The sequence below is a fragment of the Pinus tabuliformis genome, chromosome 4_2 (genome assembly GCF_031772625.1).
Source record: "Pinus tabuliformis cultivar Carrire ecotype Pingquan chromosome 4_2, CPIR1, whole genome shotgun sequence".
Classification (NCBI taxonomy): domain Eukaryota; kingdom Viridiplantae; phylum Streptophyta; class Pinopsida; order Pinales; family Pinaceae; genus Pinus; species Pinus tabuliformis.
The window spans coordinates 84,052,392-84,196,570 of record NC_142304.1 but is presented as its reverse complement, the minus strand read 5'-3'; positions in this window follow the sequence as shown (position 1 = coordinate 84,196,570).

Sequence of the window (144,179 nt, the reverse complement as noted above, 5' to 3'; positions counted from 1 at the left end):
CCCCTTTACTTATTGCAAATGTATTCAACATCTACATAGAGTTTATCTATACTTTATTATTTTTTCTTTCTTCCAACATTTTTGTATTGAAATATATGGCCCTGATTCATAAATAACGCTCCATATACCCCACATTTTCTAGATTGTCCTGGGATGACCCATCAAAGTAACCCCGTGCAATGGATTTATTCATATTTGGATTAACAATTACCCATAGAGACTTACGTTTTTTTATTTTTTATTTATACACTCGCCCATATGAAAATTTAATTTGATGATTGACTTCTAGTAGAGGAATGTCTTTATCTTGAAACGAAATTTGATTTTCAATGAGTGAAAGGCCCAAGAGAATCCATGGGGAAAGGCCTTATTGTAAACATCTCTAGATCTATAAACTGTAAGATCTCATATGTGATTGTTTTTTTTATGGTTAATGAATGTTCAAATAAGTAAACAAATTCTTCCAGTGATACCCCCTACTCTCAGTATAAGTGTGCACTCCATAATTGGTATTAGTGCAAGTTCCTTTGAAAATAGTCTAACGACTGGAAGGTGCATCTCAGAAGCAGACATGTCTACTCAAGAAGGTTTCTCCACAAACAAAGATCAATTATTTGATGAAACAAACTATGCTTTCCAGAGTATAAGGATGTGAACTTATCGAATGGCCCTTGGAAATCTATTGTGATGAGTTATAAAGCTCCAACAACTCCACCAATGGATCAAGCTCGAAAGAAGGCCAGTGAACATAATGCAAAATCCATGAATATTATCTTCTGTGGACTATTAGAATTATATATTTTAAAGTTGATGCATTGTGAGTCAACAAAATAAAACTAGAGAAAACTTAAAAATATCTATGAAGGCGACGAAAAAGGTTAAAAAGGAAAAGCTCCAAACTCATAAAAGGTAGTTTGAGAGTTTGAAAATGAAAAACAAAGAAAATGTTGTAACCTATCTGCTTCATATGTGATGAGCCTCATAATTGGGTAATTATATGGGCCTTAATTCACCTCCTAGCTTAGTCAAACCAACTCTTCTCACAACTTATTACATGTTTTGATTATATTTTGTTTAATGAGATGAGTTAAAGTGAGATATTATGCCTAGTGGACTAATATGCATTGAATGCAGGTGGAAGAGAAAATCAAGGAAGTTTGGAAAGACTAAGGTTTGAAACTTGAATGGGACAAGGGAGAGAGATTGTTGGTGGTAAATCCTCCTCATTTACTCCTCCGCCACTCGAATATTCCTCCATTAATCACACCCGCTTGGAGTGCAAGCAGCCAAGTCATGAAGATTAGAAGACAGTCGAGCAAGTGATAGACAAAGAGTTAGTCATCTCAAGTTTGGGAGCCGAGCTTCCATAAATTTAAGGAAGTCTTTGGGGGCTTCATTTTTATAAGTAGAGAGGCCTAGAGCCTCATTAGGATTTGAATTTTTATTGCAAAAACACTAGTTATTTTCGAGCTCCAAACTTGTGGAAGACTTTTGATGAATTCCTGTTTTGGTAATAAGAATGAGATTTTTCTTGGTTCCGTACTGAGTTAACTCAAAGGGATGAAGCTCTTGGGTTAGGGCCCAACCATAGTAGCAAAGGCTCCTCTTCTTGTATCTTTATGCTTAGCTCAGTTTCATAGATTCATAGTTAAACTGTTTTTAGAAGTATTTCATTGAAAGTAGTGTAGCTTTGATTAACTGTTTATTAGTTTGCTTCCATTTGTGCCTTACTTCAATAGAAAGTTAGAAGGGATAAAAGAGGCACTACAAATCTGTCAGTAGATGTCTTGGCCTCACTTCTTCCTTCTGGGATTGTGATTTGAGGAAAAGACCCTTATGCAGCCCAAAAAGACAGATTTCCATTTCTTTCATGATATTTAGAGTTTGTTGTACTTAAACTAGCAATTGATCACTTTTGCAAAGTAGGATTTCGTTGACATATCCTATATATTCATTCTTGTAGTAGATCTCATCCATGATTCCATGTTATTTAGCAATTTCATCATGCATAAGGTAGATATTTAGATCATTAAATTATGCTTTTATAGCTCATGAGAATTCTTCTTGTTTACATGACTTTTTGGAAATTACACATGTTTGATGTAGAGTAGGTGCTTCAGAAGTAGACAGAGATCTCATAGCAAGCAACCACCTTCCAACTTCATCCACCCATAGGAATTCCTTGTTTTCATCAAAACCTTCACCAATTTCATCATTTTACATAGAAATTTCCTCAAGCATTTTGAGCAAATACAACCATCTCCTAAACTTGGTTTTTAGTTCTAATTGATCCTAGGCCTTTCCTCACTCCATTCCACCCATCAACCACATTCCCTAAGCCTTCCATCACCTCCAACACCCATCTTTTTGCTCACGGTTGTATCCTGTAGAAATACAGGGAATCCTGTAGGTTTCTAGTACATCCTGTCAGTTTTCCTGTAGTGGCCTGTTTTGAGGTTGAATTGAGGGAAAACCTCTGGGAAGCTCCCAAGGTCACCAAGGGGCCCAAACTTTACAACCATCTCCTGAACCTTCCATCCATCCACCAGCATCCCTAAACCACGTGCCACATCACCAAAAGAGATTAGTTTGCACACTTGATTTTTCATGAAAAGCATAAAAAGACAAAAAAAATGTATTACAATCCTTGACATGCATGATAGTTGTGTTTGATGTTTTTAACTTCCATGCTTAGGATAGTAACATTTTTTTCATGTTAATTTAGCATCATTGCAAAGCATAGCTCTTAGCATCTAATTAGGAAATGGTGTGCCTTAGCATTGAATTTCGTCCGTTTTCATTATTGCAATAGATCAACTGTCTCTTAGAGTAGATTTCTATTTATTTCATCAAGGAACCAAGCTTCTTCTGAATCCATAGAAGTCTAGCTTGAAAATCCTAGTGGTCTCTCACTAGTTGAACAGTGACAAAAGGTAGAACCATCACTTTTACTTGTGTATACAACATTGTCACCTCCAAGTTTGTACAAGCCCCGGGTTAATAAAGTAATATTGGTAGCTCCAGGAGTTGCAACATTCTTACTGCAATACTAGTGCTCATCACTTTTTGGCATTGTTGCCTGGGAGGTGTTTGAGTAATATGTGATGACTACTTTCTTTCTTCTATTTCTTATTTCTACTATTCTGCCATTAGTTTCATTTATGCAAAAGTAATTTAGTTTGCTTCCTTTTCATTTTGCATTCTTTGCTTTCCTTTCCATCCTACAAGTTAGATTTCAAGAAAGTAGTTAATATTTTCATTCAATCAGTAGTTCTCATTCAGTCTGTAATTTCAATTCTGCAAGTTAGATTTTAATTCAGCAATTAGTTTTTCATTCAGTTAGTATTTTTCATTCAATCTGCAAATCACTTTCAAATTTTGAAAAAAAGAATCACAAAACTAAACCAAAAAGAATTTCCTTTCATGCCTCGTAGGAATAGGGATAACTTAGGGAAATTTTTTCCAAATACCCCCACTGCATAAAACAACCAACCTCCCCTCTTCTTTGGTGGTTGTGAACTAGAGGAATCATTAGGTGAGCAACCTGACATATTTGAAGAACCGATAGGGGAAGAGTAAGAACCCATTCCTACTAAGCCAATGGCTGAAAACAGAAATGATAGAGGGAATAGGGAGAGAGTTGAGGGTACCTTCCCCATCAGGGAAACCAATGGGGATACTGTGATGAAGGATATCATCCCCTCTTACCTTCCTCATTTCCATGGTATGAACACAGAAGATCCTAACACTTTCCTATTTGATTTTGTTGCTATATGTTGAACCTATGACTATACAGATGATGAGAACAAGTTGAAACTATTTCCATCTACCCTCAAGGATGCAGCTTTGTGATGGTTCATTGGTTTACCTGGGGATAACATCACAACATGGGATCAGATGCAACAAGCCTTCAACAACAAGTATCGAGACTACTGTAGGTCTAAGGATACTAAAGAAGAAGTTTTTAGGATGACAATAGGTAATGATGAATCCCTAGAGGATTATGAAGAAAGATTCCATCTTAGTTACAAAAGGGTGAAGTGCACACTGGACCCTGAGTCACTGAAGTTGGTCCTGCTCAGAGGAGTAAGGGAAGATATTTTGGATACCCTACACTTGTTAGCAGGAGGAGATATATACTAGCTACCCTATGAGGATATCAATATTTCCTTTAGAAACCATTCTAGGGCAGCTAGGAAAAGGGGTAGGGGAAGTCAACCTATGGTCAGTACATCGTCTTCCAATTCATCTATCAAGGGTGAAATTGAAAACATGCTGGAAGATTTCAAGAGTGAGATGATGCAAACCCTTGCCTTATGTTATTGTCTGGATTTACCTCAGACTGAAGGAAGGCAACTTCCAAGGTAACCACAAACCAAGCTTAGCCTTGTATCTAGCCCTACAAGGCCGGGAGAGGGCTCTCTCCTTTATGGATCTCAGTAAAAATGATTGGATTATATGGGATTTTAGGCTAGGTATAGTAGCTCAAGGGTTTTGATTGATTTTGTTGGTGCTTGTGGGTCAGATGGAGCTAGGCAGTTTTAGGTCTGAGAAATTAGGTCAGAATGCAAGGTGTTTTATGGGGCAAGGTAGGTATAGGCTTTAGCACTTGAAATTTAGTGAGGTGAGATGTCTAAGACTGGTGAGGAGCTGAGGAGGGCATGTGACAATCATGGATCCTACTCAAACAACAAAAAACATAGAGTATTGAATGATTTCCCAAGGTAGAGCACAACAAACAATGAATCTACCTATCTATCTTGATATCATTCAATTAGAAGTAGTGAAATAGATGATGGCAGACATAAAACACATAAAAAACTAATAACAAAGAAGGAACTATGCTAAAACACCATACCACAGGAATCCCACAAAAATAGCTGCAAGTCTTATTAATTTCCTTTCCAAACTTCTTATAATGATATACAATCTAGCTCAGAGCATCCCAGTGAGTCCAACCCCACCAAATGACCAAGAAAACACATAATATAGACATCTAAACTACTCATCCTGACCTTCAGGGGTCGAATCCATGAGAAGAGGGGTTGTTTCAACCATTTCCCAACAAAGAATTGGAATATAGGCAGTGAAACAACTTGCCTCTAAAAAGGTGGAAATAGATTCATTTGCCTCAAAGCCACCTCTAACTAATGAATCTACCCTCAAACACTATTTTACTATTACATTTACATGCCATGTCATCGATTACATGAGTGAAATCATCCATGAGGAGAGAGAAATCAAATTCACAGTCAAAACAGGCGAATTTTGATTTTTGGAGAAAAATGGTCAAAAGCGCAGCGCCACTAGCCAGAAGTGTAGCACCACTTTTAGGTCACTTTTGGAGGCCTTCCCAACATCCAAATTGAGCCCAGGATAGCTCATTAGGAACGTCTTTGAGTCTAGTTTCAGGAACACCTATAACTTTTGAATTTAGAGGTCAATTTCCCCCTCAAAACTTGAATCTCCCAAGACTGCTTCTGTGTGTCCAAAAAGAGGTAGAGAGGTCATTTTTTAGTAGTTTTTGGACCTTTTGGTGGACTAGATATGCTCCAAAACTTCTAAAACTTTCTAGGGTGTATGTACTCATCATGCTGAATCCAAATATGTCAACTTTTCCTCCAATGGATGCCCTAGGAAGAAGCGCAGCGCTGGTGGCGCTACGCTCCTAGGCAATATTTCTGTGTTATAAATTACAAAATTCCAAAAATGTAGAAACTTTCAAAAAATTTCCCAAATTTGGCATGGAACACCATCATCAACTACTTTTATGGACTAGGGAGGCTTCAGCCAACATTCTCAATCTATCTTGCTTCTTTTTTCCTTCCAAAGCTCTCCTTAGCCTTGCCTTCAATTTTCTAATCCTCATGTTACAGATTTTGTTGCGGGTCATGTAATGGTAGGCCATGTGTCGGAGCATTTTCTTATCCCTGTTGGCCTTCTCAATTAGTCCTTAAAGATGTATGTTGACCCTCTAAAGCCAAGTTTCCCTATCATTTTCAATCTCTTGCTCAATAGGAGTAAATGTGACATGAGCCTCTTTAGCCATTTGCCTGTTTTCTTTGATCATTTGCAACTCCATGAGGACTTTCTTGTCACTCAATTGTTTGTTTTCATGTTCTAAATATTTGACGATGAACTTGGCTCTCTCTAAGTTGTCCACCAAGGCTTGCGTTTGAGCTTCCCTTTCTTGATTGATGATGTCTTTGATGGTTTTTTCACCCTGAGCCTCCAAGTCAATGATGTTGACTCCCTGATGAGTATGGTGTTGTTGTGGCTCCTCATGCTCAACCAAGTCAAAATCTCTTTCCTCCTCATCATCAAGATCTTCCTCCTATAATTTTTCCTTTCCTTTGCTCAACCGCTCAACCTGTACCTATTTTGTTGACATAGAAGGCAAACCCCCTTCCACACCTTGTGGAGATAACATTTTCCTGTGGACTGATGATGAAGGCAAGGCCCCTTCCACATCTTGTGGAGAAAAAGCTTGCCTATCAACTGAAAAAAGTCTCCTTGTGCCTCTCTGATATGTTAAGTACACTGGCACCTCGACAGTTTTGGTTTCCTTAACCTCTTTCCTTGTTTCCCTTAGTTTTCACAGTATGATAATGTATGGACGGTGCTATGGGCAATGGCTTGGAGGAATGGGTGCAAATGAATGTGTGGGAAAAATGTATGAGGGAGGGGGTTTGGGGAGTGATAAGTGAGTGATATAGTGTGATAGAAATAGTGGGGATGAGGGTTTTAGCTTATGAAGTGAGTGGTAGGAAAGCTAGGGTTTATAATATAAATTAGGGTTTTAGTAAGAAGTAAAAAATTATCTAAAACTTCAGATGTGCAAACCAATCATTAAGTAGAGCAATGATACTTACTTGTGCAAGGTGTTTGTGGAGGTAATTTGGCAAAAATTTGAAGTTTGGAAGTTTTTTTTATGCTTGCTGCCCTAAGCATAGCGCCACCACCCAGGAGCGCAACACTTTTTTGAAGGCCACTTTTGGAGGCCTTTCGGGTGTCCAAATTGGGCGTGGGATAGCTCATTTGAAATATTGGTGAGTCTTTCCAGAAAATCTTGAATTTTTCAATTTGGAGTTCATTTGCCCTATAAAAAACTCAATCTCCCAACACTAGTCAAAATGTGTAGAATGAGGCTACCAAAATGAAGAGTGATTTTGCAGTCAAGCTTATGATGTCTTCCTCAACTCCAAAGTGAGATCATGATAGCTCATTGGAAATCTATTTGTGTCTACTTATCATTTGACTCATCAAACAAGTCATTTGGTCATTCCATATAGGAGAAAAATTGATTTTACCAAGGTCACTCCAAAGGTGCATTAACCCTCCTGAGGCAAATGATGTTTTCTACATTTCTCCCAAACCATGAAACCTGTGTAAAAAAAGAAAGAGGTTTTTCTTCTTGGGTCAATGATGGACAAAAACCTCTCTCCCTTTTTTCAATTTCATCTTCTCTTGCTAATAAACACAGTTTGAAGAAAAACCATCCCTTATGTGTGGTGAATGGCTTGTTCCTTGGAATGACTCGACCAATGATGGAGACCTAATGTTTGATGATATGAAATGGCCTCATACATTCTAATATCCCTTATGCCCCCTCTACTTAGATATCTCTGCTCTCATCGCCAACCCTAGCTCAGTGGGAGAGGAATTTAGGGTTTTAGTGCTTGTTTCTCTTTTGCTTTTGCAAGTGAATTGGTGCTCATGATGACTTGATTTTTGCAGTGGCAGGTGCTTGGAAACATCATTAGATGCTTAGGAGTAGCTGGGAACCAATATTACATATGGAAACATAAAATTACATAAGAAATGAAGATAAAAAATAAAATACTCTGTTTTCACCTCAAAACAAGTTTTGAGGTGAGATCTACCTTTGGGTTTCAAAATGATAAATTATGACTTTACCAATCATTGTTGGCTTCCTCATGTCCTTGCTAATCATTATTGGCATGTAATAATTGGATTTGACCATGATGGGACCCTAAAACCTAATGAGACCAAACCCTAAGACCTAATGACATAAACTGCAGAGTGAACATGAGCCATGACTGAAATATATGAAAGAGGATAAGCAAGTAGAGATCATGAGGGAAAAAATTGAAGAAAACCCTACCATCAGTGAATCCATGACCTAATGTAATGCAAACTCATTAGTATGGGACTCCTACTATGAAATGCAAAAGTACAGATTTTGATCACTGATGGCAATGTGAAACACTGACACTAACATTGGCTCCAATGGGGATGGTAGCTCCTTGGAGGTGCCAAGAACACCGTAGACCAAGTAGCCTTATCCATTTGGCATGGAGTCAAAAACTCAAACTGAAATGCATGACTAAAAACTAATGACTTGATGACACAAACTAATTTTTACTCAATTAAAAACTGACTCGATACTAAAACGCAACTGACGAACTGGAAAAGATACTCAAAATGGAGCTTATTCAATAAAACCTACTCTAACTGTTCCATTCATCACCTGATCAAGTGAAATGAAACAACCAATGCAACCAAGTAAGAATTTTGGCTGCTATTTGAATTCTCTGCAAGTGTTTTCTTATGAACAATAAGAGAGAACTACTGAAAGGAAACTCCCATGAAAACTTGTAAATAGATTCGTTGAATAATATGGATTCTCTATCCGACTCCAAAAATACTGCATAAGGATCTTGAAATTCATGTGCACTAGGGCTTAGCTCATCCAATGGATTACTTTTCTTTTCCTCGTACCATGAATGCAAACTTTCATCTGAGCTTTGTGATGAGACTCCTGCTGAAAATGACAAAGAAAATGGTTGTTGGATCAAGTTTGTATCAATACTTTTTTTAAGCTCACAGTTAGCTAATGGAGAAGGATTTTGACTGCAGATATCATCCAACACATCAGCTATTGGATCATGAAAAACTTGAAAAGATTATTGCACCCCATTTTCTATTGGTTCTAATGAGATTGCATGATTTTCTACAGGCTGCTCATTTGAAGATATGCTATGCAAATTTCCCTTTAAAAACTGAAATGATTCCAAAATAGAATGGTATGGAATCATCTTGCATCATTTGATCATATGTTCCAGCTTCCAAGTCTTCATCTACAACCAGACATTCAATGACATTCAGAGGCTGCAAATCTAGATATGAGAAGTCTTGAACAAAGATTTCATTGCCCTCAAGATGGTCTAGATCAAAACTTAGCGGCAGTTGTTTTCTGATTACATGAAATTTGTCTCTGATGAACTGAAATGAAGAAAAACAAAAAGGAAAACATCCTTCACTTACTTCAGCATTTGCTACACTTTCCTCCTCACTTCCATAGCTGATATGCAATGGCTAATCATTGTATTCGAGCTAAAAGTGAACTTCCTCTTTCCACAAACCAGTTGTTGATTTGTCTGCAAGATTAGCTTTTGTTTGGAGAACATAACCATCATCATACGGATCAAACTTAGGGAAATCATCAGTATAAAACACATCATCAAGCATACATGTCATATCAACAGATCTCTCTTCTCCAAGATGATCTATAAAACAATCATTATTAGATCTATGACAACTGGGATAAGAAAGAAAATGTTTTGGACCAGCCACTTGTTCTTCTTCAATCAGTGAGCCATGGTTTCGAACATCATACTCATTCCTTGTGGTGATCTTTTGCATCATCTCTTCCACTACACTTACCAAAATTTCGAGCTTTACCTCTAAAGATGTCGATTCCCCTAGATCTATGTTCCTCATCTCTTCTTCCTTAAACTTTGCCCTTCTGATTAGCAAATTAGCCTCTACATCTACTGCATTGTTCTGCATCTCTTCAAGTGTTGCAAGGTTTCTTTCCCTCAGCTGAAACTCCATTTCTGAATCAAGGGCATCCGGGTAGTGCAAAAGAGTGGATCCAGGAGGAGGTCTTATATTAACTGGCGTCGAAAATATACTTGGTTAAACCTGGTAGAAAATTGTTGTACTATCTCTCTTGGCTGTCTTTTTAGCTCGTTATACTCTTCTAGAATCAATAAAGGGTTTTGTCTTACCACCCACTTGTCGAGGAAAATTTTGACAAATTGTTGGAAATCTGAGATACTTGCATCAGGTAGGGTTTTGAACCAACTCTTGACTTTGCCTTGCAAATAAAGATCAAAAATCATAATACTGACATCCTATTTGTCAACTTCAAAAAGGTCAAGAAAAGACTCAAAATTCAGTACATGTCTCTCAGTAGTGATGTTGTCACAATCACCATCAAATCTTGATAGATATAGGTAATGATTTTTAGGGAAATCATGGGATATAGGAGGTAAAATCAGAGGCTTGTATCTATCTGGAATTTTAAAAGGTATAGGAATATGTACAAAAGGTGTAGGATCAGTCTTGGTCTCTTGAGGCTCATCAGTTTAAAGGAAATCATCATAAAATTTAAAAAAATGGTCTTGATCAAGATTAAAGGCATGCGAATGTTTTGTATTCACAATCTTCAAAGGGAAGGAATCAAATGCAGGTCTAGGATCTTTTCTGAAATACAATATAGTTTGTAAAGCCTTATTGACATTCTCGAGAAAAGAGAAGAAATAATTTATAACAAAGAACATAATGTCTTGGATGAAATTCCAACTTGAATACCTAATATTTCCATATTGTCCTTTCATGTTTCTGTTGGTCGGGTTCATCCTCCAGTGGAGTCCTTGGATCTGATCTTGAAACTGATTTAGAGTCGCCAGGTGAATGATTTTAGCCTTCCGGTGTCTAATCATTGTCCACCATCAACAATCAGATCTAAACTTGATACATTTTGCTGAGGAACATAAAACTGCGTTCCCCATTATGGTCACCACTATGCTATCATCTGGATTTACCTCAGACTGAAGGAAGGCAACTTCCAGGGTAACCACAAACCAAGCTTAGCCTTGTAGCTAGCCCTACAAGGTCGGGAGATGGCTCTCTCCTTTATGGATCTCAGTCAAAATGACTGGATCAGATGGGATTTTAGGCTAGGTATAGTAGCTCAAGGGTTTTGATTGATTTTGTTGGTGCTTGTGGGTCAGATGGAGCTAGGCAGTTTTAGGTCCGGGAAATTAGGTCAGAATGTCGGGTGTTCTATGGGGCAAGGTAGGTATAGGCTTTATCACTTTCAATTTAGTGAGATGAGATGTCTAAGACTTGTGAGGAGCTAAGGAGGGCATGTGAAAATCATGGATCCTACTCAAACAACAGAAAACATAGAGTACTGAATGATTTCCCAAGGTAGAGCACAACAAACAATGAATTCTACCTATCTATCTTGATATCATTCAATTAGAAGTAGTGAAATAGATGATGGCATACATAAAACAAATAAACAACTGATAATGAAGAAGAAACTATGCTAAAACACCATACCACAGGAATCCCACAAAAATAGCTGCAAGTCCTATTAATTTCCTTGCCAAACTGCTTACAATGATGTACAATCTAGCTCAGAGCATCCCAGTGAGTCCAACCCCACCAAATGACCAAGAAAACACATAATATAGAAATCTAAACTACTCATATTGACCTTCAGGGGTCGAATCCATGATAATAGAGGTTGTTTCAACCATTTCCCAACAAAGAAGTGGAATATAGGTAGTGAAACAACTTGCCTCTAAAAAGGTGGAAACAGATTCATTTGCCTCAAAGCCACCTCTAACTAAGGAATCTACCCTCTAAAACTATTTTAATATTAAATTTACATTCCATGTCATCAATTACATGAGTGAAATCATCCATGAGGAGAGAGAAATCAAATTCACAGTGAAAATAGGCGAATTTTGATTTTTTGAGCAAAATGGTCAAAAGCGCAGTGCCACTGGCTAGAAGCATAGCGCCACTTTCAGGTCACTTTTGGAGGCCTTCTCGGCATCCAAATTGAGTCCATGATAGCTCATTGGAAAGGTCTTCGAGTCTAGTTTCTGGAAAACCTAGAATTATTGAATTTGGAGGTCATTTTCCCCCTCAAAACTGGAAGCTCCCAAGACTACTTCTGTGTGTCCAAAAAGAGGCAAAGAGGTCATATTTTAGTAGTTTTTGGACCTTTTGGTGGACCAGATCTGCTCCAAAACTTCTGAAACTTTCCAGGGTGTGTGTATTCATCATTATAAATCCAAATATGTAAAATTTTCCTCCAATGAATTCCCTAGGAAGAAGCGCAGTGCCAGTGGTGGTGCGCTCCTCGACAAAATTTCTGTGTTATAAATTAAAAAATTCCAAAATTGCAAAAACTTTCCAAAATTTGCCCAAATTTGGCATGGAACACCACCATCAACTGCTTTGATGGACTAGGGAGGCTTCAGCCAACATTCTCAATCTATATTGCTTCTTTTTGCCTTCCAAAGCTCTCCTTAGCCTTGCCTTCAATTTTCTAATCCTCATGTTACAGATTTTGTTGCGGGTCATGTAATGGTAGGCCATGTGTCAGAGCATTTTCTTATCCCTGTTGGCCTTCTCAATTAGTCCTTCAATATGTATGTTGACCCTCTCAATCCAAGTTTCCCTATCATTTTCAATCTCTTGCTCAATAGGAGTAAATGTGACATGAGCCTCTTTAGCCATTTCCCTGTTTGCTTTGATCATTTGCAGCTCCATGAGGACTTGCTTGTCACTCAATTGTTTGTTTTCCTATTCTAAATATTTGATGATGAACTTGGCTCTCTCTAAGTTGTCCACCAAAGCTTGTATTTGATATTCCCTTTCTTGAATGATGATGTCTTTGATGGTTTTTTCATCCTGAGCCTCCAAGTCAATGATGTTGACTCCCTGATGAGTATGGCACTGTTGTGGCTCCTCGTGCTCAACCAAGTCAAAATATCTTTCCTCCTCATCATCAAGATCTTCCTCCTACACTTTTTCTTTGCCTTTTCTCAACTGCTCAACCTGTACCTATTTTGTTGATGTAGAAGGAAAAGCCCCCTCCACACCTTGTGGAGATAACATTTTCCTGTCGACTGATGACGAAGGCAAGGCCCCTTCCACACCTTGTGGAGAAAACACTTGCCTAGCAGCTGCAAAAAGTCTCAATGATAAATTATGACTTTACCAATCATTATTGGCTTCCTCATGTCCTTGTTGGTCATTATTGGAATGTAATAACTAGATTTGACCATGGTGGGACCCTAAAACCTAATGAGACCAAACCCTAAGGCCTAATGAAATAAACTCCAAAGTGAACATGAGCCATGACTAAAATATATGAAAGAGGATCAACAAGTACAAATCATGAGGGAAAAATTTGAAGAAAACCCTACCATCAGTGAATCCATGACCTAATGGAATGCAAACTCATTAGTATGGGACTCCTACTATGAAATGCAAAAGAGAATATTTTGATCACTGATTGTAGAGTGAAACATTGACACTAACACCTTAGAGATGGACATTATGCACATTAGGAGAAATCAGGAGGAAGCGGAGAGAGCCTTGGCCATTATCTGTCCTAGATGCACTAGGAGACACCTTAAGAATGAATTTCCATTGAATTCTATTAAAATTTGCTCAGTCTGTGAAGAAAACCACTCCACAGACAAGTGCCCTTCTTTGCCTGGACTCAAAGTTGTATATCAAGGATTTGAAGGGGTCACTGAGTAGCTCTATTACATAAACAAAAGGAGACCTCATGGGCCTAGGCCATACGGGCAAGGCATGTAAGGGTCATCCCATGTATATTACAACCCCAACCAGACCACATCCATACCTTCTTTGGGACCCCCTGCTCATCCTTCCTTGTCTACACCTCCTCCTTTTTCCTTTGCATCTTAGTATCATTCCCAGCTAGCCAACTAGTCATTTCAACCATATGCTCTGTCACAACCTCAGTGGAATGCACCGCCCCAGAGGTGGAGGCCCTAGTACAACAACGTTCCTGCTTTATTTCCTTCACCACCTACCCAACCACATTTGTTACACTCTGTTCCACCTAAAGAAGCCCAGATGCATGCCCAACTAAATCCAAACCCGAACACCAGATAGGCACAAGAAGTATATAGTGGAGAGACATCATATCCAACTTATGTTGTGGAGATCTAGGAAATTAACCTAAGATCTGGGAGAGTTCTCCTAGATAACCAACCTCCACCTCCACCTAGGGAGGTTGAAGAAGAAAGATAAGAAAGCATTCTTAAAGTAAATCCACCCTTTCTTGAGAGATTAACTCAACCAATCCAACCTACCCGAGAAGAGACTAAAATTTTGGGAGAATTGAAAAACCTATGTGTCAAGATTCCACTTCTCCAAGCCATCAAGGATGTACCTATTTACAACAATTTGATTAAGGAGAAGTGTTTCAAGCATCCAGGGAGGCGAAAAAGAGATGCCCCTACCATTAATGTCATTGGACAATTGTCCGACTTAATGTTGGGGTAGGTAATCTGTCCAAAGTATTTGGACCCTAGAAGCCCTGCAGTAGATGTGCACATCAATGGCACCATTTTCCCACACACTTTGATCAATCTTGGGACTGCCATTAATGTGATGACCAAGGACACCATGCTCAAGCTCAGCCTCTAATGTTCATTGAGAAAGACCACAATAGTCTTGCAACTTGCAGACTGCTCTATAGTGACCCCTGAGGGAATTGCAGACGATGTGATGGTCTCCATCGACTCTTAGGAGTACTCTGTAGATTTCCTTGTTCTTCAGCCTAAGGATAAGCTTACTAGTTATCCTATCATCCTTGGGAGGCCTTGGTTGGCCACTGTTGATGCTTACATCAGCTACAGAGTTGGGAATATGACCATCAAGAATGGGCATATTTCTAAGAAGTTAGTCCTATACCCTCTTGCTCAACCATCTCTAGAAAATTATTTACATTTATGGCTAGAAGAGGAGGAAGAAGATGAATTTTATTCTGCCCAACTGTATACCTTAGAAACAACCATGGGAGGAGGACAACATGATGAAGACAATTTGATTGAACACCTACTCCAAAGTCCAACATTTTCCCTAGAAGAAGTAGTAAAGGAAACCTAGAGCAACCATCAAATTGATCTATACTTGGCCGATTCCAACCCTCTCCATGTCAAAACCATAGAATTCAGCCCTGAGAGAACTTTGAAAATCAATCCATCTCTTTTTGTTCTCTAATAGGAGAAGTTGTGCAACATGTTAAAGGAACATTTGGATGCCTTCGCTTAGAGTTACAAAGAAATGAAGGGAGTACACCCCTCAGTGTGTACTCACACATTTACATCAAAGAAGGTTGCAATCTAGTCTGACAACCCCAAAGGAGGATGAATCTAGCTCTTAAAGATATAGTCAAAGAAGAATTGCAAGAATTTCTAGATGCAAGATTTTTTATCCTATCTCTGACAGTGAGTGGGTCTCTCCTTTGGTGTTAGTTCCCAAGAAAAATGGTAAGTGGAGGATTTGTGTCAATTACAAGGAGTTGAACAAAGCCACAAAGAAGGACCATTTCCCTCTACCTTTCATCGACCAAGTGCTAGATGGTCTGGCAGGGAAAAAGTTTTTCTCTTTCCTAGATGGATTCAGCGGGTACAACCAAATCTAGATTAGCCCGAAAGACCAAGATAAAACCATATTCACTTGTCCTTGGGGTACTTTTGCCTACAGGGTCCTTCCTTTTGGCCTATGCAATGCTCTTTCCACTTTTCAGAGAAAAATCTTGAGTATCTTTGTTGAACTAGTCCATGATGCGGTAGAAATATATATGGATGATTTCACACCTTATGGGGGTGATTTCGAGGAGGCTTTGTCCAAATTAGGTAAGGTACTGCACAAATTCATTGAGATGTACCTGTCTCTCAGTCATGAGAAATGTAAATTCTTGATGACTGCAGGGATTGTGCTAGGTCATTCAATATCTCAGCAAGGACTATAGGGGGACCCAAAAAAATAGATATCATCCAAAGGGTCCCACCTCCTCAAAAGCAGAGAGATGTTAGAAGTTTCCTAGGTTAGCTGAATACTACTGAAGGTTCATAAACGACTTCAGCAAGTTTGCCTCTCCTTTATTTGGGTTGTTGTCCAAGGAATCTAAGTTTATATGGTCAAAAAGCTACGAGGAGGCCTTGGACATCCTAAATAACAAGTTAACCACTGCCCTGATTCTTCGAGGCCCAAATTGGGACCTTCCTTTTCACATTCATGTTGATTCCTCACACAAATCCATAGGAGAAGCCCTAGGTCAGATAGATGAAAAATTTCCTTATGCCATTTACTTTATCAATAAGAATCTGTCAAAGGTCGAGCTGAACTACACAGTGACCGAAAAGGAGCTCTTAGTTGTTGTGCATTCATTTAAAAAATTGAGGAATTATATTACAGGCTATCAAACATTTGTCCATACTGACCATGTTGCAATCAAATATTTAATGAATAAACCCAATGTGAATGCTCATATTATAAGATGTTTGATTTGGTTACAGCAGTTTGATCTAACTATTGTTGATAAGCCTGGTAAGGAAAATGTTGTTGCAGACTTTTTATCCAAATTAACTTTTCCTGGAGGTGAAGAGGGAATGGTTGACGACTAGTTACTGGATGAGCACTTGTTCACCATTTCAATTCTCTCTCCATGGTTTGCTGACATAGAAAACTATTTGGTATTTGAATAGTTCCCACTGAACTTGTCCTCCAAAGAGAAAAGCAAAATTACAAGGAAGAGTGCCCCCTTCTCTTGGATTGGGGAAAATCTCTTCAAACTTGGCCCAGATCAAATCTTGAGAAGGTGTGTCAGGGAGGAGGAAGTCTTTGACATCCTTCTAACCTGTCATGATGGGCCTTATGGGGCCACTTTGCAACAAAGAGGACAACATTCAAAGTGTTACAAGTAGGTTATTATTGGTCCACTCTTCATCGGGATGTGAAAAGATATACTAGTCAGTGTGATCGGTGCTAAAGGATGGGAAAGCCTACTCCAAGGGATGAAATTCCTCTGCAGCCTCATGTGACTTTCGAGCCATTTGACAAGTGGGGCATGGACTTCATTGGACCTATTGAACCTCCTTCCAAGAAAAAAAAATACATCATTGTGTCTACTGACTATCTGACTAAGTGGGATAAAACCAAGGCAATTAAGGCAGCAACAGAGGAGGAGGTGGCTGAGTTCTTAAGGGAGAATGCATTTTACAAATTTGGGTACCCTAGAGAACTAGTCACTGATCAAGGTAGCCAGTTTACCTCCAACATGATTGAATACTTGCTCAACTAGCACAAGATCAAGCATATTACCTCCTCTCCCTATCACCCACAAGCTAATGGGAAGTTGGAGGTGACCAACAGAGCATTGGAGAGAATCTTTACCAAAGTGGTGAGCAACAGTAGGAAAGATTAGCCAAATAGACTAGTTAAGGGCAATTGGGCCTATACCCCACTTGGAAGACCACCAATGGATTCACACCCAGTGAGCTAGTCTATGGGAAAAAGGCCTTGTTGTCCATTGAGTTTGAGTATAACACATTAAGGATGGCATCCCAACTAGATCTAGATCTTAGCAGTGCACAAAAAGAGAGATTGCTTCAGTTGAATGGTTTAGATGAGTTCAGAATGCAGGCCCTCCTACACACAGAGGTAACCCAACTTCATAGGAAGATATGGCATGATAATAACATAAAGGATAAGACATTTCAAGAAGGTGTTTGGGCCTTGTTATATGGTTCCAGATATAAATACTTTAAAGGAAAGTTAAGGACAAGATGGGTAGGACCTTATGTTATAGAAATATGTCATGATAATGGTTTAGTGCAGATTAGAACCATAGATGAAGAGCCCATTCCTTTACTTTTTAATGGAAACCGATTGAAAGTTTAGAAAATACCATTGTCAAAGCAAGAGTTCATTGATGGTATCAATAAAATAGTGATGGTGGCGGAGCAAGTTTTAGCTCCTACCTCATCAAATGACTGAGAAAAAAAAAAGGGCTTGGGTGAAAACCTCCATGAGGTGCGTGAGTCCCTCTATTAGGTTGGAAACCTCTTGGGGTGGCCCAATGGTGTCAAAAAGAAAAGAAAAAATAAAAAAGGAAATAAAAATATCCTTGGGTGAAAACCTCTCTTGAGGCACCCAGGGCAAACAGCTAGGATAAAAAACCTCTCAGAGGCAATCTAGTTGTTTTCAAAAACAAAAAGAGAAAAAAATCATGAAATTTTCTATTTGCAAGTCAGCAAGGAGGATGATTTCAGAACAAAGGAGGATCAAAAAGGGACCTATTTCACTCACATTTTTATTTTTCCACTCATTGTCATTCATCATTCCACCATTTTTTTCATTTTTTTCACTCCTTGGCTTCAGTTTATAAGGGGACTATGTTTTCTATAAGGATCCCCTGTAAACCTACAGGATCCCCTGAAAACCTACAGGATGATCCTGTAGGAATTACAATGGCTCGGGAATCCTACAGGAAGTGACCCTAGGGAAAGAAAATGACCTGCCATGTCAAAATAATGACATCCCTACATCACAACTTCATTACCATACCTGTCTTCACTTTCATCACCCCTACATTCATCATAAAAAAATCAGTTTTCAAAAAAAAAAAAAAATCACAGTCTTCAAGAGAAAACACAGAAAGAAAAAATGAAACAAAGAGCAGAAGGGAGCAACACCTGAGTATTTCTCATTTCTCCACACTCCTAGTCTTCCTCTCAATCCATGTCACCATCCTCAAAATCCCAACAGAGTGTATGATTAAAATTTCTGAGGGAGAAGCAGCTACAAGACATCCTGTAGGAAATCCTGTAGCAGCCTATCCCACAGAATAAAAATCATGAGTAGCAGCAAGCTTCCAGCATGAAGATCCAAGGGTAGAAGGAGCTCCAGAGCAGCAGCAACACCATCATCTTCAACACCAGGTACCTGCACATCAAAGGAATCATCAGAGAGCAATAAAAAAAGGAAGAAAAAATAGCATGCAGCCAACACACAGCAAGCAACTTCGGTCTTCAACAACTGCAACAAGGTATTAGCACCATAGGTAAGTATCTAACTCACTCTCTCATTTCCGTAATGTATTCAAAAGACATAAAGGTTAAGAGTAAGTTGGTTTATAAGTGAAAGGTGACCAGTTAACTTGGCCACCTTTGTTCAGTCGACAAAGACAAAACAATTGTTCCTCCCACATGTGGCAACAGTTAAGTCAAAAAAGAGAATAGAAGGAGAAAAACAATTAAGTCTATGGAGAAATGAACTGGGAGTTGATTACGAGGAGAGGGGAATGATGAGGTCACAGTGGGGACCAACGGAAAAAAAATAGAAAATGTACCTCCGCTGCCAGCACACCACCTCACATAACTTGGCCATAAGAAGAAATACACGTTGATCCCCATGCACTCATGCATGCATTTCCTCGAGGCTCACTCTAGAAAAAGCCACTCTCATACCCAGGAAACCTACAAAAGAGGACAATTCCATTTGTCTCCTGCGCAGGACTTCCTACAGGATTACATAGGAAATCCTACAGGATCACACAGGAATCCTACAGGATACAGACAGACAGTCTACAAGATTGGTCGAGAGGAGTTTCAGAGGGGAAAACACGGGGGTTGGCTACAACAAACACTATGAAGAGGTAGGATCTATAATTACTTCCCTTTTTCAAAGAGAATTGAACAGAAAATCCCCTAGTATTGAGTGAATTTGGCAGCTGTGTAAGGGAATTGTATCCACATTTCTTTCAATTATTTACTTCTGCATTCAAAAAAATTGTGTCAACCATCTCAGCTCCTCCATATTCACCAACAAAATGACAGGGGGGTCCAATAGAAGGGATCCCATTAATACTGTGATAATCCACCAACACCCTCAGGTGTTAGAAATCTTCACAAGGCATAATTGGATGGGGTATTTTGAAAAATTAAGAGGGTATGATGATGAAGTGACCCGAGATTTTTCTCTCTCCCTCATTCCACTGACCAGAATTCATGCCATTGTTGTGGTGAGAGGTATGTCCATAGAGCTCACCCCTAAACTCGTAAGCAAAATTACCACACTTCCCATAGGAGTGACTTGGAGAAAGGAAGACAAGGGAGATATCCAAATTTCCAAGAAGAAGTTCTTTTTAGAGGGAGAAGAGCCCATTGAAGACAAAAATGGAGTAAGGAGGGCAAGCCTACCATACTCCTGAATGAGGTGATCTACCACCTTATCAAATACATATCATGTGAGGGTAGGTATAGTGTGGTTTATGGGTATCACTTTAGGCTTCTTGAAGAATTGAGGTTTGGAGCAGAAACACCTCCTCACAACAGGCTCAATGTTGAGCCCCAAAACTACCTCTCTTCCAAGAATTTTCTTAAACCCTTTCTTCTATTTTCCCATGTCAGTGCATCCTAAGCTATCAAAAGTTGTTACATGTTGATTTCAGAAGTGTATTTGAGTGATTTTCAAATTATATCATTGTGTGTGCTATTTGATCTAGGTTTTGTTTATCAACTATGGAATGTGGCCACTTTCCGCAGCTAACTCGCAATTTCGTAGCCATTTCCATTTTTTTATAGGTTATAGGTGTCAAGAGGAGGAATGAGACACATGGGAAACTCAGGAATTTTCCACACGTGGATGAGGTCCTATTTACTTAGCCAGATTCGGAAGGAAAGGTCCCGATCAAAGGGAGGTAAATGGAGAGTTCTATGCTAACTAGAACTCTGTTCTTGCACATAAAAGAAGCCCAAAGCCGTTCCTGAACTCGTGGATCCATTTTTTCCACCTGCATGCCATCTACATAATGCAATCCAACATCCACCTTGCATATATTTACTGCTCATGGCAACCGAGAGGCTCAATCCTCGGATTTTGACCTGTTCACGTGTCTATCGTTGAAGAAATTCCTCTGAGATACAGTTATCCATTTTCTTTATAAATTCAAGCATTTGCAACGCAAATAGGACATTCTTAATATTGTTATTATAGTTTTATTTTGTTGTCTTGTAACCGAGAGACATATTACTCTGTTTCATAATACAAAACTCTGTTTTTCACATGGCTATTTGAGCGTGTTTTGAAGTAATAGCGTGCTAGTCCGAAGCTGTGCAGAGGGCCCCTGCGTAGCTGAGGTCCTTCTTTTGTTTTTTGTATAGTTTTCATGTATATTTTCTCTCATTCAAATTGTATATTTCTCATGTTTTTCTTATGATCTTAATCATTCTAACCTTGTATATGTTTTTGCAGCTTCTCATATTTCTTACTAACATTCATAGGTGCATTTCAGAATAGGTCTTTAAGTCTAGTTATGCTCGAGATTCTTAGTGTAATTTTTGCATCAAGTGGTGTTATTGAGACTTACTTCCTCTACTGAAACTCAGTTTTCAATTTCAGTTGTTTATGCTTTTACTTTGCGAGATTTGTTTACTGTTCAAGATAGTTTAGATGTCAGTTCCGGAGCCTTTAGATTAACGCCGTTTTAGAAGTTAATTGGCAAAATATTGTGATTATATATGAAGTAATTGGCTTTGATTTCATTAGTGTGTAATTAGATAATTTAGATGTCAGTTCTTTCATGCTATATGATGATATTTCAGAGCTTTTAGCTTAACCCCGTTTTAGAAGTTAAATGGTGAAATATTGTGATTATAGATGAAGTAATTGGCTTTGCTTTCATTAGTGTGAAATTAGATCATTTATATGTCATTTCTTTCATGCCATATGATGATATTTCTGGAGCCTTTAGCTTAACCCCATTTTAGAAGTTAATTGGCGAAATGTTTTGATTAGGGATGAAATCATTGACTAATCATTAGTTTCCAATTTCTTTACTTTTTGGTTTAAGTTGCAGCAATTTATTAGATTTCAATTTTTCAATTAGGATGAACAGTAGAGATAGTAATCTCATTTGCAGTACTTCATTTTTAGTTTGGTTTATATAGCTGCATATTCACATTCTCATTCAAGTTCTAATTTTGTAGACAGCATGTTTAAGATCTCCTAAGTTCAAAGTTTGGAAATTATGACAAGAAGCAAGAGGATAAGCCTTGTCCTCAACTCTACATCCACACTTGATCTTTGAAAAGTATTCTTAAACTTTTGTTTTAATAACAGATTGGGATTTCCATTGCATTAAACCACTTTAGGAGACCAACAGAACAAAACCCCAAAACAAGATAAAACTGAAAACATTGAGGTAAGAAAAGGGTTTTCTAGCACATACAGTGCACGACACTTCATCAGTTTATGACTCCGATATTGATAACTTATGTAGCAATTTAGGACATACTAAATTAACTAAAAATTTTGGCACCGTTGTTGGGGAAGTGTAATTAATAATTTCTTGCTTATGCTCTCCTCTTGCACCTAGTGTGATCTGGAGGATCAGAAAAAAGAATTATTAGTCCAATAATTTCTTGAGTATGCTCTCTTCTTGCACCTAGTGTGATCTGGAGGATCAGAAAAAGAATTATTAGCCCAACTAAAATCACCATAAACAAAAAAAATGACATGAATAGAGAAATAGATTCTAGGGGAAGATTTATAGCTAGGGGCAAAAGTTTAATTTTTACAAATCCAACTACTTCAAGGAATAGACAAGATACACCTCCATCCCAGACTCATACTCCCAGCCTTAGGCTTCCTAGAATTCAAGGGGTAGCAAATGAATTAGAAGATTCTCCCACTCCATCTACTAAATCTGACCTAGGAGAAGAACCCTTATGCACCTCATAGGGGAGCCTATTGCAGTTGAAGAAGTAGAATTACCTAGAAAAGAAGAGGAGGTAGAAACTTTCTCTCATCAGCCATTAATAGAAGAGCCAAAAGATTCTGAGGAAACTATCATGGCAGAAGAAGAGAAAGATGGATAATTTTCACTATTTGGAGGAAGGGGTAGAGGCATAGGTAGAAGAAATAATGGAGGAGGTAGGGGTAACAATCGTGAAGGTAGAGGAAATAGGGAAGGAGATAACTCATTTGGATTCCCTATAGTAGATGAGGAAACCCATAACATTTCACCATCCGTTCTCCCAAACTTTTATGGATTGCGAAGTGAGGATCCTAAAACATTTCTATTTGAGTTTGAAGTCTTATGCCAAACCTATGACTATCTATAAGACTCTCAAATACTCAAATTGTTCCCTTCAAGATTGAAAGGGGCTGCTCTGAAATGGTTTATGGGATTAGTCACTCAATCTATTAGGACTTGGAACGATATGAGGCAGGAATTTTTGGATAGATACCTAGATTACTGTATGCCTACTAATCATAAGGATGAGGTATTCAAAATGATGCAAAAAGAAGATGAGAACTTAGAGGATTTTCTTGAGAGGTTTCGATGCAACTTAAAAGAGAGAAAAAATGAACAATTTAGATGAGGAAACCTTGAAAGCCCTTTTATTGAAAGCCATTAGAGATGAATGGATAGATATTTTAAACATGATGGGGAAGGGAGACATCTCTCAACTTCCATTAAGTGACATAGCAGAACTATGTGTCCATCTCTCAAGAGGAAAATCTAAAACTGGAAAAGGGCCTAGAGATCCTTCTCTTATTAGAGCAAACAAATCTGCAACTGGGACAGTAAGTAGGGCAGAAATTGGCAATATGCTTGATGAATTCAAAACTGACATTCTAGGGAGCCTTAGTGAACAACTAGACACCCTCAAAATTCAAAACAAGCAGAAAACAGAAGTTGATGCCTTAGCCATCTTTTGCCCAAAATGTAGAAAGAAACATGCTCTAAGAGAATGTCCCTTAGATGCAAAAGTTGTAGAAACATGTATGATTTGCTCGGAAAGTCATGAGACCAAGGATTGTCCTTCAATCCCAGGTCTTAAAGCTGTCTTTCAAGAGGAGGTAGTTCCAAATTCTGTAGAACCTCTTTGCTTCGTTTCAAGAAGACCTTGGCAAGGGCAAAAAAATCAAGGATTTAACAATCCAATGAATTTTCAGCCCTCACCAAATTGGAATTCTTGGCAACAACCTTGGCCTCAACCTCAAAATCAGTATCAATCTCAATCATGGGCACAAGGGGTACAAAATCCTTATGGGAGATTTGCTCAATATTATCAATATCCTCCATCTTATCAGAGCTATCCTCCCCCACAAAACCAACAACAAAGTCCACAACCACAACTTCCAAATCAAATCCCTCACCTTTCATTGCCATTTCCACAACAACAACCTCCTCAACAAAATCAAAATCCTCAACTCTTGCTTCCATTTCAACAGAAGCCAAATCAACTACCAGCCCAACCATTACTAGATCCCAACAACAAAAACCCTCAGAATGCTTACATGGTATAAGGACAACCATTTCCTACCTACATGATTGTTCCTCTAGATCTTAATGATGTTCAACTTAGATCTGGTAGGACTTTAGAAAAGGAAAAATCTTCTATAAATATTCAAGAACAAGATGCTTCTGAGGAGGATTCTCTGAAAGTCAATAAAAGTTTTGAAGAAACATCACTTCAAAACCCAGCCATTCAAAAAGAAAAACAAAAGGAGTCAATCCACACAACTCCTATAGTTGAGAAATTTGTATCTACATCCACACCTCCTTTTCTTGAGAGATTACAAATTGACAGGGGGGTGGAAAAACAAATCTTGTTACCTGACTACGATTTCCTATATGAATTAAAGAATGTCTGTATCAAGATTCCCTTGCTACAAGCCATTAGAGAAATTCTTATTTTCCTAAAAAAAATAAAGGAGTTGAGTATCAAAAGACCAGGTAGGAAACCAAGAGACACAAAAAGAATCCACCTGGTAGGAAAAATAGCAGATATCATGATGGGAAATATTACCATGCAGAAATATGTGGATCTAGGAAGTCCAATTGTCAAGACACACATAAATGGAATGGAAATTCGAAATACATTGATTGACTTAGGGGCTGCTATAAACATTGTGAGTAGACAAACTATGGAACAACTTAAACTTCCTAATCTTCTTTTCACACCTACCTTACTGCAACTTGCAGATAGATTAATAATCAAACCAAATGGTGTACTAGAAGATATTCCGGTCTCCTTGGATTCTTGGGAATATCCAGTGGATTTCATGATTTTGACTCCCAAGAATAATCTAGGAGGACACCCACCCATCTTAGGAAGACCTTGGCTAGCCACAACTAATGCTTTTATTAGTTGTAGATCTGGTGACATGTACATTTTTTATGGTAGTTCAACAAAGAAATTTACTTTGTATCCTCCAGCAAAAGCAATTACAAAAGTAGGAGACAATGAATGGGTCGATGATGAAGATGCTACACAACCTATCTTTACTCTCTCTGAAGTTAGTGAGGATAGTCATATCCTGAACACATTAGAAAATTTTGAAACATATTCAGAATATGATCACACACAATTTCAGTTAGATTCTGATATTGAATATTTGTCATCAAGGCAAATGTCTCTTTACTCTACAGAAGAGTTTGGCAGTTCTGCAGTTGAAATTCGTCCAGGTAGAACATTGAATATCAACAAAAACTTGGAAAAGTTGCAACAAGAAGAGCTAACCAAAGTCTTACAAAAACATTCTACTGCATTTGCATGGGAGTATACTGATATGAAAGTTATTGACTCTAAGACTTGCATCCATCATATCTATACTGAGGAAAACAATAGACCAATTAGACAACCTCAGAGAAGGATGAATCCAAATCTTAGGGAGATTTTGAAAGAAGAGCTCCAAAAATTACTCGATGTAAACTTCATTACCCAATCTCAGATAGCCAATGGGTTTCTCCCTTGGTGATAGTGCCCAAAAAGAATGGAAAATGGAGGGTGTACATTGATTATAGGGAATTGAATAAAGCAACCTTGAAGGATCACTTTCCTTTGCCCTTTATAGATCGAGTATTACATACATTATCAGGCAAAAAGTACTTTTCATTTTTGGATGGTTTTAGTGGTTATAATCAAAATCAGGTAGCACCTGAAGATCAGGATAAAACCACATTTACTTGTCCATGGGGAACTTTTGCTTACGGAGTGCTTCCTTTTGGATTATGTAATGCGCCTGCAACATTCCAAAGAGCAGTATTAGGAATTTTTTATGATCTAATTCATGATTTTGTAGAGGTATGTATGGATGATTTTACAGTCTATGGTAATACATTTGAAGAAGCCTTGGAAAATTTGGAAAAAGTCCTCAAAAGATGTAAAGAAACAAACCTTTCATTAAGCCATGAAAAATGATTTATGATGTTTACTGAAGGTATTGTTTTGGGACATCATATTTCAGAGGATGGGATTAAAGTAGACAAATCCAAATTTGAAGTCATCTCCAAGTTACCTATTCCAAATTGTCAAAAATATGTTAGAAGTTTTCTAGGATTTACTGGATAATATAGAAGATTTATAGAAAACTTTACCAAAATAACATCTCCACTCTTCAAACTGCTTACAAAAGGCTGTGAATTCAAGTGGAATCATAATTGCCAATCAACATTTGAAGCCTTGAAAACAAGAATATCTGAAGCACCTATCTTAAGAGGACCAAATTGGAAACTTCCTTTCCATATTTCTACTGATGCTTCAGATACAACTCTAGGAGCTGTACTGGGACAAAAAGACTTGATTCCTTATGCCATTTACTATACAAGTAAAAATTTGATTCCCACTGAGTTAAATTATACTGTGACTGAAAAAGAGTTCTTAGTTGTTGTTCATGCAATTAATAAGTTTAGACATTATATAACAGGCTATGAAAATTTTATTCATACTGATCATTCTGTAATTAGACATTTGATGAACAAATCTGTTACTAATGGCAGAGTTACAAGATGGCTCCTACTTTTACAGGAATTCAATATTACTGTGTTAGATAGACCTGGAAAACAAAAGACAGTTGTTGATTTCTTGTCTAGGATTCAGAATATCAAAGAAGACTCTCCTGTAGAGGATAAGTTTCCTGATGAATACTTATTTGCAGTAACTACTAAAACTCCTTGGTTTGCAGATATGGCTAACTATTTGGTTACAGGGAAACTACCTCCACATTTATTTCCTAGAGAAAGAAGAAATATTATTCAGGATGGTTCAAGATATTCATGGATTTCTAATGAATTGTATAAAACAGGGCCAAACTTTGTGATCAGAACATGTGTCAGGGAAGATGAAATGCCTGATATTATCAAAACATGTCATGATGAACCATGCGATGGACACTTTGCTGACAAGAGGACAGCTTATAAAATCCTTTCTTTAGGATATTTTTGGTTTTCCCTCTTCAAAGATGCAAAACAATACGTCAAAAGGTGTGACAGTTGCCAACCTCAAATGAGATGCCATTACAACCTCAGGTACTCATCGAACCCTTTGAAAAATGGGCTTTAGACTTTATTGGACCTATTAATCCCCCATCCAAGTAGAAAAAGTATATACTGGTATGTACTGATTATGTCACTAAATGGGTAGAATCCAAAGCATTATTTTCTGCTAATGAAAATACAGTAGTTAATTTTCTTTATGAGGATATTTTTACTCGTTTTGGTGTTCCAAGGGAAATTGTGATAAATCAGGGAAATCAATTCACATCCAAAATAATGGAGAAGCTTATGGAAGAGTACAAGGTCAAGCATAGGAAATCCACTCCTTATCATCCGCAAGCAAATGGTCAAGTGGAGTCCACAAATAAAGTAATTGAAGGAATCATTACCAAGACTATGCATCTACATAGAAGAGATTGGGCAGAAAGGCTTCCTGAAGCCTTATGGGCCTACAGAACTACATGGAGGAACACAATGGGACACACTCCTTATGAACTTGTTTATGGGAAGGAAGTTCTGCTCCCCATTGAGTTCCAAGTTAAAACCTTCAAGATGGCAGTTCAGTTGGGAATGGATCTATCAGAAGCTCAAAAGCATAGACTGGAGCAGTTGAATGAACTAGATGGGATCAGACAAGAAGCAGTTCAAAGAACTAATCTAGTTTAGCAACAGAGAGCTAAGTGGCATGAAAAATACATCAATGACAAAAGGTTTCAAGAAGGAGATTGGACATTTCTATTTGATTCAAAGTTCAAAGATTTTCAAGGTAAATTTCAGACTCATTGGCTTGGGCCATATGAGATTGAAAAAGTTTTAGCAATGGAGTAGTAAGAATCAAAACAATTGATGAGCACCAAACTCCTCTCCTTGTGAATGGTCATAGATTGAAGATCTATCAGAAGCCAATCTCAAAAGAAGAGTTTATCAAAATCTTTCAAGATAACTCTGCAATGAGGCTGGTGAAGAAGAATCATTCTTCTCCACCAGCCTAGTATTTGCTTTTTTCATCATCATCTAAATAATAATAATAATAATAATGTATAAGCATGAAAACCAATCACTGATTGGCATTCTTATATAGAAAATTCAACGTGAAAATCAAAAGATTTCGATGCCCTATATTTTCCAAAAAAAATCTTTCATTTCACTCATAGTTTGTTTCATTCCATTTCATTTCATTTCGCTCCATCTCACCACCACATTCCATCAAAAACATTTCTTTCAGTTTCTCTTCATATTCACCTTTCCATGTATCATCCATACAGTCATTTCCATTCATTCGCCAAGTCATATCTTATTCACAATGTCATTTTCCGTAGCTGAATTCGGATTCTGCAGTTGAATTCTAATTCCGCAGTCGATTGCTGATTTCGCAACTAATCTTGTTACTCTGCAGTGACATTCAAGAGATTAGCCAAAAAAAATAATAATAATAAAAGCAATATGCAGGTATGGAAGGAGAAGATCTTTGAAGACATCAACACCTGAAAAGCACCTACAAAGGCAGGCAATTAAAAGTTAGCAAAACGAAAGAGGTATGATTCCAAGGTATGGACAAAACCATTTCAAATAGCATTTCAAAAGCATAATTTGTATAGTTTGTAAATCACAGCTCCTTAACGTGTAATGATTTGACTTGATGGCTGCCTTAACTCCACCATATCCTCCGCATTAATCCTAACGGTCTCATAATCTATTTCCTAGTTTAACTTGTACTTAGTCGTACACCCTCATTACATTTGTTAAAATGACTAATCATGCAAACATGAGCTGATTGAATACGGCTCTCCTCCACCAACGTTCCACTCCACAGCCTTTTTATGAACTCAAAATCATAAACTTTGTTAAGTCTCACAAATTTTCATGAGTGACACTTTGCCTCCATGCTTGCACACCAGGTTTTACAGTCCTCAGTGCATTTTTTGTTTACACCAGTTTCTACTCCGTAAATCCTCTTTCATCTCATACTCAGTATTTTCCCCATTTCGTAACCACCAATTTTCTCCACGGCCCTCTTCTATTTTCCACTCACATAACCGTTTTGATTCCGTAAAACTGTCATTTACAGAGGTGTCTTCACAGTGAGAAGGAAAAATGGGTCTTATAGTGAGAACAGAGCCTGAAGGAGTTAAATTCATGGAAGGATACCCGCAGCTTAAGAGCACATTGAAGAAGGTGGGATGGTTGCAGTTCATTAAGAAGTTCAAGGGTCATCACAAGGAGGTTACAAAAATGTTTGCAAGATCTTTCAATGGTGCAGAAGTTGAAATTGGAGACATCAAATTTCCAGTGACAGAATCATCAATTGCAGCAGCCACAGAGCTTCCACAAGAAGGAGAGAGATGGTTTAAGAACAAGGACTTCGATGAAAAGGTCTGTAGGGTCATTCTTTGTAATCCAAGAATGGACATATCAATCTTTAAACGAGGAATTATTATCTCAGCCTTAAAAAATAAGTGGAGTAGTCTGATGTTGATCATTCAGAAATTCATTACATGCGAGGGCAGGTATGGCTCCATGTATATGTATCATATCAGATTATTAATGAATTTCTTGGAGAATGAAACTATCAACCTCCCTTACTTCTTGTTGAATAGTTTGAGAAAAATGTCTACTACTGTGCAAAAGAATATAGATGATGTGGAACCTCATCTCTACCATCATGGCCTTATCAAGATCTTGGTTGAAAATCATTTGAAAGAGAGGGAAGATACATGGGAAAAATTCCTAGTTAGGAACTTCTTCCAAGACCCTCCTGAAGTGCCTGAGGGGAGTTTAGCAAAGAGAAGTAGGAGGAAAATAACAACTTTAACAATCCAAGATACTCCTACTAGTGTGACCAAGGAAAACAGTGAAGAAGAATTGCCTTCTAAAACATTGACTGAAATTAGGAAACAAGCAAAATAGAAAGGAAAGAGGAAAATTGAAGACATTTACCAGACTCCTAAGCCTTCTTCAGAGGAAGAGCAAGTGCTTTCTGAAATATTAGTTCATCTTAAAGAACAGTCAACTAAAGCAAAAAAAAAAAGAAGGAAGGAGAAACAGATTATAGAAAAGGGAGACATAAGCTCACAAGGTCTAAGAAGAAGCTCCAGATTAAAGGGAAAGTTGAAGAAAAAGCAAATTAAAGGAGCTCAATTCATAGACCTGGGAGGTGAAACTCTAGATCAGTGACTAGAAAACACTCCACCTGATCAAATTCCATAGTATTCTCCTTCTCGTAAGTTAGACTTTGAAACTATTCCAAGGAAAACAACTCTAGAAATTGATCAATCCTAGCAGCAGATATATGATTTCATTGAATCATTGGAACAACAGAAAACTACAACAGAACAAGGAACTTCATCCAATCAGCCAGGTACAACTCAGGAAACTTTGATTCAGTCATTGAAGCAAGAAATTTATGAGCTGGAAGTCTTAAACAGACATATCCAAAGGGAGAATGAAACCTTAAAAGAGAAAAACAAATTGGACAAAGTTATCCATGACAATACCATGCTGCATTTAGGATTATGGCATAAGAAAAATAGAAAACTGAAGAAGAAGAATAGGAGGTTGAGTAGAGCCCTCATCAATCTCAAGTACAGATGTCTTATGATGAAGCCTAGAATGACAGTGACAACAAGAAAGAAGAAGAAGAGGTTGGATGTCTTAGCAGAAGTTTCAGAGTAGATGCATTAAAGGGAGGATTGTTACAATTTTGGTTGCATGAGGACATGCAACACCTTCACAGTAGGGGTATGTTGAGCCCCAAAACTACCTCTCTTCCAAGCATTTTATTAAACTCTTTCTCTTCTATTTTCCCATGTCAGTGCATCCTAAGCTATCAAAAGTTGTTACATGTTGATTTCAGGAGTGTATTTGAGTGATTTTCAAATTATATCATTGTGTGCTATTTGATCTAGGTTTTGTTTATCAGCTATGGAATATAGCCACTTTTTGCAACTAACTGGAAATTCCACAGCCATTTCCATTGTTTTATAGGTTACAGGTGTCAGGAGGAGAAATGAGACACATGAGCAACTCAAGAATTGTCCACACGTGGATGAGGTCCTATTTACTTAGCCAAATTCAGAAGGAAAGGTCCCGGTCAAAGGGAGGTCAATGGAGAGTTCTATGCCAACTAGAACTCTGTTCTTGCACATAAAAGAAGCCCAAAGCCATTCCTAAACTCGTGGATCCATTTTTTCCACCCACATGCCATCTACATAATGTAATCCAACATCCACCTTGCATAGATTTACTGCTCATGGAAACCGAGAGGCTGAATCCTCGGATTTTGACTTGTTCATGTGTCTATCGTTGAAGAAATTCCTCTGAGATATGGTTATCCATTTTCTCTATAAATACAAGCGTTTGCAACGCAGATAGGAATTTCTTGATATTTTTATTATAGTGTTATTTTGTTTTTTTGTAACCGAGATACATATTACTCTGTTTCATAATACAAAACTCTATTTTTCACATGGTTATTTGAGCGTGTTTTGAAGTAATAGTGTGCTAGTCCGAAGTTGTGCAGAGGGCCCCTGCGTAGCTAAGGTCCTTTTTTTTTTTTTTTGTACAGTTTTCATGTATATTTTCTCTCATTCAAATTGCATATTTCTCAAGTTTTGCTTATGATCTTAATCATTCTAACCTTTTATATGTTTTTGCAGCTTGTCATATTTCTTACTAACATTCATAGGTGCATTTCAGAATAGGTCTTTAAGCCTGGTTATGCTCGAGCTTCTTAGTGTAATTTTTGCATCAAGTGATGTTATTGAGACTCACTTCCTCTGGTGAAACTCAATTTTCAATTTCAGTTGTTTATGCTTTTACTTTGTGAGATTTGTTTACTGCTCAAGATAGTTTAGATGTCAGTTCTTTCATGCTATATGATGGTATTTCCGGAGCCTTTAGCTTAATCCCGTTTTAGAAGTTAATTGGCGAAATATTGTGATTATAGATGAAGTAATTGGCTTTGCTTTCATTAGTGTGAAATTAGATAATTTAGATGTCAGTTCTTTCATGTTATATGATGATTTTTTTGGAGCCTTTAGCTTAACCCCGTTTTAGAAGTTAATTTGCGAAATATTGTGATTATAGATGAAGTAATTGGCTTTGCTTTCATTAATAACTAATTAGATAATTTAGATGTCAGTTATTTCATGCTATGTGATGATATTTCCGGAGCCTTTGGCTTAACCCCGTTTTAGAAGTTAATTGGAAAAATATTGTGATTATAGATGAAGTAATTGGCTTTGCTTTCATTAGTGTGAAATTAGATAATTTAGATGTCATTTCTTTCATGCCATATGATGATATTTCCGGAGCCTTTAGCTTAACTCCGTTTTAGAAGTTAATTGATGAAATGTTGTGATTATGGATGAAATCATTGACTAATCATTAGCTTCCAGTTTATTTACTTTTTGGTTTAAGTTGTAGCAATTTATTAGATTTCAATTTTGCAATTAGGATGAACAACAGAGATAGTAATCTCATTTTCAGTACTTCATTTTTAGTTTGGTTTATATAGTTGTATATTCACACTCTCATTCAAGTTCTGATTTTTTAGACAACATGTTTAAGATCTCTTAAGTTCAAAGTATGGAAATTATCACAAGAAGCAAGAGGATAAGCCTTGTCTTCAACTCTACATCCACACTTGATCTTTGAAAAGTATTCTTAAACTTGTGCTTTAACAGCAGATTAGGATTTCCATTGCATTAAACCACTTTAGGAGACCAATAGAAAAAAACTCCAAAACATGATAAAATTGAAAATAGTGAGGTAAAAAAGGGTTGTCTAGCACACACAGTGCACTACACTTCATCAGTTTACGACTCCTGGATTGATAACTTATGTAGCAATTTAGGACATACTAAATTAACTAAATACTCAACATAGCATACTTCCTTCTACAATCACTGATAAACAAAAGCATAAAGGTGTAGGAGGGAAACCACCAACAGTTAGCCCACCATGGGTTAATTAGGATCATTGTAGAAGATTCCCTCCACAACCTTAGAATTCCTATCCAATGGGAAATTTCAGAGACATGCAGATAGAGGAGGATATCAAAGCCCTCACATATGACATTGGTCCCACTGTCAGTGAAAAGGATGAGGAAGAAATTGAAACAGATGGAGAAAAAGGAGAGTGGGGAGGAAACGAGATAGATGAGGAGGAAGAAGAGGATAAAGATAAGGAAGGTGATGATGAAATAGAGGAAGATGACAAAGAAGAGACTGATAAAAAAGATGAGGATCTAGAAGGAGAAGAAGAGGGGAAAACATAGAGGAAAAGGGCAATGAAAAAGAGGAGGTAGAAGACAAGGAGGAGTCACATAGGGTGTCTCCAGAACCCACAGAGAGAGAAGTAGTAGCTGTGCTCACTGCTCTTAGAACCCCTATCAAACAAAAAGGAAAAAGGCAGAGGCAAAGCTCCTTATATTTTAGAACAAGGAAAAGTGCAAGGATAAGGCAAGGGAAACCCAAACACCAACCAAAATTCCCATTGTAGTTGAGGACTAACCTAAAAAAACAAGATAAAATGCTTCCTCCTAAGTCTCCTATCACCTATGTGAGAAGGCCTATAACTAGATCCACCTCATCCAAAGGAAAATAAATCCTATAGGATACACAACAAGACCTAGAGGAAGCTGAAGAAGTCCTACAAGATACTCTGCTAAACCTACAAGAGACTAAAAAATTGGATAAGGAGGGAAGCCTACAAAAAGAAACTAAAGAAGAGGACCCAGAGCTATGGGAACCTATCCCCCAACCTAACCTTGACTCCTACTACAGATTTATTAGAGGGTGCAGGGTCATTCCACAAAAATTGTTTATTCCACTATTATTTGAGCTTGAGAAGGAGAGAGCCAGAACTCATAAATGGATGTAGATTTCCAAATCCAAGGAGGTGGAAGAAATTGGTCACATGGAGGAGAAGCTCAAGGAGATGGGCAGAGAATTAAGTAGCTTGAGAGACAGAGAGGCCATAATGAGAAATCAGTTGGAGACAAAAAATGCATGGTTGAAAGGATAGTTGCAAGAAAGAGAGAACCAATTGGCATGTATGGCCAATCTCTCTTTGGAAGCATTCCAGTGTAGGATGCCAACTAAATCCTATGCCCTATACCTTAAGGAACAGTGGTTGTAGTTCCAAATCAAGACCCTAGCACAAAGAGGCACCATGTCATTTTAGGATTATAAACATATCATTGATCTTTGTGATCAAAGTACATTGGAAGATAGGGCCAATATGTCTAAGTTTTATTTGCATAACATGGCCTTAACAGACATGAATGTATGGGAACCTAATTCCAAGCTAGGAGATTTACAGTTGATGGCTTTGGCATCGTGGATGAACCATGAGGAAGCAAGGGATGCAGAAATGAAGAAGATATTGGCAAGAGAAAAAATAGATCCTCTTATGATCAGAGCTGAGAAATCCAACCCATTGGCCCTCATCAGTACACATAATTTAATTGCAAATGATCCTCAGCTTGCACCTAGGTGTCTTGCTGCCCAAGAGCAAGCAATTACACATTTTGAGGACATGTTCAGGTTGTTAGGGTATGACAGCATAAAAGCTTGCCTGAGAAGATGGAACACATTTCCATACATTTTAAAGATAAGAGAGTACCACTCTCCTCAAATAATGACGGAAACACTGGATAGGACACCCATGTACAAGCAATCTATGCAAAGGCCCAAAGTCAATTGGATTGGCTTGAAACCCAGTCCACCACTGCTCTTAGGATTGCTAGAAGGAAGGAAGGAAGAAGAAGAAAAGAGGTAGTGGGAGGAGGTAGAAAAGAAAGCAGGTTTCTATGAACAAGAAGAGGAAACCACAATAGAGGTATCAGATGTCAGGGAGGCCACTAGAGCTATGAAAGACATGGATATTGATTGAGTTTCTCTGAGGATGAGCAACACTTTTAGTTGGGGGATGATGATGAGCCTCATCATTGGGTAATTATATGGGTCTTAATTCACCACCTAACTCAGTCAAACCAACTCTTCCCACAACTTATTACATGTTTTGATTATATTTTGTTTAATGAGATGAGTTAAAGTGAGATATTATGCCTAGTGGACTAATATGCATTGAATGCAGGTTTGGAAGAGAAAATCAAGGAATTTTGGCAAGACTAAGGTTTGAAAATCGAATGGGACAAGGGAGAGAGATTGTATGAAGTAAATACTCCTCATTTACTCCTCCTCCACTCGAATATTCCTCCATTAATCACACCAGCTCGAAGTGAAAGTAGCCAAGTCCTGAAGATTAGAAGGCAGCCAAGCAAGTGATGAACAAAGAGCTAGTAATCTCGAGTTTGGGAGCCGAGCTTCCCTAAATTTAAGGAAGTAATTGGGGGCTTTATTTCTATAATTAGAGAGGCCTAGAGCCTCATTAGGATTCGAATTTTTATTGCAAAAACACTAGTTATTTTCAAGCTCCAAACTTGTGGAAGACTTTTGATGAATTTCTTGTTTTGGTAATAAGAATGAGATTTTTATTAGTTCAGTATTGAGTTAACTTAGAGGGCCGAACCTCTTGGATTAGGGCCCAACTGTAGCAGCAAAGGCTCCTCTTCTTGTATCTTTATGCTTAGCTCAGTTTCATAGATTCATAGTTAAACTGTTTTTAGAAGTATTTCATTGGAAGTAGTGTAACTTTGATTATTTTTTTATTAGTTTGCTTCCATTTGTTCCTTACTTCAGTAGCAGGTTAGAAGGGATAAAAGAGGCACCACAAATCTGTCAGTAGGTGTCTTCGCCTCACTTCTTCCTTCTGGGATCATGATTTGAGGAAAAGACCCTTATGCAGCCCAAAAAGACAGATTTCCATTTCTTTCATGACATTTAGAGTTCGTTGTACTTAAACTAGCATTTGATCACTTTTGCAAAGTAGGATTTCGTTGCCATATCTTCTATATTCATTCTTGCAGTAGATCTCATCCATGATTCCATGTTATTCAACAATTTCTTCATGCATAAGGTAGATAGTTAGTTCATTAAATTTTGCTTTTCTAGCTCATGAGAATTCTTCTTGTTTACATGAATTTTTGGAAATTACACATGTTTGATGCAAAGAAGGTGGTTCAGAAGTATACAAAGATCTCATAACAAGTAACCACCTTCCAACTATATACACCCATAGGCATTCCTTGTTGTCATCAAAACCTTCACCAATTTCATCATTTCACATAGAAATTTCTTCAATCATTTTGAGCGAATCCAACCATCTCCTAAACTTGGTTTTGGGTTGTGAGTGATCCTAGGCCTTTCCTCACTCCATTCCACCCATAAACCACCTTCGCTAATCCTTCCATTGCCTCCAACACCGATCATTTTTATCATGGCTGTATCCTATAGAAATACAAGGAATCCTGTAGATTTCTAGTACATCATGTAGGTTTTCCTATAGTGGCCTGTTTTAAGGCTGAATTGAGAGAAAACCTCTAGGAAGCCTCCCAAGGTCACCCAAGGGTCTCCCAAACCTTCCTACCATCTCCTGAACCTTCCAACCATCCACCAACATCCCTAAACCACGTGCCACATCACCAAAAGAGATTAGTTTGCACACTTGATTTTTCGTGAAAAGCATAAAAAGACAAAACAGATTTATTACAGTCCCTTACATGCATAAAAATTGTGTTTTATGATTTTAAATTCCATTCTTAGGATAGTAGCATTTTGTTCATGTTAATTTAGCATCATTGCAGAGCATATCTCTTAGCAGTTAATTAGGAAATGGTGTGCCTTAGCATTGAATTTCGGTCTTAATTTGCATTATTGTAGTAGATAAGCTCTCTCTTTGAGTAGATTTCTATTTCTTTCATCAAGGAACCAAACTTCTTATGAATCCATAGAAGTATGGGTTGAAAAACCTAGTGGTCTCTCGCCAACTGAACAGTGATAAAAGGTAGAACCATCACTTTTACTTGTGTATACAACACTGTCACCTCCAAGTTTGTACGAACCCCAGGTTGATAAAGTAAAGTTGGTAGCTCCAGGAGTTGCAGCATTCTTGCTGCAACATTGGTGCTCATCAATATGGACAGAATTGACAACACCATCATAATACTTGGTGAAAAGGTTGAAGCATTGATGATTGTAAAAAACATGTTAAGGTCACTCCCATTAATATTTGATGTCAAGGCTTTTTCTCTTGAAGAAATGAAGGAATTTGATAAATTACCAATGGATGAATTGCATGGGATTCTCACAACATATGAAATGAGGACTGGCAAAGAGAAGTCATCAAAGCAAGATGAAATATTAAAATATTCAAATAATATGAAAAACAAAGAGCATGAATCAAGTTATAGCTTTAGTGATGAATCGAATACTAAGGAAGCACATTTTGTGAGAAAAATAAAAAATGGATCTAGAAAAGACAAAGGTAAGCAACCCGTTAAATGCTTTAATTGTGGAAATCAAGACATTTTACGTGTCCATGTGAAAAGGATGAAAGTATTGATGTTCAAGAATACCATAACATAAAGAAATGAAGCAAGCGTCATCAACACAAAAATAACCACAAATAATAATTCAATTATAATATTGACTTAGAGCTTTGCAACCCTAATGTCCAGGTGGCCATGAGCTAAATGGTACTTTCCCTCCAAAAAAACCTATAGACTGCTGAAAAGTTGTAGACCCAAGAGACCAGGAAATAGAGCGAATGACAGAGGATGAGAGGGGGGAGAGATCCCCTCCTATCGAGATGTGGCGGCAGGGGAATCATGCTAGAATATCAGTAACAAAAAACAAACAAGAGAAACAAATAGAATGTTAGGACCAATCCTCGGAGCAAGATGGAAGGCAGGTAACAGAGGTAAATGTTTACCATGTGCGATGGAGAAACCAATATTCATCATAACGATGAATAAACTGGAGCGATACATAAGTTATATGAAAGAATATGCGCTAATATGTAAGTTCAATGGATATGACCGATAGAAAAGGACCTCACCAAATGGATTCAACAAAAATGGTAGCCCCGAGGCCATATTGACCTTAAGCTGGGAGCAAGAGGCTTCTTCATGGTAATATTCTATAACCTGCAAGACAAAGAAAAAGTATTTCAAAATGGTCCTTACTTTCATTATAGTGTTGGATTGTTTATGAGATACTGGGAAGAATGATATGACCCAGACAAGGAAATTTTTTTGGAAATCCCGGTGTGGGTTAGGTTATTTAGTGTCCCAATGGACTTATAAGACCCAGAGATACTAGAGGGCATAGGAAACACGATAGGAAGATTTGTCAAAATAACAGAAACGACAAAAGAAGGAAGATATACCTCGTATGCTATAATATGTGTTTACATGAATATAGTTGAACCCATCCTAGACACAGTAGAACTAGAGTACCATGAAGAGTTTTGGCAGCAAACCCTAAACTATGAACAAATCCCATTTAGATGTAGAATATGTCATGAGTATGGCCACCTATTTAAGGAGTGCCCAATGAATATAGAAGAGGGAGAGAACATGCATAAATAGCAAAGGAAAAATCAAGAAGACAAGGATGGGTTTCAAGAAGTGAAAAAGTAAAAGAAGACAAGTAAGAGAGTACCAGCGGGGGAGAAAAAGAACAACGAGACCATCCAAGCAGAACAAACAGCTACAAAGTACTACAAGAAGAAGAAGACAATGAGGTCCAAACAATGGACTATCAGGGGGAAAAAGGAAAGGAAAGCAGCTCGAGTCAAGGCAAACTAAAACCTAAGAGGAAAGCCCAAAGCGAGCCGACAGAGAAGGAGGAGAAAGGAGACAGAGAAAAGATGGATCACACTACAATGGAAATAGATACAAGTAGGGGAGAAGAACTAAGCATGGAGGAAGAGGTGTCGAGGAAACTATTGAATGAATGGAGACATATAGATGAGTGTTTCGTTCCAGAAGACCAAAAATGACTATACAAAGAAACATTCCAGTAGTATCAAGTTAAACAGGGGCAGGGGAAGGTGGAGATGGTAGAACAACTAGGGTTGCAACAAGAAAATACCTAATACTACCCTAATAAAATGAAAGGGGAAAGAAGATAGGCTGAAGAAACTTACAGGAATCTATACAAATTATGGGAGAAATTTTAGTGAATACAGGGAGGGTAGTACCGCTATTGGTGGTATTTCACCAAATAAACCAAGTAACCCAATGATAATCACATCCTGGAATATAATAGGCCTTAATAGTAAAGGCAAACAGAGAAAATTAGTGGAAAGGCTAAGAAAAGAAAAACCTCAACTCATGTTGCCACAAGAAACAAAAATCACAGGAGGAAGAATGGAGGAAATTCTAAATAAAATAAAACCAAGGTATGAATGCATGACCATATATGTGAAAGGTAGTGTGGGAGGTATAGAAATACTATGGAACCCAACAGAGATCACAGTGGATTATTGGGTAGGCATGAAAAGAATCCTCACAGGGCGATTCCGGCTAATTGGAAATAGAGAATGGTTTCTAGTCTTTGCAGTATATGGCCCTCATATTCCAATGGAAAAAGGAAACTTCCTCCATCAAATACAACAACTAGGAAGACTTCATGAGGAAAAAATATGGTTGATAGCAGGGGACTTCAATTTGATAACAGAGAAAAAAGGAGGATTTCAAAGAGAAGATTCAGAAATGTATAGGTTTAGCGATCTTCAAGAAGAACTAAAATTGGTAGACATCCCAACCATAAATGGAAAATATACATGGAACAACAGAAGGGGAGGAGCGGATAGATAGCTTCTAGGCTAGACAGATTCTTGGCAACAGAACACTTCATTGGCAAAGACATATTCTATGAAGCATCAATTCTTCCATCTTTAGGGTCAGATCACTGGCGTATTAAACTCGAAATTACAATGAACCAAAAGAATCAGAATAGACCCTTTAGGTTTGAGGTATTCTGGCTAAGAGAACCCACCTTTATAGATAAAATTAAAGAATGGTGGAAAGGGAATGAGAAAGAGATAGGAGTAAGAAACCAAATGCACACCTTTCAACTCAGACTAAAAGACCTAAAAGGGAGGATAAATAAATGGAACAAGGAAGAATTTGGTGACATACAGAAGGAATAGGAGATAATTGAGACAAAGATGAAGCACATACAATAGCAAATAATCGAGGAGGGTAGAAGTGAAGAGCTTGCAAAAGAGGAGGGGCAAAAATTGGACGAAAGGATACAACAGGAGGAAATCCTATGGAAACAAACATAAAGAATCCAATGGTTAAAAGAAGAAGAAAGAAATACAAAGTACTTCCATAAAGCAATGGTACAACACAAACAGCAAAATAGAATATTCTCCCTAATGGATCAGCAAGGCAATCGGCTCACACAAATGGAAGAAATGGAGAATTTGTTGGTTCAACATTTCAAAGGGCTTCTGACATAACCAAACATTAGAAGGGGGGAAAACATTAACAAAATCAGTCAACATATCCCTAAATTGGTGAGAAGAGATCAAAACCTCGCTCTATTAAGAGAAATAACTAAAGAGGAGATGGAGGAGGTAATTAAAAATATGGTGAAGAACAAAGCACTAGGGCCAGATGGATTCACTACAGAATTATTCCAAGCGACCTGGGCCTTCTTAAGTGAAGACATAGTGAAACTAGTGGAGGAGTCTAGATGCACCAAAATAATGCACCCGGCCCTGAATTCAACATTTCTAGCCCTGATCCAGAAAATTGAGCACTCGGAAGAGCCACAAGGGTTCCGACCAATAGCACTCTGCAATGTCATATACAAAATCTTGGCTACATTAATGGTTAACTGGCTGAAACCCATACTACCTGGCTTGACATCTCAAGAGGAAACAAGGTTTGTCAAAGGCAGACAAATAACAGACGGCATAGTGGTGGCATAAGATGCAATCCACTCATAAAAATAAAAAACCAAAAGAATGTTGGTAAAACTAGATTTGGCCAAAGCCTACGATAGACTGAATTGGGAGTATCTACAAAAAATACTGAAGGCATTCGGCTTCGATGAAATATGGATAAGCTAGGTAATGTCAATGGTAACCACTCCAGTTCTGTCACTTTTGCTCAACAGATCCCCTACAGAGGCATTCAACACTACCAGAGGGCTCAAGCAAGGCAACCCGTTATCGCCCTTCTTGTTTATCCTAGTAGCAGAAGGTCTAGGAAGATATATAAAAGGAAAAGTCTGCAGTGAAAAATATATGGGCATAAGACTCTAGGGGAATGACCTTTCACTAACCCACCAACAATTTGTAGACGACGTAATGCTATACAGACATGCATCGCTCAAGGAAGACAAGAAAATTATGGAAATCCTCACAAAATTCATGAGTTCTTAAGGGACAAAGATAAACAAAGAGAAGTCAGATATCTATTTCTTCAACACCCCAGTACCCTCCCAAGATTTCCTAGCAAGATCCATGGGATTTAGAATAGGAAATTTCCCTACGAAGTATCTAGGAATTCAACTAAATGACCAACAGAATAGAGTGGCTAATTGGAAAATCTTGTTGAGAAATATCCAAAGGAAAATGCAAAACTGGACATTAAGAACGTTGAACATCCCAAGTCACGTAATACTACTAAAATCAGTACTACATTCCATTCTGATATACCAACTAACTAGTCAAGCAACCCCTAAAAGAGTCTGCCAAAAAATAGTAGACATGTTCAAAAAATTCTTATGGCAAGGACCCAGCACAGTAAAAAATGGGCGCTCCTATCTTGGAGCTAACTCAACAAACCCCTAAAATAAGGAGGCCTTGGACTCCATGACCCTTACATTTTGAATTAGGTAATGGGAGCAAAGGTGTGGTGGAGATGGATACAGGGAGGGGTAGTTCTTTGGAAAAAGCTATGGGAGAGAAAGTATGACATGCCCAAGTCCCTCGAAGGAATGCTGAGAAGCCAAAATGATAAGAAAGGCTCTGCAATATGGAACCTAGCCAATGCCAGATCAGAAACCATAGCTTCTGGGAAATCAGAGGAGGGGACAAAGCCAACTTTTGGGAAGAAACTGTAGGTTTTAACCTAGTACAAAAATTACCTGCATACGAATTCTAAAACACAGAAAATAAACAATGCGAGAGCATAACACATAAAACACATATACACAGAGATTTTCCCCCAGATCCCAAAACCAGGACTACCAGATTGATTTTTAATTATGTTCCTTTCAATGTTACAATACATATTTATACATGCCGAAGCATCCAATACCATGGAATGAAAACCATTGCATCCAAAACCATGTGTGAAAACATGCACAAAACCATAGGTAGGTCCGCCCAACCTAATATAGGGTCCAAAACCAAAATTTTATGGCGCATTGCCCTGGACCCCATAGAGTGGGGTTACCTGCACCCCTCAAACCCCCTATGACCCCCCCCCCCCCGCTATGTAATCGGTGCAACGAAGGGGGGGCTCCACCCCCCTTCTAACCCCCCGGTTAACTACATGGGCTAGTCATGGAAAGAATATAACACAACCCAACATTCTCCCATTTGTTGTTTTCTTTCCACAGTGGGCCATAAGAGAGCTTAGTCATTTATCTAGCCCTACAATGCCCATTGTTTCTCTACACCAAGAGAACTTCTCATAGCTCACAGATTTTGTCAATGCATCTGAAGTATTCTTCAAAGTGTCCACCTTTACCAGCAACACCTTTTTGTCTTCTATCATATCCCTCACAAAGTGATACTGAACATCAATATGCTTTGTCTTTGAATGATATGCATGGTTCTTTGCGAAGAATATTGCACTTTGGTTGTCACAATCTATCCTTATAGCTCCCTGTACTAACCCCATACTTGAACACAATCTCTGCAACCAAACTGCTTCCTTACTTGCATGAGTGGCTACCATGTATTCTGCCTCTATAGTTGATAGTGCCACTACAGATTGTTTCTTACTCATCCAACTAACTGCACCTCCAAATAGGTTAAACACAGACCCACTTGTAGATCTTCTTTGATCCAGATCTCCAGCCCAGTCTGCATCAACAAAGCCACAAATATCCAACACTCTGTCCAATCTTGGTCTTCCTTGGTAGCACAAATCATAATCACTAGTTCCAAGAAAATACCTGAAAACCCACTTCACTGTTGTCCAGTGCTCCTTCCCTAGTTTTGACATAAACTTGCTCAATACACCCACTGCATGTGCAATGTCTGGTCCAGTACAGAGCATCGCATACATTAGGCTACCGACTGCACTTGCATATGGAACATGGGAAATGTCCTCTTCCTCTTCTTGTGTCTTGCGACACTGTTCAACAAATAATTTTACACCTACAGGAATAGGAACCTTCACCGGTTTACTATCTTGCATATTAAACCTCTACAATATTTTCTCAACATACTTCCTCTAGTTTAACCAGAGCTTCCTCTTTGTCCGATCTCTTTTAATTTCCATGCCCAAAATATAGTTTGCAGCACCAAGATCTTTCATGTCGAATTTGAGGAAAAATGGGACTTCAAATCCTCGATAATTTTTTTGTCATTTCCAACCAGCAACATATCATCCACATTCAAGACTAGATAAATAACACGGTCACCAATTAATTTAAAATACACACAATGATCTGCTTTCCTTCTAGTGAAGCCAAGTCCCCATATAGATGTATCAAATTTCTGATACCACATCCTTCGTGACTGTTTTAACCCATACATAGACTTCTTTAACTTGCATACCAGTTTTTTCTTACCCTTCACCACAAAGCCTTCAGGTTGCTTCATGTAGATCTCCTCTTCCAAATCCCCGTTAAGAAATGTTGTCTTCACATCCATCTGTTCTACCTCAAAATCAAAAGTAGCAATAATAGATAAAAGTAATCTAATAGAAGTTACCTTGGCAAAAGGAGAAAAATATCACCAAAATCAATTCCCGGCACCTGGGAATAACCTTTTGCTACCAACCAAGCTTTATATTTCTCCACCTTTCCTTCTGCATTTGTCTTCTTCTTGAACACCCATTTGTTTCCAATGGGTTTCCTTCCATCCGACAACTCCACCAGATCCCAAGCCTCATTTTTGTGCAAAGATGCCATTTCATCAACCATGGACTCTTTCCAGAGTTTTTCATCCTCTGAATTTACTACTTCCTTCATAGTTCTGGGATCATCATCAGTAATAGATAAAGAAAAATTTGAACAAAAAGCAGATGGATTATACCTTTCTCGATGCCTTCTTTCTCAAACTGATCTTCTCACACCTGGAGTTTGTGGCTCTTCATCTTCTGATTCATCCTTAGTTGTAGAATCTGATTCTTCCTTCTTTAGCTCAAACTCTATCTTCTCAGGTTCCTTTGGTTGGACTTCATGTTTAATGTACATATTTTACCTCTCTAAACACCACATCTCGGCTATACACAACCTTCCTTGTTACTAGGTTCCAAACCTTATAACCCTTTTAACCATCCTTATACCCAATAAAGATGCACTTTTCATATTTACTATCCAACTTGGTTCATATCTCCTTTGGAACATGTACATGTGCATCACATCCAAATACCCTCAGATGTGAAAGAGAGGGTTTCTTACCAGTCCATACCTCTTATGGAGTCTTATCCTCCAACGTTGATGAAGGTGATCTGTTGACCAGGAAACATGTTGTCTCCACCGCCTCTGCCCAAAATTCCTGTCCTAACCTGACACCACTGAGCATGCTTCTTGCCCTTTCCATCAATGTCTTGTTCATTCTTTCTGCAACTCCATTTTGCTCAGGTGTGTATGGAGTAGTCTTCTGTCGTGATATACCGCACTTCTTACAGAATTCTTCAAATTCCTTACTACAAAACTCTCCACCGTTATCTGTCCTCAGCACCTTTATCTTCTTCTCTGTCTGGTTTTCCACCAGAGCCTTAAATTCTTTAAACCTGTTAAAGACTTCATATTTCTTCTTAAGGAAATATATCTTTGTATTCCTTGAGAAGTCATCTATAAAGGATACATAGTACATAGACTTACCCAGTGATGGAACCTTCACAGGTCTAAACAGATCACTATGCACAAGCTCTAACATATGTTTCACCCTCTTACCACCAGAGGGGAAACTCACTCGATTCTTCTTCCCATATACACAATTTTCATAGAAATAAAAATCCAGAGAGATATTACTCATACCTTCTACCATAACTTTACCATGAAGTATCCTAAGTCCCTTCTCTCCAATATGTCCAAGCCTTTGATGCCACAGCATGGTCTTCTCTCTAGAGACCATTAGATTTTTTGCTCCACTTTCAAGAACCACTGAACTATTGCACCCGTCAACAATAGTGCTACCTTGCAGCTTGTACAGAGTTCCAATTCGAACTCCCCGCATCAATACCAATGCCCCCTGAACCATCTTGCAGGTATCCTTCTTGAACACTATTTTTACACCTGCATCATCCAGCTTGCTTACAGAAATCAGATTTCTGGCTAATGCAGGAATATGGAGAACACCCAGAAGTGTTCTAACCCTTCTACCTTGCAACTTCAACTTTACTTTCCTGCGGCCAATGTTTCTAGCCTTCCTATCACCCCCAAGAAGACATCACCACCATCATATTTCCCATACTCACAGAACCACTCTCTATGGGGAGTGAAGTGAAAGGATGCACCTGAGTCAATTAACCATGCCTCGTGCTCTACATGTGTACTTGAAGAAGCCAAGTACACATCCCCACCTTCATCTGATGTGGTTTTTGCCTCTGCAGAAGGAGCATCATCATATCCCTTTCCTTTATTAGGAGCTTTAGATTTATAGTCCCTTTTGTAGTGCCCTTCCTTTCTGCATTTCCAGTACACCACCTTTACAGGTTTTCCTAGAGATTTAGATCTCCCACTAGATTTAGACCTCCCACTCGATGACTTATTTTTGTTTCTGTTCTGGGACCGTCCTCATACAAACAAGGCATCACCATTCTGGCTCTCCATAATTTTCCATCTCATTTCCTTCATCAGCAAGGATGAGACTATTTCATCAAACTGCAAGGCAGTTGCATTGCTACCTATTGAAATAACCAGACTATCCCACGAACTGGTAGAGAACACAACAAACTGATGCACCTATCTTCATCTGAAATTTTAATATCAGCAAATGATAACTCACTTACAACAGTATTAAATGCATTCAGATGATTTATCATCGAGTCTCCATATTTCATCCTCAGGTTATATAACTTTTTCCATAGGAATAGTTTATTCACCAGAGACTTAGATTGTTATAAAGTCCCTAACTTGTCCCACAAATCTTTCATCGTAGCTTCCCCTAGTAAATTCAACAATATTGAATCTGAGACACACAATCGTATTGTGCTATTTACCTTCCAATCCAACTTCTTCCATTCTTCATTGGACACTCCCGTTGGTTTAGTACCTGGATCTACCACGATCCACTGATCTTTATCCACCAAAATATCCTCCATCTTGAGTTTCCATAACTCAAAACTCTAACCATTAAATTTCTCAATCTCTATCTTTCCACTGCTCGCCATATTCTTTCACCACCAGAATCGATCCCGCAGATCTCCCATTGAAAAAGGTATACCTCAAGCCCAACCGAAACCCCTTAGCAACAAAGGCATCCCCTTGAAGCCAAAACAACTCTGATACCAAATGTAGGTTTTAACCCCGTACTTAAATGACCTGCGTATGAATTATAAAACACAAAAAATAAACAATGTGAGAGTATAACACATAAAACACATATACATAGAGATTTTCCCATGGATCCCAAAACCAGGACTACCACCTTGATTTTTCATTATGTTCCTTTCAATGTTACAATACATATTTATACATGTCGAAGCATCCAATACCATGGACTGAAAACCATCGCATACAGAACCATGTGTGAAAAACATGCACAAAACCATAGGTAGGTCTGCCCAACCTAATATAGCGTCCAAAACCAAAATTTTCCAGGGCGCTGCTCTAGACCCCATAGAGTGGGGTTACTTGCACCCATCAAACCCCCTATGACTCCCCCTACTACGCAATTGACGCAACGAAGGGGGGCTCCGCCCCCCTTCTAACCCCCTAGTTAACTACGTGGGCTAGTCATGGAAAGAATATAACACAACCCAACAGAAACGTGGCAATAGAGGGGAAAACTCAACAGCCAGCCGCAGCTAGCAAAAATCCACCAATTCACCGATCTCCATGGGGGAAACATAGTACAAAACTTCTGGTGCATAGAACCAGAAGGATATTAGAGAAAGTGGAAACAACAACAGGATTGGTCAGAAGCGCCAAAAACACCCCAATGGAAGCTTTATGAAAAGGAAATGGCAGCCAGTAAAATAGTGATAAAATAAGGATCGGACATCCTAAGACGAGGCTACAGAATCAAAGGAATGTTTACAACCAGAGAAGGTTATCAATTAAAATCAGAACACAACAGACATCTAGAAACAAATAATTGGGAAAGCATATGGAAAGTAAAAACATGGCCGAAGATTGCTTTCTTCGTTTGGATCCTAAGCCACGAGCAAGCATTAACATGGGACCAACTGCAAAAAAAAGGAATGCAAGGCCCATCGATATGTGTCCTATGCCGAGAACAGGAAGAGACAATGGAGCACCTCACCAATGCTTGCAAATACAATGATAACCTGTGGAAACAACACCATCAACTTTTTGAAATTAGTGACAGGAATCCAAATAACATGCAAACAACAATAGAGAACTGGAGGAAAAAATTGTACCAGAACACAATCTTGAACCGTGCTTGGAGACTCTCGCTAGGATTTGTCCTGTGGAATATATGGAAAGAACGAAACAAACTAATCTTCAAGGAAGAAGGTAGAGAAAAAGTAGAAAAATGGAACCAAATAATCCAAAACATTAGAGAGACTATTTTGACAGAGATGTGGTTCGAGGAGGACTGGAAAACTAACTCGAAGGAAGAAAAGATAATGACCCACCTCAACCTGAAACCAAGCATGTTGCATACATCTTCTAGGAAGCACCACACCATCAAAGAGGAGAAAGTAAACTAATTTAGAAGACCAGAGAAGGAATTCATCAAACTAAACTTTGATGTTGCTGCAAAAGGGAATCCTGGCGAGGCGGGGACAGGAGGGGTATTCAAATATGACAGGGGTAGGACACTTAAAATCTACGATGGATTGTGGAAACGTGAAAAATAATGAAGCAGAGCTTCATACCCTGAAAAAAGGGTTGGAAATCGTGATAAGAGAGCAATATCAAAAATTACAAGTAGAAGGCGATTTGAAAATGATGATTGAAATAGTAAAAAATCTAAAGTAAGGAACACAATGGGAGAAGATCAGCCGAAGTTGGAGAACTGCTTGGCTGGTACAAGAGATCAGCAAACTAACTAGATAGATAGAATACATCCTTCCCACACAGGTATGAAGGAAAGGCAATGCAACAACGGACAACCTGGAAAATTGGGGAAGTGGCCAGGTAGGCAGAAATGTACACAGAAACGCAGAAGAACTATATCATATGGAGGAGATGGAAAACTTAGTGAAAATCTTGGAAAAAGACAAGGAAGGGGAGGAGAACCCCCGATCGAGGTGTAGCACAATGGAGGAAGTGGGAGAGGGGAGATGGGAGGCAGTGTCCAAGTGAGAAAAAGGACAGGAAAGGGAAATGGAGTGGGAGGATAGGGGCAAGGGCAAGTGGACGGAAGGGCAAGGAAGGAACAGACCCCGAGAGCAGGTTGGTGGAGATGGATAAGGAGGATAGTGAGGATGGCAGGGGGCCCAGCAGGAGGGCGAGCAGAAGGATGCCAACAAGTGGCAGGGAGAGGGACGAGATCATACGGTAAGTGCAGTCGGGAGTAAGTGAGTGTTAATGAGAGGAATTGGAAGTCAGGATGGAGGGTCACCATTCCAAGGTGATAGCATAGGGATCAGTAAAGGGAATAATGATGACAGACAGGTGGATGAAAAGGGAAAGGACAGAAAGGGGAGGAGAATAAAACCTAAGGGAAAATAGTCCATAGGCAGACGCATGCAGAGGGAGGAGACAAGAACCAGAGAGAGGAAAGGTGGTCGAAGAATGACGCTACAGCTTGCAGACGGAAGCAAAACAAGTTCTGCAAGTTGGTATGTTTCTCCTCTGGCCCTCAGCTTCTTAAGGTATAGGATGTCTTTCTGAATTAATCTAAGAAATTTGTTCAGGATAGGGAATGAGTCTGGTAAGGAGGAACCCAGGAATTCCTGGGACCCTAGATGGTCAAAAACTATAGAATGTGTAATGAAAATCCTAGGGTGTAATCTAGGAGAGGAGGGGATATAATCTAGGAATGGAGATATCTCCACCACCAAAACCCCACGAAATGAAACATGATAGAGCGAGGCCATAATGACTCCTATTGGGGACTCCGTGATAAAACCAAAAGGAAAAAATGAATAACCTCGGAGAGAAATTAGAACCGAGAAAATAGGGAAACATAATTCCACTAGGGGCGCAAGAAAATAGGGCCAGGGTTCTGATGCCTAGACCCCTGGAAAACATCCCCATGACCAAGACTCCCTGCGATGCAAGGAACAGTAAATCAGTCTACCCTAGAGGCAGTCCTAAGTGGATGCCTGTGTTGTGATGTTTGAGTGACGTATGTTGTCGAGAGGAAAAAACGACGATAAGAGAAGTAAGAATTAGAAGAACCCAAAACTATGAGAGGAGATGGGAAATTCTAAAAGAAACCTCAAAAGCATTAGTTCTAGCACTGAAAGGGATAAAAAATGTGACACAGGTAAATGTGAAATTGTTTGGATGTTTGTTCATTATCAAACTAATAATCATAATGGTTATGTGATAGGTCTCACCTCAGAATTCGCCCAACATAGTGAGGAGAAAATCAAACAGAAAGAAGCAACCGACAGCAGGTACACAGACAACACAGCAACCAGGAAGGGCAAGAGAGACAAAAAGATGGTAGAGGGGGCAAGTGGCTCAACAAAGAGAAAATAAAGAGAGGGTGAAAGTCTGTATGTGAACATATGAAAACCCTCATCGATGCCTACATGGCAGGGAACCCACCGAACGTTAGAGCCCAAATTTCTAGATGGGAGTGAGAACTAAACGACAACATAAGGAACCAAGACATCCCCATGAAGGAATGGGAGAGCATGGTTCTGAACCCAGGGAACTCTCGAGGATGGCGCTCTCTCTTCAGACAAACAATACAACAGTATTGGGTCATGAAGAACGTGGTGGCACGGGCCATGACTCTTAATCGGGAACAAGCAACAAGCAACAAGCAACAAGCAGAGGACTAGAGGTAAAGGAAGACACCAAGGAAAAGGATCCCTTTAGGGCAGAACTCCTCAGGGAGATTGCAACAGTCCAGATACAAACTTATAGAAACAACTTGGCACTAGGGAGATTTGAACAAACACTTCAATATATGAAGAGGAGCGAGATGCTCGGCTCCAGTGCCAAAGCACCAGCCCCAGTAATATCCTTGGATGAGGATTGAAGTAGAGGTCCAGTACATTTTTGTTGAAGTTTTATGATGAACAACTTTTACTTGTTTAATTGGAACAGTAGTATAGATAGTAAAGAAAATGTTGCTAGATGGATAGAGAAAGACCTTTTCAATTTTGGATAAGGTTTAATGCAGACAGGTGGCTATCTGGTTTCCTTTAGGCAGGTAAGCCACCTGGAACAAATGGAAGATCTGATTTTGAATAGTTAATATCAATAGAGGAATCACCACCAAGTTTACAAAAAAAAAACCACAAATAGGACAAGCATGAAAAGAAGAAGAACTCTTGTAAGAAAAAGAAAAGTATCTACTCAAAATGGGTTAGTGACTCATTTGAAGAGAGTACTAATAATAGTGATAGAGAAGAACTATCTTTATGTAAATTGAAAAGAATATTATGTCTTTGAAAATGAAGACAAAGAGAAATAAATTATGGATTTAGAGAAGAAGAGGAAAATGTTTAAACAAATGGGTAAGTGGATCTTGAATAATAACTCATTTGTGCTTTAGGATAAAAAGAATCCTAGGAAAAAGAATTTGAAACAAAAGGAGAAGCTACTGAAACATGAAGAGGGGGATCATGATGCAAAAGTAAAGATGGCATGAAGCCTTGAAGAAATAGAAAAGACTATTATTAGCCTAAATATTCAACTATAAGAGGAAAAAATGGTGGAAGAAGTAGTGAGAATATAGGTTATAGAAAAAGAAGAAAATTGCAAGATTCTAAAAACTGAAATTGTTTCCATGGGAAAGGAACCAGAGAAACAAAATACTCAATTGAATAGAATCTTGAAGTTTGAAAAGAATGTTGAAAGTGATGACTTAAATTTCACCATTCATCAATTGCAAATTACCAATTCACATTTGAATAATGAGGCTCCCATTTGCAAGCCACCATTGATGAGCTTTGTGAATATGTTTCTCCACTTCAGGAAAATAACAACCACATGTTTGATGCATATTGGGATTTGAAGGAAGTTTATGATGCCTTAGTGTTGCAGATCATGGAGAAGGATGAAAACATTTATCAACCACTACATGTTTCAACCTAGTTGTTGATGAGATGTTGAGCTCACCTGTTTTTAGTAATACTATTTGTGAGATAGTTTATTTCTCTCCTTGATTCATGTTAGGCATTACTAGTCACCAATGATGTTTCTCCCAATTTTGAAAAACACATGCCAAGTATTGGATGACTTCTAAGAAGGGGATATACTAGTGGTGGAATTGGAAAGAATGGATAGTTAGTTGTTGCCCCTATTGCTCCCATGATACAAATATGTAGAGAAATACTTGGATATATTTTTTTTTCTACCTCATTGTCTATACCTAACCTTATTAAACCCAGGGAATTGATATGTGTTGCAGGTGGGATTCATAATGAAGATAAAACCCATTCTAATTATGATGAACACATTGATGAGTTGGTTGCCTTAATAGTTAAGAATGTTATTGATGATATTATTGATATGTCAGGATGTTCAAATCATGTTCATAATTTATACCCTACCCTTGTTCCAATAGATCATAGCTTTGTGCCTAACAACTCTCCTCATCATAAGAATTGGAAACATTTGAAAAATACTCAAATTTCTTAGAATATTAGTAATCGTAATTTTATATATTTGAAAACATACCATTAAAGGATGAATTGTGGACCTATGCCAACCATCTAAATCGAACATGGATGGATTTATGGATTGTCATGGAACGCTTTGAATAGTTGCTTGAGGACTTCATATAAATGTGTTTCCTTGGTTCTATAGTGGTACAAAACTACTTTTACTTGAAACAAAATAATTAGTAGTGGTTGACTCATCATCCACTAAATATACTAGTAGATCAAGTTTCAACTTGGGTGGTTCATCAGTTGTTATTTGTTTGATACATCGTTTCTACGGGAGGTTTTGAAATTATTACTAAAATCCTCATTACTTTCAAAAGGGTGGAGCGTTGATCCGGATTTAAGCAGGAACACAATAGATTACAGAGATAAACATAAATACAGAGATTTCAACTAAGTTATTGACAGATTAATAAATGGGTTTATTGGGATTTGTGTGTATGACTATCTTATGTTGTTGAAAAATGTAATTATGTACCATGATGATTAACATATATCGTTGAATTTATAGATAAAGATGCGATATTTTCTAGTCAATTGATTGACTAGACCATGTTGTCTGGTTGTCTAGTCAACTGATCAATTGGGACTTTCCTTTGGACAACAATTAGGAGAAGCACAAGTTCACAAGGAGCACAACAATTGGGAGAAGCACAAGTTCAAAGAGAGGGATTTGTAAACGGGGGGACTATTATAGCAAGGGGGGAATTCTTTCTATTCCTAGTGGATTATGTGTTTCATTGTAGGATTTTCATCAATGACAAGGGGAGAGATTATTGAACAAATTATTGTTATTGTTGTCAAAGGGCTTGTATCATTAATATTATATACGTAAGTATCCAAGTATATTTAATTAGAAGTGTTCATGAAAAAAGGTGAGATAAAAATAAAAAGTGAAATGGTGTTTTCAAACCCATGGCTTAAGAATCCCATGGTATTTTTTCATGGTATTTGGAAAAGTGAATTAAAAGGGGAATTTATTATTTAATTAATGAATTGACATTTATTTCTCATGAAGAGTTATGATAGTGTATAAAAGGAGAAATTAATGGAAGGAAAGTGTATGAAAGTAAAAATGTAATTTGTGGAATGAATAAGTCATCTTATTATTTTTCACTATAACTTGTTTTTCTTCTCTTGGATGCTTCAAATTGCGAAACTTTGAGCTTATTGAGTACATATCAAGGTGAACATCTAGTTAAAACTTTATATTTCAGTTTGCTATAATTTTGGATATATATGGTATGGAAGTTATGGTTTGTGATTGATCTTGAAATTTGTTTCAAATAATTCATCTCGGGAATTTTTCTATTATTTATTTTTGTTGGATATTTCCAAAAGAGAACCATGTAATGGATCGTGATCCATCCAAAATTTCATATGGTTACTCCATCCATCATCAAGGACCAAAGAGATGATGTGAGTAAACGATTTTTGAAGAGTTAATTTATAGGATAACAAGAATTATGTATCTGTTAGGATATCAAGAATTAAGTATCAGTTGAGTGGAAAACTAGGTTGATCTCTGCATTGCACTAAGCCTCCTCTTTGCAAAAGTTGTGGCTCATTTGCATCCCCATTGCATGGACCCTTCAGAGTCCGTTCTGGGAGGGGATCATTCCTCTATTATGCATCCCTCTGATGAGGTTTCCCTAGCTTTTATGAGTCTCATCTCCTCTATTGGTCCTCCCCGCGAGCGCCCTGTTGTATCTAAATTTGTCAAAATTATAGATGACATCCTTGAAATAGTTCTACCCCCTACTCTGAATTGTAGAGATTCTCTTTCTTTATCTAAAAAGGGCCTGGTGGGGCAGTTCACTGTCCTTTGCCCCTCTCCAAAAATAGTGCAAAAATGGGTTGAGAGAAATTGGTCTCATTCAACTCAAGGGAAAATTTCTATTCATTTATGTGGAAGAGGCTTCTTCACCTTCCACTTTGAATCCAAAGAAGATAGAGATTTAATATTCAGAAATGGTCCTTACTTCATGGACACAAGGGGCTTATACCTAAATAGATGGACTCCATATTTCAACCCAGAGCTCGATGTTCCAAATGTTGTTCCTGTATGCGTTCGTCTCCCTCATCTTCCTCTTCATTATTGGGGAGATGATTTCATGAAAGTAATAGGAAATGGTGTTGGGTAAAATATATATCGAAGTGAACCAAAGGAAAACATGCATTCTTATGCAAGGATCTGCATGGAAGTTGATCTAGGAAAATGGCTTCCAGAAGTAGTGAAAATCAAGGTAGACAGTTGGACACACATTCAACAACTGGAATACAAGAAAATTCTTTTCAAATGTAAGGTATGTCATCAATATGGTAATTTTGCAAATAGATATACAAAGAAATAAGTATCATAACCAAAAAAACCCAAAGAACCTAAGTGGGAACCAGTTAAAAAGAAAAAAATAAGTATCATATTTTATCAATCCTTCGGCCCCTTCCTCCTCTGCTCCCATCCCCAAGGTTGCTCCTCCCTCCTCCTCCTCTTCCATATTCCCCTCTAATCCCAATCCCTTTGCATCTCTTAAACCCCCTCCTCGTCCATCTCCTGCCTTTCCTTCTCTTCTAGCTGATACCATTCCCTCTCCTCCCCCCTTCCCCATTTCTCCCTCCCCCCCCATTCTCCCCCATCCTGACTCCCCCAGCCTCCCTTTGAGTCCCCTTCCTCCTCCCTTTGAAAGGATTCTCACCAGAAACCAATCCAAAGAATCTCTTTTCTCCTCATATTTTCATAAAAAGTCAGGTAGGAAATCCAATAAGGAATTAAGGGATGAAGCAACAATAAAAGAAATGGCAATGGGAACTCAACAGCCAATGGACTTGTATATAGAAAAAATCATAGGAAATAAGGAAAAACCTCAGTAAGTAATTTGAGGGAAAGGTCCCTCTATTTCAAATCAAAGTAAGTAATGTATTTGGTCTCCTAGAATTGTAGAGGCCTTGGGCATCCCTCGAAAATCAATGTAGCAAAAGACCTTCTAAACTCTAAAAGACCAGATCTCTTTCTAATCTAGGAGACCAAATCCACAGAGCAAGATATGAACCAAATAATCAAAAAAACAAAACATTATGAAGGAAAAACAATAAAATCTACTGGAACTTCAGGTGGAATATGCACAATGTGGAATCAGACCATTTGGGAGTTAATGTCCCATCTCAAAGAGCTTCATTGGATCAAAACTGAGCTAAGGAACAAAATCTCAGGGTTCCAAGTCTGCCTTTACAACATCTATGCCCCTTCACATTATCAAGACAAGGAGCATTGTTGGCACTCCTTGAATGAAAATCTAAATATGGATCTGAACAAAAACCTTATAATCAGAGGTGATATAAATCTGATACTAAGTGTTGATGAAAAACTGGGAGGTTTCTTCCAAGCAGATCCATTCAGAGACATCCTTGAAAACATTATAGAGAACCACAATTTAATTGATATTCCTCCAAAAAATGGAAAATACACCTGGAGCAACAAGAGGCTCGGATTGGGCAATATCAAAGAGTGTTTGGACATAATTCTTATTCAAGACAGTGTTATAGCATAATACAACGCATTTCTATCAAAGATAATTCCCTCGGCTGCTTCAGATCATAAGCTCATAGCAATTAAGCTTGGTCTGAGAAAAAATTTGGGACCCATTCCTTTTTGATATAATCCACTCTGGATTAATCAAGAAGAAGCCAGAATGTTAATTATAGCATCATGGAAACAAAAGATAAAGGGATCGACAAGTTTTGTCTGGGAGACAAAGCTAAAAAGTGTTAGAAAAAATATAAAAGCATGGGCCAAAAATCATTACAAAGAACCTCAACAAAAGAAAGTTGAACTTCAGAAGGAGATTGAGAAAGTGCAGAAGAAATTAGAGGATGGAGAAGAAACAAAAGAAAATCAGTTGAAAGAAAAAGAGTTGCATTGGGAAATTTATAAAAACAATAGACAAGAGGAGGAGACATGGAGGTTAAAATCCATAAACTTGTGGATTCAAGTTGGGGACCAAAACACTATCTTCTTTCACAATACCACTAAGATGAGGAAAATAAAAAAGCAGATTGATACAATAAAAGGAGAAGGGGAAACTGAAATTAAAGGGCAGGAGGAGTTAAAAAAAGAAGCCCACAATCATTTTAAAAATTTTCTAACTGTTGAGCCTGCAAATCCAAACCATGAAGAGTTTTATAAGGCATATTCCTAAAAGGATTTATGAGGAGACAAATTCAGAAATTACAAAAGAAGTTGAAGAAGAAGAGATTCAAACAACAATATGGAGTCTTCAACCAGATAAAGCTCTGGGTCCTGATGGCTTCTCCATCGCCTTTTATCGTTCATTATGGTTGCTTATAAAAAAAAACCTCCTAAAGATGATTAGATGGGTATTCAGGAAAAATAAAATTGGAGGCTTCACTAACTCCACATACTTGGCTCTTATCCCAAAGGAGTCAAGGCATTCCTCTTTTAATCGCTTCCGACCAATATCCTTATGCAATTCCTCATATAAAATCATATCAAAGGTTTTAGCCAATCGTGTTAAGCCTCTACTTCCCAATTTGATCTCTGAAAACCAAGGTGGATTTGTCCCCAACAGGAAGATAGTTGATAACATAATAGTAGTTCAAGAAGCAATCCACTCAAGGTTAGCCAATAAAAGAACAAGAATTTCTCTTAAAACTTGATATGGCCAACGCCTTTGACGGAGTCATTCTTTCCTTCCTCTTCGTCGTTCCTTTAAAATTTGGCTTCTCTCCTTATTTTATAGACCTTATAAAAGCTTTCATTATTGGCCCTTGGATTTCCCCCTCATAAATGGAATACCAAGTTGTTTTTTTCAAAGCTCCCATGGCTTAAGGAAGGGTTGTCCACTTTCAACTTTTCTTTACATCCTAATTGTTGAATCTTTTAGCAAGAACCTTGATTTATGTAGTCGAAATGGTACCATTATTGGACTTTCCTTTAGCAAAGGTGTCAAGAGCATAAACCATTCTCTATTTGTGGATGACACGTTATTCTTGGGAGGTGCTTCTTGCATTGTGGCAAGAAGGTTCAAAAGTGTATTGGATAGTTTCCTGGAGGTTTCGGGATGCCTTTTAAACAATTCAAAGAGAATAATTTATGGCTGGAATGTTCCCTCAAGAATTCTTCAGCGAATATCTCAAATATTATGTGTCCCTCTTCAAGAAAATTGGAACCACTTTATCCATTTGGGACTGTCTGTCACAAAAGAAACCACAAAGTCAGAAATATGGATTAATTCCATAGAGAAAATGAAAAAGAAAATTCAATCATGGGGCATCCTTTGGCTCAATCTTGCAGGGAGGGTAATCCTAATCAAATTAGTTTTAGTAGATCTTCATCTCTATTAATTTGAAACAGTTTTGTCTCCTACGGGAGTGCATAAGAAAATAGAACTTATTATCAGAAACTTTCTATGGCAAGGAGGTAAGACCGAAACAAAAAGATCCAACCATTTTAAATAGAATCAAGTTAAAACACCTTTGGAAAAGGAGGAATCTATATTCGTCTCCGTGGACTAATGAACATGACCCTTGGAGCAAAGATCATTTGGAGATTCATCTCAGGGGAATCCTGTTGGTGGAAGCAAGTTTTGGAGGCCAAATATCTAAACTCTTCTCATCTGAAATTTCTCTCAGATAAAATTCCCATCAGACCATGCTCCCAAATCTAGAAATTAGTCAAGAAAGCTCTCCCTCTTATCAAAGATAACACTTCAAGAATCTCGGGAGGTGGTAAGGACATAAATATTTGGGAAGACAGTATCATGGGAAACCCTCCTATCTCCAATCATAATGGAATGTAGAATCTAAAAACATGGATGATTAAAAAGGGAATTTGCACATTGGAAAAAATATCAAAATGGAGCCAGAATGATAACTCTTGGGAGGATTAGCTACCTCTATCTTTTCCCCATGATCACAAGTCGCAATGGGATATTCTCGTATCCCATCTCAAAGGAGCAGCTCCTATCAGATATGGTATTCAAGACTCCTTTAAATGGAATCCAACAGGAGGAGAATATATAGTCAAATCAGGGTATTTAAAGCTACAAGATCAACTTGACCATCATGATTGACCTCTCTAGAAATCAGTCTGGAAGATAGATATTCTTCCAAAAATAAAATCTTCATCTAGACCTTGCTATAAAGGAAAATTATAATGTCAGAAAATCTAAAAAAAAGGAATTCTTGGTCCATCTAGATGTCCAATGTGCCATGAAGAAGAAGAAAATAATCAACATTTATTCATTGGATGCAAATTTGCCAAAGAATGTTGGACTCTCTTAGTTTGGCCAATTGAAACATCTATCAATTTAAATATCTCCTTTATTGAATTCTATTCAAAGTGGAAAGATAAGTATCCATATTCTTTAAAAAACAAGAATATCATAAAAATATTTTGGAACAACCTTCCTTCATTCTTATGTTGGCAAATTTGGCTTGCCAGAAATAATCAAATCTTCCAAAATACCAAGCCTAAAGTCAACAAAGTCCTTTCCAAAACTTGGGGACTTGCTACTAAATTTCTGTTTGCAAAAGGAGTCAAAATGATGGACTACAACCTTCTCCAACAAGAGGAAAAAATATGGATGAGTTTTTCTACTAATAGGCCTCAGATTCCGAGAAGCCCAATTAGAACTGATTCTATTAAAAGCTAGAAAATTCACTTGAAAGAAAAATATTTTTTATTATGGTTAAATACTATAAAGAGGCCTTGTCTATTTTTTTACAAGGCTTCAAAATCCAACCCCGGAAGAGAAGGTGCAAGTGGCCTAGTAATAGATCAAGAGAAGAAAAACATAACTACTTTTGAATGGGGCTTGGGTACTGAAACCAACAACAAAGCAGAGGCTTATGGCTTCCTTCTGGGAATCCAAATTCTAAAAAGGAAAAACTACATGAATCCAGTAATCTTCAGTGACTCCTCAATTCTTATTCAGCAAATGGTCAAGGATGTCAAGCCAAAAAATGCAAATCTAGCTCAAATCATCTCCAGAATTCAACTTCAGTTAAAAGATATGGGAAATGCTAACTTCTATCATATATTGAGGGAAAATAACAAAGAAGTTGACAAATTAGAAAACAAGACAATAGCTTTCTCCGCAAGAGAAACAAAAATTGATAATGAAATCCTCTTTCAATTTATCTCGTAACTCTATTTCTTCCTCCTCATCCCTGTTTCTTTTCCATGTGTTTGGGAATTTTTTTCATAGATCTCCGCTCTTCCTACCTCCTTTAAAACTCACACTCCCCTTGTAATCCTCTTCTTCCATTTTTCTCTTCCCCATAAAGATATATCGAATCCTCCTTCTCTTTGATCTCTGATCCCCTCGTGATTTGTCTCATTAAGCCCCTCGTTTCTCTAAATTATCCCCTCCTTCCTTTTTTATTTTTATTTTTCTACTCTCTCCCATGTTCTACTCTCTCCCCTCTCGTTATCGTGTTGCATTGTTCAAATTTTCTATCCACAGTGCCTTTCTTCATGATCCCTTGTTGCATGTTTATGTCCCTCAACCCGCCCCCCCTCATTCCTCTATTTCTTGGTTATCCTCTGGAATGAGTCGATTTCTGTTGATATTCATGCCTGCCTTCGCGTCTTGTTCCTCCCTCCCTACTTCCATTAACCTCCACTCAGTTTCCCTTTTTCTCTTATATCACTTCTCAAATGGATCCAATGGACAGTTCAGTTCTCCAAAGAGCTAATCATAAGGCTTTCATCGAATAGGTCAAAGCTATGCAGAATCAACTTTGAATTCAGACAGGATTATAGAATGCATATCTTCTATATTAGGTCAACAAACATCAAATGAATTAGAGAAGCTCAATAATAAGCGTGCCCACCTGGAAAACACGGTCACGGTCATCTTCCTGCAAGAGACCATCACTAATAATTCGGGTGAAAGCTCTAACTCATTGAATAGCAACAACAAGAGCAAAGAGAAAGAGGGGAATAAATAGAACTCAAATTCAGTTTGCTTCATAATCATTTTTTTTGCTTCGTCAGAAAGGTTATTTCAGCTATATTTTTCTTCCTAAGTTACATATCTAAGTATAAAATGTATTTGTAAGTTGTTTGTACAACAATTCCTCAAAATCTATAAGTTACATATCTAAGTATAAAATGTATTTGTAAGTTGTTTGTACAACAATTCCTCAAAATCTATAAGTTAGTTGTAGTAGGAAAGCATGGAATATATGAAGATAGTTTAGTGGCTAGAAAAGAAGGAGCAAGATATTCCTCTTTCTCTTCTTCCTCACTCACTTCAACACAACACATGTGTAATGGGAAGCTTTGTTTCCTCCTTTTGGAATTAATACCAAGTACCCGACTTTGTTAAAAAAAAAGTAAGTATGAGTTAAGGTAAAATGTAGAGAATAATTTTGGTCAAGGTGAAATTTGTAAAAAATATTAAAATAAATTGACAAGTGAAACATATCTTTAATCAAAATTGAAATTTAAGTAATTTAAGCTAAATAGTTTAAAAATTGTATTTGACTAGATTCATAAATTTAAAACAAAAAATAAGAATTAATTAAAAGTAGGAATTAAGTGAGGATTAAAAATGATTAATAAATAACTAATTTGTAATAAATTAAGAATTAATTATTATTATTATTATTATCCAATTTTAAGGTCACAACCAAGTTAGACACCGAATTAGTGTACGAGACCCCTTTGTTTGTGGGACAAGGGACCCACCTCCACACAATGCTTTGACTGCTAAGTCTAAGAAGGCATACATACTCTACCCCCTTCTAGTTTTGAACCTGTGACCTCGTAGGAGGAAACACATGCTCTTAACCATTAGGCCCACTCAAGCTATATAGGCCCACTCAAGCTAGTTAATAATAATAATTAAGAATTAAGAATTAATTAAAATAATGAATGAGAAAAATATAAGAATTAATTAAAAATCAGAAAAATAAGAATTACTTGAAAATTAAAGTTAATAAATTAATAATATAAGTATAATAATTCATTAAATATACCCCATTCAAATTGAAATTTAATGATTTAAAATAAATTAAAATACGAGTTAATAAAAAAAAATGAAAAAAAATAATACTACATATAATTTGTATTAATTGAAAAAAGGATTAATCAGCGTTTTGGTTTCAAACCATGTAATTTGGACCAGATGGAAAATACATCACAAGATACATCTCATAGATTTTTTTATATTTTTGTTTTCTATAATTTTGAAGATATACCCTATGGAAGTCAAGATTTGTGAATAGTCCTAAAATTAGTTTAAAATGAGTGATGTTGAAATTTTGCTATAATTCATTTTCTATGAAGAATCAAACTGTGAAATTTTGATAATATTAAGAAGACAACTCAATTTACATATGGTACAAAAATCATATTCTAGTTCATTATAATTTCATTATATACCCTATGGAAGTTAGGATTTTTGAATGATCATAAAATCGATTTCAAAAGAGTGATCATGGAATTTTTGCAACAATATTTTTCTAGGGAACTTTAGACTGTGAAATCTTTAGATATCTAAGGGTATATAACAAAGTGACCCAGGTAAAAAAATCATAATTAGATATAAATAATTAAACACATGACATTCTTTATAAGTTTTCTCATCAAAAGAGGCAAAAAATCAATAAGTTCTGAGAAATTTACAATAATTTTCATGTGGCACATCAAATTAATGAAGTGGAGAGCATATCTAAATAAGGCACAAGTAAATACTCTAGTGAGTAGATCAATTTTGAAAAATATATATACAGGTTGATTATGCACAAACAAAGAGATTGGTGTCTCTTGCTAAGTTGGCGCTTAGTAGTGGGGATTAGTATCTACAAAGATATGGAAGAGTAGGTTGGTTCCAACTAGGGTTTGTGCTAGTGGGGATTGGTGGCTCCAATAGGTTGGTTCCCACAAAGAATTATAAAAGAAACAATTGGTGGTTTTATCCCAAAAGGGTTTCCACATAAATCTTGTGTTCTATGTTTTGTAACTAATAGATCTCATATGTGATTGTTTTCTTATGGTTCATGAATGTTTTAATAAGTAAAAATTTTCTTACATTCATACAACCCTCACCCACACCACCTCTCAATATATGTATGTGCTCAAATTACCGCTACCATTTCAAGGTGACACAATATCATCCAAGACAATGGGATTCATTCTAGGGTTTTGTTCAACAATTTCTTATGCCTCAATGGAAGGTTAAGATGATCATTCAACAATTGATTTTCCAATCATTATATTCTTTGTGTGTGTGCTCTCAAACAAAATGTAGTCATGTGCACCCCCTTCAACCTTACAAGTTTGAATCAAGCCTTAATTTGCAATATTTTTGGTTGAGGGCTTTTGTTGTGCAATGATTCCCACCAATTTTTTATGATAAATCATAAGTGTCAAATGCTAATAAAATTCAAGAAATTAGTTTGTGACTTAGGCTAGAAATTTTTAATGCCTTGAACAATGAATACTTGAAGTTTAAAACTTTGAAATTTCTTATGGGGTTTGTCTTCATCTCTTGCTAAAGCAACTAATTTTTTTCCAAAGGCAATTGCACCTTCACTGAAAAAAATATTCTTCTTAGTTATTTCATATTAGGATTTTTTATCAAACACAATGTGCTCTAGTCAAATGTGAAATCCATCTTTGGCCACCCCTAATTTGGTTTGTCCAAAGTTGGGTTTTTAATGGTAACTTTCTTTTAGGGAATCACCTTGTAGTATGAGGATACATTCCTACCCTTGAAACACACATTCTACATGCTATAGCATTGAAAGGGACACCAGTATTCTTTGGGAACATTCCTAAAAGGGTAATAACTTCATTGAGGACTATGGGAATATCCTGAAAATACTCACCTTCTCTCTCAATCAAAATTGGAAACTTTTTGGGAGCCATTTTTTCTCCCTTGACTAGATTGGGGAATCCTTTGAATACTCCATGACAAACCCTTCTCAACCAAATTATAAAATTAAAAAACAAAATAAAGTAAAAGAATGAAATGATGTAAGAATCAGATATTGATTTTATTTGATGTCTTAGACAATAATTTGTTGAGAGAATATACCACTAATTATCAAAGGCACAATATTTCACTATTGATGAAAATACATTCCAAGATATATTTCAATTTTTATGTTTTCTACAGTAAATTAGAGTTAGTTTAAAATGTATTTAAGAAGGTAGACGGGAGTGATGGAGGTGTTCAGGAAGTGTGTTTTGTTATGGTTTCATGGCGGAGTCTTACTATCCTCTGGCTAATAATAGGTGGTCACTCTCATATCTGCAATTAGTGTGTTATTGGGTCTTTTTTACCTTTGCTTTCAAGGGGTATTATTACATTTATTGTTTGATGCCACATTCTCAAATGATTAGTAGTGATTATTTCTTGGTTGTTCTGGCGTGGAGTGGTCCATCATGTCATATGTGGATGAGGTTGATTACAACTTCTTGAGTCCCAAAAGGGCTTCCATATTTGTCCCAGATGGTGAAGTGGCTACTACAGGTGGTATTTTCTCACAATCCTCCATATGTTTTGGTGTGGGTTCAAACCTAGCTGATGAGTTTACTTCGAACCCTAGTCACATGGTTCCAGAGAATATCCATACTTTAGTCGCTTGTCAAGTTTTCTCAACAGTAACTACTCATCTTGGATACTTTGCATCCTCAGTGGAGGTTTCTCATCTGGTGTTGGTGGGTGGATTTCCTCCTTTATTTCCAAGATTTTTAAATGAGGGTTTGTTTGACCTTTCTAGGCCCTTTTATGGGGTTTTTACCTATGGTGGTTTGCAACTTCCTATATCGAGTGGAGGGTCTTCATATTTATTTCTTCCTCAACAGTTGTACAGTTTAGGTCATGCACAGGAGGGGCTTCCACTAACCCTATGGACTTTCTTGTGGTGGGTTTGGGGCCACAAATCTTTGTTATCTAGGTGGAGTCTATTGTGGATCCTCCTACTAGCTCAGGTCTAGAGCTCTCTGTTTATGATGGTTTTGATCATGACATTTAGGAGGAAGGGTTGCGAGTTCTCCTAGAAAAATAAAAATAAGTTTTTGGCACTAAAAGGTGATGTCACTCCTGCGCCTTACAAAATGTGTTTTAGGGATGATGTGAAAATGACCGATGCAGTGGATTTGGCTAAAAAATCATTGTGGGTCGAGCCCATGGGAAAAAAATTCAATTTGGATACTATATTCGCTTGGCGTGATAGGTATATTACTCATGTTATTTCTGATGCTCCAAATGTTTTTCTTTTGGATAATGGGTGGATTCAACTTTTTTTTTAAGTGAAAGCAGTATGTGGTCTGTTATCACTTAGAACTAAAGAAAAAAAAAATTATGCATATAGTTGTTTGTCCTAGTCCAAGTACAAAGGTCTGTGTCAAGTTGATTTCGTTTTATATGTCTTACTTAGGATTTGAGGTGTTAAAGTTCTTAACTTAAACCATACTCGACTCCCATTAGATCTAATTCATCCATCATTGTTCCATAAGTCATGTCTTATCCATGTTCGAGTCATTGTGTCTTTTAGTAATTTCGCAGCGTAAATCCCATTGGCCAGTTTCGCAGCGCAATTATGGTTTATCAATTTCGCAGCGTGTCATGATTAGGCCGTTTCGCAGCGCATTATTAGAATTTCAAACTAACAGCGCTGCAAAATCATGGATTCGTGCTTTTGGCAGCGAATCTTTCCTGAAAGGTCAAGTCTGTTATCCGAGTCATCAGATGTGTCCACTCATGTCAGTTTTTGTACCTCTCGTATCACGATTAAACACTCATTTGCCACTATCCCACTACCAGCTCTGTCAACATGCACAAAAATATCATTCTTAAGGGATTCTACCGTGCATGTACTTAATGATAGTCGTAAATGCTGCATGAGTGACAAAGAATTTGGTTTTCAAGCGAGCCTGATTTCAAGCGAGGCTGTTTTCAAAGGAACTGAACGACCATTGCAACTGAAGCTGTTAGACTCTCTGTGTGTGAAGATTTTGAAAGGAGAATGGAGAGGAAAGAACACAGATCCGGTAAATGCCATAGGATTGAACCTGAAGGTTTGGATATAACGTTGAGGGATGAAGGTGTGAAGAAAGCGTTCAAGGATGCCGGCTGCTGGAACTTCTGCAAGAAGCTACAAGGAGGACATGCGCAGGTAACCAAAGAATTTGCGCTTAATTTCACTGGGTTAAACTCAAAGATTGCTATGTTAGAAGTTCAAGTCTCTCCAGAAGCCATAGCTGCTGTGACAGAGATCCCAAGAGGACGAGAAGAGTGGTTTAAAAATTTTAAGTTTGATATGAACCCCTGTAAAGAATTTTTAAAAGAGGCATATGTGAATGAAGACTTAACAAAAGCAGTGCCCAGAAACTATGTCAAGGAACATTATGCTCTTCTTCTCACCTGCATTCAGAAATACTTGACCTGTGAAGGAAGGTACAATAAGATCTATTCTTACCATTTCAAACTGCTCTTGCATTTCACGGGAAAAATCTCCATAGACATTCCTTTCTATTTGTTTCGCAGTCTGAGTAAAATGTGTGATAAAGTGAAGCTAAGGAAAGAGGACTGTGAAACTTCTTTATTTCATCATGGGTTGATTAAGTTGCTAGTTTTAGATGGTCTCCAGAAAGAAGCAAGAGCTAAAAAGCAAACCAAAACACAGCGAAGCAAACCAGTGAAGCCACTAATCATTCAGGATCAACCCCAGCAATCAACAAAGGGAAAAACTCATGATAAGAAGACTGTCCCTGAAACAAGTGGAGCTGAAGCAGTTTCAAGAGTAAGGACAAGAAGCCAGATAAACAAAGAAAAGGGCAAAGCCATAGCTGTTGAAGAGAGCCCAACATCCAAGGCAAGCTTGAATGATTTATTACAGGCCATTGAATTCGAGCAGTCTGAACCGGTCCATATTGATTTGACACAGTCATCACCAGAAACTGCCAAGAAGTCTAAAGCCTCAAAAAAGCTCAAGTTCGATGAGCCAAGTGAGGAATTCATTGTAAAACCCAGAAGGCCTATCACAAGGAAGCAAGTAAAAGAAGCATTGTCAAAGATAGAGGCAATCGAGAGGGTTAGGCAAAATAATGCAAGCAGAACAATCATCACACCTCAAGAGGATAATATAGCAGTTATAAAGAATCAATTAGAAGCGGCCAAATATAAGATTGCCAAATTGAGGCAAGCAGTTAGAAGACATGCAGATGTATATACAAGGTATCGTAAAGCTCTGTGGGGTGAGACTAAAATTTTTCAAGAACAGATGAATTCAGTAGTTGATAGTCATGCCCAATTTCACACATGGACAGTGCCAGCCATCAAAGAGGCTCAGTATGTTAGAAAAGTAAATATGCAATTAAGGGCTGAGAATAAAGTTCTGAAGAAGAAGATTGAAGACCTGAAGGTACAGCTGTACCAATTATCTGCTAATTGAATTTTCTCTTCAAGAGAGGTTCTGTTCCAAATTTTTGTCAAATCTGCTTAGTCTTATTGTTTTAAAGACATATAAGTCCCTGCTATACATATGTAAACCCAGAGGAAGTTTTGGCAATCAAATATTTCAGTGATAAAGGTATCGGGTAAAAGCATGTTGTTTAAATAATTCAGCAGTTTCGTAGCGCGCTACGAAACTGCTGAAGGTGATGATTTTAGCACAGAACAGGCAGTTTTGTATTTTGAGCGAAAATTTTGAAAAGGAAACGCCAAAGGGGTATACAAGATATCAGCGGGAACGACAATAGCCAATCAAAACAATACAGGTGGAGGATTTAAAAAGGTGAAATATTTCAACCCATTTTCAAAGTTCTGTGATATCCCCGTTGTCACCGTTCAAGAGGTAGTAAATCTTTTGCATACAAAGATCTTTTGCTTGCACACATGTCAATCGATGCAGCTCACAACACATCCAGAACGTGGCAGTGTTCCATATTATGGGTTATTAAAGACTAGAAACATGCTTAGTACATTCGAGCATTTTGAGGAAAACTGGAGCCGAGAAGTAAGGGAAATCTCCTAATACTTCTGAGCAGTTGAAAGGTTCAGCGTTCAATATCATTATGAAGTATTAAACAGCCAGCTCAGCCAAGTCGAAAGAGGACCAGGTGTCAGAGAACAAGAAGAAGTCATTATGCATGCAAAGTGGAGTCAGAGTCATAGTTAATTAAGAACTCTTAAACACTACAGTCAGTTCCTTATTGTAATTATTAGTTAGTTCAATAGCTAATAGGTGTCATTAGAGGCAGTTATCGAGTTCCCCTCATGTTGGAGGAGGAAGCTCGAAGTAGTTAGAATAAGGATTTTCTATATATAGCTGGAACATCTATGTAATGAGGGTTGGAGATTTTATAAAACAGAGGACTGTTTTGGCTTATGTAGAAAGACAAAGCTCAGTAATATAATAGAACTGCTTTTCTTCTCAGGATTCATAACGTGTTTCTATGTTCAAGATGTATGGTTTTGCTTTATCCCTGATCTATTTTACAGTTTCATAAATGTGTAATCACTCAGAATTCACTTATGCTGCTCTGATTTCCTGTACATATTCATGAACTGTGGTTTTATAAGAGTTGTGTTTTGAACATTTAAATGCCACATGCCCTGACTTCTATGTAAAAGTTGTATCATTATTTGCTGAGGTTTTATTGACTCCATAGGCCCAATGGAAACTTATGTAATGTTTGTCCAACCTTCATATTTGCCACTGTTATTTCACAAGAGTTAGCCCTCTTATTTTTAATCAAAATCAATAACCTTTTGAGAGAGCCCTCTCAGGCTAAGGAGGCTAAACCTTAGTCAAAAGATTGGTTTGAAACAGTTACTTGAAGTCTTCCTGGTCAGCAGCCTTCCAGGGTCTGATTTTGAGATAACATTTTGGTGCATCTGCCGGGAGCCTGAAGATTAATCATTCCCGAAACCATGAAGCTGAACTTCTGAAGGTAGCAGGAGCTCAGAGGATTTTCGAGGCTGCATTCTACCTTGGTGACTCCATTCAATCTTAAAGTTTAAAAGGTGGCTTCGAAAGGAAGATATACAAGGAGTAATCCTGATCCAGATCCACCTACTCCTGTGGATAACCCAAACATCATCTCAAGGAGCAGGCCAATATTTGCTGATATACCAGGTACCTCATCTGTATCAAAATCTTTGTTCCCTGAATTTTCTAGAAGTCCTGAAGATAAGATTGTAGATGATAAAATTCATGAGGTTTTGTTGAGGTCTGAGAACGAAGAAGAGCTTATTGGAATCATCTTGGATTTACAAAAAAGAGGTATTGATACTTCATCTTTAGTGTCACAAAAGGATAAAGAAGAGTTTTGGGAGGTTGTTACTTCAGAATTGCTATTAGAGGAAGAGGACTTAAATCAGCTCAAAGAGCTTGACCCTTTTGAAGTTTTGCTCAAATCTAAAATGGGTTTGCCTCTCCCAAATTGGAGTTCTTTTGTCACTGGTTTACAAAGTCCAAATAGCCCTTTCTGTACCCATACTTTATCTTCTACCTCTGCTAGTCCAAATAGTCCTCAGACAGTATCTCATACTAGTTCTGGTTCCACTGGTCATACAATACCTGTTATCACTGCTCCTCCATTCACTATGGCTATACCTGCTAGGTATGCCCCTCTAGCTCTCCCTGCTGTTTTGCATGATCTTCCTAGTAAATATGCTGCCAGAATTTCAACATGGGGAGGAGATGAAGATATTACAGCCGAGGAACATGTGGATAGGGAAACAGAACCAACCTTGTTCAAGCCCTCACTGAATACAATAATCTAAGAAGAGCTCCAGATGAAACTGTCCAAAGCTTTTCTAAGAGGTTTAATAAAACATATAATTCTATTCCAGCACATTTGAAACCTCCTGGAGCTTTGGCACAGTTGAGATATGTTGAGTCATTTGATTCAAATTTCTCTCTTTTACTCAGAGAAAGAGAGTCTGCCACTCTTGCTGACATGCAAAATGATGCAATTAAGGTAGAAGTTAATATGCTTGCTGCTAAGAAATCTAAGATGGCAAAGACAAAGATAAAGGAAGAGGAGAAGCCTTCTACCTCTACTCAAGAAGACAAGTTTGAAGCAATGATGAAAACCATGGAGAAATTGATGGATCGATTAGCTCTTGGGAATACTTCTGCTCCTCAAGCACAGCAAGAACCTCAATTTAGGAACCCTCAATTCAGAAGGCCTCAGAATCAGCAAAGGCCAAGAGACAACAGAAATCAGTAGGCAGATCCTCCAGTGAGACCTCCTTTCCAACAAAACTTGGTGGATGAAGAAGAAGAACTTGAAGTCCCTGAGGAATCTATCCATTGCTTTGATGAAGAAGATTCAGGAATTTTCTTAACTAAGGAGGAACATGATGAGTCCAGCATGACAAAAGTAGAAGAAGAGCCTTCAGATTTCTTAAAGGGTTATCAGCATGCTATATTTGAGATACAGAAGCAGTACAATCTTAGGAATAGAGATGTTCCTATTACACCAAACAAAGCACAGCCCAAAAAGAATATCTCAAAGGTAGTTGAGGATAAAAAGGAAAAAGCAAAGATGGTTGAAGGTAAAGGTGATTCCCCTCTTGATAAAAAGGATATTCAAACTCCTTCTCCTTCTAAAGAAATTGAAAAGTCTGCTTCTGTTTTTAACATTGAGAATGAGATTGCAAAAATTAAAATATCAGTTCCTTTCAATGAAATTCTCAAGGTAGACAAATACAGAAGCAAGATTGTTGAAATGCTTAATTCTCCACCAGGAGTGGCTGATATTTTAAATGTACAAGAGGATAATCCTATTATCTGTTTAGGTCCAAGACTTGAGGATGAACAAAATGATGAGTTTCCCCCCTTTTACATAAGCATTAATATTCATGATTTGACTCTACATAATGCTATGATGGATTCAGGGGCATCACATAATCTCATGCCTAAGGTAATCATGGAAAGACTGGGGTTAGAAGTAACTAGACCATACAAGGAATTATTTTCCTTCGATTCAAAGAGAGTTCATTGCATTGGTTTAATAAAGGATGTTGTTGTGGCACTCACACAAATCCCAGCAAAAACAACTGTCATGGACATTGTTGTTGCAGATATTCCACCTAAGTTTGGGATGCTCCTTTCAAGGTCACGGGCAGCAAAAATTAAGGGTACCATGCAAATGGATCTAACATATGCTACCATCCCAGTGTTTGGTGAACAAAGGAGGTTGTATCGTGAAACAAGGATGGCCTACATGGTAAGCAGCAAATACAAGCCTCAGAATTTTCCTATTTACTCATGTGATACTGGACTTGGATCAGCTATCCTTTTCAATGAATTAGTTGGAAAAGAATCACAAGATGATCATGCAGAAAATCAGTGTCAAGAAGGACAGCAAAGAGATGAAAGAGACATCACGGGCTGCTGGTCATTGTTCTTTGATGGATCAGCAGGAAAAGAAGGGGCAGGAGCTGGGATTTGGATCACTAGTCCAACTGAATAAAGTAAGTTTCTTTCATACAAACTAAACTTTGATTGTACCAATAACATGGCTGAGTACGAATCTTTGGTTTTAGGTTTGGAAGCCTTGATAAAATTGGTCTAAAGCTCGCATCTTTGTTTTAGGGTTTTAGGTCTCAGTCAAAAGAACAACACAGAGAAATATCAGCTACAATTGCTCATTTTTTATCTCATCCATGTGACTAAAGAATTTCAGTCGCTCGCACAACATGTCCTCCATGCCAATGAAAGTTAAGGTTTGTTTTTTCAATTATCTGAAGCTTTCGCTTCTTGATTGTAGACACTGACAGTACATTATAGGCTTCAGAATCAAGGTTTTGAGTATAAGCATGATTAGGTTCATCTCAAGAATATTGATTAGTTGATTTTTATTGGATAGTTGTATGGATGAAGATATGGATCATTTTACTCTCTTTTGTTGAATCATTCAATAACAATCTAATAAGAAGAAGAATTTTAAAGGGTTTTCCCCATAGTGGGTTTTTCCATGGTATCCGTCCAATCTTGGTGTCTTTATGTGTGAATGGTTTTCTGTTATTGATCCTTTATGTTCCACTACATTTATAATGATTATAGTTTTCTTTCTATATAGTTGCATATGTTATTGAATAATTATGCAAATCTTAATACTGTTATGATGTTTTGGGGTGAATTTAATGTGTAAATGAATAAATGCAATTATCAAAGCAAAGAACAATATTCATGGTATCGAAGCTAGGATTAATCAAAGAAAAAAACAATTAACATGGTTTCACAGCTAGGCTTAATAAAATTCATGGACATCACCTCTATAATGACACCATTGAAGGATGCAAGAGAGGATGGTGGATACTTGAAAAAAAAATAGGGTTTGAAGGTAACCCTATGCGATTTGTGTATTAGGGTTTGATGGATATTATGAGGTTAGGGTTTGAGAGAAACCTTGTTTTATGGAAAATATTTGAGATATGAAATCTAGAAACCCTAGCATGATCGATGGGAAAAAATTCAAGAACTTGTGTCAGATTTAGTGAAGCCCTAGATGTGATAGTCTCTAGTAAGCATGGTTGTTGATAAAGTAGGTTGAAATAGTGAAGGAAACATTGTCATATGGAAAATGGCAAGTGATGGGTATTGAGGGTTGGTTCAAGCGGGAGATGATCACCTCTCATTGAAGATAAGTACTTTTCGGTTTATGATGATTCGTTATGTCTTTACTTTTGATTAGACTTATGGATCTGATTATTTTTTTGATTATTACTTATACTTCTTGAATGTATATGTGAGTATTTTGATACCTCTAACTTCTTGATTAGATGTGATAAGTGGATCCTTCTTGAGGATCATCTAAGATGCAGGAAAATATGTCTAGTGTAGGAAGAGAAGAGTTATAGTTATCCATGAAAAAGAAGTTGAAAAAGTGCTCTCACTGCTAATGTCAAATAAGAAGTTGCACAGGTACCTGAATACTGCAATGTATGTATGGTGTATTGTTTCAATGTTCTGTCTCAACTACAATATTGGATGGAAATGTAAGCCCTAAGATACGATAAGTATATCACCTTCACAAATGGATGATGTATGCATATGAAATTAAGTTTGATTCATGGTACTTATGATGAGATGGGGCACTCGGTATTGGACAAGTATATTACATTCTACTAAGTCATGATAAAGCCACTTATAAACATTGATCACTTATTGTTGATATATTATTATACTAGAAATTTGTCAAAGCATCTCACATCTTAGACATGATGGATTTCATAAGAAGGCTAGCTCACTATTTTTGTCATATGGTAGTTTGATTCGATTATTAATGAATTTGATAAGCATGGTAACCATGATGATATAAGTGTAACAATTAGATTGCATTCGTGATCTTTTTTTTACCCTGATTAGGTTTTGATGAGCTTAGTAATTATGACATATGGTAAAATTGAATGACCTGACTTGATGAAAGTGATATTGTGTTCATGATCCTTATGTATGATGTTACACTTGTCCACTGCCCTAATCATGTCACTCTAACTTTTGATGAAATTTTGATGCCATGTTCATGTATGATGATGAAGTAGTTGATGCGCACATGTTATGACCATGATGGATATATGTTTTAGAACTTGATATAGTTCAATTCCATGATCTAATAGTTTTGTTCATGTGTGACAGTATTATAGATAGGTTGATGACTTGAATGAACATGACTGAAGTGGCTTCCCATTTAGAGGGAAAATCTCTCCACAAGATCCCTATTCCTATTATCATTTTTATTACGTGTATAGAGGATTATTTATAGATGAAATAAGATTTATGGATATGAATAGACAAATATCTAATATTGTTGGTCTGAACAAATTTTTGTTCTAAGAAGAAAGATATTTCCTTACTCTAAGCCTTATCTACATGGAAGCAAGCCTAAGGGTACGATTGTAGCCTCTCAACCACCCGGGAGAATACCTATTGGTGAAATTATGCCTGTAGGACGCAAAAGTGAATTTTTGTGCAAGATTCACTTGAAGGATGTCAGTCCTACAGACATGGAGCAGACAACAAAAAGTTTTATGAGCAGGGAAGTTTGAATGTTTGACTTACGATAATGTGAATATGTTGACTAAACTTGTGTTTTTAGGTGACCGAGATATGCATATCAATATGTCATTATGATTTAACGATTGAAATTTGTGTATGACAATATTTTATAATAGTTGCAAGGGTTTGACTAGATTTGGTTGATTGATATAGATAAGAAGTGTTTGGAGTTTTGAAATGATGCTTGATAATGATTTATAACTTTGACTTGATATGTTTTTGGCTATAGATCTCATTGTAATAGAAAAGTTTGGATTTTGACCTAACGACTAATGATTTGATTTGATGTTTGATTATTCGCCTCGATAACAACACTATATGGGCATAGTGACCTTCAGTGACTTATATTGGTATTCAATAGATATTTTGTGTTGACATCATTAGCTTTGACACATTGTTTGAAGTATAAACAATTGTGATTCAAGTTTACAAAAGATTTTTCGGTGAAAATCACATGAAATGTCATTTGTGGACGCGTTTCGAACCAACCAGTGTGGTTCGAAACGCGTCCACAAATGACATTTCATGTGATTTTCGCCGAAAAATATTTTGTAAACTTGATATGGATCACAGAAGCCTAAACTCTATAATTGTGATTCAGTATGAAATAATCTCACAATAAATGGATGGAACTTGCATGACTTATCCATGGTGTATGAACTTTCATATAGTGATGGAAATGATTTATATTATGATCACGAGGATGACTTGATTAAGTTTGGTTTATTATTTCTTGGTAAATGACAATTTATTGGCACGACAATAGATAAAGTCATAACTTGATATTTCCATATGAGCTCTACTATCGCCTAGTACAAAGAGTTTGTTATAGTGATATTGATGAGTTTGATATTAGTTTTGATCTAGCATATAAAGGCTTGATATGCTTACTTAGTTATTTGATTGCATAATATTGATTGATGTAAGGCTAAGCATATTGGTTTGGTAAAGTGTTATGTTTACAGAAATCATTGCATGAAGCAATCTCCTAGAGCCTGATATGTGTCGATCCAAACCTCTACTTCAAAAGTGGTCCAAGGTATGGTTTTGATTTGTTGGAAATTGTAACTAGGTTCGGTCTTCATTTAATGTATTTGAGTCATCATGAATTGTACTTGTCAAAAGAATAAATAAAATAGTTTTTATTATTGTAACAATGACTTATTAAAGCATGGGTTTCATGCTTGGGTAATCATTATATTAGTCAAAGTCCCCATTGTGGGCTCCTAAGATTAATATTGAGTTTATAAAGTCATCATACATTCAAAGTGACCCTTCTTGGGCATTTGAATCATGTGAAAATGTTAAGCATTGAGTCAAATATGATTTATATATCTTTCACACCAAGTCAACCTAGAAGATATGAAGTTGGCCTAAGGACACTTATTCGACCCACAAGAAGCCTATAAATTCAAGCTAGTCAAAGTCATTTGGAGGATCACATCTCAAGCTAGTTCGATATCTCAAGAGTAGCTAGGGAAGTGCGAATTCTATTGTCGAGAAGCCAAAAGAAGCGTGATTTTGGGGAAGTCTAAGAAAAGGAATAAAATCTAACTTTTGGTACGTCTCTCTCTCTTTGTTTCGTGCCCTAGATTGGGAGAATGAATTCTTCCAAGTTTCATTGTTGCTAGAAGCTACCTATTATTAGAAGTTGTTGCCTAGTCAAACTTGTTGGAAAGGGGTCGAAGATCTAGGAGGCTGACTTTGTGTGGAGGGAAATTCTGGTCTTTGTTTAGGGTGAATAGTCTCAAAGAATACTATCGAAAGGAAGAATTATATTCATTGGGTTTTCCCTCGAGGGGGGTTTTTCTCTAGCATAGTACCTAAATCTTATGTATCTTGTTTTGTGATATTCATATACACATAATATTGTAATTTCTTGATGAAATATAATATAATAAAGAAGTAAAATAAGCCAACACACTCACAAGTAATTATCAAGAAAGGAGAATCAAACCCTAATATAACTACTTTGATTTTCCAACATGGTATTAGAGCTAAGGTCAGGAAGAGTCGAAGATCACTTTGTTGGAATGGATTCTCCCTCTATGATGAACTACATAAGAATTGGTATCAACACTACAGTAAGTTGGATCAAGAAGGTCATCTACTACTTCTTCAACAAGGCCAAAATTCAAGGATTCTTTGCTGCTCTTACAGGATCTCTTAATGATGACAATCCATGGATCATTGATAGTGGAGCATCAAGACACATTACAGGAGAAAGTAAACAACTTCATACACTATCAAAGGAGTCATCTTCTCATACAGTGGAATTGGGTGAGCAAAATATATGTTGTTAGAGGCATAGGATCAACATTGTTGAATCTGGACAATAGATCGAAGCTGCATCTCAACAACATTATATATGTTCTAGGTTTGAAAAATAATTTTCTTTCTATTTCTTGTTTAGAAGATAAAGGGGAAAGAATTACTTTTGTTTATGGAAAAGTATTGGTTTGGGGAAAAGGCTATAGCATTGATAAAACTAGGGTTTTTGGAGTTCATAAAGGAAGTCTTTATAGAGTCATTACACTACCTCCTCAAGCTTTAGTTCATATGGAAATAATTTCCATTGAGCTTTGGCATAGGAGGTATGGTCATCTACATTATAAGGTCATCCCTACTATTAGTCAACTCGTTCATGGTATTCCTAATATGAATTTAGATCATGAAGGTGTGTGCAAGGGATGCTCTTTGGGAAAACATACAAGAAATTCATTTCATAATAGTGAAACTAGGTCTAAAGAGATATTAGACCTCATCCATTCCAATGTGTGTGGGACCATGTTTGACAAATCACTTGGAGGTCATATCTACTATGTGACATTTATTGATGACCATTCTAGAAAGACATGGCTCTACCTCCTCAAAACAAAAAATGAAAAATTTGATAAGTTCAAGGATTTAGGGCTGAAGTGGAAACCCTAATAGAAAGAAAGATAAAAACTCTATTGTTTGACAATGGTGGGTAATACACTTCTCAGTAATTGATTTCATATTGTAAGGAAGTAGGTATTAAGAGGGAGCTCATTGTTCCCTATTATCCCAAACAAAATGGATTAAACGAAAGGAAGAATAGGTCAATTGAAGAAGGCATTTGAAATATGCTCCTTGATAAAATATCTACCAACATTATTATGGGGAGAAGCATCGATGACAGTTGTATACATTCAAAATAGAAGTCCTCTTAATATTCTTGACAATACAGCACCTGATGAAGTATTCACAAGAAATAAGTTGACTGTGGATCACCTCTGAATCTTTGGAAGTCCAACATATATCCATGTTCCAAAAGACAAGCGAAAGAAGTTGACTCTACAAGTATCAATGGAATATTCATTGGATATAGTCTCTCTTCAAAAGAATATAGAATCTAAATCACGGAAGGAAGACATATTGAAGTAAGAAGGGATGTCATATTTGATGAGAATCAAGCATTAAAGAAATCAAAATAAATTCCTATTGATTTTGATGATGAAAAAGTTCCCGTATTTGAAGAAGAAGAAGTTCATCATGAAAACTCTACTAAAAATCTTGAAGAAGAAGGACCAAGTGAGCCTATTCAATTGGTGGTCATCCCAACCACAAGGAAGAGGCCAAATTGGTTTAAGGATACATTGGAAGATGCTAAAGGACATGAAGCTGTGAAAGGAACCTTCAGGGAAACAAAGAGACCGAAAATATATTATGGTTATGCTATATATATCACAAAATTGATAGAAGTTGAACCATCTACATTCAAGGAAGAGGTTTGGAAGAAAGAAATGTAGGAAAATATCAATCCATCATGAAGAATTTAGTTTGGGAAATCATTTCTAGACGATCGGTTGTCTCATCTAAATGGATCTATAAGATCAAACATGTAGTTGATGGAATTATAGACACATATAAAGCAATAATTGTTGCAAGGGGTTTTTCTCAAAAGGAAGGCATTGATTATGAAGAAACCTTTGCACCTACAACAAGGTACACTACTACTATATCGTTGTTTTCATTGGCTACTACAATGGGGTGGAATATCCGTCAAATGGATGTGAAGATCACATTTTTGAATGGGACCATTGATGAGGAAGTGTACTTCGAACAACCTGAAGGATTTGAAGTTAATAGCAGGGACTCTCATTATTTCAGACTTAAGAATGCCCTATATTGTTTGAAGCAAGAACCTAAGGCGTGGTATGCAAGGGTGAATGCATATCTACTTAGAATTGAGTTCGTAAAGAGTCATGTTGATCTGAGTCTCTACATCAAGGTTGTGAATGATGAGCTCATCATTATTATGATATATGTGTATGATCTATTCATCACAGGTGTGGAGTGAAGAATTCAAGAACGCAAGAAGAGGTTGGCAGCCAAATTTTAAATGAAGGATCTAGGACTGATGCACTATTACCTAGATTTAAAGGTATGGTAGAGATCTGGGGAGATATATTTTAGGCAAGGAAAGTACACCATCAAGTTGTTGCGGAAATTTAGGATGATGGATTCCAAGTTGATGACTACTTCTATGATCACTAATATCAAGAAGTTAAGGGACTCTGACTTTAGTCTCATGGATCCTACCTCCTATCTACAGTTGGTGGGTTCCCTAATGTATCTGGTAAATACTAGGATAGATATATGTTTTGATGTGAACATTCTTAGTCAGTTTCAGTTGGAGCCATGTGACGATCATTGGATAGTTGCTAAACCTATATGGATGTATCTTCGTGGCACTAGATATCACTTCCTAAAGTATAATAGTAAGGAAGTCAAGCTAATTGGCTTCACAAAATCTAATTGGGTTGGTAGTGAGACCGATGGAAGGAGCACTTCCACAGGATTTTTTAGTCTGGGAGATTCTATGATCTCATGGATGAGTAGGAAGCAAGATCTCGTTGCGTTGAGTAGTGTCGAGGAAGAATATGTGGTTGCATGTCAAGTAGGAAAGGTGGTTGTTTGGTTAAGGAATCTTTTGAAATATTTGTTCAAGAAGCCTTTGGGTACTATGATTGATTGTGACAATCAAAGTTGTATCAAGATGTCTGGAGATCTCATGTTTCATTTGAGAATGAAACATATCAATAATAAGTTCCACTTTATTAGGAACTTGGTGTAGGATGGGATCGTGAAGTTGGAGTATGTATCGGCAGATGAACAAGTAGAAAACGTACTAATAAAGGATTTTCCAAATAAGAAGTTTTTGTATCTTAGAAACCTGTTAGGTTTGGTAGACATTATTGATTGTATTGATGAAAAGGAAATGGAAGAGATTTTTTGAGGCTTTTTGAGTGAACCATTTCCTGGGAGGACATATGGTTGACACTTTGTGTTGATGTCTAGGTCCCAAAGTAGGGAAGGGTGGTGTGGGTCATAGAGCTTTCACCATGGATACACACCTAGGTCATGGGTTGGTGGTTATCAAGTAAGCTTGATGTTTCCTACAGGGGTTGAAAGATTGATTCCACCTTATTCCAACTTAGATTATTGCCCTAGTAAGGAATCTAGTCTGTGGAATTGTGGTGCCTAAATTGTTGAGTGACCAATGGATAGATTTCCATGGTCAGGAATCTATTCCATGGCATTGTGGTGCCTAAAGTTCTTCATTGTTTCATTTAGTTTGAGATATTTTATTATATTTGTATATATGATTAATACCTCCCTATTTAAGAGGGTGTGTTGGAAATTGTAACTAGGTTTAATCTTCATTTAATGTATTTGAGTCATCATGAAATGTACTTGTCAAAATAATAAATAAAAGAATTTGTATTATTGTAACAATGAATTATTAAAGAACGCGTTTCATGCTTGGGTCATCATTATATTAGTCAAATTCCCCATTGTGGACTCCTTGGATTTATTAATTTTAGAGAGTCATTGTACATTCAAAGACACCCTTCTTGGGCTTTTGAATCATGTAAAAAGGTTAAGCATTGAGTCAAATATGATTTATGTATCCTCCACACCAAGTTGGCCTATAATATATTAAGTTGGACTAAGCACACTTATTCAACCCACAAGAATCCTATAAATACAAGCTAGTCGAAGTCATTTGGAGCATCACATCTCAAGCTAGTTCGATATATCAAGAGTAGTTGGGGAAGTGTGAAGTTTGTTTCCGGAAAACCAAAATAAGTGTGAGTTTGGGGAAGTGTAAGGAGAATAAGAAAATCAAACTTTTGGTACCTCTCTCTCTCTGTTTCGTGCCCTAGATTGGGAGATCGAAGTCTTCCAAGTTTCAATGTTGCTGGAAGTCACTGATAGTGGAAGTTTCTAGAAAGGGGTCGAAGATCTAGGAGGTTGACTTGGTGTGGAGGGAAGGTCTGGTCTTTGTCTATGGTGAAGAGTCTCAAAGAACACTATTGAAAGGAAGAATTATCTTGACTGGGTTTTCCCCTCGAGGGGAGTTTCACCCTGGCATAGTTTCTACATATTATGTCTCTTGTTTTGTGATATTCATACACACATAATATGGTAATTTCTTGATGAAAAATAAGATAATAAAGAAGTAAAAGAAGCCAATACACTCACAAGTAATTATCAAGAAAGGAGAATCAAACCCTAATATAACTCCTTGATTTTCCAACATGGTTTTGGTTTTTTATGCTGATGGTTTATTTTTGAGAGGAAATAAGCCTTTGATGATCAAAGTAAGAGGGAGATGGCCTATGAAGCTAGAAATGAAGAATCATGGCATGATGTATCATGTCCTGAAGTTTGGAAAAGAAAATATATATCGTGAATCTATTGAAGAGTTTTTGGAAAGTGGAAATGAAAATAATTGGACACTCCAATTGAATTTCAAGAAGTTGTGAGCAGATATTGTTGAACTTGACTTTGGCAACTGACAGTTAATTGAATCATTGATGTTCCAATACTCGTCTATATGTGTGTGTGTGTGTGTGTGTGTGTGTGTGTGTTGTGAGTGAATTCATGATTGAGACGCTTCGTACAAATTGAGTTGTCATTGGGCACCCTTTGAGATATTTGCATGTGATCAATTTTTTGTCTAAGACATTCCTCCTATGATATGTGACTACATGGATGTATTGGTGATGTTTGGGATCATTATTGATGAGAAAATTTGGGTGTTTACTTAGTAAGATATCTACCATGATATTTTTGATGAGAGGTTCATAGCTTTAAGCACGACCAAGGTTGAGTATGATGTTGCTAGCATGGATAGTTGTGAGGCAGGATGAAGAATTTCTTTGGAAATTAGTTTGAGAAGGTTTTGGATATGACATAGATACATTGTGATCACAAAAAGTGGGAACCGGTTGGAAAATAATCTCATATATAGCTGGACTGATATGCCTTCATATATTGAGGTAGTGTTGCTCTATGAGACAAGCTTAGGCTTGTGGTTGCTGCCTCCATGAGAGGGAGGATGACTATGGTATCTTTTTTTATATGTGTGTGTGTGTGTGTTTTAATATGATATTTTATTTGATGTCCTATATGATCAGGATATAGTTTCTATTGAGACATGATGATTACCATATATGAGCACAATGATATATTTATGATATATACAGAGAATCATTAATCAAGGACAATGCGCCAACTCTTTCCCCCTGTTTGAGCTCCCAGGGTGTGGAATTGAGATGCAAGGCTCCTAGGTTTGAGGAATCTTTGGATAATAAGGCATCATCCTTATCTGTTACCCATAGGGTTGGGGATGTTTCTCCTTTATCTTGTTATTTGTAGAGTATACCCGAGTTAGCATCATACCCGCAAGCCCGACTTGTTGGGATTGTCCCTCCCCGTCTGGCCATGTGATCCTTACCTTTTGGTAAGTTAGGTATCTAGCCCAAGCTCAAATTATGATGCAAGTGTTCTAACACATGACTCATGAGGCTCATTTCTAGGACGATTGACAGTCAATAAGATGGGTTGAGATATTCTTCCCTATATCACCTATTTCTTAATATGGGGTTGTAGGTGTTTAGCTCCCCCATGAGATTTCGAGTTGAGAGGTGCTCCCTAATGTGATTTTGAGATATACTCTCTAATGATGATGCCGTTCATAGCATTTGGTTCACTATTGATGTTTCCCAAGTGGTGGGATCCTTGCTTACAGTGATTCTGGGTAGTAGTAGTGGCTCCTTGATGGATAGAGGGTGGTATATTGAACTCCCATCCAATGTCAAATTCTTCTTCTTTTAGATTCGAGAATGTTCAACATATGAGTAGGGAAAATCAAGAGATAAGCAGGAATAAGAAATAAATGAATTGAGATGAGCAGTGATGGTATGTGATGATGGGATTCTTGAGATTGGATATGATTTTATGACAGGATACACATGACATGATGCAAGTGGAATTCCCTTGGTTGAGAGGGAGTATTAAAAGTGGAAAATAGGGAAAATTCCACTTTGGACAACTCATTTGATGGAGATTATGATCGCATTAAATTACTCTATAGAGAGGATCAAAATATACCTAAACATCATTAAATTTGGACAAGGGAAAGTATATTTTTGAACTATGAGCCCACATGTGCATATTTGATAAGGCCCTAAAGGAAATTGGACACCCATGGAAATTTATAAATGCAAGTGACCTCTACCTTATTTGGACATCATCATGAGACATTATTCTATTCTCTTTCTTGTTTTTTTCTCGCACAGGACTGAGCCAGATAAGCGGAGGAATGGGTTCACACTAAGGTGAATTTGTATAGTTTGAAGCTCGCATCTATGTTTTAGGGTTTTAGGTCTTAGTTGCAGGCACAACACAAAGAAATATAGGATACACTTGCTCATTAGTTGGCTCATCCATGCATTTGAAGCATTCAGTCACTCACACAACATGTCCTCCATGCGACAAGATGTTAAGGTTTGGTTTTTCAATTATCTGTAGCTTTTTTCTTGTTGAATGTAGTGTTTAGCAGTTGACCACAAATAATGGCAGTTTATTACAGGGTTTTGAGTATAAGCATGATTGGGTTCATCTCATGGATATTTATTAGTTGAGTTTTGCTAGATAGTTGTATGGATGAAGATATGGATTATTGCACTCCCTTTTTCTGAATCTTTCAATGACTATATAAGAAGAAGAAGAATTTGAAAGGGTTCCCCCATGGTGGGTTTATCCCTAGTCTTAAACCAATCTTGGTGCTTGTATGTGTGAATGATTTTCTTCTATTGTTCCTTTATGTTCTGCTACATTGATGATGATGATATTTTTCTTTCTGTATAGTTTCATATGGTGCTGATTAATGATGCAAATTTGAATAAGGTTATGATGTTGTGTGGTGAATTTAATGTGTAAATGAAGAAATGCAATTATCAAAACAAAGAACAATATAGCTCTAAGAAAAATTAACAGGGTTTTGGTTTGCCTGGATTTCTATAAAAATATTCATGTCACTATGAATATTGGAAAGGGGGAGGTGCAACTATAGGATCTAGATTATGAAGGGCCCCATTCAGTTGCAGGAGGTGTCAAAAGCTTGGGAACTTGGTGAATAACTATAATTTTCCATTCAAAGTATTTTCCAATGAGGGAAATACATCCAAGAAGAAGAAAACTGGTGGGGAAGCTTCTAGTGCTATTCATGGGGATCCCTCAATTGTCAATGGCTTGGCGCAAGATACTATGACAACTATTTCAGCCTTTCTGAGTTCAATGATGGTGTCACTTGGGACCAATGCCAGAGGCTTCATTGTCAGGTCTTGCAACAAGTTTTTATCTATCACATGTTTTTTCATACAATCTTGGTAATTTTGTCTCTCTATCTCTTAAAAATTTACATATTGGTTCTTGTAATGAATCGTTGAATATTGGTCTTCATATGTGTTTGGCGGTGGGATCTGGGTTTACCTTTGTGCTAATTCTTTTTCCCCCTTTACAAAAGCCCCCTTACCCTATGCCTTTTGGGTCCTCTGACTACACTTCTCTATGAGCCTTTGTATTTTCTCGTTGTTCTAGGGTATCGATTGATGGTGATATTCTTCACCATTTGAGATCTCATCTAGTGATCTCAGGCCCTAGGGGTCCTCCTAGTGGGTTTAGCTACATTCCTTTGTAAGAATTTTTTCGTAAGGGTAAGGGGAGGAAATAAAACATTTATTTGGCCAAAGCTAAGGCATGTGTGGAACTGGGTTTGCGTTGTTAATTTTATATGGATGGGGCACTTAGAGAAATGAAAGTCCTTCAAGGGGTTCCCTAATGAAGACACTATTCTTTAATTGTTTTGGGTTGGATAATGCTGCCAAAAAATTGGTGTTAAATTGACTCTTTTATTTGGAATGTCCTGATGTGATATTTCTTTAATAAACCCTAGGGGAGGGGGACAGTGTGGTCAAATTGTTAGAATCCTCTCTCCATTTTTGGAATTTTATATCTTTAGATGTTCATGGTCACTTTGGAGGCCTAATTTTGGGCTGAAATACTCGTAAGATTCAGGCACATAATTTTTAGAGTGTTTAATCTATTTTGGGGATGGTGGGATATTCATTAGAATTGGATCATTTTTTCACTTTTATCAATATATATGGGTCACATGATGATCATGTTTCTTTCTAGAAATTTCTATATGAGAATTCCTTTTTGAGATCTATGAATCCTATACTGAGAGGTGACATAAAATTCTCATTAGGTGTTGCAGAGTCTTGGGGTCCTCTTTCAAGGATGGACACCCGATACAATTTTTTTCCCACAAGCTTTCAATATATCAATTAATTGATATATCCCTTGTGCGACTAAAACCCACTCGTAGTAATCAAAGGGTGGGGGAGGATCATGTGGCTAAAAGGCTAGACTGGTTTTTTGTGGTTGAGTCTATGCTTCTTTCCTTTCCACTTATTCGGAAATGGGTTGAATCATTTGGTTTATTGGTTCATTTCCCTATATGTTTGGAGATCAAAGGAAATTCACACAAGTTAGCTAGCCCTTTAAAATGAATGCTAACTAGATAAAAGATGAGGATTGTATTGTTGTAATTAAACAAATTGGTGGCCTTATGATGGAAGGCTTGGTGTTTCAATTTCTGGTCAATTTGTATGAAATATAAAACACATTAAATATGTGGTTAAGAGTTGGGTGATTTATGTTCATATGAGGGAGGAGGAGTAATTAATGGTCATTCAATAGAATATCACATATTTCTCTGATTTGGGGGCCAATCGTTATTAGTCTCAGCAGTATCGTGAGGAATATCACAGACTATTGTCTAGGAGGAAGGATATCTTGGCAAAGAAGGAAAAGACTTGGAGTCTCAAAAGCAAGGTTATTTGATTAGATAGTGGTGATGAAAAAAACCATATTTTTTCATACCTACGCTAAAGGTAGAAAAATCCAAAATTCCATTTGGGGGATGTTGGATGAGGCAAGTTGTGATGTTTCCAACTTCGATGGGATTTTTGACATGGGTATCACACATTTCAAAATATATTTCAAGAACTTCAGAGTGTTAATATTGTTGATATTTTCAGGTGACACAATTATTTTCCCACTTTTTCGATGATGTTGAGAATCAAGATTTGTTGGGGGATGTTTCAGAAGGGGAACCGAAAGTGGCCCTAACTAGTTTCCAAAAATATAAAGAGTTTGGGCTCGAATGGTTGGGTTATGGAATTTTTCTCAGTATTTTTTGAATTTATTGATTCAGATATACTTTGGGTTGTAAACGATTCTCGTCATGAATTTCAGGTCCTCCTTTCTTTTAACCAGAATTTCATTGCCCTCACTCCAAAGGTTAACAATCCTGCCTCTTTTGAGGATTTTTTCCCTATCTCTTTGTGCAACTGTATATATAAGTTTATTTCTAAGGTGATAGCTCAAAGGATCAAGCCTATACTTTTAAGGTTATTTCTCAAGAAAAATTTGGGTTTCTTGCTAGTTTCAAAATCCAAGAGGCCATTAGGGTGGATCAGGAGGCTTTACACAGTGTAAAGTTGTTAAATTTGAAGGGAGTTGTTTTCAAAATTGATCTCTCCAAGGCATATGATCGGGTAAACTCATTGTTTATTCACCTTCTTCTTACACATGTGGGATTTGATATTCAATTCATTAATTAGATCATGGGTTTTTTTACATTTGTTCCCCGTGATATCTTAACCAATGGTTCTCCCTTGGATTTTTTCCAAGCACAGTGTGGTATTCATCAAGGTTTCCCTTTGTCGCCACTTTTGTTTCTACTTGTTGCTAAAGGACTAAGTCTTATGATCAAGGATGCATTTAGAAGAATGGACTTTTAGGGTTTGTTTGTTTCCTAGATGATGTTGATCACTCACTTATTATTGTTAATGACATACTTATATTCTGAAATGGCTTGGTTCGATATTTGGGTAAATTTGTTGAGATCTTGGGCCTGCTTGGTTCTACAACAGATATGGTGATAAATGAAAGGAAGTCTTCCATTATTTTACATAATTTGGAGATGCAAGGGATTGATCACATTTTCTCTATTTTCCCTTTTGAAATTTTGGAGTTGGATTTTGTTTTTAAATATTTGGGCTTCCACTTTAAACCAAATTGTTAACTAGAAGTTGATTGAAATTGTTTGTTGGAAAAGCGGTAGAAAAGGCTCTCTTGTTGGTGTTATCGATGGTTATCCCGTGTAGGAAAATTGGTGCTGGTAAAATATATTCTGGAAGCAATTTTGGTATACTGGATGTCCTTGGCTTGGATCCCTAAGGGCATTCTGGATAAATTTCAGAGGCTTCTCTTTAAATTCCTATGGGAAGGTTCAAAGGAACATTTGTTTTTTTATGGGTTCGATGGAGTAGATTAACTATCCCAAAACTCCTTGGGGGTTTGGGTCTAAAAAAAAATTCCTATTCTCAAAATCTATCACTGCTAAGTGTTCTTTGAGGCTTCTATCCACCTATAGTCTATGGACATAGGTGATTTTATAGAAATAAAGTGCTCCTTTTTGGTTGATGATTAGGTGTGGTTTCAGTGCAAGCTTTGGATTAATATATCTATGGTATGGCAGGTAGTTATTAATTATCTTGATCTAGTAGCATCAATTTTGGATTGGAGGATTGGAAATGGTTTTATTCTTCGTATTGGTTATGATAAAAAGAATTAAAAACTAGATCAAAATAATTAAGAAATGCTCCATCAAAACTTATACGAAACATGATTGGCAAGTGGATGTCTCTAGATATTGGGAGGTAGGGTCTATGAACATTTGGACTAAGGCACAAATAACTCAAATTTGGGGCATAAATACCATGAGGAGCACATTCCCACACCAACTCATCCACTCAATCGAAAAGTTGGATATTTGCAAAATGAAAAGTATCTATATATTGACACCATTCCACCTGAAACATGATTGGAAAGTGGATGTCTCTAGCATACAACCAACCTTTCCTCCATATATCTAGGGACATCCACTTTTCAATCATGTTTTTGGTGGAATGGTCTTAATATATAGATTATTTTCTATCTTCACATATCTAGCTTTATGACTGAGTGGATGAGTCGGTGTGGGAATGTGCTCCTCATGGTATTTATGCCCCAAAGTTGAGTTATTTGTGCCTTAGTTCAAATGCTCATAATCATGCTCTGGCTTGGTGGTGGGGGTTCTTTGGAAGATAAAGTGTTCGTCTAAAACAAAGTTCTTGGTTTGGTCCATTATGGCTAGTAGATTACCCACTTGGGACATTATGCAGCACATGTATAAAATTGGGTCGAAATGGTGTGCCTTATGCAATAAAGATGTGTAATCTTTGGACTACATTTGTATTCATTTGCCTTTTGTCGTGCATGCTTTGGATACTTTCCTTTAGATTCTAGGATTGGGTTGTCATTGGGCTAGTTTCTCTTTTGTGGCCACTTGGAAAGTTTGGACTAAGAATCAGATTATTTTTCTTTTAATGAACTTCCCCTAATATTATTTTGGGGAATATGGATCATACACAACAGATTTATCTTCTCGGACTTGTTGTCTTACCTAGAATTTTTGTTGTTGTTGGAGGGATGGTTATTCTTTCACATTATCCATGGTCTATAATTTCTATGAATGGCGGTTTATTTGCGTTGACTCGCCATACATTGCAAATCACTATGGATACTTTGATGGTGCATCCTACCAGGATGTGCCTACTTGTGGAAGTGGAATTTTTCTACATCTTGATGAAAACCACTCCTTCCATGTTAAAATGGAGTTTGGTAGGGGGTCAAATAATTGGGTTGAGGTTAATGTTCGTCATGCTCTTATTACCTTTGTTAGTGAGAAAGGAGTTTCTCAACTTCAATGCTTTGGTGACTCTTTGTTTGTTTTTAGTCGGGTTAACATGACTCAATGTTGCATGAATATTTTTCTTGTTGATACTGTGGTCGACATTCATCGTATTAAATAGTTTTTTACATCTTTCACAAGTTGCCATGTTTTTAGGAAAGGAATGGGCCACTAACGGTCTTTCTAAGGTATTCCTTCTCATGGATCTGGGATTATGATTGGTGATAGAGTTTCAAGGTGAAAAAAAATATCATTTCTTCCATCGGCCTTATATGGATGGGCACCATTTTTTATTTACACATAACTTATATACTATAGATGTATTGTTTCTATGCATCCTTTTTGTATGATTTTATATATCAGACTTTTGTATGATCTTTCCATGACTCGGATATTGTGCAAACAAGAATTTTTTTCTTGTATGAACTTTGATGTGCTAGCACTAATAGTATAATTTTGGTATTATAGAAAACTGAAATTTTTTGTGATAGTTTTTCCTCATAAGGATCGAGGCATATCATTACAGAATACACGTGAAAATTTGGTATATACAAAATGTATTTTCCTTTTACATGAATGAAAATAAGGGTTTCTTTTCGTAGGAAAATAAAAAGAATCCAAGATATATTTCACAAAAATAATCCAAGGTACATCACAAAGTATATTATAAATTATGATAAAACTTTAAAAAGCAAGCTAGTAAAATGTAACTAAAACATAAACTTAATTTTTTTATTTTTTTTAAATGAAAGATTGGTTGTTGAAAATTGGCTTACCTTTACCACAATTTTACCTTTTATATGGTTGTTTTGTGAATCCCTTTCACCTTTAAGTTGGTCATGTACTTTGAACAATAGTTTTAAAAACTAGAACCGGCTTTTGAATCAGCCACCTATCTAACTTGGGTTCAAAATGGAACTAAATCAAACTAGCTCAAACCAAATTCAATGAACTAGATTGGAAAAAAACATAAAAAATAATTAATTTTTAATGAAAAAAATATTTTCAAGATTACAACACACGATTCTAAACCATTAGAGACAAAATATGCAATTTTTTCTCATCTATATACCATATAAGGGTGAATATATCAAAATGACATGATTACAATACATATCAACAACAAAATACATAATCAATGAGCCTCTAAGTGACCTCTAGTGTCCAAAACCTATTCTACAAGTTATTGGTCCATTAGCGTACTAAAAATCATTGTTCCATATGATCACTGATCAAACTCATCATTGATTCATAACCACTAGAAATGGGATCATCAACAAGAGCTACCTAAACATCATCTAGCTCAAGTATTCAAACTTGGATTCCTCAACCTTATAATATTGTAGAAATTGAAAAATATTAACATGTCTAACCAATGATTTTGGTTTGAGTGAAGGGTTCATCTCCTCAACCTTATAATATGATAGAAAAATCTTAGCATGCATAACCAATTATTTTTATTTGAGTGAAGGGTATATTTTTGCTAAGGCCATAACAAAGGAGTTCAACAATTAATACCATTAACATCAAAGGAGTTCAACAATCAATACCACCAACATCTGAGGAGTTCAAAAATCAATACCACCAACATCAAGGTACATAAAGGGATTCATGCACGTGATTAAATTTCATTCCCATTCCCTCATAGATGAAAGAATCAAATGGAAATGTTGCAATCCCCAAAATCCTGAAATCCTAAAAACGGTCAAGTCTATTGGATTTTGAGTGAGATCTAAAATCTAATTTATTCATATGAAATCCAATGAGATTGGAACCACTCTCAAACATTTTTAAATAATTAATGGTAATGCTAGGGTCAATTTAGGCTTTTTTTAGGCTTAGGGTTTAGGAGGGTAATGGTTGGTTTTATAACCAAGGGAGGATGTTTTTGGAGGAAAATAACTCCTGGTTTCCTCCAAAACCATCGGAAAAATAACCACAAGGCATCCCAAAATCCCTCTATGCATGTGATGTCTGACTGGGCCAGTTAGGGTTGGAACTGACCAGTTAAGAGTAGTTTGTACCAATTAGGTACCAAATTGGGCTCATGCATGTGACATCTGACTAGGTTAGTCAATGTTGGAACTGTCTTAAGATCGATTTGTACCAATTAGGTCCCAAACTAACCAATTTGGTTCCTAACCGATAGAAACTGCCCCTCCAACCATATTTTTGTATCATTTGATTACTTGGCCCTATCTGGCTGACCAATTTGACCACTTAGTAGTTCATATTGATTAATTTTTAAAATTATGCTTTGGACTATGAGGTGGGCCTGGACTCGAGAATGGTGTATCACCCCCACCTATGTTTAATATTTTCCACAACATTCTAGATCCAACTAGGATAGTTTTTTTTAGGTTGTGTTTGGACACCCTGGTCAACGGGTGGCGCTACGTCCATGGAAATATCTGGGCCGATCGACCCCGAAGGGAATCTAGCCCCGCAACCCACTAGCAAGGCTGACCCCAAGGGCTTCAGGGAAAATGGACCCTGTGACCTCCCAATGGTGAGGCACTGATTTTGACCAACTTAGCTAACCCTTAGAGCTATCCAACTAGGATAGTTATCTAGCAAGATGTCTCCAATATTTGGGTTGACTATGTGGTACAAGAAATCTCCACCAGATTGAAGCTATCCCCTATAAGGATTGGTTCAACCTATAGTTCTAACTTGCTCCATCTTACAAAAGAGAAATGAAGAGATTAGTACATTTTCCACTGTCTCCATGTGGGTATGTAATCTCCCAATGGATCACTCCTCAAATTCTTGTGTATTCCTTTCTAGTTATTTGTTATCTTATTAAACCCTAGAAAAAACTAACCCACACAATATATACAAAGTATTTGCAAAATAAAAGTTCTATTATGGCATGTATTGATCTCATAATTCAAGAACTTGAAAGAGAGGCGAGGCTAACCTTTTATTATTTTATTTGTAATGTCTAGATAATAACTCTCTCTCTCTCTCTCTCTTGTCATCCACATGTAGGAGACTAAGTAAATCCACATGTAGGAGACTACGTAAATCACATAGAAATATATTTTGATACATGAATTTGTACACTAAATGAATTTGACTTGTCTCAAATGCCCGTTGGAAGTCCAACATTCCACTTCCATTAACCCTATAAAGGAAAAAAGTAAGAAATAACAATCAAAGATGCTCAATGCTCAACTTGGATGACCTAACGACTAGCTTACTTGACTCGACTTGCTTTCTTGGAGTGATTTTTATCCATGAATAACTTGAATTTGTCCTTGGTAGTCTAATTTGTTATTTTGAATGAAGACTTGACTTTAAAATGACAACTTTCTTGTTCACTTGAGATGCAACATCCACTTTGGCTTTGAAATGGTTATTTTTGACCCCCAATGTTCCTCCTTTTTTACCTTCACTAGATCTTCAATGCCCTTGAGAATTTGAGGATTCTTCCACTTGCGTTTTGTCCAAATAATTTTTGACATAATTTTTTACCAATTGCATGTCTCAAGCTGTAAAACATGTACCTATATTATGCCACTTGGAAACCCTACCAATTGTTGGATCACCTTTGATGTCCATTTTCAGTGAATCTTGATGATGCCTATAGATTTTGGAAAATTTTCAATGCGGCATGTCAAAAAGATTTTTGGTTGATCATTTTGAGACTAAGTTGACCTTTTCCCTTCTGAGATAACATGCATTGGGAAACATGTACTACCTCAGCAAGCATCAACCTGCTGAAACATTATGAGACTATCATGGTGAGAACTGTATAATGAATATACCATGGTCAAAAAATGCATGTAGAGTCAATGATATAACCATATGGAAATGGCATAGGAGCACCCGATCTTGGATGGACTCGCCCCTACACTACTTATTATCCCTACAAACTGATGGCTTCTCTAAACCATGAATCCCAACGAGATCTATCCAAACCCCATTGATCTTATACAAGACAAAAGGACTAGGGCCTTATCCCAAATGGATTGGCCATGGTTGGCCATTATAGGCCTAATATACCAATAATATAGGGCATCCACATGGGTTATGAGGATTTGACTTGCATTCTTTGGCTTTGCAATGGTGGTGCGAAAAATAAAAAGTACATGTATACCCCTGCTGAAATCAGAGGTAACAAGGCTCTCAAAGACAAAAATTCCCAACAAAATAGAAAGATAGTACAATATTGATGGAGTGGATGCCACATGTTTTCCTCCCAAGAAAAATACCTCCTTCAATGAAGCATTTTTTACCAAGCATGTTAATACCTCATGCCACTTGACCCCTTCTTCTTTGGAAAACCCTTCAAAGCTAGAATCCAACAACCCAAAAATTAATATATACCAAGTTAAAAGGAAGAAAGCTCTCTCCAAGATAAGGTGTTATTCCTCCTAGGGATTGTAAAAATATGCCAAGTTTGTTCATCATAAATAGCACAAATTCCAAGATAGGCCTTGATCAACCAGAATAATATAGATACCCCTAAAGGAGGTGTACCCTTGAGGTGTGCATAAGAAGGTAGTTGTGGAACCACATTGACCAAGCCAAATAATATAAAATAATCCATGAAAATCTATGCCCCAGAGATGTGTGCAAAAGGTGTTTATGGACTCCCTTAGATCTTGGGGCACCAACAATAAAATAATCCTCCAAAAGTTAGGCATCCTAGATAAATGTGAAAAAAATAGTTATACTTATTCAATAAATGTGAATGATGCCCTCAAACAGGGGATTGGTCCACTTGCTTAAGGCATTAATTGCCTCAAATTACTCGAAATATTCCAAAAATAGCAAAGGTAGCTAGGGAACTTATAATAATCCAATAAACTCTACAAGAATTGAAAACATGGATAAGGATGCAATAAATAATATTAGGTTGTTACAATAACCTCCTTAATTATGGATCAATCTCAATATGTTTGCCAATAATATTAATCCATATGTAAATAACAAAATCTCCTCACTCTAAGAGCCATAAGGGTGGAACATTCCTTCAATATAGTCAAATTCCAAGTACAATACCATCAAAATCCTTGAACCAAGAGCCAAAAGTGTGATGACCTAGGAGAAAGCATCAAGGGTGAAATTTTCTACTAAATTAATGTGAAAAAACCCCAAAAATATGTATCGAGAAAGAGGGTGCTCTCAAACCATGTGCAAAAGTGGACATCTCTCAGTAATTTCCTTACACCCAATGAATTTGTCAACAAATATAGCTATTATAAGGGAGGCACCATAAGAGAATGTACCAAAACTGTTAAACACCCCTCCAAAAAGCATATCATCCATCCAAGTACATCATCACAAATCTCAAGTGTTGGACAGTGTTTTCACTGATGTCAAATCCAAGAGTTTCAATGGGTTTAATTTTGACCAAAACACTAACCATTGATGTCAAACAGTTAATGAACACTTTTTCTAATTGTATGGATTACATTAAATTGGAAGCTCCACTATTGGAAGGTTGAAAACACAGTTCTATGGCTTGGGTTCCCTGGACTGAGGACATACCTCGAAATTTTTGAGGTTTGTTGAAGTGGAAAATAATTGACTTTGGTTTATAGATCCATGTCATTGGATTCTCCTCAAAAATATGTTTCCATTGGTATGTAGAACACTACATATTTCTTCATGGTTTGAGAGATATTCAAGGTTGAAGTTGGGGAACCCAGTTGGTAGGATAAAACCCCATGGGATGGTGTTATAGTGCACACATTTTGTTGAATAATTATTAACTACCTAGCATAAGGTTAATTAATATTAATAATCGATTTATTATAAGAGACCCTTATAAAGTGACCTTCCTATCTTAGACCATAAGGCATATATCTCTCAATTAAAAAAAAAAAAATTTAACACTTATGGAACCCCTCCCTTCCTCCAACAGTTAGCTTCTAGGAACCCCTAGCAAATTCTATAAAAGGAAACTTAATCCTCTCCTTAATCACATTAAAACTCAACATATCTCCATAAGGGAATGCTCTGAAATTTTTGGCCTATCTAAGTATTTTGAGGAAAATATAAGGGTTATAAGTTCCTGAGGAGGCAGTGAAAATATCTAAGGTAAGGAGTATTGTTTTTTTGTTTCTTTTAAGGCTACATTTGATCGCGGGACAAGCGACGTTATTGGGTAGATGAACCTTGTGTCTCGGCCTCCATTCTAAGCATTTTTTTTGTGCACTCAACCACCAAGAAACATTATCCCTTTTGAATACTAGACCTTTCATGCATGTGGTTCCTCTGAACATACATATTCTATGTTTTTACCTAGATTTAGCACTCAAAGCAACTTCGGCCATCCTCTAGAATTTAACCTACAAGAAATAAAAATTAAGTGCTCATCTCTGATAACTTTGAGACTCCAATAGGGCTTCAAGAAGCCCTCTTCCCTGTGGCCTCACTCAATAAACACACCAAGAATTTTGTTCGGTATCTCTTGAGTAGCGTTTTTGGCCCTTTTTGCAAACCTAAAAATCATTTAGATATGTGTTTTTTATTCTATGATATTTTCTCCTTGGATTTTGGGGTTCATTTAAGTATAGGCTTGTAAAAATAAGTGCAATTCAAGTCTAGTATAGGGCACATTTTTTTAGGACTATAATCTAAGCATATAGGCCTTAGGATATCTTTTTGAATAGTAGAGTATTTTCATACAAGTTTGTTGTCCTACATTATATGAAACAATTCAGAAGTATTTAAACCTTCTTTGAGGGAGAGTTTTATTTGGCATATCCTGGATCTAAAGTTTAAAGGTTGGTTAATCCTTCTCTAAGTAAAGTTTGCAGTCTCCTCTTGAGAATTGAAGGTACTAAAAAAAGTAAGAAGAAATGTATAGGAAGTTTGTTCACCTACTGTTATTAATATATGACAATAATTCTCACTACAATCTGATTATGTATAAGTCAACCTCAAGGATCAAATGCACTAATCCAAAAATTGTCTTCTCATCTACATAATAACATTATACACTGACCTTCTCACCTACATAATAAATAAGTTTGAAAATATTGAATGATATAACAATGACAGTAATGTATGACACAAAATTAAAACATCTTAGTGATTTCACCTATAAATAGACTTAACAGTGACTTGATGAGATGCTTGACCTAATAATAAAAGTGAATCTTGAATTCACCCTTGAACTGTGTTAGGACCCGATAACTCCTATAGGCCTATCCATAAATCCTAGGTTTCGGACCTATGTAAGAAGTGTTGAACATACACATAATTTTAGTTGACATTGCTAGTTGGCAACCATATTGATACTAAACTAATAGTGAGTACTTATCCAACAATTGTCTTCTCATCTACATAATAACATTATACACTGACCTTCTCACCTACATAATAAATAAGTTTGAAAATATTGAATGATATAATAATGACAGTAATGTATGACACAAAATTGAAACATCTTAGTGATTTCACCTATAAATAGACTTAACAGTGACTTGATGAGATGCTTGACCTAATAATAAAAGTGAATCTTGAATTCACCCTTGAACTGTGTTAGGACCCGATAACTCCTATAGGCCTATCCATAAATCCCAGGTTTCGGACCTATGTAAGAAGTGTTGAACATACACATAATTTTAGTTGACATTGCTAGTTGGTGACCATATTGATACTAAACTGATAGTGAGTACTTATGTCTCATATATAGTTATTGGCTTGACATACAACATCACTTATACATGATGAATTTTGACTAGTAACGCTCTACAGTAGCTTTGACAATCTTGACATGTTAACAATGGCTTATTGACATATATACATACCTGCTTGAGAAGGACTTGAAGTATAGTAACCTGACAGATAATTAATGGTTCATTCAATAATAAGACATAAATGTGTACCTTATGAATTATCTATGATTGTGTGCATCTACAGTGAGTGTAGAAGGACAACAATATTTTGAATGATCAATAAATGACTTGACACAGTTACCTGATATAAGATAGAGACTTGACTTTGACTTGACATGACTTAGCAATGATTTGAATTGGTTGTCTATGAAATATGGTTGACTATATCAATATAACTATTATGATTGTGATTTGACACATTGAAACACTAACATGACATACAACCTTGTAATACTTGAAATAAACTTGTGCAAATGATGACCTAGCGATTTGTACTAGATATCTTATAGTGATGACCTAGAGGTTGTACTTCCTTAGTTGTAAATGACATAACAGTGACCTTACATGGTAGCAGATATTTGAGGATAATATCACCTTGTTATACAACTAATTGACATAAGACATTGATAGCAGTGTATGACCTGTGATCAGCAGTTGCAGTGAAAAGAGATATGTTGGCATCCCTACTTGGGCAATGTTTGAGAGCATTGAGAACAGGTCATAGGGATGACTTGAGGCATCTTGGATTGTGTCGATATCAAACACTTGTTTTGGGCACTTGCAGCAGTACAGGAAGTTTGGTACAATGATATTTCGTATCTAACTTTATGAACCCTTGAATGATTATTCATTTGTTAGCAGTGCAGTGTAGTAACATGTAGTAATCACCGGTAACTTTCGATAATGATATGTAGTGACCAATTTAAGAAGTGATGTGTAGTGGTCAGTGGTAACAATTTGAGCAGTGGTTAAGTTGTTCAATTGAAAATTTGTTAAAATTGGCAACTAGGACCAAACTCCATGTGGGTCATCTTATTTATGGCAGCTGATACTTTTCTTGGATCCCTCTCATCGAGAGGTGTAGGATTGATCTAAAGATCATCTGATTCTGATAAGTATTCATGGAGTTATGAATTTATTTGTGTTATAAGAAAATTTGTCAAGGTCGGCCAACAACCAAATAAACCCCACATGTGCTCTACATTTTAGTATAAAAGGGGATGACTTGAGAGTCATTTCACACACACTTCTCTCTTGATTTCTCTCTACTTGTCTTGGGTTTTAGTGTGAGATAAATCTATGAGGAAGTAGCCCTAAGATGCAATCCTAAGGAGGATGCCCTAACGCAGTTCTAAGGAGGATGACCTAGAAACAATTCAAGAGAAGAGACCCTACTTCTATACACTGCCTAAAGGAGCCTAGTTGCAGTCCTAGGATGGAGAAATAATGTTATAGAGGAGGCCCTGAATGAGTTGTACCTAGCCGCAATCAAGGAGGGTTATAATATGCCCTAGCAACAACATAAGGAGGCTGGAACAACATGGAATAGGAGGATTGTTTTGGGGTCCGAGTTTCCCTAATGGAGGCTGAGTATGTGGTGTACTAGGCCAAGCCCTTAAGGGCTAAACACTGTTGGTTTAGGGCATGTTTCAGGGTGAAGGAGGGCCGAGTTCCCTTGCTGAAAGAGCCGCAACAATAGGACAAGTTTGAGGGCACCTTGGAGGGGTGAAAATCCATGGAAAGGAAATCGCAACCCTATACAGTCTTTCTGTAGCACTATAAATTACAGTCAGGCTGAAGGGTAGACAAGGGCTAGGGTAGCCCAGAATTGAAGCAACCACCCTCAACCCCTCAAAGAAGAGTAGCTGCATTTCTTGGGAGTGTTTTTTGACACAAAGGAAAGTTGGTTAAGGATTGTTGTGTGCCCTAACCAGACCTAATTTTCTGCAACCAAAGAGACCTCAAATCTGTGAGCTAGTTCATGAATATTTGGAGCAACGTTTGTATGGTATGTCGGCAGCTAGATAAATGATACATCTAGGAAATGGAGCATGGTGTTGCAAATAGTGGGACATCAAGAAATCATAGGAGCAATAATGGATGACTAATAATGGGACAACAGTATGGAGAACATGGAATGGCAATGTCACTAACAATGGTACATCAATGACACATAGTACAAATGTGGTAGCATGGTGCAACAATGGAACATGGGACAATTGTGGTAGCATGGTGCAACAATGGCACATGGGACAGTTGTGGCAGCATGGTGCAACAATGGCACATGGGACATTTGTGGCAGCATGGTGCAACAATGGCACATAGGACAACAGTGGCAGCATAAGGTGTAGCAATATGATGCGTGCAACATGGTCATGAGGTCCAACATAGTGATGATGGGTGTAGCATGGTGTAGCATGTGTGAGGTGCAGCATGATGACGATATGTAGCACAATGATAGGTGAACGAGTAACCTTGGAGAATCAGTTGAAGCAGCATGTCTTCAACTAAGTTTAGCTATCACATGTATCATCTTCTTAGAGATGATCTATGTTCTTATTTAGATAAGTCAAAGTGTTGACTTTTGTTGTAAATGTACTATCTCTCTCTCTCTCTTTGTTGAACTATTGAAGAACATATAAGAAGAATTGATAAAGGGTTTCCCCACATTGGGGTTTGTCCCTGGCTAGTGCCACATCTTGTGTCCTCTTGTCTTGGCTTGTCTTCTGTGATTTATGTTTATGTTCTATCTACAATTTAATTTAATGCTAATGTGATTGCTAATTTGGAAAAGATTTTGAGCTAACTGTGAAAATTTAAATAAATTTCTCTAAGCATAGAACATACCTAAAAATAACATGGCATCAGGGTGACGTGAAGACAAATCCCAAGAAAGCATGAAAGAGAAATCACCGAAGATAGTTTGGAAAGGACAATAGGATCAGTGGATTCATCACCCCTCTTCAAATTCACCAAGGGTGAAGTCGAAGTAGAGAACATTATCAGAATGGCACAGCGGAAGCTTCTGATGACCTAAAGATCACTTCAATGGGAATTTTGGATCTAAGATAACTGGAAAGGTAGATGCCTTAGGTGTAATAATTTTAGCCATTTGTGAAGGAGTGTCTAAGGTATGGACACAACACTTGATGATGATAACAATCATTCGAGGGACATATTCAATGATCGGAGGAATGACAGGTAATATAGGTCATCAAGGAAACGATCGACTCTTCAAAGAAAGAAAGGAACCCTAGGTATGAAGAATCAAATGTTGTTTCTGATAAGATAAAGAAACATTATCTTGCATTGGCCCTCTCCTTTAGACTCTTTGGAAATCTGGCTTATTGATTGCAGTGCTTCAAGGCACTTCAATGGATAGAAGGGTGCTCTCTCTAATTTGGTAGAGATGGAAACAATTGTGGGATTATACTTAGAGTCGATTCCACCTATTTCGGAAACGATGTAGGGAATGTTACCCCCCAATTTAATGAGGGTAACTTGGTTCATTTACAAAATCTCTTTATGTACTTGATCGCAAGAATAACTTGGTGTCCATTTCGAAAATGGAAGTCAAAGGTTTCAAGGTGGAATTCATCGATGGAAAGGTACATGTTTGAAAATATAATTTTCAAAGATGCTTTTACTCATGGGTTCAGGGTTGGAAATTTGTATCAAGTTGCAGGATGGTCCATTGGGGATCATTTCAATTGACATATCTCATCTATATCACTGGAGGTCTACTTATTATAGGACCCTACCCAATGTGATTTAGATGGTGACTAGGATGCCTGAATTCAAAAAGAGCATGAAGGTATTTTTCTGAGTTGTACTGAGGGAAAATCTTACAAGGGAACCATTCCCCTCATGTAGCAGGACCATAGGTTTGGAACAACTTGAGGGGTTTGAGATTCATGATCGGGAATCTCATGTATGCAGGTAGAAGAAATCCCTCTATGGCTTGAAGAAAAACACCCCGGGCATAGTATGAGAGGATTGATAGTTATCTAATGAAGCTGAGATTCACTAGGAGTGAAGTCGATCAAAACCTTTTATTGAAGGTTGTGGATGATAGACCTCTCATACCGGAACCTTCTGAGGATGACCTCTTTCTGATAGGTACAGACCCTCTCATTTGTAGATGTAAGAGGGAGTGGATTCTGGATTTGGAATGGTAAACTATAAGCTCGTGACTACCTCCATGAAGTTATGTGGTAGTAATGACGGTCTAGATTTGGGAAATGCCTCTGAGTTTCATAAACTCATTCGCGTTAATGTTCTTTTTGAACTTCTGTCTGGACGTATGTTTTACAATAAGCATGATGAGCTCATATATGGTTGAGCCTCACTGGATTGGTGCGAAGAATATTCTAAGATATCTTCGGGGTATAATCTCTCATGGATTGAGATACACTTACGGAAATGTGAAGTTGCATGATTATTCGAATGTTAACTGGGCAGACAGTGTGGAGGATCGTAAGAGCACTTCTGGGTGTTGGTTCTCTTTTGGTTCTGCTTCAATATCTTGGATGAGCATGAAGCAGAAGACATTTTCTTTGAGCACTGCAGAGACCAAATACATAGCTATGAGTATGATCTCTTGTGAAGTTGCTTGGTTGTGGAAGCTTTTCAGTGAGTTGTTTGTACACATCATGCTACTATGATCTTCTGTGTCAACCAAGAGGGGATTCGATTGTTGAGGAATCTCGTATTCTATGATTTCTCCATCATATAGACATCAGATACTACCTTATTTGGGATATGGTACGTTGATGAGCGAGGAGGCTTCATTGCATTGAGACTGATGTATAGGTCGCAAATATTCTGTTGAAGCCCCGGGGAAAGGTGAAATTTGTAACATTCTTGAAGGACTTGGAGTCATTGAGAGACCCTCTTATGAGGGTCTTGCATGATGCGTCCATTGAGCTCTGGGAGCTCTAGGGGGCTTGGGGTACTTCTTGGAGCAACAAGCGACCATAGGGCGACTCACCCCCCTAGTGGTGTGTTGTGTACAGGGTGAATGGTTCAACCTTCCCCTGTGATACCTCATGGTGACTTAGGGATAGGATGAGTGGTTCTCCAATCGAGGCATCCTACCCATGCAGTCTGGGACTCATGGGAAGTACCTCTCATTTGGCCAATGAGTAAGGAAATGGGGTGAGGGACCATAGTAGTACTATCGATGGATGCATCGTTGTATCTATCATACTCCCTGTTATCACTCAAAATTTCCTTAGAAGTTATCAGAAGAAGGAAGAAATTGAGGTAACCACAAACCAATATTTTAAGTATAGTCTCTAGCCAACCTATGGCTCAGAGTGGGCTCTCTCTATATAATTTAGCTTTTTTTTTCTAGGATTTTAGGCTACTTCTTAATGTTCATTGGGGTTTTGGTTTTGAATTGAAGGTTGGGTGGTGGAATTCTCGGAACAGATGGATAGAGAAAGGTCTTTAAGTCACTGGGCTACGGAGTCAACAAATGGATAGCGGAACTGGACCAATTCATTAAAGGGAATGTTCGCAGGGCATGCTAGCAAAATAAAGAGAAAATCTGTAGGTTGAATGGGTGAAATGATCCTAACCAGGGTGAGAGAGCACTTAAGAATCCTCAGACCAGGGTTAAAATGAAGAACATGGGATAATCATGAACAAAGGGCAATTAAGAATCCTTTGCTATAGATCACAAGGAATAACCTAAACTAAGGAGCAATCAAGAATTCCTTAACTTAGATTTGTGAAGAAAACATTAAATATGCATAACAGTCAAGACAGAGTGCAGTTAAGCAATTTCTGAGATATCATTCCATGTTATAACATTCAGATTTTAAGAGATACAAGTAAGACTGTGGAAAAACTTGAAGAAAAATAACATTGAATGTGAGAGAATACTTATTTGAACTTTTCTTTACACAAGAATCCAGTGAAATATCTGATCTTTATTCCTTGATCCAGCTAGCTGATCCAGTCATTGATACAATAGAATTTCAAACTTAAGAACAAGAAGTCTATAGAAATGTTTGGAATCCACCCTACATACTTCGATTTGTGAAGTATTTATACAAATATTATTTACAAAGTATCTCAAAACAACTTTGAGATTTAATCTAGGAATACAAATATCTTCGTGCAAGAAGATAGAGACAACTATTGAAATATTTCATGTTGTCCCTTTTTATTTGGTACTATTGGCTATTATGGTTGGATTTGTAGCCCTTTATGCTGTCTTGCAGTTTTGAAGTTTCATGCTGGAGTCTTATTTACTTTCATATTTCATCTGATACTCTTTGACCCTGCTACCCTGTTTTCATCTGTTTACCTGGTTGCCTTCATTTTTACTGTGTGGTAACTTTTAACTGTAAATTCACCATAGTAAATTTGTCATTGTCTCCCACCATTCTACAGTAGGTAATTTTACATTCATCATCCTCCTGTAGATTTCATCAGCAAAATTGGACTTGGTGAGAAATAAATGTTTGATCTCATGCTCTAGGAAAATCAAGTTTTCAAATGTTTCATATAACACTTTGCTTATTGGCAGGGCTTTTATTGATGAAGAACTGCCTTGTTCCTTGGCCAAATTTTTGATTCTATCACCATAGTCCAACTATGTTATGAGTTTGTCGTCAATAACCATAGGACTGTGCGGACCTTTTTCCCTCAAAATCTGGAATTTAGCCATGAACCTATCAATGGCTACCTTCATATTGTGGCACTTTTCTTCTAAGTTAAGCGTAAGGTTCCTCTTGGAAAGGACCTTCCTTATTTCCAAAATGCTCACAATCCTATCTTCTATGTTTAGCTCATGGAGCTCATATCTATTCTTGTTGTTGAGGAAGTGGATGAGTCTATTTGCATCCTCGGGCTTATCTCCCAATTCCTCCTTCACTTTCTGGATAGCTTCAGTAGCTACCTTTACTAACTCTGTTTGTCCAAAAATAACTTGGATTGATGGCCAAATATCATTGATAGAGTTAATGATATTGGCCCATGGCACTTCTTTGGTTTGTCCAAGTGGTTTCTCCAGTGTTAAATCCTTCTCTATGATTTTGATTTTCTCACCCATTCTCTGGGCCTTTTATGCTTCTTCTTTTTTCTTGAGTTTGGAAAGTTTGCAGTTATTTTCCAAACTTTCCACCTTTTCCTTTAGTATTTTCATCTCTATAGCCTGGATAGACATTTCTTCCATGGCTTTAATCAACTCTGCTGCTTTTTCTCCTTGTGCACCTGTTGTTGTTGTAGATTCTGCTGTTACTGGCAATGTTGTGGCAGGTGGAGCAGTGGGTGCCAATGATGCTTCCAGTGTAGAAGGAACTGTTGTAGATACTGTTGGGATGACATCCTTGGAAGTTGTGGCCAAGTCTCTTTGCTTCAATTGAATTAAAGCGTCCAACTCCTTTTTTGTCTCCTTGAGTTGATCAGCTTCAGGACCAATTCCATCAAATACTCATGTCTGGTTTGATTCTCTATGACTTCTAGAGTTTGAGGATGATGTAGCTGGGGTATTTTCAATTGCCTCTTAAGTGCAGCAATATCATCATTTTTCTTCTTAATAAGTTACTCTGTAGCTTTTATATCCTTGGGATCGTGTCCCAATTCAATCACTAAGTCCTCTAAGGACTTGATCCTTGTATCCTTGGCCTGTGAGGAGGCCTTCTCTAACTAGAATTATGTTGAGATGTTGTTTAGAGAGTTCTGTAGTTGATGGGAAGCTATGGCTTTACCTGTCAGGGTGGAGTATATCATCTCTCCATCCTGTTTGTGTAGTTCAATCTGGTCTATGGGATGAATATCCCTTGCCAACACTTCAAAATCCACCTTCTTAAAATCTGATGTTGTCTTGGGCTGCTGAGTTGTGGGTTTAACAAAAGTCATCTGCAGATTTCCCTCTCTAATGTCAAAGGCTAACATTAGCCTTGTTTGGTTGGTGAGAGTCAGCTTTAGGTATTGTGCATATGTCTGGGCCTTAAGCCTCTCATTTCTGGCTTTGATTTCCTTGTATCTCTCCTTGATATCTTGATCTTTGTCAGCAGGCATTCTAAAGGAAGATACTTCAACACTAAGCTACCTTTCTAAAATCTAAGTTTGAGATGTGGAAGGCTCTTACATGCCTTTAGATCGAGTGGTAGGCCTACTTCTTTCTGTTATTGTATTTGTGACCTCAGCTGAGTCTTCAGTATATTACTACTCATAGGCTAGATTTAGCCTTTACCTCTTGTTTGATTCCTGCTGCAAATCGAAGGTGGCCATTCCTAAAGTGGAATCCCCTTCTCTATTTCTTTTTGGGATCTTCTCCTCATTCTGAGGAGTCTGGATAACTGGAGGGGTACTCATGGTTCTTTCTAGTTCTTCTGGTACCTGCAGAAAAGATTTGTCATCAAGCTGCTTTTCTAAATCAATTAAAGCATTCTCTACGTCTACTCTAGTGTTGTCTTGGTCTATTAGGGTACCTTCCACCCATTCTGTTTGATTTGCATATGCTTCTATTTTAGGTATGGGATGGTGAATGAAAGGTCCTAGCTTAACCTTTTGTCTCTTCTTTGTGATGAATTCCAAAGGATCATATCTCCAAACAAAAATTCTTTGGAACTTCATGTTCTATAATATCAAATCTACCTCTTTGCCAGCCTCCCTATAGTTTCATATGAAGGGGCCTAGTTGGTCTTTTATCTTGAAATAAGCCTTCTTCTTGGCATTGACGAAGTTGAATTCATATGCATTGATGATTTTCCTATAATATTCTAGGGAAAACAACCTCATGGGGAGGTATCTTGGCAACTTATATGGTGCAAGCATGCAACCATATATCCTGATTTATGTATGGTTCTGGTAAAGGTACTAGTCACCCACTTTGGTCTGCTTAGACAATTGAAGGACTCTCTTTATTTCTACACTGATTCTAGGAGGAGGGCTTCCGTTCAACATTGCCATGACTGGATGTACAAATAAATCAATGAAATTAGAGTAAGAGTATGGAGACTGGTATTAGTGGATCAATGGGGTCCAAAAAATGACTGACCTGGGTTGATCTTTGGTGTCCAACTTTTGAAGGGTGAATGGGAACTTATCTGATTGATAATATAAGAACGTATGGTATAAACCTGAGGAATACTTGAAAACCCTTTCATTGTTCATTCTAAGGAATTTCTCATGCATCCTATCAACTAAAAATTGGGCATAGTCATAATGACAGCAGGAGGCTAACCTAGAGTGTAGATGTGTTGGGTGTGGAGCCTGATTATCTTCTATATTCAAAGGTATTGCCACATAGGACCCCAGTGCCACCCGTAAAATATTCGCTAAAGGGGGGGCGGCTGCGACCTTTGGGAGCCCCCCCCCGGTGGGGGGTTTCAGGGGCAACGCCCCCGAAGCTAAAAACAACTGTAAAATTTCCTTGTAAAAGTATAGTAATTTCTAGTCAATCTAGTCCGTTCATTAGGTGGATGATCTGATGGTAGAACTTATGTTTAGTTTAGGGTTTTTTTCCCTAGAAGGCAACCCCTCTCTTTGTATGAGGGTATTGTATTTGAGGCTGTGTGATAGATGTGTATTTTGTGAGCGAGAAACAGAGAGGTGAGACTGTGAGAGAAAACAGAGGATATTACAGTGGATTTGTTGTAGGTTGTGTCTCTTCATTTTTGCTGGATAATAGAAAGGAAGGACTGGCTGTTCGGGGTGGATGTAGCCCAAACTGGGTGAACCACGTATATCTGTGTCTCTCTTGTTTTGTGTGTTTTCTGTGTTTATATTTTTGCAATATTTTATGTGTTCCATTGCTCCGTAATATATAATTTTCTAACAACTGGTATCAGAGCCAAAGGTCTATTTGGCTGATAAACTCGCAGGAAAGAAGGGTTCCTGGTTCGAGTGGGAGAAATGGTGGAAGATGGTAAGTTTACGGTCGAGAAATTTAACGGCCAAAACTTCTCGTTGTGGAAGATGCAGATGGAAGATTATCTGTATCAGAAAGATCTATACCTACCATTGGGCAGAAAAACAAAGATGCCGACGAGTATGAAAGACGAAGAATGGAACCTTCTCGATAGAAAGGCACTCGGAACAATACGGTTGTGCCTTGCTGCATCAGTCGCCTTCAACATTTCGAAGGAAACCACGACAGAGGGTTTGATGCAAACGTTGTTGAAACTATATGAAAAACCCTCGGCCTCAAACAAGGTATTTCTTATGAAACGGTTATTTAATATGAATATGTCAGAAGGTGGATCTGTTGCAAACCATTTAAATGATTTTAATACAGTTACAAGTCAGTTAAGTTCTGTAGGGGTAAACTTTGATGAGGAAGTTAGAGCTTTGTTATTCTTGTGCTCATTACCAGAAAGTTGGAATGGTTTAGTAATGGCCATTAGTAACTCCGTTTCTGGATCTAGTACTTTAAAGTTTGATGATGTTGTCGGTGCTATCCTCAGAGAGGAAATGCGATGGAAAAGCTCCGATGAGACATCGGGAAATGCTTTGAGTGCAGAGTCTAGAGGAAGAAAAATGGAAAGAGGAAAGAGCTCAAGATATCGCAGTAAATCAAGGAAAGGCAGATCCAAGCCCAGATCGGGGATAGTGTGCTGAAAATGTGGAAAGGAAGGACACCTAAAGAAAGACTGTAGATCTCGGAAGGGAAAAGAAGGAGATGCACAGCAAGAAAACAATCATGAAGCAAATGTGACAGGTGAGGTGTTACAAGATTCTTTGATTCTTTCTTTCGAAAATATTACTGATTCCTGGGTGGTAGATTCAGGGGCTTCATTCCATGACACACCTGATAAGAAATACTTTGATGACTATGTTCAAGGAGATTTTGGACAAGTTCGTCTGGGTGATGATAAACCCTGTAAAATCGTTGGAATGGGTAAGGTTCTTGTAAGACAGCAGAATGGAAACCAATGGCTATTAAAGGACGTAAGGCATGTTCCAGATCTAAAGAAAAATCTGATTTCAACAGGGCAGTTAGGCGGTGAAGGTTGTGTGACAACTTTGAGAGATAAAGCTTGGAAGGTCACCAAAGGAGCCCTGGTAATAGCAAAAGGCGAAAAGGTTGGTACATTGTATTTATGCAATGGTATTTCTAACTCTGTTAATGCTTTAACTTCCAAAGGAGCAGATGCAGCATTATGGCATCATAGGCTCGAACACATGAGTGAAAAGGGTATGAAGATTCTTCACTCAAGGAATTTGTTGCCGAGTTTGAAGAATGTTGATTTGGACTTCTGTGAGAATTGCATTTATGGAAAACAGAAGAGATTCAAATTTCACAGAGTTGGGAAAGAAAAGAAGAATGAAAAATTAGAGCTTGTGCATACAGATGTATGGGGACCTGCTCAGGTATCATCTCTCGGTGGCTCTCGTTATTATGTTACCTTTATTGATGATGCAACTAAAAAAACTTGGATTTATTGTATTAAGAATAAATCTGATGTATTTGATACTTTTAAGAAATGGAAATCTTTGGTTGAGATTGAGACAGGAAAGAAATGAAGTGTCTTAGATCAGACAATGGAGGTGAATAATGCAGCAAAGAGTTTGATAGGTACTGTTCAGAGCATGGAATTCGCAGAGAGAAGACAGTTCCAAGAACACCACAAGAAAATGGTGTGTCAGAAAGGATGAACAGAACAATCATGGAGCGTGCAAGGTGCATGAGATTGCATGCAGGATTGCCTTTACAGTTTTGGGCAGATGCTGTAGATACTGTTGTTTATCTAATAAACAGAGGGCCTTCAAGTTCCTTGGATGGTGGTGTTCCAGAGGAAGCATGGACAGGTAAAAAGGTAAACTACTCTATTTTAAAACCTTTTGGTTGTGAGGCCTTTGTCCATATTGATAAAGAAAATAGAACAAATCTTGAGGCAAAGTCAAAGAAATGCACCTTTATTGGATATGGTGTTAATGATTTTGGTTATCGCTTATATGATTACGAAAATCACAAAATCATTAGGAGCAAAGATGTAATATTCAATGAAAAGGTCTTGTATAAGAATCAGTTGCAGGAAAAGAAACAGGAAAAGGAAAACAAGGAATACGCAGTTCTTGATGAAATCACTGAAAAAGTAAAGGTGTCTGAAAATAATAATAATCAATAACCACAACAACAGCAACCACCACAACAACAACAGGCACCCCAAACACCTGAAAGTAGTGTTAGAAGATCTACCAGGATAAGTAGACCCCCTGAACGATACTCTCCTTCATTATATTATTTATTGTTGACTGATTCCGGTGAACCCGAATGTTATGAAGAAGCAATGCAGGTTAAAAGCAGGAAGAAGTGGGAGGTAGCCATGGAAGAAGAGATGGACTCCTTAATGCATAACCAGACTTGGGATTTAGTCAGGTTTCCTGTAGGAAAAACTACATTGAAGAATAAATGGGTTTATAGGCTGAAGGAAGAAGATGGAGGAAAACAGAGGTATAAAGCTAGACTTGTGGTGAAGGGGTTTGCACAGAAGAAAGGTATTGATTTTGAAGAAATATTTTCTCCTGTTGTTAAAATGACTTCAATCAAAACTATTTTAAGTCCTGTAGCAGCTGAAGATTTGCATATTGAGCAGTTAGATGTAAAGACAACCTTTCTCCATGGGGATTTGGAAGAAGAGATATATATGCAGCAACCACAAGGATATGAGGTGAAAGGGAAGGAGAAACTAGTGTGCAGGTTGAAGAAGGGCTTGTATGGTTTAAAACAGGCCCCAAGGCAGTGGTATCTAAAATTTGACAAGTTTATGACTGAACAAGGTTATACTAGATGTCACTCTGATCATTGTGTTTATTTGAAAAAGCAAAATGATGGCAGCTATATTATATTGTTATTGTATGTAGATGACATGCTTGTTGCAGGATCTAACATGCAGGAAATAAATGTGCTCAAAAGAAAATTGGAAAATTCATTTGCAATGAAGGATTTGGGAGCTGCAAAACAAATCCTTGGTATGAGAATAACTAGAGACAGGAAAATCGTAAATTAACATTGTCTCAGAATGAGTACATACAAAAGGTGTTGAAAAGATTTAACATGCACAATGCAAAACCAGTTAGTACACCTTTTACTAGCCATTTCAAACTTAGCAAGGAAATGTGCCCAAAGACCCAAGAAGACATGGATTATATGTCTAAAGTTCCATATGTATCAGTAGTTGGAAGCTTAATGTATGCAATGGTTTGCACAAGGCCTGATATTGCACATGCAGTGGGAGTTGTAAGCAGGTACATGAACAATCCAGGAAAGGAACATTGGATGGCAGTGAAATGGATTCTCAGATATTTGAAAGGTACCACAAACCAAGAATTATGCTTTGGTGGTTCAAACATCTCCCTACAAGGATATGTTGATGCAGATATGGCAGGTGACAGAGATAACAGGAGGAGCACTGCAGGATATGTATTTACTGTTGGAGGAACAACTGTGAGTTGGGTTTCAAAAATCCAAAGTGTTGTTGCACTTTCAACAACAGAAGCGGAGTATGTTGCTGCTACAGAGGCTAGTAAAGAATTGATTTGGTTACAAAGGTTTATGGGTGAATTGGGTAAGGAGAATGATATGGGCACGTTATACAGTGATAGCCAAAGTGCCATTCATCTTGAAAAGAACTCAGCATTTCATTCCAGGACTAAACACATATAGCTCAAGTACCATTTCATACGATCAGTGTTGGAAGATGGAGAGTTGAAGCTGGAAAAGATACACACTAGCCAGAATCCTGCAGATATGCTAACAAAAGTTGTAACCAGGGAGAAACTGAGAATATGCTCAGTTTCAGTTGGTCTTCAAGGATGACGATGAAGATGAGAAATAGCTAAGTCCAAAGAGGAGTCATTGTCCAGAAAATGGAGCAGCGGTGGAGTTGCTACAATCAGTCTCCAAGTGGGAGTTTGTTGGGTGTGGAGCGTGATTATCTTCTATATTCAAAGGTATCACCACATAGGACCCCAGTTCGAAATTGCCGCCCGTAAAATATTCGTTGCAGGGGGGGGGCGGCGGTTGCGACCTTTGGGAGCCCCCCCTGGCGGGGGGTTTCGGGGGCAGCACCCCCGAAGCTAAAAACAGCTGTAAAATTTCCTTGTAAAAGTATAGTAATTTCTAGTCAATCTGGTCTGTTCATTAGGCGGATGATCTGACGGTAGAAATTATGTTTAGTTTAGGGTTTTTTTCCCTAGAAGGAAACCCCTCTGTATGAGGGTATTGTATTTGAGGTTGTGTGATAGATGTGTATTCTGTGAGCGAGAAACAGAGAGGTGAGACTGTGAGAGAAAACATATGATATTACAGTGGATTTGCTGTAGGTTGTGTCTCTTCATTTTTGCTAGATAATAGAAAGGAAGGACTGGCTGTTCGGGGTGGACGTAGCCCAAACTGTGTGAACCACGTATATTTGTGTCTCTCTTGTTTTGTGTGTTTTCTATGTTTATATTTCTGCAATATTTTATGTGTTCCATTGCTCCGTAATATATACTTTTCTAACAAGATGGACATGAAGGAAAGGTTTATTTCATCAATGTACTCATTGGTGGAGTAACCCAAAACAAAAGATATCATGGCCACAATATTTTGGCCCCATGGAGAGAAAATGACTGATACATGTGGAGGGGAGTCCTTAGGGATGTGTTTCTCTTCTCTGATGAAGGGATGGAACAGTTGGGCCAATTTTGCAGAGCTAAGTTTGGGATACAGGTCCAACAAGTCTCCAATTGAGAGGGGAGTTAGGTTGGGCCTTGGTTGGAGCTGCAACATTTCGTTTATGGACTCAAAAGTGATGGTGAAAAGTATGGTTTGGTTTGGGGACATGATTGCTCTCAAACTGGGGTTGTAATTGGCATGATAATAGTGGACAATCTCAGGGAAAATGTGGACTTGGGAGAACTGGTATTTGGGAAAATTTGACTCCCAAAGGCCAATCTCATCAGCATGGTTGAGATACATGTCCCTGCTTTGGCAGAACTTTGAGCAGGGGTTTTAAGACAGTGGTATCTTTTATCTAGAAACCTTTATCAACTAAAGGAAGGTGGTCCAGTTCTAAATGAGGTGTAGTGATGGGCCTTACATCCATTGCAATTGGGGCAACCATACTCAGTTCTTGTGGATTTGAGCGTGGGGGGTGATTCAGAGTTTTTAGGGCAGAAAAGGTTTTGCAATATGGTTATGGCTCAAAGTGTAAAAATGGAAGTAATTTTGATGTTTTTTACTTAATTAACAATGTTATGAGGGTGAATTGACTCTGAATTTGATAATGGAGTTGGAATTCCACAGTTAAATACCTGGAATTGGGCAGAATTGACTGTAAATGGTAGTTGGTGGTGTCTACAAATGTTTGTACGGTTCTGGTACAGACTGATGGATGAGTTGGGTTGTTTGTAGCATCTCTGGAGTAATGGCAGAGGTTAGTGAGCAATTTTGTTGTTTGCAGGGGTCACAACAGCTTTTCTGAACTCTCAATAACAATTGCACGAAAAGAGTGAAAAGAGGGGTAAATGGGCTTTTATAGCAAAAATGGTTAATTTTGGCAGGTTCATTGATTGATGAATAGTGACAGTTTTCGGTTGAAAGGGGGAAGTGGTTTAGGAGGTCCATCGCACTGCTTTTGTGGTGTGGGTAGTATTCGGGAGGGGTCGCCCGATCCCATTCATTGATTGACACGTAGCATCGGGGGCTGGGAGGAAAACCACCTTATCGGGCGGGTAAAGGGCGGACATCGGGTTGGCCCGATATGGATGCAAGTCATTGGATGAGGGGGAGGGAGATCGTACGGTGATTAGGAGGTGAAGTTGCACGGCGATTTACCCATAAAGTTTTCAGGGGGCCCATGGGTCTAATCACCGGCGGTATATGATTAACTTAATACTTAATCTCGTCGAGGACATCTTAATGAGGGATTAAGAACTGAGGGTGGGATTTAATATATTTGTGGGGTTATGGGGTAGTAATATATTTTATAAATAAACCAAGGGGTGGGGTTAATTTATACAAAGAAGTTAAATATATACGAGACCATGGGTTTTTTGGGAATTTAAATAATAAAGTTAAAAAAGTTAATATGCGGTGAAATGAGCGGAAGGGGTATTGCACTTAGGTATATGAAATGTTGTGTGCTTTCCATATACTTAGTACTTAGGATAAATGTATTTGGTGGGTTTTGCACATAAACCATGTTTATGAAGGAGTTTTCCTAGGCAAGAGAACTTTAACCTTAGGAAAAGGGGTTTTGTGAAGGGGATGAACGATTTATGAGGGAATTTAACACCTTTCCTTCTTTATATCATCAAGCCAAGGGTCCAGTCCCACCTGAAGTCAGAGAAATTCTCTGAGCCTCTCTGACTTAAAGAAATTTAGATATTATTATTTTATTGTGAAAGGGAAGTTAGTAAGTGTTATAGGGGTTAAAATGAATGAGGGGATGTTAAGTAAATCATATTGTAAACCATTGTTTTGCTTTGTCCTCTACTTATGCACCTTTGAAAATTACATTTAATATGATGACATAAGTGCATTTGTATGTCACATGACATTTCTGCAACCTTTGTACTACTTACCCACTTACTCATCTAACCATTTTTTCTTCACTTTATTTGGGTGCATTTAGGCTAGCAAACCCTTATCAATCAGTTTCTTTTCTTTACAAGATAAACTATCTAATTCTAACCTTATATCCTCCAAGGGCTCAGATTAAACTGATGAGCTCCTTTTATTCACTCTACCTATCTAATGATCTACCAAGATTACACTGTTTGGTCATATTTTATTCTCTAACTATAAACATAAAATTTAAAACATGAAATAGCCAAGTTTAAACAATTTGACTATCATGGATTGTGGCATGAGTAACAAGCTTCACACAATCATTTATTATGCCTTAAAAGTAAATAGTAGTGGCATTCTGACTTGCACACTTTCATGGTCTCCTTTTTTGTCTTTTGGGGTTCATATATTCTCATTTTTTTAACCTTTTCATTCTTTTTTTCCTTTGATTATTCTTTTAGGACATACCCTCTTTACATTTTTTAATTTTTTAATATGGAAAACATTTGTAGAAAGCAAAGGTATGTACAATATTACAAGGCTTAACCTTCGTCATTCAAAATTATGACTCATATTGGTATAGGAACCTAACAGTGGCTCCACTTGGGGATGGCATTTCCCGGTGAAATGTCAAGAACTTTGTAGATCAATGGCCTTCGAATTGTTGTTGATGTTACCCTGCAGTGTTTCTCCTCTTTGTCTCTGCATTATTGGTATTTATGACAGTCAATTCTTAAATCTTATGGCCTTCTCTTCGGGCTTCAACTTCAAAAATCACCATCCAATTTACACTAGACTGTTTGGAAAATGAAATATGTACAATGGGAAACAAAAATTAGTAGTTAGGTTCAAAATAGTGTTTGAGCATTCGACCATTCACTGGTCCACCTTCTGCTTCTATACCATCCATCTCTCTTAGGAGGAAAGCATTATTACCTATGAAAGAACAAATGACATATGGGCCTTCCATACAAAATCAGATTTCCCATGTTTACCTTTATATTCCCTCCTTGAATCCCACTTTATGACTTTGTCACCGAGGTAGAAATCTTCAGCCTTGGTTCTTTTGTCAAAAATATTTTTAATCCTTTCCTGCAAAACCTAAGATCTAATGTATACTTCCTCCCTAGTTTGTTGAAGATGAATTGTTTGGTTGATTCTTCTTTGGATACTATTTGGTTCAACATGCAATTCTTGAAGCAACTTCATCACTAGTGTTCCCAAGGAGGATGGAAAAATAGCTTCCATCCCATAGACTAGTTGATAGGGTGAAGTACCAATTGATTTCTTAGTGGTTAGTCTGTCTGCCCATAAGGCATTGACTAGCTTCTTATTCCATGTTTTCTTATTATCCTCTAACAACTTCTTTATGATGTTCACCAAGCTTTTGTTTGAGGATTCTGTGTAGAAATTTTGAATAATATGACACTTATTCACAGAGATTATCCTGATTATACACTATTGCAGAATACATGCATAATACATAATCACCTCTACGTTGATCATCAATTTAGCAGCATTAAAACAATGAAACATCAATCACATGCACACATTAACACAGTATGTAACCCGGGGAAAGCATACAGCTGAAAACCCCCAACTATTTGTATATTATATTGATTGAGAACATGTAACAATACATAGTACAATACTTCTCGCAAGTACTCAGTACTATCTCCACCTGTTACACACAAACTAGCTCAGATCTGAAGCCGCAAATCTTCTCCACTGTTTGCATGCCTCCACTGCGCAATCCTGTAAGAGAATAATGAATGGCTGATCCAAACTCGTTATTACCTTGTGTGTGACTGCGCAATCCTCATAAGAAATCTCAATACATGCATGTGCAAATCTCATGCACAACTATAGTCACAACTGATAGTTGTCTTGCCCTTTCACTTACCTCTAACACCTGTCTCCACTGAACTGTCCATGCACTGAGTTAATTGATGTATTCTTCAGTTGCTTTATGAGTTAATAATTAGTGAATTAATTAATAATTAATTCACACAACTCATCACTAGTGTATTCTTTAGTTAGACTAAATACAACTAGTTCACCAAGTGAAACTGAACACAACTCCATCAACTCCTCAATCAACTCCACCAAAACTCAACCACTTGAGTCCTAACTGAAGTCCACCATGCAATAGCTCAACTGACTCATAGGAAAAGCGTATTTCCTTCTGATAGCTGCATGTGCGACATCCGTAGCTCAAACTGAAGTGCTCCAAGAGAATAAGATAATGTTTATAGTCCAAATATTATTAAGAGCTAATAATATTCAACTGTTTTATATTTAGACTGAGCAGTCTAAAAATAGACTCCGCCCATATGTCTAAAAATAGAAGTCCATCTATTTTTACCAACATGACCAATCATCCACAAATATCATCCTGCAACTCATAGACCATGATCCATATGTCTAAAAATAGACATAGTCTAAAAATAGACTTTGCGCCAAAAAATAGCCTGCGGGCCCACTTAGTGAAGGCGACTCCTTTCCACTAAGCTCCATCATCTTGTTGCATTTTCAACACTCCCTCTCGACAAGATATGTATTATTTGCAACCCCTGTCCTACCTCGGTGGTATTCAAATTTGCTCCTGGTGAGCGCCTTCGTCAAGATATCAGCATCATGATCCTCTGTTGGAATGTATGAAAGTAACATGATCTTCCGCTACACACAATCTCTGATATGATGGTACCTGATGTCAATGTGTTTGGATCTATCATGAAATACTATATTAGCCGAGAGTTTAATGCAACTCTAGTTATCACAATAAATCACAGTAGGCTCCAAGCATGAACCGAACAACCCGACTAGGATCTTCCTCATCCATATAGCCTCGCATGCAACCAAACTTACTGTCATATACTCGGCCTCTGCTGAACTGATTGCCACGGATCTCTGCTTCCTATTGTACCAAGAAACTTTTGTCGACCCGATACTAAAGACCCCTCCAGTTGCGCTCTTTCTGTCCGTTGGGCTCCCTACCCAATCTGCATCCGTGAAGCCACATAGCTTCACCTCATCCTCCTATCTGTACCACAATCCATATCCCGATGTGCCTCTGAGATAATGCAATACATGCTTGTCTGCCTTCCAGAATAGCTTGGTTGGCTTAACCATAGCTTGTGAAAGCTGGTTAACAGAATAGCATATATTGGGTCATGTATTGACCATATACATAAGCGACCCCACCAACTATCGATAAACAGTGGCATCCACTACCTCCGCTGAAGTAGCATCCTCCTTCCTCCAACCTCCAGGAAGAGGAGTATCAACAGGCTTGCAGCCATGCATGTTGAACTTCTCCAGTATCTCTCGAGCATACTTACCTTGAGAAACAAACAGTCCACCACTGCGCTACCAAATTTCCAATCCCAGGAAATAATGAAGGAGGCCCAAGTCCTTCATTTCAAACTCCTTAGAAAGATCATCCTTGCATGAAAGTATCAATAGCTCATCTCTCGTTAAAATCAAATCATCTACATAAAGTACAATGATAAGCAACTTACCCTCCACCACAATCTGGTATAGGTTAGGATCCGCCTCACTCTTGGAGAATCCAAGTTCGGTGAAATAACTGTCTATCCGTGTGTACCAAACACGTGGTGCTTGTTTCAACCCATACATCGCTCTCTTGAGCCTGCACACATGTGACTCGCTGCTGAAGATCTTGAAACCTTCGAGCTGCTCAATGTACACCTCCTCCTCAATGACTCCGTTGATGAACACAGTCTTTACATCCATCTGATGAATGTGCCACCCCATCTGCGCTGAGAGAGCAAGAATCGTCTGTATGGAAGAATACCTTGTGACAGGTGCAAAGGTCTCCTCATAATCGATTCCCTCTATCTATGAAAAGCCTTGGGCAAAAAATCTTGCCTTGTACTTCTCCACACTCCCGTCAGTTGCCTGCTTCACTTTGTAGATCCATCTCGAACCCACCACTGATTTCCCTTCCGGTCTTGGGACAATCTCCCACGCACTGTTTCTGAAAATCGAATCATACTCTTCCACCATGGCATCTACCCATGAGGGATCCTCCACAGCTTCCTCAAAAGAGGATGGCTCAATCACGACACATTTTCTCAGAAGAGCCATGTGTTGAGCCTCAAACCTGCACCTTCCTATACACCCTCTCAGCCTTCTTTTTCCACTTATTTCATCCACCCAACTGTTAAATCATTGCATTGTAGTTTAAAAAGAGCTTTTTACATGGTTTTCTGACTATGCTTATGACTGTTGTTTGGTTTAGTTTTTGTTCATGTAGTTGCGGAAACTTCTCAGTTTCCGCAGCCAGCACAGGTTTTCGCAGCCAGCACAGGATTCCGCAGCTATTTTGTTAAAAGCTGTGCTACAGGTGTCCTATGAAGAAACGAGCTACATGGGCAATCTACAGGTGACAGATACATGGAACGTGTCCCTTCAAATCAACCAAATCATCCATGGAAGGTCACGGTCAATGAGGGTCAAAGGCAAAGCCAACCAAGGAGTTCAGCGGTGGCACGTCTCTGTTTTGAGCACGTGAACGTTTACGTGGCACATTCCTCAGCCCACGAAGACACCGGCACACCTGAAGATCATCACCGTAACCTGAATCCAACAGCTACCACTCCGAAGATTTAATAGACATGATGACAGTTACGCTAGATCTCGGCTGAAGGGATCTACGTGTCTTTGGCAACACAGTTAATAGCATAGGATTCAGTTAGTTAGTTCAGCACTTTTTAATTATAAATAGCGCGTTGATGAACGTTGTGAAAAAGCTTTTGGATATGTAATTTTCCAAACTGTTGTTGTTATCACCCCACTGTTTTATATATGTTGCTGCTTTAATACATGAGAAGACTTTTCTGAGTTCATTCGTGTGACTACTCGTTGACTGGCTGAAGTGGCAGAGGGCCCCTGCGTGAGGAAGCCTTGTAAAGTTTTCATTTGGTTTTATTATGTTCTGCTTTCATAATCTTTAGCTTGTACATAACATGCTGTTTTGATGCTTCTTAATTCACTGCTATTTATACTTTCACTTCTGCTTTCTTGTAGCTGTCAGTTGATCAATGTTTTTCTGCAGGTTTTCTTAGGCAGCCCGGGCAAATTTTCTTTTTTTTGATAACTATTGACATATGAGATCATCTTGTCCTTCCTGCTAACTTTCATTTTCTGAAGTTTAATTCCAGCACTGTCTTTTTCAAGTTGTGATTTGCTTATTTGTTTTTTTTGTTATTTAGATATCATACTGCTCATCAATTTATGGTTTCTTTCTATAGTCAAGTGACTCTATTAGTAAGAAATCAAAATATTACTTATTGTAGTGTGATTTAGTTATCATATTGCTTAAACTTATTCATGATTGCTTCCCACAAGGTAGATTGAGCTGAAGGGTAAAGGATCAGGAGAGTTGAAGTAGTGTGACTAGTTTCTTTTATGCAATTTAATTTCTTCCCATTTAGATATCATATTGCTTGACTTGTTCATGATTTCTTCCCACAAGGTAGATTGAGCTGAAGGGTAAAGGATCAGAAGAGTTGAAGTAGTGTGACTAGTTTCTTTTATGCAATTTAATTTCTTGCTATTTAGATATCATATTGCTTGACTTGTTCATGATTGCTTCCCACAAGGTAGATTGAGCTGAAGGGTAAAGGATCAGAAGAGTTAAAGTAGTGTGAATTAGTTGCTTTGCTTTGAGTTGCTTTAATTTAAATTTTTACTTTCTTTTCATTCAGCAGCAAGGATATTGGGCCATTGTCATTAGTTCACTGTTTTTCTTAAGAATTGATTTCATTACAGTTGTTTTAAAGCTTTCTTTTTGAGCACTTTTAAGTTTGAGAAAACTCATTGTAGAAATCACCATCACCATTATCATCCATACTTCATTTTCATTTTCACCATCACACATTAGGGAAAGATAAATCCAAAAACAAACTAAAAACTCAAAAACGACAAAAGATTAAGGAAATGGTTATCTAGTACATATAGTACACTTCACTTCGTCAACTTACGAATCTTGGATTGACATTTTAAATAGCAATTTAGAACACACTAAATTGACCAAACATTTTGGCGCCGTTGCTAGGGAAGTGAAACTAGGTAGCCAATTTCTTAAAAAAAAAAAAACAAGAAAATTTCAAGGAAGGAAAATTGATAACCTCTCAAAGTATGCTCTCCTCTTGCACTTAGTGTGATATGGAGGATCAGAAAAGAGAAATTTATTGGTTTAATAGTTCTTGAGTATGCTCTCTTCTTGCACCTAGAGTGACCTGGAAGATCAGAAAGAGAATTATTAGCCCGACTTGAAGAAAAATAAAAAAAATGACATGCATAGAGCAAGAGATTCTAGGGGAAGGTTTTTAGCTAGAGCCAAGAGTTCGATTTTTACAACTCCATCTACTTCAAGGAATAGACAAGAGACACCTCCATCATCTCCAACCTACACTCCTAGCCCTAGGATTCCTGGAATTCAAGAGGCAGTAGTTGACTCTCCCACACCATCCATCGAATCTGAATTAGGAAGAGATCTTTTCCTTCCTTCTACAGGGAGACAAATTGTAATTGAAGAAGTAGAATCACCTGAGGAAGAAGAGGGAGAAATTCCTCCTCGTTCACCCTTAGTAGAGGAACCAGAGGACTTTGAATTCTCCAGGGAAACTACCATGATAGAAGAAGGAGCAAATGGATTTGGTAGAGGTAGAGGAGGAGGAGGAGGAAATAATGGAGGAGGTAGAGGTAACATTGGGGGAAATAGGGATGGAGATAACTCATTTGGATTTCCTATAGTCGATGAGGACTCTCGAGCCACAATGAAGAGCATCTCACCATCTATCCTCCCATACTTTCATGGGTTAAGAAATGAGGATCCTGAAATATTTCTATTTGAGTTTGAGGTCGTGTGTCGAACTTATGATTATCTAGAAGACTCTCAAAAACTCAAATTGTTTCCTTCAACATTGAAAGGAGCAGCTTTGAGATGGTTCATGGGATTACTCACTCAATCCATTAGGACTTGGAATGATATGAAACAAACGTTTTTGGATAGGTACCTGGACTATTGTATGCCCACCAATCACAAGGATGAGGTATTCAAAATGGTACAAAAAGAAGATGAAAACTTGGAAGATTTACTTGAAAGATTCCAATATAATCTGAAAAGAGAAAAAATGAGTAACTTAGATGAGGAGACCTTGAAATCCCTTCTATTAAAAGCCATTAGAGATGAATGGATAGATATTTTGAACATGATGGGGAAAGGAGACATATCTCAACTTCCACTTCATGATATAGCGGAGCTATGTGTCCATCTCTCAAGGGGGAAATCTAAAACTCAAAAAGGGCCTAGAGATCCTTCTCTCATCAGAGCAAACAAATCTGCAACTGGATCAGTAAGTAGGGATGAGATTGGCAACATGCTTGATGAGTTCAAAACTGATATCTTAGGGAGTCTTAGTGAGCAACTAGACACTCTTAAGATACACAACAAGCAGAAGCTGAAGCTTTAGCCATTTTTTGCCCAAAGTGTAGAAAGAAACATGCTCTAAGGGAATGTCCCTTGGATGCAAAAGTTGTAGAAACATGTGTAATTTGTTCAGAGAATCATGAGACCAAGGATTGTCCTTCAATTCCTGGGCTCAAAGCTGTCTTTCAAGAAGATCCAAATACAATTGAGTCTCTCTATTTTTTTGCAAGGAGACCTTGGCAGGGGCAACGAAATCAAGGGTTTAACAACTCTATGAATTTTCAACCCCCACCAAATTGGAATCCTTGGCAACAACCTTGGTCCCAACCTCAAAATCCTTTTCAATCATGGGTACAAGGTATGCAAAATCCTTATGGGAGATTTGCTCAATTTTATCAATATCCTCCATCTTTTCAAAATCAACAAGCTCCACAACTTCCAAATCAAAACCCACAACTATCATTGCCATTTCCACAACAACAACAACCTTCTCAACAGAATCCAAATTCTCAACTCTTGCTCCCATTCCAACAGAAGTCAAATCAACTTCCTTCTCAGCCATTGCCAAACCCCAATAATAAAAACCCTCAAAATTCTTACATGATGGAAGGTCAACAATTTCCTACCTATATGATTGTCCCTCTCAATGATGTACAACTCAGATCAGGTAGAGTCTTAGATAAGCCTTCTATAGATGCTCAAAATCAAAGCATTTCTGAGGAAGAATCTCTTGAAGCCAATAAGGGTTCTGAAGCATCTCTTCAAAACCCAAACACTCAAAAAGAAAAAGAAAAAGAACTAACCCCCACAACTCCTATAGTTGAGCAACCTGCATCTTCATCCACACCTCCTTTTCCTGAAAGATTACAAATTGACAAAGGGGTGGAAAAACAAATCTTGTTGCCTGACTATGATTTTCTAGATGAATTGAAGAATGTCTGTATCAAGATTCCCTTGTTACAAGCCATTAAAGAGATTCCTATTCTAGCAAAAACAATAAAGGATTTGAGTCTTAAAAGACCAGGAAGGAACCAAGAGATACAAGAAAAATCCACCTGGTAGGAAAAATTGCAGATATCATGATGGGAAAAATTACTATGCAGAATTATGTAGATCCCGGTAGTCCAATTGTCAAAACACATATCAATGGGGTAGAAATTCCAAATACTTTGATTGATTTGGGGGCTGCTATCAACATTATGAGTAGACAGACTATGGAACAGCTGAAACTTCCTAACCTTCTCTTTACACCTACTTTATTGCAACTTGCAGATCGATCAATTATTAAACCAGATGGTGTATTAGAAGACATTTCAGTCTCCTTAGACTCTTGGGAATATCCAGTAGATTTCATGATTTTAACTCCCAAGAGTAATTTAGGAGGACATCCTCTCATCTTAGGAAGACCTTGGCTAGCCACAGCTGATGCTTTTATCAGTTGTAGGTCTGGGGATATGTATATTTCTGATGGTAATTCGACAAAGAAATTCAATCTGTATCCTCTAGCAAAAGCAATTACAGAAATAGGAGATAATGAGTGGATTGATGATGAAGATACTATACAACATGTCTTTACCATTTCCGATGTTAGTGAAGATAGTCAAATTCTGAACACATTATAAAACTTTGAAACATCTTCAGAATATGACCACACACAATTTCAGTTAGATTCTGACATTGAGTATCTAACATCTAGACAAATGTCTCTTTTCTCTATGGAAGAGTTTGGTAGTTCCACCATTGAGATCTTTCCAGGTAAAACATTTAATATCAACAAAAACTTGGAAAGATCACAACAGGAAGAGCTAACCAAAATCTTGAAAAAACATTCTACTGCATTTGCATGGGAGTATACTGATATGAAAGGTATTCACCCTAAAACTTGCATTCACCACATCTACATTGAGGAAAACAGTAGACCAATCAGACAACCTCAGAGAAGGATGAATCCAAACCTTAGGGAGATAGTGAAAGAAGAGCTCCAAAAGTTACTTAATGTGAACTTCATTTATCCAATTTCAGATAGCCAATGGGTTTCTCCTTTGGTTATAGTACCTAAAAAGAATGGTAAATGGAGGGTTTGCATTGATTACAGGGAATTGAACAAAGCAACCTTGAAGGATCACTTTCCTTTACCCTTTATTGATCAGGTATTAGATACTTTAGCAGGCAAAAAGTATTTCTCATTTTTGGATGGTTTTAGTGGTTACAGTCAGATTCAGGTAGCACCTAAAGATCAGGACAAGACTACATTTACCTGTCCATGGGGAACTTTTGCTTACCGAGTGCTTCCTTTTGGATTATGTAATGCACCCGCAACATTTCAAAGGGCAGTACTAGGAATCTTTTCTGATCTAATCCATGATTGTGTAGAGGTTTATATGGATGATTTTATAGTTTATGGTAATACATTTGAAGAGGCATTAGAAAATTTGGAAAAAGTCCTTATAAGATGTAAAGAAACAAACCTATCATTAAGTCATGAAAAATGCTTTATGATGTTTACTGAAGGGATTGTTTTAGGACATCATATTTCAGGAGATGGGATTAAAGTTGATAGATCAAAAGTTGAGGTCATCTCCAAGTTGCCTATTCCAAATTGTCAAAAAGATGTTAAAATTTTTCTTGGATTTATTGGATATTATAGAAGATTTATTGAAAACTTCACCAAAATAGCATCTCCACTCTTCAAATTACTTACAAAAGACTGTGAATTCAAATGGGATCCTGATTGTCAATCTGCATTTGAAACTTTGAAAACAAGAATATCTGAAGCACCCATTTTGAGAGGGCCAAATTGGAAACTTCCTTTCCATATTTCTATAGATGCTTCATATACAGATCTAGGAGCTGTGTTGGGTCAAAAGGATTTAGTTCCTTATGCCATTTACTACACCAGTAAAAATTTGACCCCCACTGAGTTAAACTATACTGTGACTGAGAAAGAGTTCTTAGCTGTTGTTCATGCAATCAACAAGTTTAGACATTATATAACCGGCTATGAAACTTTTGTCCATACTGATCATTTTGCAATTAGATATCTCATGAAAAAACCTGTTACTAATGGCAGAGTTACAAGATGGCTTTTACTTTTACAAATTCAATATTACTGTGTTGGATAGACCAAGGAAACAAAATACAGTAGCTGATTTCTTGTCTAGAATCCAAAATACTAACGAAGATTCTCCTGTAGAGGATAAGTTTCCAGATGAATATTTGTTTGCCGTAACTACTAAGACTCCTTGGTATGCGGATATTGCTAACTATTTGGTTACAGGGAAACTACCTCCACATTTATTTCCTAATGAGAAAAGAAGAATCATTCGGGAGAGTTCAAGTTATTCATGGATTTCTAATGAATTGTTTAAAACAGGGCTAGATTGTGTGATCAGAAGATGTGTTCGGGAAGATGAAATCCCTGACATCCTCAAGGCATGTCATGATGAACCATGCGGTGGACACTTTGCTGACAAGAGGACGGCCTATAAAATCCTTTCTTTAGGATATTATTGGCCTTCTCTCTTCAAAGATGCAAAATAATATGTCAGAAGGTGTGACAACTACCAGAGAGTTGGGAGACCGACTCTTTCAAGTGAAATTCCATTACAGCCACAGGTACTCATCGAACCCTTTGAAAAATGGGCTTTAGATTTCATTGGACCAATTAATCCACCATCTAAACAAAAGAAGTATATATTGGTTTGCACTGATTATGTCACTAAATGGGTAGAAGCCAAGGCATTTCCTTCTACCACTGAAAATTCAGTTGTTCAATTTCCTTTTGAGGATATTTTTACTCGTTTTGGTGTCCCAAGAGAAATTGTGACAGATCAGGGAAGTCAATTTACATCTAATTTGATGAAGGGACTGATGGAAGAATACACAATCAAGCACAGAAAATCTACTCCTTACCATCCGCAAGCAAATGGCCAAGTGGAATCTACAAATAAAGTTCTTGAGAGTATCATCACCAAAATTGTTCATCTACACAGAAGAGATTGGGCAGAAAGGCTTCCTAAAGCCTTATGGGCCTACAGAACTACATTGAGGAACACAACAGGACATTCTCCCTATGAACTTGTTTATGGGAAAGAAGTCCTGCTCCCCATTGAGTTTCAAGTCAAGACTTTCAAGATGGCAGTTCAATTGGGGATTAATCTATCAGAAGCCCAAAAGCACATAATAGAGCAGCTGAATGAGCTAGATGAGATCAGACAAGATGCAATTTTAAGGACTGATCTAGTTCAACATCAAAGAGCTAAGTGGCATGACAGATACATCAAAGAGAGAAAGTTTCAAGAGGGAGATTGGGCTTTACTGTTTGATTCCAAGTTTAAAGACTTCAAAGGGAAGTTTCAGACTCATTGGCTTGGGCCATATGATATTGATAAAGTCTTTAACAATGGAGCGGTAAGAATCAAGACCATTGATGAATTTCAGACTCCTCTTATTGTGAATGGCCACCGATTGAAAATTTATCATAAGCCACTTTCAAAAGAGGAGTTTGTCAAAATGTTCCAAGAGAATTCTGCAATCAGGCTGGTGGAGAAGAATTCTTCTCCTTCCCCACCAGCCTAATCTTTGTTTCTTTCAGTTTTTGAAAAAAAAAAAAAATTGTGTATAAGCCTGAAAACCAATCATAGATTGGTGGTCTTATACAAAAAATGTAGAGTGAAAATCAGGGACACCTGACACTCTATATTTTCCAAAAACAATCTCCTCCCCTTCTCTTTCCATCTTAACTTCATCTCACTTACCATTTCACTTCACCTCCATCTCATTCCCATTTCCATTTCACTTCACGCCACCTCACTTTCATTTCACTCCACTCATTCCATTTCACTCCATCAATAAAAGTCCCCTTCAGGACTATTTTCATTCAATTGGTTTTCATCTAACTATCTTTGTGCAGTTAAGGGGGTGCTGTCTCAGTTTCCACAGCTGGAGACCGTTTCCGCAGCCAAAAACAGTTTCCGCAGCCAGCATCACTCTGTTTTCAAAATTTACAGTCAACTGTTAGTGCCATAATCATGAAATGCAAGTGTAATTGAGCTAAAGACATGGGGCATCTCCAAGATAACAAAGAAGAGCAATTGGGTAGAAGCCTTGAGCAAGAAATGACAAAGTTACCAAGGTATGATAAAAAATCTTTATCAAATAACAATTCAAGTCATAATTACACATAGTCATTAAACCATAACAAGTTCTACTATGAGCGATGATTTGATACGATAGCTCCACTACCACTCCTATTCCACGATATCACTCCACACACCTCGCATTCATTGCCCTAACAGTCTCATGATTATCCCGAGTTTAAACTCAAGACTAACTGCACTTCCATTTATTACCCGTACTCTTGAGAAGTGACCTATTGTGTTACAGCTCTTCTTAGCCGTAATTTCCACAGCTGTCTTTTGAGACGTGTAAAATTTCATATGCAGTCATCTGATTCGAAAGAGTTCCGCCGTTACTCCACTCGCTTATTACTCCACTTACACTCCACTTATACCATACTCCTCGCATGCATCCGCATTTCATTTCATGAACTCGTTTACTGCTGCTCACCCACTGTTCCTCCTGTAATTCGGGTATTTCCATTCACTGTTCTCCATTTCTAACTGCAGCCACTACAGTTCGTTCTAAACCCTGACCGCAGTCACTACAGTCATCCTAAACCCCGTTGCAGTCACTACAGTTTCTCCTAAACCCTGTAACAGAGCTATTTTTTCCCTTAACCCTCACACGCAGAAGAACTCTCAGTTGGAATCTAAAACAGAGGATGGGAAAATTACTGAGAGCTGAGCCGGAAGGACCGAAATACTTGGAGGGTTATCCTCAAACTAAGGAATTGCTGAAGAAAGTCAGATGGCTACGATTCATCCAGAAGTTTAAAGGCCATAACAAGGAGGTGACCAAAGCTTTTGCGAGGTCCTTTTATGGACAAACAGTGGATATTGGAGACTTGAAATTCACAGTGACCGAGGCCACTATAGCAGCTGCCACGGGCCTACCTGAAGAAGGTGAAAGGTGGTTTAAAAATAGAAGTGTGGATGATCAAATATGGAGAACCATGCTACAAAACTAAGGTATGGATACCACCGTATTTACAAGAGGCATCCCTGTTCATGTATTAAAAGAGGAATGGTCTAGTCTACTGTTAGTCATCTAGAAATTTATCACATGTGAAGGTCGTTTTGGCTCTATGTATATGTATCATGTTAGATTGATGATGAATTTCATAGATGGTCACACTCTTAATTTGCCTCATTTTCTGCTATTAAGTCTAAAAAAGATGAGTTTTACAATTCAAAAACATGTAGGCAATATTGAACCTCATCTCTACCATCATGGGCTCATAAAAATTCTTATTGAGGACTAGTTAAAGAAAAATAAGGATACTTGGGAGCAATTTTTGACAAGAAACTACTTCCAAGAGCCATCTGAGGCCTCTGGAAGCAGCCCACCAAAGATTCCAAAGAAAATTAGGAGGAAACAAAAGAACATTATAGTCCAAGACTCCCCTACAATAGAAATTCAAGAAACAGTCCAAAAAGAAGAAGAAGATAGAGCTAAAAGTAAGAAACAGAGAAAAGAAAAAGGCAAAAGAACCATCCAAGAAGTTTATCTATCCCCTGAGCAATCCATAGAAGAGGATTATCAACCTCTGTCAGAAAGATTAATAAATCTTCAAGCTGCTACCATAGCCAAGAAAAAGCAAAAAGGAAAACGGAGTGCACAAGAGAAGAGTACTAGTTCATACTTAAGAAGGAGCACTAGGCTAAAAGGGAAAGGGAATAAAACCAAAGAAAAACAGTCTCACTTTATTGATTTAGGTGAAGAGACACTTGAGAAATCTCCAGCTCAGCCAAGCATTGAGTCAAGTCCTCCACGTGAGGAAAGCCCTTTTCGGCCGGAAAGAGAGAGCAGTCTTGCTCCTCCACCAGATTTTGAGCCTAGTCCGAGAAAGACACCTGAGGTAGATCCTAATCAGCAAGAGGCATACAGTTACTTGGAATCCTTAGAATAATCAGCTACAGGACTAAGTACCTCTCTGCCACTTGATGCACAAGTTCAGCCTTTGAAACAGGAAGTATTTGAGTTAGAAGTCCTAAATAGGCATATCAAACAGGAAAATGAAGCACTCAAAGAGCAGAGTACGGTAGACAAGATTGTCCATGATAACACTATGCTTCATTTAGGACTGTGGCAAAATAAAAACAGAAAACTGAAGAAGAAGTGCAAAAAGTTAAGCAGAGCATTGATTAACCTCAAGTTCAAATGTCTAGTCAGGAAACCAAGGATGATGATGTTAGCATCAAAGAAGAAGAAAAGAGGGCTAGATGTCCTTGCAGAAGCCTCAGAACATGTGGATTAGAGGGAAATAACTCAATTTTGGTTGCATGAGGACATGCAACACCTTCACAGTGGGGGTATGTTGAGCCTCAAACCTGCACCTTCCTATACACCCTCTCAGCCTTCTTTTTCCACTTATTTCATCCACCCAACTGTTAAATCATTGCATTGTAGTTTAAAAAGAGCTTTTTACATGGTTTTCTGACTATGCTTATGACTGTTGTTTGGTTTTTTTTTGTTCATGCAGCTGCGCAAACTTCTCAGTTTCCGCAGCCAGCACAGGTATCCGCAGCCAGCACAGGATTCCGCAGCTATTTTGTTAAAAGTTGTGCTACAGGTGTCCTATGAAGAAACGAGATACATGGGCAAGCTATAGGTGATGGATACATGGAACGTGTCCCTTCAAATCAGCCAAATCATCCATGGAAGGTCACGGTCAACGAGGGTCAAAGGCAAAGCCAACCAAGGAGTTCAGCAGTGGCACGTCTCTGTTTTGAGCACGTGAACGTTTACGTGGCACAGTCCTCAGCCCACGAAGACACCGACACACCTGAAGATCATCACCGTAACCTGAATCCAATAGCTACCACTCCGAAGATTTAATAGACATGATGACAGTTACGCTAGATCTCGGCTGAAGGGATCTACGTGTCTTTGGAAACACAGTTAATAACGTAGGATTCAGTTAGTTAGTTCAACACTTTTCATTATAAATAACGCGTTGATGAACGTTGTGAAAAAGCTTTTGGATATGTAATTTTCCGAACTGTTGTTGTTATCACCCCACTGTTTTATATATGTTGTTGCTTAATAAATGAGAAGACTTTTATGAGTTCATTCGTGTGACTACTCGTTGACTGGCTGAAGTGGCAGAGGGCCCCTGCGCGCTGAAGCCTTGTAAAGTTTTCATTTGGTTTTATTATGTTCTGCTTTCATAATCTTTAGCTTATACATAACACGTTGTTTTGATGCTTCTTAATTCACTGCTATTTATATTTTCACTTCTGCTTTCTTGTAGCTGTCAGCTAATCAATGTTTTTCTGCAGGTTTTCTTAGGCAGCCCGGGCAAATTTTCATTTTTTTAATAACTATTGACATATGAGATCATCTTGTCCTTCCTACTAACTTTCATTTTCTGAAGTTTAATTCCAGCACTGTCTTTTTCAAGTTGTGATTTGCTTATTTGTTTTTTCTGATATTTAGATATCATACTGCTCATCAATTTATGGTTTCTTTCTATAGTCAAGTGACTCTATTAGTAAGAAATCAAAATATTACTTATTGTAGTGTGATTTAGTTATCATATTGCTTAAACTTATTCATGATTGTTTCCCACAAGGTAGATTGAGCTGAAGGGTAAAGGATCAGGAGAGTTGAAGTAGTGTGACTAGTTTCTTTTATGCAATTTAATTTCTTGCCATTTAGATATCATATTGCTTGACTTGTTCATGATTTCTTCCCACAAAGTAGATTGAGCTGAAGGGTAAAGGATCAGAAGAGTTGAAGTAATGTGACTAGTTTCTTTTATGCAATTTAATTTCTTTCCATTTAGATATCATATTGCTTGGCTTGTTCATGATTGCTTCCCACAAGGTAGATTGAGCTGAAGGGTAAAGGATCAAAAGAGTTAAAGTAGTGTGAATTAGTTGCTTTGCTTTGAGTTTCTTTAAGTTCAATTTTTACTTTCTTTTCATTCAGCAGCAAGGATACTGGGCCATTGTCATTAGTTCACTGTTTTTCTTAAGAATTGATTTCATTACAATTGTTTTAAAGCTTTCTTTTTGAGCACTTTTAAGTTTGAGAAAAATCACTGTAGAAATCACCATCACCATTATCATCCATACTTCATTTTCATTTTCACCATCACACATTAGGGAAAGATAAATCCAAAAACAAACTAAAAACTCAAAAACGACAAAAGATTAAGGAAATGGTTATCTAGTACATATAGTACACTTCACTTCGTCAGCTTACGAATCCCGGATTGACATTTTAAATAGGAATTTAGAACACACTAAATTGACCAAACACCATGTATCTAGTGTACCGATCAGGTGACTGTCACTGTCTATGTTGAGTTGTAGGTAGTCCTACAACCTTCTCTGCATCTTGAGCTAGTCGCTCAGCTTCTGTCAATCGCTTCCACCCTCTGATGGTTGGCGCTGCATGAGTGGTCTCTTCTACTCCATGAACTTCGTCCTGTGGCTAATCCACATCCTGAAGCTCATCCTTAGGAACTAATAGCTCCTCATCTGCATGCAAGTGTGTCTCCCTCTCAAGCGAACACTTCATGGCTTTCTCCTCCTGAAATTTTATATCCCGTCGCACAACAGTCTTCCACTGTCTGGAAAATACACACAATATTTGTGGGGCGTATCAGTGTACCCCACAAATATTCAAACCTCTGTGGTCGGTTCCAACTTCTTCCTAGCATCCTTCGTCACATGCATGTAAACATTAGAACCAAAAATCCTAAAATGAGAAATATCAGGCCTCTTACCAGAATAAGCCTCCTCGGGTGTACTCATGCCAAGTATCCTGTGAGGACAATGGTTCTACACATAGACTGCAGTATTGCATGCTTCCGCCCACAAGTGAAGGGGTAGGCCCTGATCATGCAACATCGCCCGTGCAGCACCCACGATCGTTATGTTCTTCTGCTCAGCAACCCCATTCTGCTGTGGGTTATGGGGAGCTATGAGCTCTCTTCAAATCCCTTCTGCATTGTAGAAATCCTTGAACTCACCAGAGATGTATTCACCACCATTGTCACTCCTAAGAGCCTTCACCTTCTTCCCCGACTCCTTTTTGACCAGTGCTTTGAACTCATAGAACTTTGAGTATGTATCGCTCTTCTTCTGCATGAAAAAGATCCAACACTTTCGAGAGAAATCATCAACAAAGATCACATAATACCTGTGCTTTGTTGTTGAAGCTACTGAGAAAGGTCCACACACATCTGTGTGAATTCTCTCAAGGACCGTCGTGGTGTGACTATCCTTCTCGTGAAAGGTGGCTTCAAAAAATTTCACAAAGTACACCCCTTGCACTGATCTGACTGCGCAAGAGTGCCTTTAGGAAGCCCAGCAGTGATCTGCTGCAGTATCTTCAAGGCTCCATGGTGAAGGTGGCCTAATCTCCTGTGCCACAACTTGCCATCATCCCGGCTCACCAATGCTTCTGCCTTGCATGCCATTGCTATGCAGCCATCTACATGCAATTGATAAAGGTTCCTGACTCGAACCCCTATCTTCCGGGTTTCTCCAGTTGTCTTACTACACAGGAAAGCCTTTCCCTCGCTGAAAACAACATCATATCCCTTGTCTTCTAACATCGCCACAGAGATAAGATTCTTATTCAATCCTGGAACATGCATCACTTCCTTCAATACGAAGGGTTTACTAGACTCCCTCTCAAAGGAAATTGTACCGATACCGGTCGCACTGTATCTACCATCATCGCCCATCTCGATGTGCACTCCAGGATCTTTTTCCTCCAGATCAGAAAACAAATCTCAATCTCCAATCATGTGAAAAGACACACCACTGTCAAAGAACCATACTGATCCCATCACACTTGATACCAAGCATGCGATCAATAAAAAATCCAGCTCAAATTGTGAGGCTAAGGCCTCTCCTGCTACAGATCCAGCAGCTTGCTTATTTTTCTTCTTCTGCGAACAATTTGTGGCATAGTGTCCGTGTTGGTGATAGTGAAAGCACTTCACCTTGGAAATGTCTTGCTTCTTACCTTTCACAATAGAATGAGAAGCTTTCTTGTTCTTCCCCTTCTTTGCTTTGGCAACCAAAGCACAATTTTCTTCATCAGTTGCCTTTGATGAAGATCTGTCCCTGGTATTCCGCCTGATCTCCTCCTGCACGAGATCTGACCAAAGTCTCTCCCATCCTGGCAGTTTCTCCCGACCATTGATAGAGTCCTGATAGGAATGCCAACTCTTCGGAAGACCAAGGAAAGCTAAGCTCACCAAGTCCTCATCATCGACAGTCACCCCCACACTTCCTAGCTCATCCCGGCATTGGGTGAACTTCGTGAGATACTTGGGTATAATGTCACCTTTCTCACACTTAATGTTTCTGAGTTTATCTTTGAGTGCCAACTTCCTTTGGTTGCTCTTGCTTTGGAATAAATCTGTCAACACTTTCCACATCAAGTATGGATAAGCCTTTCCATGCAAGCTGGACACAATGTGATCCTTCACGCCCTCCAACAGAATTCTTCGACACTTTGTTGTCTTCTTTTGCCAAGCATCAACTTGAGCAGCATCAGTAGGCTTTGGGACTTCAGCCTCTATGAACTCCTTCAACCCATTATCATCTAACACTTCCATGCAATATAGTTCGAGCTGCCTTCAAGAGCATACTCCAATCGCAATCCGTTGAAATACATTGCAACGTTGACACCAAGAAAACACTGCTGCAAATTCGAATTCCACCAGCTCAAAACTCAACCGCTTCTGATCTAAAATTCGTGAGAACAAAGTATTTCTTGTACAGAGATTGACTGTATGGGCATTCACCGGATATCTCACCTTCCAAAGGAAGGATGAATCCAGAGGCTACCTGGCCCGATTACAGACTCTGCCTGAAGAAATAAAATGTAAACACTTTTTGAATAATAGATCTGATGATCAATAGCTCTGATACCATGTAAAAATTTTGAATAATATGACACTTATTCACATAGATTATCCTGATTATACACTATTGTGGAATACATGCATAATACATAATCTCCTCTACGTTGATCATCAATTTAGCAACATTAAAACAATGAAACATCAATCACATGCACACATTAACACAGTATGTAACCCGGGGAAAGCATACAGTTGAAAACCCCCAACTATTTGTATATTATATTGATTGAGAACATGTAACAATACATAGTACAATACTTCTCGCAAGTACTCAGTACTATCTCCACCTATTACACACAAACTAGCTCAGATCTGAAGCATCAAATCTTCTCCACTGTTTGCCTGCCTCCACTGCGCAATCCTGCAAGAGAATAATGATGAATGGCTGATCCAAACACGTTATTACCTTGTGTGTGACTGCACAATACTCATAAGCAATCTCAATCCATGCATGTGCAAATCTCATGCACAACTATAGTCACAACTGACAGTTGTCTTGCCCTTTCACTTACCTCTAACACCTCTCTCCATTGAACTGTCCATGCACTGAGTTAACTGATGTATTCTTCAATTGCTTTATGAGTTAATAATTAGTGAATTAATTAATAATTAATTCATACAACTCATCACTAGTGTATTCTTTAGTTAGACTAAATAAAACTAGTTCAACCAAGTCAAACTGAACACAACTCCATCAACTCCTCAATCAACTCCACCAAAACTCAACCACTTGAGTCCTAACTGAAGTCCACCATGCAATAGCTCAACTGACTCATAGGAAAAGCGTATTTCCTTCTAGCAGCTGCATGTGCCACATCCGTAGCTCAAACTGAAGTGCTCCAAGAGAATAAGATAATGTTTATAGTCCAAATACTATTAAGAGCTAATAATATTCGAGTGTTCTATATTTAGACTGAGCAGTCTAAAAATAGACTCCGCCCATATGTCTAAAAATAGAATTCCATCTATTTTTACCAACATGACCAATCATCCACAAATAGCATCCTGCAACTCATAGACCATGATCCATATGTCTAAAAATAGACTTTGCGCCAAAAAATAGCCTGCGGGCCCACTTAGTGAGGGCGCTCCTTTCCACTAAGCTCCATCATCTTGTTGCATTTTCAACATTCTGCCAGTCCATTTCCTTGAGGATCATAAGCTATGGAATGGCCAGGGGTTATATGGTACTTGTTGCAAAAATCTATCATTCTTTTGGATTTAAAGGCTGCTACATTATCAGTAATGAGCTTAGTTGGACATCCAAATCTTGATGGAATATTGGTTTCAAGGAAGGTTAAGATAACAGTGTCAGTGGCTTGCCTTGAAGATATGGCCTCTATCCATTTTGTGAAATAGTCTATGGCAGTGAGGATCCATTTTTGTTGGGCAGAGGAAGGTGGGTTGATTTCACCAATGAAGTGTAAACCCCATTGTTGAAAAGGTGTTTCAACAGAGATTGGCTTGAGGGGTAAAGATAAAAACTTTTTCTTTGCCTCAAAAGTTTGACATTTATGATAGGAGGTCACATATTTCTTTACATCAGAAAACAAGGTAGGCTAGTAGAAACCAGCTCTAAGAATTTTATCAATAGTGGTTTTCCATTAAAGGTGTCCTCCACAGTCACCTGCATGAAATTCTTGTAATACTTTGTCAGATTCATTTTTTAATAAGCAGTTGAGAAGAATACCTTCATGATTTCTCCAAAACAAGGCATTTTCTAATATACAATATGATAAGGATTTCATCTTTAAAAATCTGCTTTTGGTCTTAGATAATTCAGGAGGATCTTGTAAATTCAATCAAACATAAATGATATCAGCGTACCATGGTCATTCAATAAAGGCCTGGCTGATTGGTGGAGTTGCCATCACCTCTTAATTATCTATTTGTGCAATAAAGTTTATATCCAGGGCCTGACAGTTCGATTCAGCCATGAGCTTGGCTAAACCTTGGCCCTTGATTAACTTAGTTGGTTTGATTTCTATATCATATTCTAGAATAGTAGCAATCCATTTTCCCCTCTTTCCATCTGGACCATCCTGAGTTAGGATGTATTTCACTACTGAATTAGGGACATAGGCTACTATATGAGAATATAAAATGTATACCCTAAAATCCTTGATATCTTTGACCAAAGCAAAGGCTTGCTTTTCCATTATGTTATATTTTAATGGGTCATCTCTCAGGGTTTTGCTAAAGAAAGCAATAGGTTTTTCATAGCCCTGGTCATTATTCTGTAGTAAAACTACAACAACTGTGCTTAGAAGCAAAGGAAAATAAGATGAAATCTCTCTCAACTTTTGGACTGATTAACACTGGTGTTTTAGTTAAGGCTAGTTTAATGTCTTCAAAGGATTTCTTAGCCTCAACAGTCCATTTTATGGTCGAATCTTTCTTCAGCATGTTATTTAGCGATCTAATTAATTCTGCTAAATTAGAAATAAATCTCCTAAGAAAGTTGATTTTCCCTAAGAAAGCTTGTAATTCTCTAATGTTCCTTAATGTTTTATCTGTAAGATGGCTTCTATTCTTGCAAGGTCTATTCGATACCATCTTTTGAGATTATGTGACCTAATAACTTTTCTTCTTCTGACCCGAACAAAGACTTCTTGGGGTTCAAAGAAATTCCATACTTCCTGCATTTAATAAAAACCTGCCTGAGATGATCTAAATGTTGACTATCAAATTTTGAAAACACAGTAATGTCATCTAGATATATTACAAGGAAATCATGAATTTCTTTGGAAAAGGCTATATCCATAGCCCTTTGGACAGTGGTTCCTACATTAATTAGTCCAAAAGGTATTTTTACATACATGAATGTGCCCCAAGGAGTAGTAAAGGCAGTCTTGGCTTGACCATGAGGATGAAGTAAGATCTTATTGTAACCAAAAAACCCATCCAATAATGAGATTCTAGTTGATCCAACTACCCTTTGTGAAATGTGATCCATTTTGGGGAGAGGGTAGTTGTCTTTAAGTGATACTTTGTTGAGATTCCTAAGGTCCACACAGAGTCTGATATCACCAGTTTTCTTCCTAGTTGGCACCAAGTTAGAAACCCAATCAGAAAATCTGATTGGTGCAATTATCTTAGCATCATAAATTCTCTGGATTTCCTTTTCAATTGAAGGTAGTAGAACAAGATTTATCCTTCTAAGTTTTTGTCTGAAAGGTTTTTTATTTTCTTTTATAGGGATTGTGTGTTGTATGATGTTGGTGTCATAGGACTTTAGGTCCTCATAACTCCAAGAAAAAACATCTTGAAATTATTTTAGTAACTCAATGTATTTCACTTTTTTAGTTGGAGGTAATGATTTAGAAAGTTTGATCAATTTTGGATTTTCATCAGTGCCTATACCACACTCCTCTATATCAGATTCCAAAGGTTCCATTTTGGGATTCCTAGGAATATCATTTGAATTAAACAAATCTTCCAAAGGGGTTAATCCCTTAGGTAAGAAATTTCCTTTGAGATTGATTACTTCAATGTCTTCATTAATTATTTCATCAATCCCAACTTGCTTTAGGTTTTCTACCTCTGATTTTGTAAATTTAGTGGGATTAAATCTATCTATTTCTTCACCTTTTATCTCATTTATTTCTATTTTATCTTTAGTGTTAGGGTCTACTAATGTGTCAGTATCTATATTATTATTTACAAACTCTTCTTCTAAGATCAAAAAATTGTTTATTGTTTGTCATCAGCAAATATTTGTCGGTTCTTCAAATTATCAAGAATTGCAGATATGTACCTAACTTCAGCAGTGTACTAGTGGTTAGGTTGAAAGGGTAACTTGCAGGTGCTGGAAAACATTGCTAAACTATGAGCCTGCATATTATGTTTTCTAGGAATTATAGCAAGCTTGGTTTCTACAAAAGTGTTTAGTATTTCTACAATGGTTCCTCTATAACAACTTAATCTAGGGTCTTTGGTCATATATACAGCATTAATTTGTTTTATAACCAGTTCAGAGTCTCCCATGATAGAGACTCTTTTGGCCCCTAGATTCCTAACTAATTTAAGGCCTACAATTAGGGCTTCATTCTTAGCCATGTTGTTAGTGCATTTAAAATTTAGTCTGTATGCATGGCCTTCTGAATAATTGTTCTCCAGATTGTATATCCAAACTCCTGCTCCTACTCCAAACTTATTTACTGATCCATCAAATTCAAGATGCCATAATATCTCATGTTCATAATTTTCATCATCTGGTGCAACAAACTTTTCCTCATTTTGACTATCTTGTTTAGTGGAAAGTTCTAAAGTTTGGACAGTTTCCTCTTGTTTTGAAACTGCAATTTCTTTTGGTTCTGTATCAACATTGTCTAAAAGAGTTTCTTGTGTTTGATCAGCATTATACAAGATAAAGGGATCAATGTCTGAATGTATGGAGTATATAGGAAAGTTTTGAGGCCGATCTTGGCTACTTACCATGTATTTCATTAAAGTTTCTCGGTACAGCTTCTTGGGTTGTCCAAAGACAGAGATTGTTGCATATGACATAAATTTGTAAAGATCCATGAATTTTGGCTCCCCATGATTTGGATAACAAGATGCCATACTTCGGTGGGATGTCATCAACCACAATATCCATTAGGATGCTCTTGGTAGGATATTGAACTAAGGTAACACACAGGTCTTTGATCAATCCTATACACTTTACTTGACTTGAGTCAAATGAGAATAATTCCTTGCATGGTCTTGTAAGGTCTAGGTTCAATTTTTCCATTACTGATTTTGGCATTAAGTTGTGGGAGGCCCCAGAATCCAACATTGCATCATGAAGAATTTTTTCATGGGTGCTAAGGCTAATATAGAAAGGTGATATTCCTCCTTCTAGTGGTTTTCCATTAACATCAGGACCAAATATAAGTTATGGTTGGTCATCAAACAGGTTGATTGAATCCTCGTTTTCAACAATGTTTAAAGTCTAGTTTATCTGTGTCTTGTAGGTTTCATTCTTGATTAAATCTGTTAAAGGGACTGAAATCTTTAGCTTAGCTACCTCTGCTCCCAAATTGAATGGCAAAGGGGCATTTTATTTTTGAGAGTTTGGAATTTTCATAGCAGTGATTTGGGTTGGATGGTCTTCTTTTCCCCTATTGGGGACCTCCTTTTGTTGGTTTTCAAGTCTAGTGTTTTGAGGTGTGTCCATTGGTTTTTTAGGGGGAATTGAAGTGGAGGGCTGATCATTAGAAGTTTGATTACGAGTTATATCTACAATGGTGGGGCTAGAAGTATTCTGGTTTTGCGTGGGGAGAATCTAAAGGATTTTGGAGATCATGGCTTCTTTGATTTTCTTGGTTTGATCAGGGATATCAAAGTTCTTTTTACTCCTTAGGTTATATTGTTTATGCACTTCAAAAATGGTAGAATCATACCCTTGTTTATAATCAAATGACTCTCTAGATTGGATTTACAATAGCTGTAGCATATGCAGTTCCTACTCATCTTGGGTTGGTAAAACAATACCCTCATCATCCAATCCCATCAGATTAATCTGTGTATCTTGTTCTCGATCATCAGGTTGGGATGTTTTTGCATAATTTTCTTGAAAAGGAGGACTAATATTCCGATCAGGTCCATTTTTACCAGTGTTTTGGTTTTGGTTTTTCCTAAAATTTGGGTTTCTCACTGGAGGTGCTTGTTGGTTATCCCATTGAGGTTTCCTCTCCATATTATCTAATATAACCACTAGTTTCTCCATACTTTTGGCTAGACTATCTATTTTGAGGTCAGATGGTGAGGCTACATCTTTTGAAGATCCTCTTCTTTCATTCCTAACTCTAGCTCTTTTCGCTAAAAAATTAGCTTCTACACTAACTGCTACACTCTGCATTTCCTCTAAAGTTGGGGGGTTTCGTTCTCTGAGCTGGTATGCCATGTCTATGTAAAAACCTTCAGGAAACTTTATTAATGCTAAATCAGGAGGGCGTCTAAGGTTAATTGGAATTGCATTGTATATATTATTAAATTTGGTGCATTAATCATGTACAGTTTCATTAGGTCCCCTTATAATATTTTCATATTTTGAAAGGATCTGTAAGGGGTTCTTTTTCTTCTCCCATCTATTTAAATTTTTTTGATATAACACATCTATAATGTCAATACTATTAGGAGTTAACCCTCTAAACCATTTTCTAACATCACCAGCTGAAGTCTGAGCAAAAAGTCTCATTTGAACATCACCTCAATTTCATGTAATTCAAATTATTTTGTCATCTTATTGACATGGTTTTGTGTAGTGTAGGGTCCTACGCCATCAAATTGTACAATTTTGATTTGGTAGTCTACTGGCATAGAACCAAGTGGGGCAGGTAAAATAAGAGGAGCATATCTATTTTCCATGGCTATAAGCTGGGAGGGGATGAGATGTGGGGTTGAGGTACTAGAAGATGATATAGTAGTGGAGGATGAACTAGGACTAGTAAGTGGTGGATGAGTAGTGCTAGGTTGGTAAGGGAGTGAGGGTATGAATGGTGGTGGGGAATGGACTTCAGAAGTTGAAGGGAATAATGGTGAAGTAAGAGTAGTGGATAATTGTTCAGAAAGCTCAGGGATCTTGGCTGTACTAAGGGATGATTGTGGTGAATTCAAAATGTACTCATCAATTGATTTGTTGGCTTTTTGGACTTCAAGGTCTGCAATAAACTCAGGATCTAGGACAATATCATAAATTTCACTTTCAAACTTTGATTTAAATAATGACAAATCAAATTTCTCATCAAAGGGAAGATCTTATAAAAACAACCACTCATCAGGACATGAATTAGCTTTAACTAAAGGTGTGTGACTAACTGAACTTTCTTCTTTTTTGGATTTTCTTGAAATCAGGTTGGGATTATCAACTACTGGGGCAGGGTTTGGATCTGGGTTAGCCCTAGTATAATGAGTTCTCCTTGAAGCCAGAATTTCAAACTTTTTGATTTTTTTATGTGATATTTTTTTAAATAACTTCTAATAAATTACTTTAAGAGGCTCAAAATCTAAATATAAAAATTCTTAGAGTTTTATTAGGACTGAGGATTTGAGGTCTCCAGTGGAGTCGCCACTATGTTATCACTCAGAATTTTCCTTAGAAGTTATCAGAAGAAGGAAGAAACTGAGGTAGCCACACACCAATCTTTTAAGTATAGGCTCTAGCTAACCTATGACTCAGAGAGGGCTCTCTCTATATAATTTAGCTTTGTTTTTTTTGGGATTTTAGGCTAGTTCTTAATGTTCATTGGGGTTTTGGTTTTGAATTGAAGGTTGGGTGGTGGAATTCTCAAAATAGATGGATAGAGCAAGGTCTTTAAGTCATTGGGCTACGGAGTCAACAAATGGATAGCAGAACTAGATCAATTCATTAAAGGGAATGTTCACGAGGTAGGCTAGAAAAATAAAGAGAAAATCTGTAGGTTGAATGGGTGAAATGATCCTAACCAGGGTGAGAAAGCACTTAAGAATCCTCAAACCAAGGTTAAAATGAAGAACAAGGGATAATCATGAACAGAGGGCAATTAAGAATCCTTTTCTATAGATCACAAGGAATAACCTAAACTAAGGAGCAATCAAGAATTCGTTAACTTAGATTTGTGAAGAAAACATTAAATATGCATAATGGTCAAGACAAAGTGCAGTTAAGAAATTTTTGAGATATCTTTCCATCTTATAGCATTCAAATTTTAAGAGATACAAGTAAGAATGTGGAAAAACTTGAAGAAAAATAACATTGAACGTGAGAGAATACTTATTTGAACTTTTCTTTACACAAGAATCTAGTGAAATATCTGATCTTTATTCCTTGATCCAGCTAGCTGATCCAGTCATTGATACAATAAATTTCAGACTTAAGAACAAGAATTCTATAGAAATGTTTGGAATCCACCCTACATACTTCGATTTTTGAAGTATTTATACAAATATTATTTACAAAATATCTCAAAACAACTTTGAGATTTAATTTAGGAATATGAATATCTTCTTGCAAGAAGATAGAGACAACTATTGAACTGTTTCATGTTGTCCCTTTTTATTTGGTATTGTTGGCTGTTATGGTTGGATTTGTATCCATTTATGTTGGCTTGCAGTTGTGAAGTTTCATGCTGGAGTCTTCTTTACTTTCATCTTTCATCTGATACTCTTTGACCCTGTTGCCTTGTTTTCATCTGTTTACCTAGCTGCCTTCATTTTTACTGTGTGGTAAATTTTAACTGTAAATTCATCATAGTAAATCTGTCATTGTCTCCCACCATTCTGCATCAAGTAATTTTACATTCATCATCCTCCTGTAGATTTCATAATCTTCAGTATATATGGAAAATTGGGCTTGTTGAGGAGGAATAAATGTTTGATCTCATGCTCCAGAAAAAACAAGTTTTCAAATGTATCATATAACACTTTGCCTGTTGGCAAGGCTTTTATTGATGAAGAGTTGGCTTGTTCTTTGGCCAACTTTCTGAGTCTATCACCATATTCCAGCTATGTCATGAGTTTGTCTTTGATAACCGTAGGACTGGGCAGACTTTTTTCCCTCAAAATCTGGAATTTAGCCATGAACCTATCAATGGCTACCTGTATATTGTGGCACTTTTCTTCTAAGTTAAGCATAAGGTTCCTCTTGGAAAGGACCTTCCTTATTTCCAAAATGGTCTCAGTCCTATATTCTATGTTTAGCTCATGGAGCTCATATCTATTCTTGTTGTTGAGGAAGTGGATGAGTCTATTTGCATCCTCAGGCTTATCTCCCAATTCTTCCTTCAATTTCTGGAAGCTTCAGTAGCTACCGTTACTAACTCTGTTTGTTCAAAAATAACTTGGATTGATGGCCAAATATCATTGACAGAGTAAATGATATTGGCCCACAACATTTCCTTGGTTTGTCCAAGTGGTTTCTCCAGTGCTAAATCCTTCTCTAGGATTTTGATTCTCTCACCCATTCTCTGGGCCTTTTGTGCTTCTTCTTTTTGCTTGAGTTGGGCAAGTTTGCAGTTAGTTTCCAAAATTGCCACCTTTTCCTTTAGTCTTTTCATATCTGTAGCCTGGATAGACATTTCTTCCATGGCTTTAATAAACTTTGCTACTTTTTCTCCTTGTGCACCTGTTGTTGTTGTAGATTCTGCTATTACTAGAAATATTGTGGTAGGTGGAGCAGTGGGAGCCAGTGATGTTGCCAATGTAGAAGGAATTGTTGTAGATACTATTGGGATGACATCCTTGGAAGTTGTGGCCAAGTCACTTTGCTTCAATACAATTAAAGCATCCAAATCCTTTTCTATCTCCTTAAGTTGATCATTCAGCTTCAGGACGAAGTCCATCAACTCCTCATGTCTGATTTGATTCTCTATGACTTATAGAGTTTGAGGATGACGCAGCTGGGGTATTTTAAATTGCCTCTTAAGTGCAATAATATCATTATTTTTCTTCTTAATAAGATGCTTTCCATATTTTATATCCTTGGGATCATGTCCCAATTTAATCACTAAGTCCTCTAAGGACTTGATCCTTATATCCTTGTCCTGTGAGGAGGCCTTCTCTAACTGGAATTGTGTTGAGATGTTTTTCATCGAGTTCTGTAGCTGATGGGTAGCTATGGTTTTACTTGTCAGGGTGGAGTATAACATCTCTCCAGCCTGTTTGTGTAGTTCAATATGGTCTATGGGGTGAATATCCCTTGCCAACACTTCAAAATCCACCTTCTTAAAACCTAATGCTATCTTTGGCTGTTGAGTTGTGGGTTTGACAAAAGTCATCTACAACTTTCCCTCTCTAGTGTCAAAGGCTGACATTAGCCTTGTTTGATTGGTGGGAGTCAGCTTTATGTATTATGCATATGTCTGGGCCTTAAGCCTCTCATTTCTAGCTTTGATTTCCTTGTATCTCTCCTTGGTATCTTGATCTTTGTCAGCAGACATTTTGAAGGAAGATAATTAAACACTAAGCTACCTTTCCAACATCTAAGTTTGTGATGTGGAAGGCTCTTTCATGCCTTCATATGGAGTGGTAGGCCTACTTCTTTATGTTCCTGTATTTGTGACCTTAGTTGAGTCTTCAATATATTCCTTCTCAGAGGCTGGATTTAGCCTTTTCCTCTTATTTGATTCCTGTTGCAAATCAGAGGTGGCCATTCCTAAAGTGGAAGCCCCTTCTCTGTTTCGTTTAAGGATCTTCTCCTCATTTTGAGGAGTCTACATGACTAGAGGGCTACTCGTGGTTCTTTCTGCTTCTTCCAGTACCTGCAGAAAAGAGTTGTCATAAAGCTTCTTTTCTAAATCAATTAGATCATTCTCTATGTCTGCTCTGGTGTTGTCTTGGTCTATTAGGGTACCTTCCACCCATTCTGTTTAATTTGCATATGCTTCTATTTTAGGTATGGGATGGTGAATGAAAGGTCCTAGCTTAACCTTTGTCTCTCCTTTGTGATGAATTCCAAAGGATCATATCTCCAAACAAAACTTCTTTGGAACTTCATGTTCTGTAATATCGGATCTGCCTCTCTGCAAACCTCCCTAGAGTTTCATATGAAGGGGCCTAGTTGGTCTTTTATCTTGAAATAAGCTTTCTTCTTGGCATTGATGAAGTTGATTTCATCTGCATTGATGATTTGCCTATAATATTCTAGGGCAAACAACCTCATGGGGAGGTATCTTAGCAACTTATATGGTGCAATCATGCAACCATATATCCTGATTTCTATATGGTTCTGGTAAAGGTACCAGTCACCCACTTTGGTTTGCTTAGACAATTGAAGGACTCTCTTTATTTCTATACTGATTCTAGGAGGAGGGCTTCCAGTCAACATTGCCATGACTGTATGTAATGAAATTAGAGTAAGAGTATGGAGACTAGTATTGGTGGATCAATGGGGTCCAAAAAATGACTGACCTGAGCTGACCTTTGGTGTCCAGATTTTGAAGGGTGAATGGGAACTTCTTTGATTGATAATATAAGAACATATGGTATAAAACTGAGGAATACTTGAAAACCCTTTCATTGTTCATTCTAAGGAATTACTCATGCATCCTATCAGCTATAAATTGGGCATAGTCATAAATGATAGTAGGAGGTTTCCCTGGAATGTAGATGGACATGAAGACAATGATTATTTCATCAATGTACTCACTCGTGGAAAAACCCAAAACAAAAGATATCATGGCCACAATATTCTGGCCCCATGGAGAGAAAATGACTGATACATATGGAGGGGAGTCCTTAGGGATGTGTTTCTCTTCTTTGATGAAGGTTTGGAATAGTTGGTCCAATTTTTCAGAGCTAAGTTTGGGATACAGGTCCAACAAGTCTCCAATTGAGAGGGGAGTTAGGTTCGGCCCTGGTTGGAGCTGCAACATTTTTTTTATGGACTCAACAATTATGGTGAAAAGCATGGTTTGGTTTGGGGACATGACTGCTCTCTGACTGGGGATGTAATTGGCATGACAGTAGTGGACAATCTCTGGGAAAATGTGGACTTGGGGGAACTAATATTTGGGCAAATTTGACTCCCAAAGGCCAATCTCATCAACATGATTGAGATACCTGTCCCTGCTTTGGCAATGTACTTTGAGCAGGGGTCTTAAGATAGTGGTATCTTTTATCTAGAAATATTTATCAGCTAAAGGAAGGTGGTCTAGGTGTAAATGAGGTGTAGTGATGGGCCTTACATCCATTGCAATTGGGGCAACCATACTCAGTTCTTGTGGATTTGAACGTTAGGGGTGATTCAAATTTTTTAGGGCAGCGAAGGTTTTGCAGTATGGTTATGGATCAAAGTGTAAAAATGGAAGTAATTTTGATGTTTTTTACTTTATTAATAATTTTATGAGGGTGAATGGACTTTGAATTTGACAATGGAGTTGGAATTCCATGGTTAAATACCTGGAATTGGGTGGAATTGACTGTAAATGGTGGTTGATAATGGCTGCAGAGGTTCGTATGGTTTTGGTATGGACTGATGGATGAGTTGGGTTGTCTACAGCATCTCTGGAATAATGGCGGAGGTCAGTGAACAATTTCACTATTTGCAGGGGTCACAACAGCTTTTCTGAACTCTCAATAACAATTGCACGAAAAGAGTGAAAAGAGGGGTAAATGGGCTTTTATAGCAAAAGCAATTAATTTTGGCAGGTTCATTGATTGATGAACAGTGATGGTTTCCGGTTGAAAGGGGGAAGTAGTTTAGGAGGTCCATTGCACGGCTTTTGTGGTGCAGGCGGTATTCAGGAGGGGTCGCCCGATCCCATTCAGATTGACATGTAGCATCGGGGCCAGGAGGAAAACCACCTTATCGAGCGGGTAAAGGGCGGACATCGGGTCAACCCGATATGGATGTGAGCTGTTGGATGAGGGGGAGGGAGATCGTATAGTGATCGGGAGGTGAAGCTACGGGGCGATTTACCCATAAAGTTTTTGGGGGGCCCATGGGTCTAATCACTAATGGTATATGATTAACTTAATACTTAATCTCTTCGGGGGCACCTTAATGAGGGATTAAGGACTGAGGGCGGGATTTAATATATTTGTGGGATTATGGGGTTGTAATATAGTTTATAAATAAACCAAGGGGTGGGGTTAATTTATACAAAGAAGTTAAATATATACGGTACCATGGGTTTTTTGGGAATTTAAATAATAAAGTTAAAAAAGTTAATATACGGTGAAATGAGCAGAATGGGTATTGCACTTAGGTATATGAAATGTTGTGTGCTTTCCATATGCTTAGTGCTTAGGATAAATGTATTTGGTGGGTTTTGCACATAAAATATGTTTATAAAGGGGTTTTCCTAGGCAAGAGAACTTTAATCTTAGGAAAAGGGATTATTTGAGGGGGATGAATGATTTATGAGGGAATTTAACACCTTTCCTTTGTTAAGTCATCAAGCCGAGGGTCTGGTCCCACCAGAATTTAGAGAAATTCTTTGAGCCTCTTTGACTTAAAGAACTATAGATATTACTATTTTATTGTGAAAGGGAAGTTAGTAAGTGTTATAGGGGTTAAAATGAATGAGGGGATGTTAAGTAAATCATATTGTAAACCATTGTTTTTGCTTTGTCCTCTACTTATGCACTTTTGAAAATTGCATTTAATATGATGACATAAGTGCATTTTTATAATCACATGACGTTTCTGCAACC